The sequence below is a fragment of the Lacerta agilis genome, chromosome 10 (genome assembly GCF_009819535.1).
Source record: "Lacerta agilis isolate rLacAgi1 chromosome 10, rLacAgi1.pri, whole genome shotgun sequence".
Classification (NCBI taxonomy): domain Eukaryota; kingdom Metazoa; phylum Chordata; class Lepidosauria; order Squamata; family Lacertidae; genus Lacerta; species Lacerta agilis.
Window position 1 is genome coordinate 37,208,955 of NC_046321.1, and position 144,179 is coordinate 37,353,133.

The 144,179-nt window shown below is 39.8% G+C and overlaps 1 protein-coding gene across 1 annotated transcript; it reads right to left on the reverse strand.

Annotated features, from left to right (window-relative positions):
- Positions 1 to 15,604: 15,604 nt before the first annotated feature.
- On the reverse strand, positions 15,605 to 111,537 carry LRRIQ1 (leucine rich repeats and IQ motif containing 1). Its single transcript, XM_033162655.1, is given in 36 exon segments — positions 15,605 to 16,168; positions 26,112 to 26,232; positions 29,939 to 29,999; positions 33,470 to 33,593; positions 53,303 to 53,404; positions 58,320 to 58,399; positions 59,157 to 59,252; positions 59,791 to 59,912; positions 62,460 to 62,549; positions 71,317 to 71,442; positions 74,041 to 74,091; positions 74,093 to 74,242; positions 78,276 to 78,524; positions 78,526 to 78,570; positions 78,572 to 78,599; positions 82,660 to 82,688; positions 82,690 to 82,734; positions 82,736 to 82,810; positions 82,813 to 82,846; positions 87,228 to 87,321; positions 88,457 to 88,530; positions 94,210 to 94,337; positions 95,576 to 95,769; positions 101,503 to 101,653; positions 102,770 to 102,846; positions 102,849 to 102,921; positions 103,769 to 104,064; positions 104,067 to 104,256; positions 104,259 to 104,573; positions 104,576 to 105,109; positions 105,755 to 105,829; positions 106,873 to 107,102; positions 107,452 to 107,572; positions 110,089 to 110,183; positions 110,749 to 110,860; positions 111,395 to 111,537. Coding segments are annotated over 36 exon segments (4,662 nt in total). The 5' UTR covers positions 111,536 to 111,537; the 3' UTR covers positions 15,605 to 16,034.
- Between the last annotated feature and the right edge of the window lie 32,642 nt (positions 111,538 to 144,179).

Here is a 144,179-nt window from a genome sequence, read left to right on the forward strand (position 1 = left end):
CTTAGGTTCCACTACAGAGCTTGCTCTTTTATTAATATATTAAAACGGATTTAAACAACAACAACAACAAAAACCTGCTATTCAAACAATACAGGATTCTTCAAACCCAAATGACATTTTGGGAACAAGGGCAAGGAGCCTGAGGCACAACGGGACTTTCATGGATTAAGTAGAGTTCAAACTGACTGAACTGGGTTGTGTATAAAGCTGTGATCGCGAAATGTACGGAGAGGATAATTTAGACTGCAATCTTAAATACATTTGCTATTGAACCCAGTGGGGGTGTGTCTCTGAGGGAACGTGATCGAGTTCGCTTGGCGAGAAAAAGTACTTCCTGAAATACTAAATTCCAATGAATTGTAAGTTATTAAATTTTGTTGGTGGTGTAAAATATATTTGGACGCATTATTGATTTGTTCATCGGGTATATATATATGGCTATACATGGCGCATCTAACTGGATTTGTCGGTCTGCTTTGCCAGAATAGTCGTTGTTTTGATCCTAAACTCAAACGAGTAAAGAGGCGCATTATCCCGTTGCCAAAAACGGCAAAGGCCGCTGCGATCCACTTTTCCCGATTTCTTCCACAGCACAGTTAAACAGCACAGTTAAACTGTAAAATCTCCAGGGATTTAAAGAGAGCATCTACCCTCGACTTCAGTGGGCATATATCTAAACATACGCAGGTTTACTTGCACGTAAGGTCAACTGCTTTGAAAAGATCTTACTATCAAGTAAGTGAGTTCAGCATCACTTCAGTTAGTCCGCGTACTTCGGCTTGAAAACTTTTCAGTAAGATATAAATCCCACTGGCAATAATTGTTTGTGTTTGGGAGCATATTAGTCCGACTGTCTTATTTTCTAGAATTTATAGGCACAAATCTAATTCCTGGAAGACGTTGATTGCAAACACAGAGGTTTATTTCGGGTGTTAATTTGTTGTGCATAAATAGCACTGTGGGGCTCCGTAGCCAAAGCCCTTAAGGCGGATTGGAATCCGCATCCCGCCCCTTGCCACGCATTGGCGACGTCTAGAAAAACCCAGTAGTTGCGAGCATGGACGGCTGCTTAAAACGTGTTACGGGATAGCTAATGGGCATGAAGTGTTCCTGTCTTGGATATGCAACAGGAACACCCCGATCGGAAATAACAACACGGACTTGGAAATAATTCCATTGAAATCAGCTTGAAGCTTGTTCCCAAGCCAGCGGTTTAGGATCTCCGCCAGCAGAGCCAGGGCGGCGCTCCTCATTGGTCCGAGTCGCATTGGAGGAATGTGCGAGCTCCTCGCAGCCTCTTGGGAGGCGAGCACAACATTCTCCCTCTGGCCAAGATCCTGAAATGTCACGGTTCCCTAACAAAGCTCCTTTTCAGGATGGCCAATTTCACGATGCCCTCCTTTTTGTTAATTTACTACAACAACAAACGACCAAAAAACAAAACAAAAACCCCTGGAGCCCTGATGCGACTTCACCGAGTCTTCTTTGGAAGTGCAGCAGTCAAAGGATCCCAAGAGATCGAGGCTCCGCAGGTGGCTTGCCCCACCTGGCGAAAGTCCCAATATTGATGGATCCAGGTTTTCTAGGTGGCTCGCCGAGTAACCTCCCCGCCGCGACTAATCCTGCTACTCTGTTGTCCAGGGGCAGGGTACGGGACTAGCTCTAGGAGTGGGTGACCAAAGCCTCCGCCTTTGCCCGGGTGGGGGGAATCGGCCTCTGCAGTCTAGTTTCCAAGCAAAGGTCGCTTTCCCAGGTCGGGAGGAGGGAAGCGGGCTGAGGAAGACCAGCTCACAAAGGCTAAAGCTTGAACGCGCTCCAGCCGCGCAAAAGACGCCGAGAGTAAGCGCGTTATTTGGGGGCAATGCGGAAGCGGGGGCGCTGGCTGTCTGCTTCACCCAGTCCAAAAGGCTCCTGCCGTTTTTTTCTACAGCCTCTGCCCAGCACGAACCGTTTCTCTCTCCCCCCTCCCCGCCCCCTGCTTCGGATCTGTAATAATAATAATAATAATAATAATAATAATAATAATATAATAATAATAATATAATTTTATTATTTATACCCCGCCCATCTGGCTGGGCCTCTCCAGCCACTCTGGGTGGCTTCCAACACAATATTAAAATACAATAATTCAGAGATTAAAAGCTTCCCTAAACAGGGCTGCCTTAAGATGTCTTCTAAAAGTCTGGTAGTTGTTGTTCTCTTTGACATCTGGTGGGAGGGTATTCCACAGGGCGGGTGCCACTACCGAGAAGGCCCTCTGTCTGGTTCCCTGTAGCTTGGCTTCTCCTAATGAAGGAACCACCAGAAGTCCCTCTGCGTTGGACCTCAGTGTCGGGGTAGATCGATGGGGGTGGAGACGCTCCTTCAGATATAATAAAGTCAAAAGGGACCTATCATCATGGTACCAGTCTTCAGCCACTGCCCGAGTCCGGATTGTGAGTCTGAAAAGATGAGAGTGTCAAATGAAGAAAAGGTGAAACTGTCCTTCCCCGCCCCAGCCTAGAAAATACATCCCGAATAGGCATCGATGAGTACATCTCAAAAAAAATATCCATGACATTTATGCACCCCTCTTTGCGTTCCTCAGTGCAATCGAAGCCCAAGGAAAGCCTTCATGGACCAGACCGAAGGTCCACCTGCAAGCCAACCCTGTGGCCAATTCGCCCAGGAGCAAGTCTCCCAGTGGGGTTCAATGAGACTTACTCCGAGGGAAGCGTGCATATAGGATTGGAGACCTCCTCCAGCACTCCGGCTCAAACAGCAGTCCTCCAGACGCGAAGGTCACAGGAAGGGCACGAACCCCTCCCAATTGCCCACCTCCAATCGGGTATACTGCGGCTGTACATGATGTTCCATTGTGTAGGTGTTGGTGGACTTTGCAAATCACCTGTCTAATAGCTTTTTCAGCTGATTGCTACTATCTCCCGAGCTATTTGATCATCGAAGACATGGAACGAACCGAGAGGGCATCCCAGAAAAGCCGCCGAAGTCCCAGCGAATTCAGTGGGACTTACTCCCTGACAAGCGGGCAAAACATGGTAGCCGAAAAGTCGTTTGCTTTGCCTCCACTGCGCTGCCGCCACCCCTGGTTTTGGAAACGTTGCATACTCGACGTTAGCAACAATTCCTACCCAGCCTATACCTATTCTGTGGTTTCTTAGGAAATAGTGAGTTTTCGTGCGTTTTCCCCAAAACCAGCTTCGATCCTAATTCACCTAGCTGCGTATTCCTTTCACCCTGCAACCTTAAAGCTGCTAATATACTATTTTGATTTTCGTGGAAAACCTCTGAGCACTTGAGGTGAGGATAATCCGCGTTACCAATGGGAAGATAGATTTTAAATATTTGAGGCACGACCCAGCCCAGGCTGAACCACGTGCACCCCATCCTGTTTACACAGCAGCAACAAGCAGGTCGCCTTGACTTACTCCCAGCTATAGGTCACCAGCTTTGCAACATTGCGCTCTTACTCATCTGACCGAGAGAAAACGAAGGCCGCCTCTCAGCACCTTTGCGCGTGATATAGGGGTGCCAGATTTGGAGAGAGGAATGCGAGACCATGGCTGAGGCTCTCAGCCTGCCTTGGCTCTCCAGCCTGGTGTCAACAATCGCTTTATTTCCGCGACTGACTCGCCCAGCCATAATCTCATAGTGGCTGCTTGGCTCAGCTGCCATTCATGACACATGCCTAGAAAACAGAGAATGTTTCTTTTTAAAACCATGGCAAAGGCTTCTCTAGACGAGCCGTTGATTACGAGGGCGATTACGCGCCGCTCTGTACGCTTTTCGGCGCACAAAGCGGTTCGAGGCCGACTTTAACGCGGAGCGCCATAAACCTGTCAATGTCGCGTCCAGGAGAGAGATTACGAGGGGAAATCGGGAGTGTGCCTGGCAGCGGTCGCTTTCCTGCTTTCGCCTCCTGCAAAAAGCCGAGTTGATTTCAAAGCACGTTCGGCTTTTTGATGACTTCCTCCCCGGGATGCGGATTTGCGCGAGGATCTAAGGTCGCTCTCCAAACAGAGAGAGATGAGCTAATATTCCTCGTGTGGATTCAATCTTTGCTCCCCGGGAGATCTGCGCTTATCTTGATGAAACGGACATAAGAAGGAATGACTTTCGCACATATTTTCAAAAGGAAAAAGCAAACTAAGGCAGAGACCCCAAAATCCCTTTCCTAGAAGTTGGTGTGCACGGTGGGGGGCTTGGGGCTTCACCTTTCAATCCCGATTCACACCTGAGGCTTCAACCTGGCCTGGGTCTACATTGCATTGCAGAGATGGGGGATACTGATGAACTACGACTCCGGTTGAAGGTCAACATCATCAGGTCCCGCACCCCCCGCTTTGGACTCTGTAAGGAACGCGATTACAATGGCAGCCCCGGAAATAAAGCCCACTCGATTTGATTTATCCCGCATCGAGAGCCTTCACACGTGGCACCTAAAAAAATAAGTGCCAGAGGCGCAATCTGCCTTTACGCAGCAGGAGTTTACCCAAAACAAAGTTCCCCGGAGTGCAATGCGAATTACTCTTCAGTAAGTATGCATATGGACGCTATGCAGGTTTACTCCAAGAAAGCCTTGCCTTCAGTTTGTCTTACTCCCAATGCGGTTAAAGTCGTTATGCACAAGCTTATTCGGAAGTAATTCCGGATTTCTTTAACCTTCCAGTAAAATGGACGTGGGGTCAGGACACTGCAAAATTGTTCAAGTGAACTCACAAGTAAATCCCACTGAATTCAATGGGCTTTTTCCCATGATTGCTGTTTTAGTATGGAAACAGTGGGACAGGTGCTGGGAAGAGGCAGCTTCGTGAATAGAAACTTACCTCGGAGTGGAGTTGGATTCTAGCTCCACTGGAGTCTGGAGTGGACCCATCCTAAGCTGCCCCATGATGGCTGAAGGAATATTTCCTAGAGGAATCATAGCCCTGAGGCTACGTGGAACAGCTAAGCGCTACCTCTTCCCACCTGGTCCTGTCTAATGTTCGTCCTACTCAGAGTAGACCCACTGAAATTAACGGACCCACTGAAATTAACACCTGGCCCTATTCAGGTGTTACGTCTCTCCAAAGTAAAACCCACAGAACGACTGATTAAGAGTGTGGTGCTGATAACGCCAAGGTTTGATCCCTTGGACTGCATATTCATGTATTGCAAGGGGTTGGACTAGATGATCCCCAGGGTCCCTTCCCCATGATTCTATGACTGTAATTCTAAAACAGTGGGAGTTACTTCCAATTGAAACTGCATGGGACTGGATTTGAGCCCAGAATTTTAATACTACAATACCTAGATCGATTCTCAGTGCTAAACCCCAAGGACTGATAACATCCAGTTCAGCGTTTGTAAGTTCTCTTCATTTCAATGGAAGAAAAGCATACGATTCACTTTCCCACTGAAATATCCAGTAGGCTATCATTAAAATTGCCTTGGAATAAATTCTAAGAGTGACAGCATGACTACTGAACACTGGTCAAGGCTAAATAGGAGTTGCAAACTGCTCATAGGATTACCCCAAACAGCTCTGATTTTTAAAAGCTCAGTTTTAACATTCTTCTCTCAAATATTGCTACAATGGGTAAGAGGGGGAGACACCCAAAAAATTGCCTTTGAGTTTAAGTGCTTCGATATGCTGTGTGCAGCGAAGTTCACTGTCAACCAGACGGAAGGTCGTGCTGCAAAAGGTTTTTTTACCTAGTTTTTCCATCATGTTTAGGATCAAGGTACAACGATCGTCCAGTTTATGCTAAGGTTCTACAGCAAGAGAAAGGCAAACGGGAGAGAGAGGAAGAGAGGAAGAGCGGGAAGGGAAGAGAGAAAGAGAGAACTTTATTGAGTTGAAATTCTGGCTGGCTCCTGCTAAAAATGAGAGAAATATTTGCTCTTACACACACACACACACACCGCCTAACCTTTGATTTTAAGAAAATAGTGCAATGTAGTAGGGGCAGGTCTGTTGGCTGCGAGCCTAAGTGCCCTGACTCGCGAGTAAACCAGTCTCAGGCTGAGGGAAAAGTGATATTCCTGTTGCTAAAAGCGTCTGGCACAGTTCTGCGGGGCGTGCGCGCCATGGTGCTCTTGGGGTGGGCTTCTGTACCTGCGGTGTGGGGCGCGTGTGTTCCAGCGGAGGGATCCTGGTCAGTTTCAAGCCGTCGGTTTCGTGCCTATTCTTGGCTCTCTCTCTCTCCCTCCGCCCCCTTCAAGGGGAGCCTGCCCTTTGAAAATACACCCGAAGCGTCGAGGTGAATGCTGAAAAGGGACTTTGCGGTCATCAGGTCTGCTCCTAATAATATTTGAGCAAGCGTGCCTCCTTTCGCTTTCCGCCAAGTCGAACATATTTTTCAAACCCTTCCTCTAAATACTGATGTTTTCACGTGGACAGTCGGGTAGCTATTGCTCATTTTGTCTGGGAAGCGCCATGAATGCTTGACGTTAAAGGCTGCCTTCGAGGTACCAGCAAAAGCCTCTGGGGCTTCTTCTGAGGCAGAGCGCACAGTGATCGTCGTTGTTGTTAGGAAAGCGACGTGAGCCTTTTTCAAGACACCCCCTCCCCCATTTTATAAGCGAATTGAGAAGAGGCCCCAAGGGAATGGGACTCAGCCTGGCGATCTCTTCCACCCAGATCCTGAACCTGCTGAAGTCCAAGAAACTGCAACAAAGATGCTAAAAAGGGAAAGCGGCATATCTGAAGTGTTCTAAACCAGGTTTACTTCGGTGCCAGTTGAATGGGACTGACTTCCGCATAAGCATGGATTGCGGCCTCTGGCAAACTTCCTGTAAAGCGAAGTACCACTGCGGCAAACATGTTTCTGGACTGTCCCACTGCACAATGCTTGGGGGCGGCAGGGTATGTGTGTGGGGTGAAGTCTCTCCACCTAACACCATGACCAAAAGCAAGGCTCTAACATAGACTTTCCCTGGAAATGTAGTTCACCCTTCCACCCCCAGTGTGGAGGAATTTAATTTCATTTTTAAAAAATGTATAAAATGAATGGTCTTTCAGACGTGTGAGCCCCTACCTGCGGTCTGCTGTGGAGCATGCCAGACACAGACCAGTAGTACAGTGACAACCAGGACTCAGTGGGATTAGTCCTTGACGTGTCCATTGGACTGCCTGGCTGCGTTTCTAAGCACACTGCTTAGGATGGCGTTAAGACTGCTGCATGGTCGGGTCCGGTAGTTCATCCATACAGTCAACCCTGTCTCTTTCACAGATTCCACACGAAGGAGTCGATGGATGAGAACTGGGGGGATTAAGCAAGCGAAGCGAAACCCAGTATCAGTATAAGACTGCATTCATATGCCTACTTTTCTGGGCGCAAGATCCATTAAAGTAAATGGGGCTTAGCTCCTGAGTTTTGTTTTAGTTTTACATTTATAGCGCGCCTTTCCTCCAAGGAGCTCAAGGCGGTGTACATAGTTCCCCGCCTCCCCAGTTTATCCTCAGAACAATCCTGTGACTGAGGTAGGTTGAGTGACTGGCCCAAAGCCACAAGTTTGGTAGCAGAGTAGGGATTTGAACTGCGGTCTCCCAGGTCCTAGTTCGGCACTCTGCACTCACGTGGCACTTTATTCCATTTTCAGGACATTTCCTCATTAAGTTCCGCATTATAGTTGAGCTCTCACGCGAGGTGAAAGCCACTTCCAGAGCAGTAGTGGCTTGAAAACTTTTTGACGCTGGGAGCAAATAACACGGAAACGAGCGCTAAAGTCGCACTGTGTTCCACTATAGTTCCAGAAGTGGCTTTTACATAGCGTGAAAGCTGAAATATAACGCAGAACTTAACAGTTAGGGGAAAGGGACGGAAACGGAATTAACTGTGTGAATGCAGCCCTAGTTAGAAGATCACACTGTAAAGCATGTCTTTCACGAGGACTGCTCCAGAGCTCGCCCTCCTCTCTTCCTGCAGTGTTTCCCCGTTAAACAGCACAGAGGAACAAAACCTGCTCTGGGAGGAGGACCATGGGACTCAGCTGGACTAGTAGACATGTATTGTATAGGAAACAATGGTGTTTTCTTTTCTTTTTCTGTAAGATACCTGCACCCATTAAGGTCTGTGTCCAAACCCTGAGTAGTGCAGTGCAAAATGTTGGTTAATTGAAAGGCCGGGGTGTGTATTTGGTGAGTTCCCGGTTTATTTACTAAGAAGCTCCTTAGATTTCAGCCAAGTGAGTTTTAGGGTCACAGCACGACTGACCCAGCCTTTGTTGGGTCCGGAAAGTTCTGTGTTAGTGTTTTGGAGAGAAACTCTGCATACCTAGAGATGGGGGGTGGGAGAGTTCAGAGGACGTGTTGACATGCCAATGAAGAGCATAGAAGATGATCAGATCGCCATTCCCCAGCCTGGACTCGCCTTAGACATCCACACGCCCTCGGTTGCGATTCTAATTCCGCAATCAATTCGTATTGACGGGAAGCTTTGGAATGCCCTGCGCACGCACTGTTTCAAAGCCCGCTTCACTGCATTTGAAAATCTCTGGCCAAAGCCCAGCAACGCGGAATCGGGGGTTTTCTGCTTCAAAAGAACCTGAACGAATTCATCTCAGCCTGTCCCCAGCCCAACAAGAGCGGCCTTTGTGCGCTGCAGTCGCCGCTGTTTGGAAAGGGTTTCGGCCGCGAAGCTGCGCCACCGGCTGTAATGGAATCACGCGTCTCCGAGGGGAGACCCCGAAATTAGCACTCTGCGGAGGTGGCAACAAAGCGGCCTCTTTAGCACGGAAGGCGAGCGTGCTGTTTTATTCTAAAATAAAAACTGCCCAGGGACAGAATCCAGTTAGGTGAGGTAGGACCCTAGAAGCAGGAGAGGGGTAGATAGCAGTGTACTATACCAAGATTTTGCAGGGAACATAAGTTTTGGAAGGGGCGTTAAAATATGCAAGGCAGCCGTGTGTTTCCTTCAAGGTTGCGATCCTGTTTACACTTAGCCTACTAGAAAGTGACAACTTGTTGAACCTCGTCAGTTTGTTGCTGTGGCGCGGAGAAGATTTAACAGATTTTATGGGGTGGATGTAGCGTCGGCCCTATCATTAGCAACAGTATAGCGACTGCCTCTGATTTTGAGCGTCATGAAAGCCCAGCAAATTGTTAGTTATCTAATGTGCTGCATTTTTACTGGTAGAGAGGGGACCCGGCGCTGCTTAGACTTCCTGTTTCAGGGGCCAGCTGATTTCGACGGGACTTACTCCAAAGTAAGTGTGCATAGGACTGCAACTTTAGCCCTAAATCACAATACAATAGAATGCAACTCAACATAACGCAATGCAATGCAGTGCAATACATCCTTTTGAACTTGGTGAGACTTGTTTCAGATGAAATATGCCCAGGATCGGACTGAGCTGCTCCAAATACGTCCTTCCCTATACTACTAAGGTTATTTATTATAGATTGTGAGCCTGTCGAACAGTGAATTCCAATAATGATGACATACAATACAATATAGTTTAATATAAAATGCATTAGGGGCGGCGCAAAATTTAAAGGAACAGGTTTCTTTTGTCATGCCCACGATCTTCCTGGAACTTATTTCTGAATAAATCCACACAGTCTGCACAGGTCTGGCCGTTCAGTTCTAACCGTAATTGACAGGAAAGTTGAATCACATGGGAAACGTGTTAGGAATAAGGTGGGGTACCAGATGCGATCATATTTTCGTTTGTCTAGCAAGGTCGCTTTTTCTTCGCTGTCAATCCCCTCCAGTGCGGAAAAGGGCGAGCTCAGTAGGAGAGAATTTTTTCCTCTCTGCTCGTTTATACTGTCACTGCTTCGAGCCCTTGATCAAAAGCAAAGTCCCCCCCCTCCCTCCAGGGAGTCAGGTGTCCGAAAGGTACACCCAGATCCTAAACAGGCTCCCTCGGACGCCAGTTCCATTGCGATCAAAGTCGGCTGGGCTGGCTAGCAGTGGCGCACTGGCTCCCGCTCTCAGCTTCACCCAACAAAGCCGAATACTTTGCTGTCACCCATCTCACATCCACGGTGTCCCTGGTTTCAATGGAATTGATTCCGCAGTTCCCAAACAGCGTGCTTTATGAATGCAGTCCGTTTCGACTAGGCCATTAGCATATTCTCAGCCAGGCACCAAATGTTCCGACTCCTTTCTAAGCGCAAGAGAAACAAATGGCGCCCCTTTATGAAATCGGGTCAGTGTGTTCTTGTTTTCCCACAATTGCGGATGAGCCAGTGAATTCTAATGACGGAAGTAGATGCTCTATCTCTCCCTAAAAATTAACCCGAGATAGACTCTCTGACCATTGGCGCTTCCCGGATTCCATTTTTGACTCCAGACTTCATATGTCGAGCTGGGTTTTATTGCAAAGGGTCTGACTTGTCACCATGCACACTATTAAAACTTAATTAAAAGGGGCACACACACACACGCTGCAATCCTATACAGGTTTACCTAGGATTCCTTTTTCTAAGTAAACATTGCATTGCGTAAGTCCAATCCTAAGGAAGCTTTTTTCCCTGTGCAAGCCCGATGGACTTGGATGGGAGCTGCGCAAGGTTGATCAGCCTCAGGCTTCACTGGACCAGGTCCTTATACACTTATTTTTTTTAAAAAAAGATCGTCCTAATTGCTTCCAAATAAAGATTTGTACACGAAAACTGAGGTGGAGTGGCCGGATGTTTAGGATCGGTGTTTTCCTTATCCTTTTAAAAACATGGCTTGCTTGGGATTTTTGTTATTCAGGTTGGAAAGCCACCCTATTCTGCTATATGTCTCTCTGTTTTGTTTCAGCTCTCTTTCAAGTCGGGGAAGCTCCCGCAGGGGAAAGAAAACTCGTTGGAGATTGTGTTCTATAAGCCTATGCATACTTACTTGGGAGCAAGTCGTATTGAGCGCATTGGAATTTACCGAATAGTAGAATGATGCTCAGAAGGTAGGGCTCTAAGTGGTATGTTTGTGTGTGTTAAAAAAAACAAAACAAAACAACCTCCACCGACATGAACAGGGGGTTCCCTCTATCCGTGATGGGAAGTCATAACCCACAACCATTCAATTCAATGGGACAAGAAGACAACCTTCCTAGGGTGCATCGCGCGCTGCTCTCGCTCTTCTTCGCATGGCAGACTGCCGGATACAACCATGTTGATTTTGGGGCAGCAAAACCCAACAAGCAATTCTGTGGCTCCCCAAACTCTCAGATTTGGTGTGGTATCAAAAGGTATCAAAAGGCGGGCAGGCACTGTTCCTCGACGGTGTGTTCAAAGCAGCCGAGGTCTCACTCGTGTCGGTTTCAGCTCTCTAAAGCGGGAGACGGAAAGCTACTGAGTCAGTTTCCACGCAAGGCGTGGAAAGGAAACCGGGGCGGTTCGAAGCTCCCTAACCCTACGACTGAGGTTTGACCCGTTAGGGTAAAGGATTTCTCACTGACAAGCTCCTCCACAGTAACTGGCTTGCGGTAGATCGGAGCCCCGGTTTCAACGCTGGGAGAATCTTGCGTTTATTTCAACCCAGTGCGCTAAAGATCTGGGGCGCGATCCTCTCTTCTGCCCTGATTTGATGGTAATTTTAATTGGCTTTCATTGTTGTTTTTTTGGACATCTGTATCTGTGCTGTATTCTGGGCATGGTCGTATCTGTGCTGTATGTTTGGCATAGTTCTCTGGGCTTCGGCAGGCGGGCCAGATAAGTAAACCATAAATAAATAAAACAAATACTCCAGTATTAGACCCCACCCCACTCAGACGGTGAAGGAACTATTTCTTTTTGATGTCTCCAGGTCAGGATATACTACATGTAATTGGAAGCGGCGTGATCCATTCCGAAGCACGTGCCCTTAGAAATCAGAGCTGGAGAGTCCTTCGCTTCCAGTGGCGCCTCTGTCTTAGAACTGAAAGGGGCACTTGCTGCGGGGCAGAGGTTTGCAACGGATTTCAAGCAGCCCAGATTTAGTTTATTAGCCCCAGGGAGTGGGACGGGGTGGAGGCTTGAGGGCTCTTTCACCTTCCGATCTGCAAGCCCATTTTATTGGGAAGAAGGCCCAGTCATTTCAGCAGGACACTTCAGGATCAGGCTCCTGGGAAGGCGCCCATAGTCATAGTTCACAGTGTAACGTTATTGTTTTTGGATGTGGATCTTTGTCATTCGAGGCTTTATCACGATGATGATAATTTTGAAAAACAAAACGGGAAGGATGCATTCATTGTATGATTAGAGGAGCCACAAAGCAAGCAGCTTCGTCTTACAGAGCTACAATTCCCACAGTAGCCTTAAAAACTACAGTTCCCGGGATTCTTTGGGAGGAGGTGGTGCTTTAAATGTGCTTTGAATGTACTGGGTGGGCCTATATCACTTTGCATAATCCTCAAACCGTATTATTTGTAAGTTCTCCTGTTTTGAGATGCTAAAGGAATTTCCCACTATAATGGTGAGTCTTGAAATCTCACGTCTCCTAAGTTACAAAATGCACCTATCAATTAAAATTGACCTCCACATAGCTTCATTAATGAATGAATCCCAACGATTTTACCGAACAAAGTTTATAGCGCTGCCTAGATCTGCTTTCACAGATCAACACAGAGGAGAACCTGTTTTGGTATCTCCATCCTCTTTAAAATGGACTCAGCCGGATCCTGTTCAAGAGACCGTATTGTTCGTTAACATTCACACGAGGTACAACTAGATTCCCAGCCCTTCTCCTCCCAGAGATGTAGTGAACTAATAGATTTTATAACTAGCAAAATAGCCAAGCGTCCAGAACTGTTTTGGATTGGGAAATAAATTGCAATGGAAGGTAATGGACAACCCCATTTGGATCACTTTCACATGAATGAGCAGCTGCTTTTAGCACTACTTAACATGTGTTCTGGGTGACAAGTCTGCAATTATTATTTATTAAATTTCTATACTGTACTGCCCTTCATCTGAGGATCACAGGGCGGTTTAAATATAAAAATGCATAACATAGTAACAAACAAAACACTTTGTTTAATATGCAAGGATATTGATGGCTCATCTCACCCACCAGTAGCAGAGTCAGGGCAAAGCCTGAAGCCAGCATCTGCCTCCCCCTACCCCCACAGTGCTTATGCTGACAATCCCAGCCTAGGATGTTTCTGCAACAGATCATTGGGCTTCTTGTACAATTCTGGCAGCAAGATATTTCCATTCAGTTGTTTTCTCTGATGTAAGTCCTACCAAGTTCTTGTGTTTGTTGTTGGTATCTCAGCATTATTTCATTAGGAGTTAAAGCATTTTTTTTTTAAATAAAAAAATACTCCTGTTAAAGTCTAAATAGGGAATGATGCAGGCAAAAGGAGGCAAAGACTAGTGAGCATTGTGAAAAGGGAAATAATTTCTTGGCTGTGATTTGCTTTCTGTGGTTCACAATTAGTATAGGTTTCTTTAGAATTTTGCTTATGAGGACTAGAAACCTGCTTTGACACAAACACGGTCTGAAGTCCAGGGATTCAAAGTTCCACAACACAGGGCGTTAGCATGACTACACAAATGCCTGTGCATCATGCAATCACCCCCATATGGGAAGTGTTTGCCTGCCACTGTTCCCCCTTCCCACAGCTGTCATTTGTTTGGCTTGCACTGGGAATCAAGGCCATTGCCATAAATAGGCTGCAGAGGAGCAAGCATGTTGAACTGTAAACACTCATGAAACAGGCACACAATATGCAATTAACAACCTATTGGAAGTAACTTTACCTGGAGTCAAAGACACTGACTTTCAATGTCCCAGCCTACATGAAGCTCAGTTTTCATACTTAGAAGCATACTTAAGCTTACAGCCAAAATGGGGTTCGGATCAAGGTATGGCAATAATGCACTGCAATCCTAAACATGGTCTACTCAGCAGTAAATCCCATTGAATTCAGTGGGCCTTACTTTCAGTTAAGTGTGTCTAGGATTGCAGCTTCATTGAAGCTCTCTTTAGGCATTACTCGTGTGAAGCGGGGAAGCATGTTGAATGGGGTTAAACATGCACTGGCTTTCCCCATGCTTTCCCCTTTCAAGCAAGTAATGTCTGAAAGAGGGCTACTGGTATCCACCATTTTAATTTACTAGCTTCTTCATGGGTACTTGTGTTGATGGACGTCTATCAGATTTGTATTCCACACTTTCCCCAAGGACTTCAAAACAGTATATATAGCTCCCTCTTTTCTTTTAACTCCATCCCTGGAAGGTAGGTTAGGTTGAGCAAGTGGACTGTGGCCATCCTGTATGCTTTGTTGCCAAGGCTCCACATTCTAATGTCACATCCACATCTCATACAACTTAAATAGTTGTGGCTTCCCCCAAAGAATCTTGGGAACTATAGTTCGTTAAGTGTGCTGAGAGTCATTGGAGACCCTTAACAAACTACAGATTCCAGGCTTTTGGGGGAGAAGCCCTAACTGTTAAAGTGGTATAAGACTGCTTTAAACATATGGTGTGGATGTGACAAGTCACACAACAGAAATGGGAAACTTTTCAGAAATGGTATTCCTCCTGAACAGAATTCCACTGCTGAGATTTTAACCTGGACAGCTCAAATCTGAAATGTCTTAAGATGAGAATACTTGGACATCAGTGAATTGACACCTAGTAACTTTGCACAACTGATTTTCACTGCACTTTATTTCCAAGTGAGTGTGCTTAGGGTTTTGGACTGCATCTTCTTAAATCCAAGTGTTGGGCAGGTAAGCCTGAAAGCTGAAACCATCTGTTTAGCAGCATTTTCATTAAAAAAAATGAATTATGACATGAGACATTAAAATACAGATTGTAATTCAATACCCAAATCTTTGTGTGCAGTAAATAGCTGGCAAGATGAATGTGTAATTTTCTATTTATCGCAAACCCAGCCATAAAAATATATTAGATGTCCATATTGCTTTGGCATTCCCTACAGTGGTCTTAGACAAAGAGAAACATTTCCAAACCATATTAACTTGAAGACATTAATGAAAACAGACAACATGATAGGAACTTTACTGTGTCAGGGAATGTATAATATATTCTAAACACAGCCACAACATATTAATACATCTTTTTTATTGACTGAAGCCTTGAGTTCTGTCTTAGCTTTTCTATTTCAACAGTATTTCTGAGTGGGTCAAGGCTCCAGTGGGATATAATGATACCAAAGTAAATAGAAGAGTTTAAAACCAAAGAATTGTTTCTCCAGATTCTGTCAGCAATTTGTACCATGCTAACTGAAACATTGCTTCAGTAGAAAAAGCATACATGCATTGAAGTAATGCAAACAACATTAGTATCAGTGGCATGGGACGGACCCATCATGAGGATACAAAAGGGTAGGTTCTGACGGATACTGAAGTAATAGGCTAGGACAAAATTGTTGTGTGATGTTAAAAGTTATACTTTAATTCTGGAAAATAGGGTAGAAGACCTGAAAAGTAAGAAGACTGCCAACGTACCACAAAATAATAAACATAATTTGGAATTATGAAACATCTTAATATCACATTACTGTATCTTAACGTGCTGTGAATGTGCATTCATTCACCCCGCTGGGGTGTGCAACTGCTGGGGAGAATTTGATGCATTTTTACAAAAAACATATTTACATCATTAATATGTTTGGAATAAGATGGCTATTCCACATTTTACTTTTTAACAGATATTCCAATCTACAAAGAAGAGAAAATACCTAGATTTGGGCCAATTTGATTTTGATTTGTTTTGCTTGATTGAGATGTGCAGTAAACGAGTTTAAACACATGTACATAAGTCCAACTGTGGATCAGGCTATCTCAGTCACATACCACTGCGCAATCAAACCATTATTGTACGTATACATCCATTTGTTCACCGGATCATACCAGCTGCTTTATAATAATTCCATACATGCTTTTAAACCATACTGCAAAAATAAATTTCAGATACAAATATTGTAATTTCTCTGACATTTATAAAAGAACTTAGCCAAAGAAGAAAAAGAAGAAGAAAAGGTGGGAAATCATGCAGCGTAAAATAAAATACAGCATACATGGAGCTGAGGAACTTTCCATCTGCAGAATCCAAAAAGAATGGCAATGCACAGGCTCACCATATGTTTTAAATGCTGAAGGTCCAATGACTATTTCAAAGCTTTTGTCTTCTTTTTGCCACTTCCCCATCCACCGCTGAGCTGAACTGGATGGTCTCGAAATGATATCCGCTCTTTATGTGAGGGCCCCAAAGCTGATCTTTCAGGCACAGGTGCATCCTTTTCTGCACAAGCAGAAATTGGTATGAAAATGCTGTTGCTCAAATCAAGCCATCTTTTAAAAATAATAATAATAACAAAACAGAAGCCTCTCATCATGCCTAATTTTGTTACTTAGTTCCTAATTTGAAAAGTTTTAGCAGAAAATCTAAGCTACTTTAAAGCCATTAACTGATTAAAACTTTGATCTCAATGGCAATTTGTGGATATTTAATATGTGTGTGCTCAACACACCCACACTTTCTTTTGAATAAATCAGATAAAACATGCATTGGCCGGGAAATCACACTAACCACATCGGCAGAAATAAGAGATGTGCAGAGTGACAACTATGTGATCAGCACTGAATACTATTTCACAATGGAATGCCTCTGATTAAGCATATACATTTTAAACACATAGTTAAACACATTCACAAATTGCATTGATAATTCATTCACATTTATAGGCTATCACGCAACTGAGATTTGTAAAAAGCATGGACAGGAACAGTATCTTAAGAATATTAGAATCAAACTGAAAAAAACGAAACCAGACATATAATTTACATATTCATTGTTTCCTATTTGTGTCCAATTATTTATTGGTCATCTGCACATATTTCATGCACACACAAATGGCACAGAGATATCATTTTTATGGATTCTGGCATTTTTTAACCACATGAAGAAAATTCCAGATGATTTATAGGGCCAACGGGTTACTATTTTAATTTCTCAGCCCAACATACGCTAGCCAGACTTTCACCAAGGGAAATACAGAGAAAGTCACCATTTACTCCATTGAATAAGAAATGGGGAAAGCTGACCTAAATATTGAATTTTTAACCAAATCTTAAGTCTTCAATGGTAACTATGTAGCTGTCAATAACACATTCAGAAATTTCTGAGTACTACTTAGGGCTCCAATCAGCCTCAAACAGGAGCCATATAGCACTTTCTGGGGCTTGTCAGATGTAGTTTTATCACTTCCCTCCACTATACAATATACTGCTCATGGTAATAGGTTCAGGATGAGGGCTGGCTGCCCATCCTGAACCTCAGTGCTTCATTGCTCTATAACTGCTACTGTCGGTGGTTGAATATAGCACCACATGTGTGTGTGTTCCTTCCGACATAAGTTACAAAATGTTCCCCGCCTCCATGGTAACATAAGCTTAATTTGACTAATTCCTCCAGCCTCTTCTTCCATTTTCATCTGCTTCAACTGATAGCTTTGTCATTCCACAGTCCATCTGCCCTCAACCACACTATGATAATGTGCATTCTGTGCTGGATGCAGGTATATTTTTGGGGTGCTGCACACACATATCGTTCCTGTCCCGCACCATTCATAGATATAAAGCTCATCCTGTTGGAACGGTTACAATCCATTTTGTGCCGAGAATGAACTTCTCAAGTGCTTTCTGTCTCCTTGTGTACACAGAGAGCACTTTTTCATGTTATCTCCTATTGGGGGGAAATTTCTGTCGCTGCAAGGCCTGTGCCAATTCACATTTTCTAGTCTAGCTACATGCACCAGGAAAAGAAGGGAACAGACCATGGGTATAGCCAGGATTTTTTGTTGCGGGGGGGGGGGGGGAGAACCTCAGATTTATATTGATTTAGATTGATGGGGGGGCACCTGCCCCCTTGCCCTCCCTTGGCTACACCCATGGAACAGACTGTATATTGATAAATCAGTACATCAGTTTTTGTGCTCTCTTTTTAGGGACAGCTACAGTAGCATTTTGAATGACCAAAAATAATTTCAAAAAAGTACTATGGAACAACATGTGCTCCAGCTGCAGTGTGGCATTACATCATTTCTGCCCACAACCAGGAGGCGTGGGAACACAAATTTAGGGGAGTAGATAACACAAATGTGTTGGTGTACATGTACTAGTTGGTATACATACCCACCTGTGTGTACAGACAACATGGACAGTGGCGGCTGCTTTGCCTAATATTATAATGATGTGAAGAGGTGTACAATTAAAAAGCACTATCTACAAAAGTGCTCTACGGAAAAATGACCCCGTGCCGCGTTGCAATGGCTATGCGTGAACATTGCCTAATTGTGCATTTCACACAGCACCCCCAGTTTCTGGTTCATGCAGACATTCAGCACTTCCCAAAATGGAAGTGAGAGTGCACATTGAAAACAATGCAGAAATGAGTCATTTTAGCATAGTTGTGATTAAGTGGCACTGCACCCTCCCCCCAAAACCAAAAGACAGGAGTTTCTGACTTTTATTTTAAATGTGAGCCCAAAATTCCCTCTCCAGGCAATTAGAAGTCTTACTCATATTTTTCTCATCACTATTCTTTCGACATTCTACAGGTCATGGAAGCTCACTGGTCCCCCCCTCCCCCTTTTATACAAAAATCTTTCACATAAACTTTGGGGGGGGGCATACCTAATTCACAAGTATGTGAAAACCAGTATCCTGGGTTGTATCCAAGTAAGTTCAACTCAGAGTATAAGCCATTAAAATTAAGTGTTCTGGTCGGGCCCGGTTCATTCTTAGTGAGGTCTACGTTGAATACAGCCACTTGCTTGTTGGGTGGTCATCATTTTGCTTTCAAACAAATAGACACTTGCCTCCTTAGGTTCACTATTAGAAGGAATGTGTAATTTTAATGTAATTCCACATATTAAATTAGGAAAATATGGATCTTTCCATTTGAGTACATACCAGCTGATGCCAACTTCAGTTCCTTGAGATGCATAAGTCGTTTGCAAGTATATTTCACAGTATGCGTTTGTTTATACATTTGCAGTGTATACAACATGGCTACTAAAAGTGGATATACCGGTAGCCTCTAGATGGATGTGTTTATAGTCAAAAATCATCCAAAGCCTCTGATATGGCTTCTTCCGATAAATGAAGGCAATTCAATGACTTTAAAAATATTAAGAAGAGCTGGTTGGATCAGTCCAGTTGTTTTCAACCAGTGTGCCATGGCACGCTGGGGTGCTTTGAATGATGGTCAGGGGTGCCGTGGCCAACACTGGTCCTGTGTCCCTCTTTCCTTCCCCCTCCCTTCCTCTGATGCCTCTCATGTCTCTGCCTCCCAAAGGCTTGCATGGATGTTTGTTATAGCAGGCCTGGCTACAAGCTTCCCAGGCAAATGGTGCCTCTGGGGCTGGCCAGGGGGTGCTTCCCAGGCCCCCATGGGGTGGTGTGAGAAGGCACCTCTCTTTGGGGAGGGGTGGGCAGCTCAGAGACTGGGGGGGCAGCTGCGTATGCCTAGAGGACTCCCAAGAAGAGGGGAAAAGAGAGGAGGCTGAGGGAACACTCCACAAGCGAGGGTGTTTGAAAAAGGGTGAGAGGCTGCCACCTGTCAAGCAAGGGGTGACACAACTGGGCTCCTGAGCCCCACAGGGGTGCCGCAGAAAGAATGTAGTGGGTCAAGGGAGCCGTGGACTCAAAAGGTTGAAAACCTCTGGATCAGTTCATTGATCTATTAGTCCAACATCCAGTGGCCAAACAGCTGCCTCTGGGAAGCTCCCCAAAAATGAACTAAGCACAACAGCAATCTAATAATTTGGAATTCCCAGCAGTTGCCATTGTAATACTTTAGCCTCAATCCAGTTAAGTGTAATCATGACCAAATCCCATTGAAATGGACAAGCCATAAATTTAATTCCATTACTTTCAATGGCGCAATGAATAATCTGCTATCAGGAACAGCATTTCCCATAAGTTTAAAAGCTGGGGGGGGGGGGATGCAACAGAGATGATATGTGGAAATAAGGGTTAGAGCAGGGAGGCAGTTAACTCCCCCCCCCCAACTTGTTTTTTATATTCATTCCTGCCCTAAAACTGCACCCATAGCAGTGCCGCCGGGCGGGACCCGGACAGTCCATGGGTGTGGAGCGGCCTCACTCTGCGGCTTGCGAGCAGGCCCCCAAGCAGGCTGAGGGGCAAGGCTGCTCCGCCCCATGGCCTGTCCGGGGACTGCCGGCGGGGCGGGGCGGGGCCGGCCCAAGTGTCACCCCCTCTCCCCTGGAACACAGGGCGGATCTCCGCCCCTGTCTGGACTTACAGTGAACTTTTCCCATTAAAATTATAAGAACCAGATAAGGAACTCTATTCTAAGAGCAACACTGATGTTAATCCAGTTATGCCTTTGGTGAGGTTTCTAATTAAGCCAAGTGAGAAAGCAACATTATTGAGTTTGTCTGCTTCCTTAACTGGAGGCGTAACTTTAAGGTTGGAAAATTGTGATGAGGAAAAGGTAGGTGGGTGGAACAGCATTAGAGTTTTTGAAACTGCAATTTTCTTGTGAAAGAGTCAATCCCTCATTTTGTGTTTAGACTGAAGAAAGTGCTCAGGGCTATTGTTTTGGTATGACATCCTTGATCCAATAATTGTCATTATAGGTTGCTGCCTCTTATAAATGTTATGAGGGTATGAACTATTTCTTTGTCTATCTTTATGAAATCTATTTTCTTATCTTCCTTACTCCTACCCAGCCTTTGTACAGTATCTCTGGGTCTGTTTTCATTATAAAAATATTGTTCTGAAGTGGTTTGGCACTTCGAGAGATTTGGTGAAAAGTGTTACAAGACTACCACTTAAATAGCAATAGGATGCAATCTATCCTGAGCATCTCTTCCAAAAAGATCGTGGAAAGGGATGAGAATTGTGCAAGAGTGCAACTGTGCTCTAAGCTTCCTTTCATTCTAATATGGCTTGGGTAAGAATAACAACAACAAAAATAATCCTGCTGGGCTATATCTAAAACTTTGTATTAGGGACGAGCTTCAAAATGTGATTTTTCATTTGATAAATAAAATAAAATGTTTACTTCTATTTAATAATGGTATGAGCATTGTCTTTTCTAAAAGATACCCACTAATCTGCTTATTTATTTCATAAACTGTATCCTCAGTAAAGGAACCTGTATTATTAAATTTGATGTTAAGAGCCACAGTGTATCCTGTAGCTTCAAAATCCACACAGAATTACATGGGGATAATGTTGCAGCCTGGGTGCTCCTGTTCAGGTTTCAGACAGACATTCCTCTATTCCCCTTATACCCTGGTTTCTGTGCCCCTGCTCCACCCATCAGCTAGTGCTGTGTGCCCACTAAACACCAGTGGTCACTGGACTTCATTTTGCCATCTTTTAAGGATTTTGCTCCCCTCTCTGTGGTGTTATTTTGGCTACATAAGTTCCAGCATTTGAAAAACAGATTTCACTGTATATATGATGTGGCATTGCTTCTCATAACTTCAACAGTGTTATTCAGGTGCTGGATAACTTCTTATTGCGTTGCTTTTATAAATATATTTTTGATGGAGAAGACAGAGGACATTCTTAAGTGGACAGTTATTGCTTCTGGAATCATTGCCTTATTCCTTTCTGCCATTTAGAAAATGTATGTTGTGTACCAAGCATAATATGGGTGTAAGTACGTGTAGCAAGAGAAGCAATGATTTCTAGTGATCTTTATCCTCCTATCTGATACATCATTGTTAACAGAAAGTCAAGGAACTCTGGGAAAAACCAACCAGTAAATTCTCCTGTGTGAACTCCATAGAAACACACAATAATTTTGCCGCAGCAGAACCATATCACTACTTCATCAAAGTGCTGAGTGCTGATGTCTATGTAGCTTAACTGGGCCACTGGGAAACAAAAGAGAGATACCAACATTCTTGGTGTAGCACTGAGGTTTGCAGGGATGAAAAATAGAAGAAAAAACTCTCTATGGGGGAAAACTCCAAAATTATCTAATAATATATAAGCTTCACAACTGATGGGGTGGGAAAAAGGAAAGTGGAATATAGTACCCAGGAATAAGGAATGACTGGCTGGCTTGGACTCTGAACACTTCACACTACAACATTCTGTTACAAATCACAACTTGCTGCATGGCTCCCATTCTTTTCAGCTAAGTTTACAGTACCAAACCTATTGGTACTGCCCTCAACCTTCCCATCTCTAGTTTTTCTTGAGAGTTCTTCATGTAGGATAACTCTTAATTTCAAAGTCAACAAATGTGTTAGGAGACAAAAAGAAACAAAAAAGAAAGAGTTCTCTGCTTATGATTGTTACCAGAGAGCCAATATTTCATTGCAATGTTTCTGAGATTACAAGCCCTGTTCTTGTCAAAGTAATGCCACAACAACCACACATTCATACACAAAAGCTACTCTTTATAAAACCACAATTACAATAACAGATAAATACAGAATTGTTTTTTTCCAGTTCAACCTAGTACTACATCTTGTTTTGTGCATATAAACCATTACTGCCTTGATATGTTTTCATAGGAGCAGCAAGCCATAACCCTGGAAGCTGAATTCTTGGAACAGAAGCACCATGTTCTTGAAGCACCATTCCAGAAATTGCATACATAGTGGACCTAGCAAAGGTTCTGAGGCTTCTGGTGCCACGTGGGGTTAATGATATTATTATTCCTTTAGCAGATCAGAAGCTTCAGGCATGCAATGTGGGAGCCTTGCATGCTCCGAGGACTCTGTTGCAGTCTGAGAGCCAGTGTGGTGTAGTGGTTAAGAGTGGTATACTCGTAATCTGGGGAACCGGGTTCGTGTCTCTGCTCCTCCACATGCAGCTGCTGGGTGACCTTGGGCTAGTCACACTTATTTGAAGTCTCTCAGCCCCACTCACCTCACAGAGTGTTTGTTGTGGGGGAGGAAGGGAAAGGAGAATGTTAACCGCTTAGAGACTCCTGCGGGTAATGATAAAGTGGGATATCAAATCCAAACTATTACTTCTTCTTCTTCTTCTTCTTCTTCTTCTTCTTCTTCTTCTTCTTCTTCTTCTTCTTCTTCAAGTCGGATGCTACAGCAGAGGCCTTACAGTATAGAAAAGGGTGCCCTCAAAATGTACCCAGGCTGCTCTACATCTGTGTCATATGCATTCCCTAGAGCTGGCATGAAATAACCTGAGTCTGCTCTTGGAATACTTCTGCCTGAATTGGGAAGTCCAAGGTATTTGGGTTGGGGTGGAAGTATCCTTTATAATCTATAGCACTTGGCAAACTGCATGTGTGTTTAGTATTACAATGTAAAATTTTGTGACCGTTACAATGAAAAAAGTGTTTGCTAGGCACTCAGGTGCTTTAAATTATTTGTACCCAGCTATTCAAAATTTCAATAATATTTTGAGACAGATTTTAAGGTGCTTGCATGTACAAAAAACCTGCAGAATGAAATGCGTGCTGAAAAGACTTTTAAAATTTGAATAAATGCTCATTTCCCCCAGGCATTAAGTTCTCTTCTCTTTAATCTATTTTCTTTGCTAATGATTTGTTCTGCACACACTCTCTCTCTTTTTCTCTCCACACCACCCTACCGACTAAATCCTCTATTCTTTAACAGATGTCAAAGTTGACATACAAGTCTGTTTTGATAAGTAATGCAGTATAGGAAATATTTGGAACTTTTATTGGAGGGGGCAGGAAGAAAGAAAAATAGAGACTTTGCAAATCAGTGTATCAGCATACCATAAAGTCTGCTAAGACGTCATAGACTTTTCACCAGTCTATCTAGAACTGTGTGACGTATTTTATAATTTATCCAAATCCTTTACCATATTGTATTACTTAGCAGCAAATACAGCATGGTTGTGTGTGAGAGGAAATCAGCTATTTAACAACAGTGACCAGAACAAATCTTTTGCTGCAAAATGTTTACATCAGTTTGAGGTTATATGAAATAAGTAGAATTTAGCAGGTTGGGGTTGAAGTAACTGTTTTGTTATTTTTATTCTTTAAACGTTTCTTGGGTCTGTATTGAAATCATTTATTTAAAAAAATCATACGTGCATACAATGATAATTGGTGAAAGCTTTTTTTAAAGATAATGTACAATCAACAACTGTAAGCCTGTTAACACGACATGTACACACACACACACACACAGAGAGAGAGAGAGAGGAGAGAGAGAGAGAAAGAAATAACCACAGGAGAGGATTAGGGTGAAGGGAAGCATAGGCCTCACAATCTTTTAGTGAATGAAAAACTGTCCCCCCTCACTGGCAAAGGGAAACTTTTACTGGAAGGATGCACCATTTATCTTAAAAAAAAGCAAATAATGGAACTCATTGGATTTCTAATTTATGCATTTCTTTCAATTCAGTATGCAGTGTGCTTTTCTCCAGGTCCAAGTCAATGAATGATATTTACAAATAGATTTACTTATTATTGCAATTATTTATTTTACCATGGTAGGAAAAATGTAAAAGTGTTGTAGTCCTTTATATTATTATGAAAAAGTGTTTCAGAGCATGACTGTTGCATGTGTTGCAATCTTACTCATGTTTATTCAGAACAAGTCCCACTGTTGGTCATTCCCAGGGAGTTTGCAGAGGACTGCAGTCTTAGACTTTTTAGAATGTGAAATAGCCCAGACCAAAAACAAAAACAAAGGAAGTCTAAAGTTGCCATGCAAGAATTCTCTTTTGAAACCAAGAGGAGTTTCATAAAAGCATTCATCTTTGAAATCAAATTAAAAATATTAGCAAAAATCACTGGGGCATACAAACTCTTCAGTGCCAAAAGCAGCTAATTGACTCTCTAATCAAAAATTACACTAGGCTTGAAAATTGATTCTCCAGATTTCTTAGAAAAATTAGATAGAATATAAATGAACACAGTAATGCAACAGACCTCAGCTTTATTCACTAATAAGTACCTTTGAAACATTATTATGGTATGTCTTGTCCTATAATCCCTAATAGAAAAGCTTCCAGCATATCTCAATCTTAATTTTCTTATAGTTTTTAAATACTAAAATACTTCTGATTACTTTTTCTGGTAAACCACGTATTTCTACCTGTCCCCCAATTCTTTATAAAAGTGCTATTTAAATATGGGTTTCTGAATAAAGGCTGCCTGGACTGGTTCTTGTATTCAACATACACTTTCATCCTAAGCATTTGTGCCAACTCCACCAGACATTTTCTATGAAGGAATCATAACATCAAGTAGCGTGATGCTTTACTGGTATAGTTTTGGTATTCCCAAACTTTGCAACCTCTATGGTAACAAAGCAAATCTTAGTGTCAGACTTATTGCAGTATGTGCTTAACTGCTGTTTGTGGATTAATTGCATACTATACTCTTTTTTGCCTTCAACTTCTGTTAAAAAAAAAAAGCACACTAAACTGTTCATGTCAAATTACTGATTTAATACTTATGGATTAAACAATTAAAAAGACAGAAGACTCTCACTTTAAATCAAAGTTGTACTACTAAAGTGAATGAAACCATGCCATTCGTCTCAGTGAAAGCTACCAATGAGCAAGTGGTTTCAGGATTAGGGTTTAAGCGGCAGACAAATACCCATCTTCAGGAAACATCAAAGGGTTTGGTAGGGCCTAAAGGAATAAGTAACTAAATTATAGGTTTTAGTTAAACAAAATCTCTGGCGATTCTAATTTTCCACGTGGTTTTATGCACACACATTATCATACACACTCTCTTTAAATCAATTTGCCAATCATTCTCCCATACATACACATCTAGAGAGATATGTATGCAGTGATTCCCCCCCCCAAAAAAAAATGTTTAGAGGTACTCTCATTTTCCTACTCATACTGAAATACTGCCCCACAATGAGGACAAACTTAGATTCACAAAATGTTTAGGGGTATGCATACCCCTGTGTACCCCCAGAAAAAAGCACTGTATGTATGTATATGTATATACTTATATACATATCTCTCACTCTGGATATGCCAGATACACACACACACACACACACACACACACACACACACTTATGTAATTCTATGCTATGTACATGCATACACTAACATTTCAATATATCTATAGGCATACATTTTATATTCACATAAAATTTCAAAATAAGGGCAGAAGTAGAGACTAAACCACCACTGTCCTGCTAAGAATGTGTCATTTGATGCTAAGTCCCGTCAGGTGATTCAAGCTTTATCTAGCTGATTATTAAAAGGAAAGTACAACTTACTTGAAGGTCCTGCAGAGTGTCTGTGTGGCTGATTATTTTTTTCTTTGTTCTGAGTCAAAGTACTTCCACTGGTCATGGAAACAAGCTCTAAATCCGTGTCTTCTCTCCTTACAGGGCTTGTCTGGAAGCAGTGAAAGAGAATGTACACAATCAAGAAACAAAATATGACATTTTCTGAATGCAGCTCACATTACTCTCAAATAAACAAGCCGGCTCTGTCAAACAATCTTCTTCAGAATGATCCCACAATCCTTTATTGCTGCCCAGTCTGAACAAATGCACTATGTCAAAGCATTTTTGTAAATAGGAGGCGATCTTAAAATTGTGGTTTCTGATCAGAATCAGTGCAGCAACAAAAGACAACATTTTAGTACAGTAATTTTGAAGAAAATAAATCTTGCAGACAACTGATGAAACCTTAAACAGCTTAAGATCATTTACTGAGCAGTCTATAATTTAAAGTCAGAGTTGAAAGCCAGAAATGTTATATTTGATTATTTTTTTGCCATATTTGTGCTTAATCCAGAGCAAGTATCAGTTCTATCAATCAAACACTGAGTGAGTAATTTCATCTTTGCTACCTAACCAAACCTTCAGAAGAATTTTTATGTACAGCTTGCATAAGATAATTATATTAAAATGTAACATATTGATGGATTTAAAAGAATAGAACAGGAAAAAATGTTCTTTCATGTCAGTATGTTTTTAGATTTAGAATGGAAATTGAATAGAGAAATTAATTCAATGGTTTCAGCAATGCACATTACAAATACTGGTCTTTCAACCATAAATCCTTGTAAGTAAGACTATTTATGTTTAGATTTATTTCCATGTAAGGATCACAGCCTATGAAACTGAAATGTACATACTAATTTGATTTTGCTGAGTTTAAAAATGTGTTATTTGTGAATGCAATGCTGTATTTAAGGTTAAAAACATAAATAAAATTACAATTCTAACAATTCTAAATGTACTAACATTTTTAGTGAAATTAGTTGGTGCATCTGCAATTAAGTTAAAATACATTTACATCTCATTGAGGGAGGACCTAAGAATACAGTACAGTCTTTATTTCTCAATTATTTCAATGGACTAAGTGCTCTCAGCTTCTGAATTATATCTGTAATGACTGTGGTGATTCCAAGATCTTGGCAGAACAAATTAATGCAGTCATTCAGTGTTTGTCCACTCTTATAGACTGGAGTAGACTCCGCGTTTCTTGGATCTAGTTTGTTTTTGTTTTTTAATAGAACCCCAAGACCTACAAACTGGAACCATGTGCAGAAGACAGTTGGAATTAAAGAACATGGGGTCTCTGAGCACACTCTGAGCCTATGAACTTGGTGAACACATTTCAGCAGCCTAATTTAGCTAGAAAAAAGTAATTATGTTGCTGTTGTTCCTAACAAAAATAGGAGACCCTTGCTGATCAACTTTTAATTGCCAGAAATCTATCTGTTGACCCTGATCTAAGTTTTCCCAATCTGTTAGACAAACTTCTGTTTAATCCACTTCATCTGCGATATAGTCTTTTCCCATTTTTGGAGAAGAGAGGTTTTGCCAGGCCGATTCATGCTTTTGTAATCTCTAAAATGTATTATCTTTTGTGGATTATTATGTCTATATATGCTTTTTGTTTTTTGTTTATTTGTTTCTACTGGTTGATTGGATATGATTGTACTTTATAAGTTTGAATTTAAATAAAGCTATTTTTAAAATAAAAAAAAATTAAATCCCTTTATAGTCTGGCACCTACAGGTTTCTTAAAGTTCACCTCTCCCTAGATTAGCTGTGCACACATGTGAGGTGAAGACATACTTTTATCTTAATGATTCTGAGGCTGTACAACAGGAGTCACCAACCTTTTTGGACCAGTGGGAAAATCTGGAATTTTGAGAAAGTGCCGTGGGCACCATTCACAAAATGGCTGCTATGAGGGTGTATAGGAGAGGCCAAGACAGTGCAGACAGGGTCTGAGCAGAAAGAGAAAATACCTTCTCAATTATTGTGGACTTCTGAGGAAATATTTTATTGCACCAGATGAGGTCCTGGTGGGCATACTGTTGGCCATGGATGCCATGCTGATGACCCCAAGAACAACCTCTTTGATGAGATACTTTGGCTTTGTGTCCTATTTATTTATTTTATTTGCAACATTTACATCCTGCCTTTCTTCCATGGACCTCAAAGTAGGATACTTTAGTCCTCACCACAACTATGTGAACTAGGTCAGACTGAGTTTGCATGACAAGGTCAATAAGTGAGGCTTATGGCATACCAGGGTTTGAAACCTGAGTTCCCCCAGTCCTAGTCTGTGCTTAAGCACTAAAACATACCTCTGGCAGAATGCTTATGGCCATGAAGTGGACACTGTGGTGCTGCGTTCCTGCTGCTGCGGAGTCTATTGTACTGTTTGTTATTTTAAACACTTATTGCTGGTTTTTATTCTTTTATTCTGCTGGGAGTCATCTCAAGCTTTCAATAAAAGTTTTGAAATTAATATAAAATATATATGAGGCAGAAGCTACCAATTAACATGCCTGGCTGTATCAAACAGGTCTTAAAGAAGTAGCTTGATCTCTGTGTGGGCTTATACAAAAAAGTAATCTGGGTTTCTAGTCATTCAGACTGGGCATAAAATTCATTCCTCAAACAAAATTCAGAGATAAATCAGTATTATATTGTGAACAAAACCCACCCACAAATTTTGTTAGTATATTATGTTGTTCGTCAGAGGGGATGTAACATACATCTGAGTAAAGTTAGTTTGCTATTCATACACAGTAATTATTTTTGAGTGCTACTCTGTTGTTCACACAACTGGATTCAGCACCCACCCTAATACATTGTCTATTCTCACTGCACCTCGAAATATGAGGTACTGCTGAAAGTCAGTGTGCAATTGAACAAGTGGAACAAGGGCTCACAACTCATGTTTATTTCTAAACTGTCCTTTACCTATACAGATCATAGGCTGGTTTACAAAGCAATCACATAAAATACAATGAAAAACTAAAATCGCAGCTAATACATTTTCCCCAATAGAATACTTCCAGTAATTTAGTAAGAACTTGAATATTCATGTCAGTCAGACACTCTCCCTTATCTTCAAAAAGTCTTAATGAATAAATTAAGCTGGTGCCAAAAAATAGTTACTGAGGGGGTTCATTGCAATTTTCCACAGTTGGGGTGCCATCACAGAGAAGGCCTTGCTTTGTGTCACCACACAACACTGGGACTGAAAGTAAGGCCTCCCTGTTGATCTAAAAGCATGAGCAGCATTGCAGAGGTGCTCCTTTAAGTACAGTATTTGTGTTCTGAGTCATTCCGGGCTTTTGAAATCAACACCTTACATTGCACTCGGCAGCTTATCGAAAGCCAGTGCAGCTCCTGGTGGACTGGTAATGACACATGCAAGGGGATAACCCACAATTGAGGGACAGATGACAAATGCAAAGGGCTTATGAATTATGTATATATGCAGATTTGATTTTACACAGCTGTAGCATTCAAAGAAAGGTCTCACCCTGATCTCAGAAGCATTTATAGAATTATATGCATATTTACCCAGAAGTAAGTCACACTGTGTTCAGTGGGGCTCACTGCCAGTTAAGAATACATGGGATTGCAATTGTAATCATTTTTTAAATGTTGTACACTGAGTTAATATTGTGCCCTGAGATCTTTTGATAAAGGGTGGCATATAAATTTAATAATACTAATACTAATAATAATAAAATGTCCAGATTTTAAAAAACCAAATGCCATGGTAAAACACACACACACACACACACACACACACACACACACACACCACCACATCTTACCACATGTTGAACTCTTCCTCCCTTGATAACTTCTGGATCTATCTCAGGTAAGAAATGTTTGCTATACAGTGAATGGAAAATGACAAATACGTCAGTAACAGAATAAAATGCATCGGAATACTAAAGCTAGTATCCAATGAACTATTTCAATTGTTCCAAGGGCTTTGGTATACCCAGTGAGATGTTTGCCTTATCTTTGAGCAACAAATTTAAACCACACAACACACTGCTTCCCCCCAGTCTTCTCCCTATTTCAAAAGTGGTTTCCTAGGCATGTCAAGTGGGGTCTTGTATGACAAACCTAAAGCTTGCTTGGGCACACATAAATATTACCATTAAACAATTTATGGAGAGCATTTTACAATCGTCTCATGGCAATGTATGGGTATCATAAACACAGCTAAAAGTATTTTAATAGTATAAAACCCCCAACTAAATATCGGTTTGAGAACAATACAAAACAAACGCTTAAGGCAATTACTAGGTCCTGTCCTTAAGTGTACATATTTACCTGTTGGCAAGTTTAACTATAATCAATGGGACTTCTGGATAAACATATCCTTCCAACTCTACAATTTCATAATTCTATGATAGTTAGCACTGGGCTTTATGACACCTACTGCTTAGAAACTGCAGGTTGTCAAATGTTTAGCTAAATATCATTAATAATTTTGGCTCTTATTTTCAGTGGGTTTAAGGAATATTATTTTTAACAATCTGGCTCAAACAGATAAGGAAATCATTCATTGCCAGAAAGTTTAAGATAAAATTCTCAAAATGCAACTTCTTTAATAGCTAGAAATTTATCAAATTTACTAGTGTATTGAAGGAGTATAAATTACACCTATCATTATCCAATCTTATTCAAGCAGTCTATTATATAGCAGTAATCTTGGTTTTGGTTAGATAAGTCTATCAGTTATTTGACCACACGGCTTCTGATTCATTTCCAGTTGATGTTTTGCCATCAAGTTGAGGGTAAGTAGGGTAAGTCATAATACCTAAATTATCCTAACAAATGCTATTAACATTAATGTGCCACACACATCTACAGAAGTGATTTAATATGATTTAGACTGCAACAGTATACCTACTTATCTGGAAATAAGCCCAATTGAACTATGGCTTACTTCTGAGTAGGCATATATAGGAGTGTGTTGTTAGAAACAACTGAGATTGCATAAATGACATTTGACCTTAATTCTAAAGAACTCTTGTATTTATCTTCTCTAAATGCTTTTATGAAAATTAAAACCAGGGAATAAAATAAAAACTAAATTGTAATATCTGGGCCCCGCTGCTAACTTACAGAGCTAAAGATGAGGATTAAAAATAATATAGTTTATGGTTTTATCTTTTCACCTGGTTTTAAAAAACATATATTTTTCAAGGGTAAGTATGGTACTCCTGTATATGAAAAACCTCATCATTATATAAAATATTGTTTAAAAGGTTAAACTATGAATTGAACTTCTATCTTTTGCTGAAGACTATCATGAGAGCCTGGATAGCTCCGTTGGTTGGAGTGTGGCGCTGATAACACCAAGGTTGCAGGTTTGATTCCTGTTTGGGACAGCTGCATATTCTTGCACTACAGGGGGCTGGACTAGATGATCCTTCCAACTCTACAATTCTGTGATGCTATGATTACTTGAGGATTGTTGCTTTAAATAATATTCAATATAAGTGAAATTCATTTCTATGATGTTCTAACGTTGTCTGGCATCTCAGTCCTAAACATAATTAATTGAAATATACAATCTTATTCCAAATAAGAATATTTTGGGGAGTATCTGTTGTCACTGATTCCACTTGATGTGGTTACCATTGCTGTTAGGTAAGCAGCTACTCCCAAAGTTTAATTCAATGTGGCATGGGATTGGCAGATAGTGCCCTGCAAAATCATGACATTAACATCCCTACTGAGAAATTAGTCATGGTACTTTGTCTCTGGGTCCACTGCACCACTGATCTCAACACAAATAGCTTGCAGGTAAGGGAAGGGAGGGATCTGTTTAGAGAAGAAGAGAAGAAGAGTTTGGATTTGATATCCCGCTTTATCACTACCCAAAGGAGTCTCAAAGCGGCTAACATTCTCCTTTCCCTTCCTCCCCCACAACAAACACTCTGTGAGGTGAGTGGGGCTGAGAGACTTCAAAGAAGTGTGACTAGCCCAAGGTCACCCAGCAGCTGCATGTGGAGGAGCGAAGACGGGAACCCGGTTCCCCAGTTTACGAGTCTACCACTCTTAACCACTACACCACACTGGCTCTTTGAGCTATTATTACAAGTAAGTGGTATATAAAGGATGTTAAATAACAATAAATCAAAATTGGGAGGCACAGAGAACCTTGGACTGCCAGGCTGCTTATGGACAGCACGTTGCGTGACAGTAGTGTTGCATTATAATACTTCCTGGGGCAGAATTGTGTGTGCTATGGGCTGATGACAATTATGTGTAAAGTTGATGCTCGGGTTGTGAATGTGATCCGTGCGGGAGGCACGTTTGCAACCCGCAGCGTTTGCAACCCGCGCCGCATCTGAGTACGCGTGGGTCGCGATTTCGTGCTTCTGCGCATGCACGAGCACCAAAATCCGGAAATAACCCGTTCCGGTACTTCCAGGTTCGGCGCTGTGCGCAACTCGAAAACGAGCAACCTGAAGCGTCTGTAACCCGAGGTATGACTGTACTAGTTTCTCTGATATTCTGCCAATTGGATCCTGTCTCTTGTAATTTAGCATCTTTATTAATTGTGACAATGTTTTTAAAAAGCCCACCTGTAAACTTTTTGTCATTCAGCTGTCCCTCCACTGACAGGAAAACTCTGAGGAGTGTTGTTTTTTCCTGATCTGAGGGCAGAATTGCCTCACATCTGCAGGTGTCATCTGCCTGACAGCCTTGATAACTATCCTCAGAGAAACTCTCTTTTGACTTCTGAAGAACCACCACTTACACAAAGATAAATCATTAAAGTTTAAAGGGAAGCATTTCCTCAAATGTGCAGACCTGAAATTTTGTTATTTTTTTAAAATAACAATCAAAAGCTTTGTATTATTTCTGCTCCCTTTTTCCTTGTGTATTTCTGTAAGATATATTGCCCACTCTAGCCCATGCCTAGGTCAAAATACCATCTGCCATGTCTCAGCATATCAGTGCACTATTTAATGTACCTGGTTAGCTATTAAATTACAATGATTTTGAATGCATTCTGTAACTTGAAGAATACAAGAAAAATATATGTTTTCCTGCATTTTTCATAAATACAACTATTTGGGTTTCTGACAGAAAAAATATTCATGGATATTATGAAGTGATATTGCATGCTGGCATGTCATAGCAATTCACTAAGGTTTGTGGCAGAATGAGATGCAGAATTTATTAAATTAATTCTCAACGGGAGTGTGTTTGAAACTTGGCAATCTGGCCTTTGGCAAAAAAAGCATATTTGTTTTACAACAATTAAGATGGGTTTCATGTTACATGATGTGTTATTACAATCCAAAAATCTAATTTAAAGGCAATGATCTCACCATTTTTCATTTCTGGGGCTAGTTGCTTCAAAATCCCAAACCTGTGTATGAAGCCATTGGTATGTACGTTCTTTGTTCCTTTCCATCTTCTCTGCGGAACCATAAGGAAATGCTTCTTCCTTACCTGTGGATGAGAGATATTTTCAAGTTCTAACCTTTTGTTGTGAAAAATGTCAAATAAACAGCACTGATTTACAGCAGAATGCTATGCAGGTTTATGTTGCAGTAAGACAAAATGGCCTCAACAAGACTTCTTAATAAATATTCATAGGATTGAGCAGATAAGGTGGTAAGTAAAAACAGAAAAAAAACAGAGCCTGTATTTTCTCCCTTACTTTCTTTCTCTGTACTTTGTAGCACACAGAATATCTGCAAAATAAGGCTCCATATAGAAACAGAAAGTACAAAATGTGTCTGTGGAAGGTTAGTGGGACTACTAGAAAAGACCAGTTAAGTAAACAGGTATGTAAATAAGCTTCTATAATTGCCTTCCCTTTGATTGTATCCACACAGTATTTCCCCAAAAAACATTCCAAAGGGCAGGTCCCCTCCTAGTAGGGGCACTAAATAGCTGGGGTTTAACTCTGTCTTCTGCCTAGGGATGGCAGAGGATTGCCACAACTCTCATGCTTGCCTGAAGTCCAGAATGGAAATGAAGCAAGCAAATATGAGTGGCATTAGTTTTTGCTGCTTTCTTTTTTAATCCACAAACATTACACAAATTATCTCATTATTTTCTGCATAGTTTTTGTGTTTCCTTTTCACTGAAATGCATTGAAGTTAATTGCACAATTAATTGCACGTAATTATGTTTGTTTCAGGCTTTCAGCCATAGCGGGTAGGAAGACAAACAACCCAGGTTTTAACAGAAGCCTAACTGTAACAGAACAGAAAGCTCTGATTGCAATGAACACTGGATGGACAGGAATCGCTGCCTCCTTATATGCCCACGGTGCCATTTCTGAGTATTTATTGGTCAGTTTTATTCTAGGAGCCTTAGCTGGTTCCAAGGTGTGGTTAGCACTCAGACCTGGCCCTCTGCCTCTTCTTTCCAGTCGCCTTTGACTGGATCTAACCATCCAGGGGTCATTTACCTTTAACTTTTACCCACCAACCTTACTACTGATGAGCTTCTATCTCCTGATCCTGTCCTGTTCTCAAGGGATCTAGGACCTTACTCTGTACTGCTTCTTCCTATTTTATGTTTGTGCCCTTGAGTGACATCATTTCTACTTTTCACATGCACCTGGGCCATGGCTAAATAAGATGGACTCTGCATTGGGGTGGCTTGGGATGTAGGATGTAGATGATGGACTGCGGTGACAGAGCTTATTTAGAAAGTGTTGTAATTGCAGTTCTACGAAGATGTTAAAAAAAAAAGTAGAGGGAGATGGGGATAGCTTCTGATATCAGAAACTAAATCCTGGTCAAACTCAGTACATGTACAAAAAAAAAGATGAATCTGCAATACAGAAGTAACAGAAAGAAAAGAGCATCACATCCAAACATGTGTGAACCAAATACAGTACCAGACAGAAGTGAGGTAATCTCCTGTGCAGACATTGCTTCAGAAATGCAGCAGACACTCAAAAAGTTACTTTACCAACTCACAGCAGCTGGTAGAAGTCAACTTAGAAAGAAGAAATTCACATTGGAATATGTGATATTATATGTTAAAGATCTCTATATGTAGTGCAGACTCTTGTTTCTGGCCTTTTCAGACCAGAAAAGCCTGACTCTTCTGGCTGATTTTGTGATGTGTAGAAACACTTAGTGTAAGGTGGTGGAATGAACTTCCAAATTCATTCCTGATTTTTCATACTGTGAACTTGGAGCACTGAATGTAATCAAGTCATATCTCCAGCACCTGTTTCCTAAAATCTATGTATTATCAGGATGATCTGTTGGAGCATGTAATCCCTTGGGATGATTATGTGCCATGGGAAAGTACCCTTTGTGATCACTTCGATTCTCTAGAGCAAAAAGAAACCATATTCTTTGTCCTTTAACCTGCTCTTAATTTTTTTCTCTCTCTTGCCATCAGCAACAACATTTTCATAGCAATGCTTGTTCTGTCTCAAGACATTTTGGGAACGTTCCCAGTCTTTTTGTTAACAGAGTAACAAAATACACGGACATTTAAGGCAGCAACCACATGCACTCTCTTGGAATGAAGCTCTAGAATGACTTACTTCTGAGTAAACATACACAGGATTGGGTTGTATTTACTAAAGAAGAAAAGCTAGCAAGCTTAGAAGTATAATATACCCCATGTGCAGGCTTAAATATTAGTCATCTTGTATTGTGTTCCCCACTTCCCCAGTGGTGAAAAGTTGCATAGGCAATGCTAAATGGGCTTGGTTTACTTTGGATAAGAGTGCCGAGACTTATTGTATCATTATGATGTTGGCTTTATTTACAAATAATTATTTACAAATATACAAATAAACCCTAAGTGGAGGCAAAACTGATCTGGTAACCTACATCAGATTTGCAGAGATGCCAACTCACAGCATGCTTTCCCCTTCTGTCTCATGTTCACACAAACACACACAAACACCCCTCTGCCCCCTCCTCTTAGTTGGTATCCCAATCAAAAGTATTCCCAACTATCTCATAACCATTTGCTCCGATCAGCTGACTATTCTGGGGTATTAACCGGCAAGACTATCTAACTAAAGAATTGTTCGTCAACAGTCACAACACCAATTATTTAACAATACAGTGGTGCCCCGCTAGACGAAAATAATTCGTTCTGCGAATATTTTCGTCTAGCGGTTTCTTCGTCTAGCGAAGCGGCAATGCAAACCGCGGTTTTCGCTAGACGGAAAATTCCCCCCCCCCCGTCTTGCGAGGCAGCCCCATAGACAATTTCGTCTTGCGGGGCAGCCTTCTGCTAGACGAATGCCTTCGTCTAGTGAGTTTTTCGTCTAGCGAGGCATTCGTCTAGCGGGGCACCACTGTATAGCTTCCTGTCGTGCTGCATTTTAAATAGCTCATTGGTGACAACAGCCCTAAATGAATGCATCTAAACAGACAAACCCTTGGAACATTTGCTTTAATCTAGTATTTTAAGATGTGACCATGACCACACTGAACAACAGACATCTAGATTTCAAACCAAATCATAATAGTCTTTCCATTTGATTTTACATCTCAAAAACTAAATGATCAAATGCCGTTCTTACAGTGACTCACCAGAAGACCTCTCCATCTGGGACCTGGCATTTGGAGCTTGTATCTGGTACCAGACCAAAAGAGACCGGATGCTGCTTCTGTTCTGCACAGCCAGCTGACCAGTAGCCTCCCTGACTGAGCTGGTAGAGGCAGTCTCTGGCACGGTGCTGGAGAACACTAGGTCTATTGCCCATGCCTTTGCAAGGCTACTTTCTCTGATCCAGCTTGAGAATTCATTATTTATTTATTCTATTTAAATATATACAAACTGCACTTTCACAGAAAATGCAGTATAACAAAGTGATGTCTCATGTGGACATTGACCTGATCCACAGGGCAGGACATTTCCTGGATTTGGTGGTCTGGAATTGGGGTGCTGATGGCTCTATGACTCCACTGTCATGGTCAGACCACTTCCTGTTGAACTTTAGGGCAACTCTATCAATTTTCCCCTGCAGGGGTGGGAGACCAATTGAGATGGAGTCTCCCAAGAGTCTTATGGACTTCAATGGATTCTTTAATTTTCTGGAAATTTTCCAGTGGACAGAGCTGGCGATCCTGTCAAGGCCCCTGTCTCACTGTATGGTGCTGAAATGCAGAGGGCTAGCAACATAATTGCCTCATAGCATCCCCTCTGATGCTATGAAGCACATTCAGCCCCCTGGCATACTGGGGAACTGTGTGGGGAAAAGTCAACCAGTTCACAAATAAAAGTGCAGCTGATTTAGCGCACGTATGCCTACTTATGGTGGCAGTGAAGAGGGCCTGCTTTGCTGCCTCTATCATGAAATTAACTCTTCCAGCATATAGGTTGAAAAACATTGTTCAACACCATTCTAACTACAGTGGTACCTCTGGTTATGAACCTAATTTGTTCCGGAGGTCCGTTCTAAACCTGAAACTGTTCTTAACCTGAGGTACCACTTTAGCTAATGGGCCCCCCCACTGCTGCTGGCACGTGATTTCTGTTCTCATCCTGAGGTAAAATTCTTAACCCGAGGTACTACTTTTGGGTCAGCGGAGTTTGTAACCCGAAGTGTTTGTAACCAGAGGTACCACTGTACTGGTATTTTGTGACATAGGACACACAGTTAAATAGAAACCTATAGTAGTAAAAATATTTTCTGGAACTTAAATAGTTAATAAAATGACCAAATAATGTGACTGTGTAAAAAGGGGTTGAGTAAAATGGGCATATATGCTAGAGACTGAACAAATGCTAAAAATTCAACTACTGTTTAACTTTTCTGATTTATAAGTATAATTCACCTCCCACACAAAGCATCAGTACTACTGCTGCCAGGGTAAGATTAATAAAGAAAGTAGTCATTCAGTCCATGCATCCTGGATGAATTTCAGATCTCTCTAACTCTGTGCCAGCATTCAGATCTAATGTTCAAGGTTTTTGGTTTTTTTTTAAACTGGCTTGAGGTTGCATTAAGAAAAATGGAAGACAGGTATCATGGCAATCTTATTTGTGGTCTGAAAGCAATGCATAGTAATTTGGATTTTTACTTAAAAAGGTAAGTGGCTTATACTTTGATCATAATGATTTGTACCAGGCTGAAGTCTTAGAAAACAAAGCATACATTAAGGAAAGTGCTTATATAAAAAGGAAAATCAGATCGACTCAGTATATTTCTTCTATTGTACCTTTACTTTCTAAATTACTGTATTTTTCTGTATATAAGACTTGGTTTCCCCCCTAAAACATAACGTCAAAAACTTGGGAGCGTCTTATAGATGGAAAAATATGGTAATTTTTCAGGGTCAATACAGCATACTGTGAAAAGGGACAATTACAATAAAGTATATATATGCACATCATTTGCGTTTATTACAAATATTACTCACATAAGTCCAATATATGTTAATGTATAATTAAACCAGGAATAGCTAACCTGTGACCATCCCTGACCAATTCTATGAGCTAGAATTCAAAGAATCTGAAGGGCCACATGTTAGCCATCCACAAGTTAAAACAAAATTTGTGGATACTTCACGTACAAAGCATGTAGTGCAAATGATTTTGCAACGGTACACATTTTTGACTTTCAGGAGTCACTCCTGTGTCTGAGTAAACAAAAAAAATGCAGTGTACTTGCAAGGAAACTTATGAATATTATCTGTGGATAGATCCCTGATCTTGAATATTCATGTTGAAATTTCAGAGATCATGGGTCTCATTAAAACAGAAAAATATGGGAGCTGCTTCTTTACACATAACAATGCCCATGTTGTAGTGTATCCATCCCAAAGGCCCAGAAAGACTCTTGTACCTGCAGGAACAGCCAAAGCATAAGTGAACCAGTTGAAAAGCATAAAGACTTGACTGAAATATAACTGTTTATTAAATATAATTTCTTTGATAAAGAAAGCATTCATGCCAAACTGACCGCAGTGCAGCTTGATAAATCATGACCTAGAAAGTTGTGAGTAATCACCAGAAACATGGGCTCCCCCCTCATTCTCCCCTCACTGGCATGCCAATTCTGGTTGGTTTAAGCTACAGTTTTCCTTTATGTAAGAGGGAACTGTGGTTTAGTGTCATTTTACTATGGTTTGAATAGATTTTTGGTTCTGGTTAGTGAACAGACATTAGACCACAGGAGGCAAAGGGAGGGGGTATGCTATGGTCTAGCAAGAAGGGAATGTATGTCTGAACTAGCCCAATGACACTTACTTGCCAGTTTTATGATTTGCAACAAAAGCATATACTAAGAGCCACCAGAGCATCCATATTTGTATTGTCTATGCCTTGCATTCTTTGGCTGTTGTGGTGGAAGAGCCAAAGGGAGTGTGAAACTGGAGCACATATGGTGGAAGTAGGAGTCATGATGAGAAAAAGTTGCAGAAAATCATAATGGAACCATTTTCATTATGCAAGAAAGAAGCACTTTATGATACAAGGTTAAACAATGAATGAGTGGCAGCGCAGCTAAAACATTGTAATTTCCTACTTAGGCAATGTGGTTAGATATACTATACTCAAAGATTTACAATGGACAGTGGAGTAAGTTGGATACTTTTCATGGCACCAGAGGGGATGGATGCAAAAAAAGATGCATTTAGCAACATTCGAACTGTAATACTTGGATAACTGCTGTTAAAGGTACAGGTATTGCGTTCAATGCAGTATTTGAGGAAAAAGTAAAAACAAACAAACACACACATTAAAATCTTAATATGCATTTTGCAATGGATACCTAACAAGAAAGTTGTTTATATATTAGATGACTATGATATATTTCTATTTGCAAAATGCAGATTTAAAAACCTCCTCAATTTCAAAGAGCGCACCGGTTACAGAGCACCGTGACAGCTCAAGTAAATTGTAGCATATATAGCCTGGACTACTAGGAAAGTCTGACAAAAATCTAAAAAAGCAGACCTGGCTAAGAGTCAGGAGTCATGCTTATTATATAGAAGTCCCAGGGGTATCTTTCAATCAGAGGTCACAATCGAGGCAACAGAAGCAGTGTCACGATATCAGAGAAAGGGCCAATTCAGACCTGCTCCCTGACAGTCACTGAGGTCAGGGCTTGCGGCAAATCATTGTATTACAAGAGAATATTCCCTGTACACTTTTAGAGCTGTCATCTGAACAAACAAGGCCAGGTCATCTGTAGGTTAAACAAGAAACCTTTCCTGACAGCATAAACCATATATTCTCTTTAATTCCTTTTTAATTTTCTTACCTGCATCATACATTTTTAAATGAATATTCTTTGTTTCCACTTTGACACAAGCTGACAATTCAAAATATATGAATTTGTGATTAATTTATTCACTTCAGTAAGGAATATTTCCTTACTATTATGGACTGTTCACCATCTGCACAATTGTTAGGTAACTATTTAAAAAGAAATGTGTATCTGCAGTTAAGGTCTTAGTGATGTGGAGGAAAAAGGACAATAAACATGGTTGATATTCAATATATTTTGCGATGGACCTCATTGACAGTTGGCCTGATATAGCACAAACAATCCACATATGGAAACAGGCTTCTGCACATAGAACTGGATCTGATACTCTGCATTTGGGGTCAGATACCCTCATATTTGGAAAGCCGTGCTAGACAGGTTAAACCCTGCCATAAGATGATCCATGTTGGACTAGGGTCCATGTGTGCATCTCCCAACACAGGAAACCTGTGCCCCTCTGTAACCATTGGCCATGCTGGCTATGGCTGACAGGAGACAGATTCCAAAAACATCTAGGATAGCCACAAGATTCCCATCCCTGCTGTAACAAATGGATAGTACACACTAAGGGCTGAAAGTCTTATCACCAGATTGGAGAGGCAAAGTCAGTTCAGGTCTTCCTTATCCTCCCCACCCTTAAACATGCGATGGATGTCAAAGCTGACCTTGCTAGTTCTCTGGTTTGTTTGGTTTTTTTGTTATTTATCTATTTATTTTGCTTTTAGATTGCCCTTATATTGACCCCAAAGGACCTTAGATCAGTATAAAAATTACAACAATTATGTTAAACCACAATTAAAATATAACAGCCAATCAATGAAAAGGGTTCAGCAGCAGAAGTTACACCTTTTAAGTGCATATTCTTATGTTGAAGATCTGTAGATAGTGGCCATAAAGGCTGCTCAGGTGCAAATGAACTAGTTGATTTGGCATGACTTGCTAGTAGTTTGAAGACTGCACATGTTAATAGTTTCCAATGCGAACAATTTTAATTTGGGAAGCGTAAGTTAGATATAATACATGCACTAGCACTTATTAGAGAAATGTCAAGGGGTTATACTGCTGTACAATCCCATTATTAAAAATCTGAATCATTTGTAACCAGGCCTACAATTTCTCATAAAAGTTTCTAAATCTAGTGTACTTACTTTCTATTTGTGCAGATTAACTGAAAAGTGTAAAGGTATATGCCTTTGTTCCTTTTATTTAACAGCACCACATTTTCAATATCTAGGCTTCAATTTTGCAATCTTCTCACAGTGTTTTGTTTAAAATAACATTTCACATCATCAAAAGGAATTATAATATGTGGGTGTTCCACAACTTTATTGGTAACGAAAAGAAAAAGAAAGAGCATTAGCTTGTGTTCAATATTAAAAACTATGTCAAAAGGAAACAACCTTTTGGGAATGCTGTAGCTCTCTGACCTCATTAGGACAATTAGTCCTTCATAATGATATAGTTACCATCCAGGGGAATAGAAAAGTCAGACCCCCCCCCCTAAAACTTGCAGTCAATCACATTATGATATGCCCATATAAGGACTGTCCATGTCCTAATTCATTCACTTAACATTATTGTAGGTACTAAGGAGCATATTAAGCGGTAAGGTAGGAGTACAACATAGGAGGATTGTTCTAGCAAACAAGATCAGGATTGGGTCATGTAAAGACACAGCATCTAGTACCCAAACATGAGCCACACTGGATGCATTCCCTGACAGATGGTCAGCTGACCATTCGCTGTACAAATGTGTTTGAACAGATGATCAGCACTACCAAAGAAGACAATGCTGACCATGTTTGATCACTGCTGAATACAAAGATGTTCCAGTTTATGCAAAATGCAAGGATGTGTCAGTTTAAGCATGTTGGAGGAAGTTAAGTGTTCTTAAGTGGGAGGCAGATATTTCTTTCTCTGCTGCATGGTCACAGGGTAAGTGTATCTAAAACAGACCACAGATCAAGTCAGTGGGATGATAAATGACACAATCTCAGCAGCAGCAACATGTCAATGGCAGCAATAAGATCTCAATAATATATTAACTGTTTGAGAATTTGTACACACCAACATGTGTTTGCAAAATATATTTTCATCATTTATATCCTGTCCATCTGCCAACACTTTCTACGTGAAATAATTAAGGTTTACACACAAGAATATAGCTTTCCATTCTAGATTAAGTGCAGCATCCACATCATAGTTCTATATCCACAATCTCCAATGCAGATTAAAATTCTCATTTCACACAACCATGCTTCACACAGTGCAGATTAAAAGAGTGTTGGAAGTTCCACTTTTAAACTACTGTTTAGCTACCTTCTTTATGAATGCCAAATAATAGTTAATACGAATGCTAGGGTTACCAATCTACATTACTAGATCTACAGTAGGTTTCCACTTCATGTATTGGGAACTATATGTCTTTCTTAAATATGAATGTATATTTGCGGCCAAACTTGACAAGACACCATTCACATAATCAGCAACTGGGTGTGAATAGTTTTAAAAACTAAATAGCAGATATGACCTCACCCCATGTGCTGGTGTGGGTGGTAATGAGAATTTAACCCATTGCTCCTGCTACAGTTCCATCCATGGCCCTACATGTCTGCTATTTGTGTCCTATTACCACAAACAGGAGCTTTTCTTCCAATACAAATTGCAGGCGCAGGTTTCCAATCCACCCTCATTCCATGCAATAGGATGATGGTCTGGATTGCCTCACCATTTAAAGAACTGCTAACTGCACGAACGGTGTCCTTTCTACTTTGGCCCTCAGTTTTCTAGCTGGCGTTTCCATAACTGACCTTTATGTGGGAAAAAAAGGATTTAAAATAACTAATCAAAGCATTTCTTCATTCACTGAGACTGTGCAGAGTGTAGGAAGAAAGACAATGAATAAGCTGAGAAAAAATACAGTGACATTTTTATTTGTATTTAAGAAGAATTTAAGAATTTGTATTTAAGAAGTCCAAACATTATACTTAATTCAATCTTTCTTGCCAAACACCCTATCCTTCCTTATCTGTCCCCTGCACATTCTCCCCTGAACCAAACCTATTTGAATTTAAGTTGTTACTAAAATTATCTGTCTTTTGCACTCTAAGACCTAGGTCACAACCTTATTTAGGGGCAGGAAATAGTTATCAGGTCACCGACTGGTCAGATGAAAAGGATTCGAAATGCTTCAGCACTCAGCGATTTATTTCTCCAAATGACTGCCTTATGGAGTATAAAATATTTTAACATTCTTCCTTCCCTTCCATCTATTCTTTGTGTGGGGGTATGGAAAAATCACTGAACTTCATACCACGAGGAACAAATTGGTGAAAAAGGAAGTACATTCAAAACAATCAAAATCAAATATTTTGTATTGCCTGATCTACAATGTTTGTTTAAATTTTAAAATTGTGATTTATAGTAGCAGGAAAAACCACATACACTCCTACCAATGAACATAGCAGCTTGTTTACTGAAAAATAAAAAAGCATGATTCATTTTTTAAAATGTGACTTCTGGCTTAAGTATACTTAGGATTGCTGGCAACTGATTAAGAGAGTAAGTTCCACTGGACCTAGTGGGTGACATCAAATGCTGCCATTCTGTTTGATCCAGTAGACCTCTACTAGTATATGAGAAGAGTAGGCAGAAAGCTGTCTACTTTCTGCTACAGTCTCCCCCCCCCCCACACTTAAAAATAAGCTCCAGACAATTGGGAAACTGTCTGGAACACCATAGAATAGTATAGAGGGCTGCACTAGAAACTGACAAAAATGCCTTCTCTTGTAGGCACTTCTGCTGGATCAAAAAACATTTGCAAGTGGAATGGCAACACTGGATTTACTTCTGAGTAAGCATGCCCAATCTTGCATTTGACGGTGGAGCCATTGCAAAATGCAGAAGTATGCATGCTGGGCTTTCAGTGCTGATAGAAGTGCTCATTCAGTGGACATTACTACACCTGAAAGCAGTCTTTGTCTTAGCTTGGCTGATATGCTACTATAATTAAGATAGATAATCTGATTTAACTAATCTTATGAATCCTCCCAGACACAATTTTGCAAGTTGATCCTGGATTCCTGGGACAATGAGAGGTACCATCTTTATACTGCTCATCCATCTGAAAGCCAACTACCACATTATAAAACAAGAGGTATGGGAGCATTCCCCAAGTCTGATATCTGAAAATGTAATGTAGAAAAGAACATGTGAACAATCCTGTGACTTCTCTGATGTGTTTTCATGTAGACTGCTGAGAGAATAAGACACACTAAATTAATATATTCCTATAAATATGAAAACAATTAGGCTGCATGTGCTATCCCTTATTCTCAAACATGGAAGTACTGGTACTTCTGTGTCACTAGCCAGTAACATAGGAAAGAACCATAGCAGGCAAATTTATTTTGGTTTTGAATTTAAAAGCTAAATATCATAATACTAACAAGGAAGACTTGACCAATTCATCGTCCAACTATAGCGTGTCTGTCTGTCTGTCCGTCTATCTGTCTATCTATCTATCTATCTATCTATCTATCTATCTATCTATCTATCCTTTCTGCATAGGAAGACATTCCATTTCCAATAAGTCTTTTAAGCAGATATCTTTCCCAGTCTACATCTGTATTAGCATTGTTTTTTGCAGGCCCAGTGCAGTCAAACAGCAACCTCTAATTCCTATATTTGTTGCAGTCACCCTTTCTTCTTGGTCTTTCATTAGCCTCTACAGTACTTTGAGAGTCTTGGGTCAGCCCTTTCTCTCCCCCATATTTACCTTTTGCCCAAGTTTCACCCCTGACACATTGTAACAGACTTTTTATGACTTATGACTTCATTTCTTTTATGGGCCGGTTGGAAGTGCTGCACAGCCTAAGACATTTAGTTGTCCTCCCCTCTTTGAGGAAAGTGGATCCTGCCCATGAAAACAACTAAGTGCAAAGGTCAGTGGGGTCTGCAGGCACCTATAAGCTTCACTGAGCTGATCGGGGGGGGGGGAGTGTTTAAGAATGAAAATGCTGTTGCAAAAAACCTAGTAATCCTAAGGCTGCAGTACTAAGATCACTAACTGCATCACCAGTAAAGATAATAAATGGTCCCATAAAATTTTAAACAAGGAGCACAACTACCTGTTTTATAGACAAATGTGTGAGACTCCAAAACAGAGAGCCTTAAATTACAATAATTAGCATGTAGGGCTCCACAAACATTTTTGAGGTTAAAAAGGGGTCCTCATACTCCTAAAGGTTGGGAACCATTGTATTAGAGCACTGATTAAAATAACTTTTTCCTCAAACCACAATACAGTTTTATACTATTACCTCTAGCATACCATGATGATATTTCATTACTTCACTTTGAACTTGGTGCTTAAACTACACTTCTTTTTTATTCTCTAATAATATCTATCTGAATATATATTTATTATTCACAGCCAGATTAGAAAATCAGGCACAGATTTTATTTTTAAATTTTGTTTTAAACAATGAGAAAGCAGACAACTTCAACTATGTAACTGAAGCTCCAGTGTGTGCACTGTTTGGACCCTGCTGTCTTACAACTTTTGAGAGCACTGCTGTTGTGAACTGGGTTTGCACTCTGCCAGCAAAGCAGCTCTGACCCATGGAGAGCACTCCTTCAGATCAACACTGCCGCAGGCTTTGCTGCGTTCTCCAAGAAGTCTTACATTTCAGGCATCAAGTTGAATTTCTTCTGGAGATGATTAACCCAAACCCATGACAGATTTTTTCCAAGATATCTAACTCCTTATGTTTATTTTATCCTGGCTCTTTTTGGATGTACTGGACACAAGTAGCCTACTCATTTTACATGTTAAAGGGCTGGTGGAGAGCCATTAATTCCTTAAAATGAGAAAATATTTCAATGTGCAGGGCTCTGTTGTGTGAGCTCACACTAGATAATAAGAAACAAAGCTACAGGACTGTGATTCTTGAGTAAAAGATTCCCTTCTGTCTTGGAAGGTTTCTTTAAAAACACTTTTCATCACATTCTGAGGCACAGATCTTAAACCTTATAGAAATGCTGCCACTGCAATATTATAAATGGCCAGTTTCATGCAATTTGGCACACAGATCTGGAATCAACAAAGAATGCATTTCTTGCAGTTTCCAGTAGCTAATTGTATGTTATAGATTTTGTGAACCATCTCTAAGTAAAATTAGATTTTGAAGATTCAAAAAGAAGTTCTGCTTTTGGAGGAGATAAAATAGTTTAGGAAGTCTAGTTATTAATGTCTGAAAACAATAGCTGAAAGCAGCCATAATGTGTTATATCCAATGCCAGACATACTTGAAGCTAACAGACATAACTAACATAGGTTCATTGATTTCAATGGGTCTTCCCTGAGTAGAAATTAGTTGGATACAACCTAATACCTTTATTTGCTCTTTGAAGTGATACCAATGATACTTTTATGAAATGATGCATATTGATTTATAAAAGACAACCAATATGGCTAAATATTACTTTCAAATCACCTGAATAAGTGTTGCTGGGGTCATCTCATACATTCTCTAAAAAAACAAAATGAAACAAAAAACTAACATCCAAAGATAATGTAAAATCTAGACTAGTGATACTTTTTGTCTTTCCATATTTTTTAAAAAAACAACCATAGCATTCTATGAAAAAAGTCCAGAGATACTGATATTTATATTGTAAATCCAACCCCAGGTGTTGATCATAAATGCATAAAAACAAGAGTGCTTAGAATTCTAGCAGCCAATGTTATTAGAAAGAGAGAAGGTAGATTGGAGCCCTAAATTCAAGAGAAACCCAAACTGTTTCATGAAAAGAAAGGGTGAACCTTACTAATCTGAGACATGTGGGGGTTGGTTTTGCTTCCTCAGAGGTATGAGAAAGTTAATCTGAGATTTCACATGTTGTAGGGCTGACCTTTGGTACTAACACAGGCCCAGAAAGCTTTAGCTCAAATAAATAGCACAAAAACATGCTAAAACAGTGGCCTAGCTCCTTTAAGATGTTACAACATATCCAAGAATATATTTAAAGGGCACAAGCTCCTTTCATCTGATTTAGAAAATCAGTAAAACATGAGAATGGTCTCATTCCAATGGTCTACATTTAGAAGATGCCATCATATGTACATTCATCAGGCAGAAGGTTCAGGCAAAACAAAAAGTCAAGACTTTTGGTAGTATTCTTATGTTGCCAGTCCAATGCAGGGGTTCCCAAATTGTGGTCTGCAAACCACCATTCAGCTAGTCTGAGTCCATATTAAATATTCATATTGAATTTAAATTATATTCTATGGAATTCAAATTGTAATACTATAAAATACAATATAGGAAATAAATGAAGCAATAAAAAACAACATCTAGCACACATATTAAAATTGCTACAACAGTTTATACTCATTAGATCATACTACCTATATACCCATATATTGTATTGTACCACAGTTTCAAGCACTTTTCTTTCTTTTCCTTTTGTTTTAACTTCACCCTTTTCACCTTATTTCTCTACTGAAAATTTTCAATAAAATATAAATATTTAAAAAAGCAATTACTACAACAGTAAGTTAGCAAGCAAGCAAGCAAGCAAGCAAGCAAGCAAATGGTCTTCCAAAACCCTCAGCAATCTTCAAGTGGTCCATGTGGGGAAAAAGTTCTGGAACCACTGTTCTAATGCCTTCAGTTTCTGGAGAAAGTTCTAGGATCTACATGCCCACTGTCCTGGGTAGATCACTATAAGAAATCCTAGGTTCAGATCTGCTTCAAGTCTTCAATCTCTATCTTGTTGTACTTAAGATCACTGGGTGCAAATGTACTAAGGATTCCACTCCTTTTAAAATTTTAAGTAACTTCTTCTCACTGACAATATGGGCAGTTGTTGGTATTTCTGTCTAAAGAGCAAGACTCATGTCTTGCCAAGGAGTTATCATAGACTCATAGGATTTTGGAGTTGGAATGGTTCCCAAGGGTCATCTTGTCCAATCCCCTGCAGTGCAGGAATCACAGCTAAAGAATGCCTGGCAGATGGTCATCCAAGCTCTATTGAAAAACCTCTAAAGGAGTGCCCACCATCTTCTGAGGGAGTTTGTTTTGCTGTCAAACTGCAAATAAAGCAAATGGGTTTCGTGCTCTATTTCTGTTGTATCGTGAACCTAAGGCACTGTGATTTGTCTTAACAAGAAAGTATAAGCCAGCCTTTGCCAACCAGGTGCTTTCTAGATGCCAGGGGCTGATGGGAACTGCGGGCCAAAACATCTGAAGGGTGCCAGTTGGCAGGAGGCTAGTGTAAGTAAATAAACTAAATTCAAGGTCAGCTAAATGTTTGGGAATGGACATGTAGCCTATCCTTTGACCTGATCTAGCAGGACAGATCTGTTGTTCTTAAAAGCTCGGATGTGAAAAACAAAAACAAACAAGCAAAAACTTTGTTAGAGCAATGCAGCACTGCTGCAGATGTAATCCTAAAAACCACATGTAAGCAGAAGTCTGCCTGTGGAAGACAGTGCAGTCATTGACGGGTTAGATGCTTTGAAAATACAAATGTTGAAATTCTTAGAATACCAAGCAAACTGTGGTCCCCCCCAGGAAAATGATTATATTTTCTGATCAGGAGGCTAAATATTTGCATAGTTCAATTTAAGAGCAAGAGAGATTAAAATATCTGTATAGCATACAACTACCAAAACATCAACTTATTTATTTATTAACATTTTATCCTTTCCTTCTTCCATGGAGCTCAGAGTATAAAGTGTGGTTTTTCATCTTAAACCAGGTTTGATTTCCTCAAGAACTGGCACAGCTGGTATGTCAGCCTAAGCTGAGTAAAGGCTCTTCTGACCCAGCTACCAACTGATAGCTCTCTCCTGACCAGAACCACATGCATTATCTGAAGTGAGCTTCAATTTGTTAGTCCTCATCCAGCCCAATACCACCCCATCATGAGTTCAGAACCATAACCGCCTGCTTCATATTAGATGAAAGGAGAAATAGAACTGTGTGTCATTTACATATTGATGACAATATACTCCATATTTTTGGAATACCTCTTCCAGTGGTTCCATGTAGGCAATGAACAACATGGGGGACAAAATTGATCCTTGAGGGACACCATACACCAATGACACACTGAACAGGAATCCTCCAACAGTACCTTCTGGGGGGGGGGGGAGAGACCAGAATCACTACAAAACATCTCTGCCAGTCAGTCCAGAAGGATATCATGGTCAGTGGTCTTGAATGAGAGCAGGACAACCTACCAGGACTTATTTCCCCTCTTAAGTTCCCAGCTTGGATTGTCTACCAAGGCAACCAAAGCTGTTTAAGTTCAAAACCAGGCCAGAAGCGGAATTCAAAAAATAGATTGTTTCCCCCCGTGTGTGTCTGTGAACTTGAATCACCCGAATTCCCCCCATTTTTGCATGCTTTTATACTGCTACTTTATTGATTTTAGACTGTACATTTATTTTTATGATATTGTTTGTTTTTATATTGTACATCACTCAGAGAGATATAAAATATTCAGCAGCTTTTATGTCTTTAAATGTGTACCGGTATTTGTGTCATGTGTCAATGATACCAAGTTTAGCTGTGGATCTTATACTGGTAATGAATGGAGCTAAATAACAGATGGGGCAGTAACAGTGCTGGTGAAATGGTAAACTGTGATGTTCCATCATATGAGATCAGTACGAACCTGGTATTATGGTAAAAGCATGCCTTTCCCATAATTAATATTATCTGCACAACATTTTGCACTACACCCCATATGGCATTTTTGCTTGCTTACCATACACATTGAAACAGCTTTAGCTGAATCAATGTGAGGTCAAGACTGTGGAAGTACAGTATGACTTGGCATCTATATCTAGCTGTTAGTGAGCCACTGGTGCATTGTTTCAAGTACTATCTGTGCTGTTACAGTAGATGGCTGGGATTTGTCAGAAATTCTTTGTGAAGATCTTCACAGAAAATTCATTTCTATAACTGTTGGTTGCAATGTGCTTCTCATTATGATGATTATCCTCCCCTATTCTAACAAATGTAAAAAAGATGCAGTACATGACATATTTGTGGTGCATTTTCATATCCAGCAACATCAAAGTCTGATTACGTATATAATGCATATGTATACACATAGTTATTAGTTAAACAGTAGGATCTCACACATGTAATTGACATATCCTGAATAAGTATTCCCTCCAAAATTAGCTGTATTTTGCTGATGGGGTCACTACTGACCCCCCAAAGGACTATACAAAAGTTGTAAAACCCTTTCTCTTCACTTCTGCTACTTCATATATTCTCCAACAATAAAGGAGTTGATCCTTCCATTGTGTTTCAATCTTGCCTATCCAGAGTAAGCTTTTTTATTTTTAAAAAATAATTACGTTTATTTTAAATATTTATATCCAGCTTCCATTGTGTTTCAATCTTGCCTATCCAGAATAAGCTTTTTTATTTTTAAAAAATAATTACGTTCATTTTAAATATTTATATCCAGCTTCTAAAAAAACAGAACCACCAGAGTGGTCTACATACAACTTAAAGGAATAAAATATAAAAATTAAGACAGATCACTGATCAAGAATGCCTGGGTGAATAAAAAAGTCTTCATTTGCCAGTAACAAGATATACCGGTAGATGCAGCACTAAGCATTCCAAAGAGAGACAATTGAAAAGGCCTCATCTCTGGTCACGACCAGTGACCTCACCTTTGAAAGAAAAGGATGAGGAAGATAAGTACTTTGGAAATGAAAATTCTATTTCCTTGCATAAAGAATACAATGGGCCAGTTTACAGTTAAAAGTAAGCCAAATTATAGTGAATTGTGAACGAATGAACAGTGGAAAAATTGCTGCTACTTCTGCTGCTGCCATGCTTCCTGGAATGCAGCTATAGGCTCACCATTTGTGTCCCCCAGGCAAAATACGAATGGTAAACCAAGAATTACAACTCATGGTTTGATTAGGGTGATACAAACCACAAGCCCACGTTCAGACGTAATGCTAAGCCAAACCATGGTTTAGCTCCAGGCAGCATGACAGCAGCAGGACTTGGGGAGGAGTGAAGGAGTAATGTTTTTGAATCTGAGTACTCACACACTCTTTCAAAATAAGCCATGGTTTGGCTTAGTGTTGTGTGTAAATCAGACCAGTATCTAAGCAATACAAACTATTATTAAAGTGGGATCTCATTGACCCAGTAAACTGGGTTACAAGCATCCTTTCTATCCATTATTAAAATGTTTCATAATTCACTAATTGGACAATACGTTGAAAACAAACAAACACCACAGATGTTTCCCCCCCATCATTTCCCCATCATTAAAGAACAATGCATTTCATGTGTATGATGCTTGCTTACCATAAGAAGCTGTATATGCTGAACTAAACTGCATAACAATGTGAAAAGAAATGGCCATGGTAAGAGCATCTCCCAGACAAAAGGATACTGTTCCATACAGTATAACAAGTTTATATTGAGGTTGCTGCATTGACTTCTATTGCTATTTCTGCATACTGAAAAGTCTGCACGTGCACAGGAACTATGTGGATTTAAAGCCACGGATACCACTTTCTTTCTTATGTCCTTGTCAGAGAATGATACCTACGGAAATAATTTGCTTTTATACTTTCCTGTTGTGTCAATTCCCTAGTTAGAAGTTTGTGTACTATACTATTTTCTAGAATCTAGAAAAAACAAGCATTGTCTTAAAAAAACAAAGCAATGAATTCATGTTATCCTGCTTTGCAACAGGGCATAGATGTGCACAGAATCTGAAAAATAAGGGTAAATATGTGGAAAACAATAATAAATAGTTTTTCATGAAGTTTTGAGTAGCCTTTTAAGGAAACAAATTTTCAATTACTTCTTTGGAAATTTATTTCAGCTTAAAGTGAGAAAAATGCAATATTTATATAAGACAATAAATAAATAAATAAATAAATAAATAAATAAATATATCACACATTGTTTAAACTCTTCAGGATAAATATGCCTGCCCAGCTGTCTCTATTCTCCTACTGAGTTTTGCTGCTATCATCCTACAAAACCTAAAGTATGGAAAATTTGAAGCAAGGCAAGAACTGGATGTCAGCTCAAAATAATTATTTTGGCATATTATAAATCTAAGCTAAAATTACCGGTAGTTTTAGTCTGATCCATTCACTGGACTTTTTAGTACAGGTACTAAATGTTCCCCCACTACAATTTCTATCTGTTACTAGAAGAAGAATATTTAAATCCTAAAAATATGAAACACAAATGTGTGCAATATGAAAATAACAAAACAAGTTAACCACATATGATTATGAATACAGTAAAAAACCCTTGCATATCTAGTAGCCAGATACAATTTTGTATATATTATTTCTCTTACTTATTGTTTCAGGATTTATTTTAACACTAATAATTCAGTCAAAATGAGAAGAAGCAGTCAAGAAACATACTATGTATTTGTAGTCTCATTCCTTATACTTTTTCACTACTGTGATATATTCCAGTTTAACAAAAATGAAAAAGTGTTCTAATTGTTTCACTTCCTAGGGCATCCCCTTTCAAAACTAGCAACCCTTTTAACAGATAACATATGTGTACTTGCTGCTGATGTTAAATTCCACCCTGCCTCCTGTGATTCCAAACATTCAAGAAATAAAGGAAATATATTTTCTATGAAGATATCACTTTGTTAGGCTCTCTGATAAACTGAAGTTTAAAATTTCCACCTGGGTACTCCCCACCCCTCTCTCTGTGTGTGTGTTTGTGTGTGTGTGTGTGTGTGTGTTCAAGAGAGAGAGGGGGGGTGGACAGCAGATTTGCATTATCTGAATTAAAGTGTTTGTCATTGTCAACCTAAAAAGAAGTATTTTAAGGAAATTGATCCATACAGCTGAATGACTTTCATAATTTTGAAAGATCTGAGAAAAAAGTCAAACATAAAATGAAACTCCTATGCATACCTTCAAAGTAACCAGTTTTTGCAGCCTGTGCCTTCTTTGGTGGTTTCACAGGGGGATGTTTATTTTCATTGTTTTTGAACAACGCCAGGCGCACAGCTGGGTCTAGACGACAAGAACAAGTTAAAATCAAAAGGTCAGATCTTGCTCACTCATTCCCTAAAAGAAGTATTCGCCTTTTAGCCATTTATTATGGGTGGAAAAAGATCTATGTAGGTTTTACATTATCAAGGGAAAATATACTATTACTAACATTAAAGAGTTAAAAAGAAAGGAAATCACTTTGATTTATGTGACATATCTTAAACAATTATTCCATGGCCCAATTATTCTCTGGGCTAGTTTCCATGGTAAAGCAAAATGCCAATTAAAATCTGTATATTTAAAATAATATTTGAATCTTTTAGCTGGAAGCTGCACTTTCTGTTGAGTAGGCCCAGCCTACATATTCTATAACTAGACCAACCAGTTGAGACTGCCGATGATGTTGAATAATGGTGTCTATTTCCAAATTGGAAATTATAAGCATCCTATTATTTGGTGCTAATTTTAAAGAAGACCTATAATAAATATTTTCAAATAATGTGTTGCATAAAGTGTGTTACTTGTCAAATCCACTCGATGAAAACAGGCTTCCATACATTTATCATAATTCTACATCCCCTTGCCCATACAAAAAGGTGCTACAATGACAACACCTCTCACCTTGGGAGGGAAAAAAACAACAACAAAACTTCCATTACATCCAGTACCTGAAGTGTGGGAAGTATCAAACGCATGGTGAGTGTGCTTGTGGGCTACTCAGGGGGAAGGTGGCTGATTCTACTTACTGCCTCCCATCTCAATAGAGACTGCGATCTACCCACAGAGTTAAAAACTGGCAGTGATCTACCCCCTTTTTGTTGAGCTTTTTTTTTTTTTTTAGGAAGGAAAGCCCTGTTTTGGGGGGTTCACGTAAAAGTTGTTGAGCTTCTTTAGGGAAGAGGAAAGTGACATTGAGCTTTCTTTTTTTTAGGGAGGAAAGCCCTATTTTTGGTGGTTCAGGTCATTTTAGGGGTGCAGGGCAAAGATGTTGAGCTTTTTTAGGGGAGCCAAAGTTTTTTAGCTTCTTTGGGGGAGCCACTGATCTACCGGTGATCTACCACAGACGTCCAGTCTACCTGTTGGACATGCCTGAAATATATCATAGAATCGTAGAGTTGGAAGTGTCCCAAGGGTCATCTAGTTCAACTCCCAGCAATGCAGAAATCTCAGCTAAAGCATCCGTGACAGATGCTTCAATCATCTGGATATGGGAGATTTTCAGACACAGCACTGTACATGTAGCACACTCCTATGGACAACAACACCTGGATAATGCCCATGGTGTGTCTCCATTTAAACATATTAAACTCCCTTCACACACATAAACCCGATGGTGTGAAAAAGTCTCCACCATTGTTCCGAACTACATGTTTGTGAATAATAGTTCCAGTACGTGTGTGGGGCCAACTGTATGGACCTTTCCCACTCGATCAATACCTGTAGGGAATTGAAATCAGCGGAACTGTACTGAAATATCTATGCCTTTATTTCTATGGCTTATTCTTATGGAGCAAATGTGTATTTTATTATATTATGCACTGGTTACAGAAACGGGAATTACATATGATTTAGACTAGAATGTTAAACCCTATTATTTGGATGATGTGCCATTAAAGATAAGTTGGCTTGGCTCTAGAAAAAGTGCTTAGCACTGTAATGTAAAATGAGTCAAAAGCCCTTGGTAAAATTTATATATTGTTTGATTTTAGTGAAACCTTTAAGTGGTTAAACTTTGTTGAAATAGGTTTTTTTTGTGGGGGAAGAACTATGACAGAGTATTTGTGAATTACAGACCAATCCAATCTGTGAATTGCTGTGCTGGCGGGCATTTGGATGGAGAGGAAGTGTTCCTCTGCCCAGCCCAGCCTTGCTTCACCACCCTCCACTGACAGTAGCCAGTGGAAAACCCTGAAATGCGGCCGGGGGGGGGGGTAACACACATGATCCTGTAGTTATGAAGTGTGCCTTGTTACAGTCACATGATAGCACTAGGCTCCAACTAGGCATCTTTGCAGCACCAGTCTGAGTGCTAGTGCAGGAAAGGGGCTTTAAAAAAAATCACCATGTTTCACTCTGAGTGGCGTGAGTGGTGGGGTTGTGGATTCAGTGATTGCTGTGCTAATCCATCATGCCCAGCCACTATTGGCCAGGGGTTAGGATTACAGGCTTAAGAGGGTAAATATTGCATCTTCAAAGATCAAAGTAAAATGAGGAACACAGTTCCTATCTTGTCAAGACATAGCAAATAACACTTTGTGACCATGGGTGTTTAAAACCAGAGTGATACATTGTGGACTACTGCTTAATTAAGACTGTGCATTCTCTACACTTGGTAATCTTTTGACGTTTTGCCAGTTCTCCTTGGCTGCAAAATGTTCTAGCATCATGCCCACACTTTTCCGATTATCTCATATTAGAGAAAAGTAGTTGGTGTGGACACAGTAGATGAATAAATCACAGCACACATTTGGTATGGTTAAACTGTGGCCACAACTTATTTAACTGCTTGAATAAACATTCATAACTGTAATGGATTATAGCAGAACAGCCCTCTGAGCCATTACCTGACAGCACTGGTCCAGCAAAGTACTCAGACACCAGTTGTCTACAGCACAACATATATCGAAAGCTAATCCTGAGTCCTTCCTTTCGATAAAAGCCACAAGACTTGGGTACCTGCCAGAATCTAATTTCCCTTCATGCAAACTTTCAGACATCAACACAGACAGACTTCATAAAAGAATACAAACATGCAAATAGCCTGGGTCGCCTTCTTTCTAATCTGAGTTCAGGATAGTGCTCACTATGTACCTAGAAAACAGCTCCATATTGTGCTTGAAATGGAGAAATGCTTTTCAAAGAGAATATATAGCAGATGTCAGCAAACTTGGGGTATGGTTACGTTATAATTTGGGTCTGTGGGGCTTTAAAGTGGCAGGCAAATATGGTGGAGTGCAGAAAATTGAGAATTTAGCAGTCGCTTCATACCCAAACATTATAATTTGCATAAGAATCTGAATGAATCCAAAGTCCCATTAAGTCCAGCTTTCTGTTTTCTACAGATGCCCCAGGAAAGCTCACAATAAGGATAAGATGACAATTGTCACCACCTGCTCTTCCATTTCTCTCTGATTGTGCTGCTTTGAGCCATAGAGAATGGACAGCAGAGTTACTGAACAGCCTATCAATACACAGACTATAGTCCAGGACAACGGGCAGAGAGAAACATGGGGGAAGTCAATATAGCAATACAGCCAGAGCTCCCAGAGGCCACACTAGGAGGTCTGTTGGATGCCATACCCTCCTGGTACAAAGGCTACAGACATTGAAGCAGTGTAAGAAGGTGGATGTGAAGTAGCTTAAAAGGCTTCTTACCAAATAAGCTAAGAGAAGGCTTCCCACCACTATCCATCCTCTGATGCCAAAATAGCCAGCCAGAATATGGGGAGGGAAGGAGAGGTGACAACAGAAGGGCGAGGGAAGGGCTTTTTATTTTTCTTTCTTTTTTTAATAGAAAGAACAGAGTAAACAGGAAAAGAAAAGAGGTGGGAAGATTTCCAATAAGGAAAAGGGTGGTGGTGGACTGGGGGGGGGGGAGAGGACTGCAAAGCTGCACTAAGGAAGAAATAGGTTCACTAAAAGGCAAAGTGAAAAATTACCAGACCAATCAGAGACAGAGGGGGGGGGGGAAAATGGATGGGGAAACAGGCAAAAAGCTAGCCTGAGGAGAAAAAGAGAAGGAGATGACTTCTTTGATGAAGGCAGGAGCAAACTGAATTGTGGGACCTGCCTAATTCCCTCAATTTTACCCTGCCTTTGACCACCTGGTGGAGCTGTTACTCAACCCTTTTACTAGCAATGAGAAAACTGTGTATTATATGTATTGCACATGCGTTTATCTTAATGCACATGCATCTCTTGGGAACTTGGCATCTGTCAGGAATGCTGTTGCTCTTAACCATACCAGATTAGCCCTCTGTTTATAAACTGATTATATTCTCAGTTAGTTGTGAAATTAACACTTTTTAGAAAGCAAATGTACAAACACTCATTTCCCCAACCTTGTTAATATTAGAACATCAAGAAGTCCTTTATATACAACTAAAGAATGGATAGCAGACTTTGATATGCTTTAGGAAACAACCATTTAGGAACGGATTAATCATAAGTAACATAAAGCAGACCACATATGGAGAAAAGATGATACACTCTAATGGGTTCCATTAATTACAAATGATATGTAGGCCACCAAGATGTACGTATGTGAAAAATTCAGCTGGACACCAGATATTCTGGATATTTTGATAGAACAGGGTGGGAGGCCATGAGAACCTCTGGACTTGCATGTACTCTTTGGGGACTCTCTCCATTTTCTTTTCCTTAGTCACATGCACATGCTTAAGATTTTAAATTGCATTTCTTAAAGGCACACTTGATTTTGCCACACAAAATTCAACACTGATGATACATCAAAACATCTGCAAGGGAGCTTCCAATAGCATTCAAAATATCAAACTGGCATCATTAATAATTTGAAATTAGAAGTCAACATTACTGGCATTTCAATGTTTTCAATTTAAAAAAAAATCACAAAATCGAGAATTGCCTTATAAACAATCTAGAGCAACCATTGTCAACATATATTTCCAGATGATATGAAATGAATATGTCTACATTATAAACAAAATTAAGGCTGATAAAATCAAAATAATTCTGTTACCTGACACATAAGTGCATAGAAGTGCAAGTTACTTTGAAATCAATGATACTTAAGTAGCAATCCCATTAACATCAATCAGTTTTGGGTGTGTCAACTTTTCAATATACTTCAATGCTTTTAAGAGGTGAGGGCCTCTTTCCAGCTGTAGATCAATAGACCAGATTTATTTTTGACATGTAACTTCTATCACATAGTTCAACAGGAATGTTTACTTACCAAGCTTATTAGATTTCTTTGCTTTCATTTTATGTGCTCTCTTTAGCATCAACTGTGCAGTAGAAATGTCTTTAAAACCCCTAAAAGAAAGGTGATTTTTAGTCATAAGGCAACAAGAAATATGCATTTACTGAATATACAGGAAGGTACATGGAAAGCCATTCCTGTGCATACCCAGAAGAGTTGTCAGTTTTCCTCATATCACATTGCAACCCTTGCATCACATTGAATATTAGTCTTTGAGGGCATTTTGACACTGAGGGGTGAAATTCAGGAACAGCAAAGGACATGTGAGAAGGGGATGGACATAAAATGTTGAATTAAATGTGCAGACCACATGCAGGGCTGTTCGGATTCTATATATTACAACAGCAAAGCACATATTACAAATAAAGTATGTGTGAAGAGCTTGGCATGGGCTGTAGTCCTCTGTATGGTTCCACTAATGTTAGCCCACTAAAATTAACAAGAAAGGTGCATGCATAATTGCTCAAGATTACATTCAACACTGACTGCTGAACGGGCAACTGATCTCGGGGATACACAAACCATATTTCATAAATGTATTACTATGGACCAACTTGATTCAATAAAACCATTCTCATTGCCAACAACTGCACATTATGTTCTTATTACCATCACTTATGCTGATTCAGTCTCAGAAAATCTAACATGGTGTCCATCATGATCCAAGAATGGTATACAAAGTTACAGGACACACCAGCACAAATGTTTCAGATTAGCTGTGACAGCCACTAACTTAGCTTTCACCTAAATGAGCAAGTCCTGATAAATACAGTTACCATTAAAAGTGGAAGTATGATAAACTGAAAATACCATTCTTCTGAAATTTTTTCTTCTTTTTCTGATCTTTGTGGTGACCTTTGGGGGAGTTTCAGGTCAGAGAGCTGTGAGAGAGTGCTCTTCTCTGACCTGAGGAAGACAAACAAAAGTTCTTGAAAGTTAGCCCAGTAACAGAAGTAAGTCCCCACAGTTTTTTATAGTGCTACCAAGCACCTAAGCCTTCTGAAACCCAGAAATAAAATCTATTTTAATATACCAGCAACTTTATCTTGGAGAGTAATAAAAGTCAGACTTCCACATGAAATGTTTACACTCCAATTACTCAAAGCGTATTTCAAGATTTTTCTACAAAGGAATGCAGAGCTGTAAGAAATCCTTCTGCCCTTATCTAGCAGATATCTGCATTTTAATGTCTACTTCATACTTTACTTTTTTATTTTATGACTTCAGTTTATAGCATTTAATTTTATGCTTTTTTAAAAAAATTAATGAACAAACACTGGCTCATTAAAGAGCTACTGTTTGCAGTTGATTTGCGTTATTTTAGTGCCAAGCACATGTGCTGAATACTTAATCACATGAATTAAAAATAGCAAAACAGCAACAAGAAATTCTAATTGCTCTCTTAGTTACAGAAAGCAACATTAAAAGCTATTTATTTACTTACCTGTTACTAATCTGACTGCTTTCTGACAAGAAAGATGTGGGTCTTTCCTTAAGCTGCCGAGTTTTATGTGGAAGCCACTTTAAATGATATGAATTGTCTCCACATCCTGTAGGTTCATTATACTTTTAAAGAGAGGAAGAAAAATGTTTAAACAAATAGTTCTCTTACTTCTGCTTGGACAATAACATAAAAGGGCTAGTTTACACATTTATAAAGCAATAGTATACATGCCTACTCAGAAGTAAGGCATGTGCTATATAATCAGAGCCATCAACATTTATAGGAGAGTTTTCCTTAGCCTCAATGCAGTCTACAAGAAAATTAATAAATGCTCAATGCATAATAAAACACTAAGATTGTTTTCTAATGATCTGCTCATTGAACTTTTATCCTGATTTGTTTGCACAAAATTTGCAGGGAAGTTATACAGCATCCACATTCATTCTGGTAGCTTGTGGGGAGGTCATATGATGTCACATCAAGCAATTGTTATCTCACTTGCTAGTACAATTTCCTATAACTTTCCATATTGCAAAAATTCTCACTTTTTTGGTGCTGTGCAAGAGCAGGACCAGCCCTTCCATGAGGTGGACTGAGGCAGCTGTCTCAAATGGTGGAATCCTAAGGGGCAGTGCCCCTGTGGGCACCTCTCCCCCCTGCTGTCGCCACAAGAGAAGTGAGGAGACGAGAAGTGAGGCAGCAGCAGCTTCTGGCAAAATCTCATGGGATCTCGTGGAGCTCTCACAAGATCTTGCTGCTGCTTCTCCTCCTCACTTCTCTCATGGTGGCATGGGGGTGGGTGCCCGGTTGGCCCCCCACTGCTACCACCAGACAAACAAGGAGAAGCAGTTGCAACTTCTGCGTTCCGGTGAGATCTCACTGGAATCCAGAAGGCGCAGCTTTGCAACCCCAGTAAGCAAGGCTTCAGCATGGGTGGGAGTGAGGACTTCTCCATTTCACCTCAAGTGGTGAAACGGGACAGGATTCTACTTTAATTTACTTTAATTGTGCAACCTAAATTTGCTAGCATGCAATTGGATCCAATCCACATAACAGCAACAGTCTAGAAGTGGCCTAAAACAAAGAAAAACATGATTGAAGAAAACAACTTCTACTTGCTTTCGGAATTTGACAGATGCAAGTCATAACACCTGGCAACCAAAAGAAGAGCCTTGGTGCTTTTTATGAGACAACTCAGATTTTTGAACAATTGGTGTAAAGTCTTTGCTTCAAGCACAGTTTCTCACTCCCCACAGAAAATGCAGGGCTGATCTGAGAAATATAATTGGCCTGAGTGCTGATATAAGGAGAGATGACTTCTGAAATATATGGCCCTCACGCCATGAAGTGCTTTCAAAAGATAAATCCAGCACCTTCGATTTGGCCTAGAAGTACACTGCATTACAAAATACAGAGAAATAGAAAATTTTCACATAATTTTTTTTCTCAGTGAATGAATGATGTTTTCAGGAATATCTAGTGCTGGTGAATGAAACTCTACATGGTATGATGGACCTATGTGACAAGCCATGTTGAATTATAATCAGACAAGGAAAATTAGTAAACAAAAGTATAATTCCATGAGAATAGCAATATGCAGACCATCCTTTTTTATTTTACACAGACTGCACTCATAGGCTGTGCCCAAGTAAGATATATGCACAGGAAAGAACCCTGTGAGGTCGGAGGTTTGTTTGAGGTTTCAACCACAGCTGCATCTTGCAAAGGGAAGATGCATTTTAAAGCAAAAAGCTGGTCTTTGTTGCAGCATAAGCATCCTTGGTGGAAACTTCAAAGAAACAGCCGTCTGTGTGCACAGCTCTCCCCCATGCACACATTTTGTTTAGTTGGATCACAGCCACAGACTTTAACAAGATCCAGTCATTTTGCAATAATCTGGAATGCACTTAACCACCTCAATGTACCTAAGACGTGAGCAGGTTATGATCTGGAAGCAGTTTGAAATTCAAATTAAAACTACATTCCTGAAAGCATGGCTGGCACCTTGAACTTAAACACATTTAATTGGAGAGGAATCCTACTTGAAATCAGTGAAATCACTCTGAAGGAAGCATGCTTAGGACTAGAGTGTAAGGCTTGCATTTAATTCCTCCAATTAGTGAAAAATTAACATTAATTAAGCACTACTGTCTGCCATTTATGACCATTCTCTATCTTATTGTTAGTACAAATACTGTTGAAAACACATTGCATATAACAAAGAGAATTAAACATAACATAAAGAAAGCTGAAACTTCAAAGTTTATCAAATAGCTAACAGACATTACAGTTCAATGATCTTTAGCTGCTCTGAAAATCTTCAGCTGTTGCCATATATTGCAGGCTTCAGTGTTTTTGAAAGCGTTGTGTCAACTAGCAATTTTTAATCCACTGCCAAATGTGCAGCTGAGCCACATCATCATATATATATATTGCTACTGTGAAGTAAAGTGTTGAAAGAAATCCAAAAATAAAGGGGGGGGAATTAAGCAAATGAAAGAAAAGCAACATGAAAAATTACATCTGGGGATGAGGAGGAAGTCAGAGGCTTCTAAAAGTAATTATGTTTTTTCAGTCAATAAATTGCAATATTAATCACACCAAGTGTAGCGAGATTCTTAAGGAATGAACAAAGGCCAAATACAAAGAAAGTTTCCGTGACATGTTACCTTTGGCGAGGGCAATTGGTCTGAGAATAGCAGTGTTTGTGAAAGGAAGCGGGTGGAATCCAAAGCTGGCCATTCTTTCTCTATGACAGCCTGGTTTAAAACAACAACAAACCAATGAAGTCAATAGTGCAGGGATAATATCAGTTTCGTTTTGATAACTTCTATAAAGCACCATTTTGACCATGTTGCATGCTACTTTCAGTGATTCTGGGCCATTCTATTCTAATATAATAGTCACCTGTACGTCAGTCACGATGAAGCTAAAAAGAAGTTTTGGATTAATTTATATCATTTTATTTCCTCCATAATAATTCCAATGGGAATAATCTGCACTAAATTGTTTCAAAGTGCTATTCAGAAGAGTCAGAATTAAACCCAGAAAGCTGCCTTCTGTACATTTGATTTTTAAATGCAAATGGAATTTTTGCAACATCTGGAATTGCAGAGCTAATCTTTCCAACTGGCAGACAAACTCTGCCTGCAAAAGGTTGCTGTTGCACCACCAAACACACTATTGAAGCATACAGAACGTCCTCTTACTCTCTGTAATTGCCATTATAGGAACATGCCAGACAAATGCTGAAAATTTGTACAGAAATGTTCCTGGATGCATTTGCCCAACCACCCTTTTCCTTGACCCTTGCTTCCTTCTTCGCTCCCTTGCCTCTGTCTGTAGTCGTCTCTGTCCCGTTTCTTCAAGTCCCTGCTGCCTCCATACCACATTCCTTTTCCTAGGTCTCTTAAGTAATCCAGCTCACCTCCCTTCCCTTGATTCCTTGCATCTTCTCTTCACCACATCTTGTCTCTTCACTTCTGCTTCCAAAACATATTCACCAAGTCCCCAAGGAGGTGGTCCAAGGACCAACTTCTACTTGGAGGAGGAAGGCAATGGGGCGAGATCATGATATAAACACACTTAATCTGGAGGATTCTGAGGCTGAAAGGATTTGTTGCATCCTAACAATGTGCTGCTTCTCTCAAGGAGTAACCTTTTAGTGAGGCAGCTCAGAGTAGGATGCCCAGCACTGGCACATGGGGAGAAAGGGAAGAACGGAGATTGTCATTCTCCTCCCTGTAACCCATTTCTCCTCTGCTTGAATTACTATAGGTATTCACTGCGTCAAAAAGTATTTTAAAACCAGTAGTGATTATAAAATCAGTTACAGACTAAGGTCACCTGAAAGAAGGAGAGAAAAAGTACAGGTAGTCTATCATTGCACGGAATTAATTGTGCTTTGTTCATTGAAAGTTTCAGAGAATTTATCTATTTTGAATTTTCCTTTTCCTACATAGTATCATGATGATGATGATGATGAAGATGATTATCATTATCACCATTATTTTTTCCTCTTTTGTCCCCCCCCCGACCCACTTCCTTTTTTTGGGTAGCAAGACGTGTGAGATAGGTGTGTTTGAGAAAGAGCACACAAATGGAAAGATTAGCAGCAACTGTATCAAAAATGCCAAAACATGTTGTTAATTCATTCACATGGGGGGCGTGGGCGGGGCAGAGAGAGAGAGAATTGAAATTTTAAACACTTTAGGCATATGCTGTGAGGAACACCAGTGTATCCACAAAAAATGGGTGTGCTGAATAGAGCATGTGTACCTGCTCTCAGGAGCTGAGGCTGTTTCTATGTCAGCAAAATTTTGATGTTTCATTTTGATTTAACACCTTTCCCTCCCACATAAAAAGCCTCTAAATGGTGTGGCTACAACATCTTTCACCCAATTATGCACTACTGCTAGGTTGCATTTATTTCTCTGAGATGATTATCCGAGCTTTTGGATACCAGAAGATAGGATTACCGAAATTCTATATTGACCTATTTAAGAACAACCCATGTTGGTGAAAAGAGGGACTACTAGGTTACTTCCCCTTAATGAAAAGTAAAGGGATAGAGTCATATTTCACCTGTTTTGAAAGACATTACATTTTGGATGCTGGTCAAAAACTAAACTGATTTTTAGAACTCATATTTTAACAAAGGCTACATGATTTTTGGATCATCAGCCTTAGCTATACGGTTCCACGTAATTCTGAAGCCACTAGTATTTTTTAAATTAGGATTTTTCAAGCCTTACTACTTGAGATTTACAATTGTGAATATCACAAAGGTTGGTTCTGGAAGTAGGGATAGATTTGGATTGACTTATCTTTTTTAAAACAAACAAACAAACAAACAAACAAACAAACAACTAGACAGAAATTGTTCAACTTTCCCTAAAGTACCAGTTACAGGTAGGTAGCCATGTTGGTCTGCCATAGTCAAAACAAAATAAAATAAAAAATTCCTTCCAGTAGCACATTGGAGACCAACTAAATTTGTTCTTGGTATGAGCTTTCGTGTGCATGCACATTTTAATGCATCCTGAAAAACATGGTTCCCAGTGACTAGGAACCAGTGTGGAAATAGCACAATGAGGGAGCAGTTCAAATCCTTCTCCTCTGTATATACATATAAGCCTCTACACATGCTGGGGCTTCTACATGAATGCTGATTGCACAGAGTCCCTTTCCATGCAATTTTGGAGAACAGACTCACAGGGCCTCTCGATCTGCCACGGGAAAAGTTGATAAGGATTTCCTTCAACAAAATATGGGTTTTCTCTAGTTCAGTTCATGATGCAAGCTAAGCAATAGCAAAGTTAAAGAGATTTAAGCTTTAAATAGGAAACTGAGAGGGGTTGCTAATACCTCAGAATATAGATGCACGATTCAAGATGACGTTAACGGATTGAAGAACTGGACCAAAACTATCAAAAGTAATTTGTGATCTATGAGTCTTAGCAGACCAAAAGCTTAACACAAGTCAGCAGTGTGATGTACTAGCAAAAGAAAAAAAGCTAATGCAATTGTAGGCTGCATCAACAGAAGTACAGTGTCCAGATCAAGGGAAGTAATAGTCTATTCTGTGTTGGTCAGAACCTACCTGGAATACTCAATCCAGTTCTAGGCACCACAGTTTAAGAAGGATATTGACAAGCTGCAACATGTGCAGAGGAGGGCAACCAAGATGATAAAGGGTCTTGAAACCACATCTTATGAGGAATGGTTGAGGGAGCTGAGTATGTTTAGCCTGGAGAAGAGAGGGCCGAGCCACCTTAAATATCTGAAGGCCTGTCAAATGGATAATGGAGTGAGCTGGTTTTCTGCTGCTGCAGGGTAGGACCTGAACAAATGGATTCTAAATGTAAGGGAGATTCTGACTAAACATTAGGAAGAACTTTCTGACTGTAAGTGTTGTTTGACAGTGGAATCGATTACATTTAAATATGGTGGACTCTCTTTCATTGGAGGTTTTTAAACAGAAGTTTGACGGCCATCTGTTAGGGATTATTTTACTGTGGTTCCTGCATCTAAGGGAGTTAGACTAGATGATCCTTACGGAACTATGACAAGTTCTTGCTTAGCTAGCCATAACTCCATATGTGCATGTACACACACATATATACACACATTTCCACAGGTGCCCTCCCAGCATATATACCTTTTCTATTTGGGTACAAAAACACCAAACCTGAAATTTGCAAATGTCAAGTACATATAGCACAGCTCTGTTATTCACAATTAGACGTTCACAAACTCTAAACCTCAAAGCCAGTGTTGCGTGTGACTAGAATAAGTTGGATGAGGATGTAAGATGTCTGAAGTCCAATCCCTGCTTTTATGGCTATAAAACTCACTGGGTGGTCTTAGACAAATAATATCCCCTATATGCTTCTCTGAGCTCCATGGAGGAGAGAGGAATATTGTGTGTAATATAAACTGCATACTTTCTTGAATATACCTATCCAGCCAAGGAGCTCTGCCACTACTCCCTTCATTCTTGAACATAGTTGTTAACTTTTCCCTTTTTTAAGGGAAATTCCCTTATTCCGAATAGGATTCCTCGCAAGAAAAGGGAAAAGTTGACGGCTATGTTCTTGAATGCATTTTTGATCTGGTTCATAATCTTACTTCATCATCTTCATGCTACTCCTGAGCTAAGCTACCCAAACTGTGGACAAATCTATTTCTTGTGGGATGAAAAGCCAAGTTAGCTACTCCATGAAGACAATTCTCCTTCAGATAATCAAGATCAACAGAGGAAAAGTGAGAATGCATGTGTAGAGAACTTGCTGCTCAGGTAAAGGCTTCTTATAAACATGAAGAGAAGAACTAAGTCTGCACTTTCCTGATGACAGGAGTGGGAAAAACCTCGCCAATTTGCTGATACTATCTTTACATTTATTTATTTAGTCGTACATCACCCTAGACTCCTTCCAGTGAAGGGTGATTTATATCAAAAATAAGAAAACAATATGGTACACAGAGTTAAAAACATACATACACTAAAAATGTAAAAGAAAATAATCAAATTATGATTATGATTCTGGTACTGTATTTATATCCCACTTTTTCCCTGGTGGCTCACAGTTACAATAGAAATGACTAAAACATAGAAAAAGCAATAATTAAAACAGAATGAAACATTCTTAAAATCTATAGAATCAGAAGTACACACAATACTAATGAGGAGTGCACCTCTTATTTGAACATAAGAATAGACTTGATGGATCATGCAATGGCTCATCTAGTCCAGCCTCCTGTTCTCATAGTGTTCAGCCAAATGCCTACAGGAATCTCAGAAGCAGCAGGGCTGGATTAACCACAAGCAAAATAAGCATGTAGTTAGGGCATCAAGGGAAGGGGAGCATCACAGAAATTTTCCATTGCTGGATTTACCATGAACCATATGGTGCAGCTGAACAAAAATAAACACTATTTATGTAAATATACCAAAATAAACTTTATTTTCCATCTTACTGTAGCTTTTATTTTGTTTTGAATATCTATCTATCTATCTATCTGTCTATCTATCTATCTATCTATCTATCTATCTATCTATCACAGTTCATTATTGTATCTATTTTGAATTAGATATATATGGGGGCACCAAAATATTTTAAGACCTTAGAGTCTATTAATCTGGGCCTGAGAAGCAGGACCTGAGTGTAACACTCTTCCGCTAGTAATTCTGAGGAACTGGAATTCAGAGGCATATTGATTGCCTTGTCAAACGCAGGAACCTGGGTAAATAGGTCTTTCCCCTTCTCAGCATGGAGAAGGCAGTTCCTACCTGCAAAAAGAAATACAGTCTCTGGTTCAAACAAGCAGGAGCTTCACGTATCCCATGTTCACGGACAACTGAGCCGTCCCTATGTCATCTCAATTCTCTCCTCTAATTTAAAGCTATGAAGTGATCTGATGACTGCAGTCTATAGGCAGTGTATGTAGAGTTGTTGGAAACTCATAGAAGTTCCCTTCTTGCTCACCAAGAAACAGGGGAATGTCTATATTCATCTGCCTATGTGTGCAGGGTATTTCATTTAATAATAATAAAAAAACTGAAAGCACAACCAATAGCATTTTGTATCATCACATCAATGCTTTTAGGCTTCCCATAGGCATCTGATCATCCAGAGGTATGATCCAGCAGGGTTCTTATGATGTGTGTGTGTAAAATATGTGAAGAAACACCGTGTTTTCCCTTTACAGTATATATCTGGGGAAATTGCAGCATCCCAGTCTCCCCAACAAGACCTATTAGATCTTACATATTCTTTCATTAACCAGATGCAAAAATAAACAAACAAATAAAAATCGGGTAACATTTACAACACAATTCTAACAATGCCTATTCAGACAGTGGGGTTATGGTTGCAGCCTTAGATGCCATTCAATAGGCTTCTGAACTGTTTTGGAGGTAAGAAGGCACAAAGATGAAATTGGTGGGAAACATGTATTTGCCATTCTTCTGCTTTTTACTACAAAAAACCCCTAGTTTATTTTTAGTACTGCTTTTCTGAATTTTAATATTAAAACAGAATAAAATACACATATCTATTTCAAGTAACCTTTCTCCTACACAAGAAGGAAAGTGAAAATCAACACATCACTTCCCTGCACTGGTCCTTTGAAAGGGATTGATAGATGTGTCCAGTATGATCTCAGCTGCACTGATGGCTCCGATTCACAAAGAAAGCACTTTGGAAGTCAGTGCTGACAGAATTAACACATTCTTGGCACATGGCTGTCCAAGCACTTTAGTGAGAAAAGGACTCTCCAAGTTCCTGATTCTTTGGAAGTGGCTAAAATAAAGCCTGAAGGCTGTGTGCTGTAAAAGATTAACTAGGTCCCAGTTTACCTCATATTGTATATAAAGACATCATAAATGTCATGATTTTTTTAAAAAGGGTATACGTTATGATGGATTTACAATAGGGTTAAATGCTCTGTAATTGATGGCAGACAACAGGATGGAGAAATTTAAGAAGAGCACATTTTACTGGCCCTTTCTCAGAGGCTGAAATCATGAGGTACGAAAAGGAAATAAAATTGAAGCACAAGTCATCACAGACTCTTAGCGGGGATTATAATAAATTAGTTAATATCTTAGCCACCCTTCAGATATTACAGAAGTGGTTTGTGAGTTACTTTCTGAGGGTTCATCTCAAAGCACCTCTGCAATGTATACATATATTCTACCATGAGCATAAGGTGAGCTGAACAGGTTCTGATAATTTCCCCTTATTCCAACCAGGGAACAACTGTATGGTAAGAACAAGTCAAATGGTTAAACCCAGTGGGTTTCAAGCACCCAACACCAATGATATATTGTGAAGAAAGGAAAGGCCACCAGAGATACTCAAATAACTGATATTGCAACAAATGCATGGAAAACATGCCTGAATCTTGCAAGTAAAATTCACATGAATTAAAATGGAAAGGGGTTTAAAATTTAGGTACCAATACAGAAATAACTTGGATATATCTGGGCACCTAATTATTACACTAATTACACTAATTTCACAGTATGAAAAAGAAGGCTGATAACCCCAATGAAAGAGTTGGTTTAAAATGGCTCTAAGGAATAGATTAATTAGAATGAAATGTAGTCACAGCATAAAAAAAGTAATTCAGCCAGAGGTGGGGAACCTGTGGTCCTTCAGATGTTGCTGGACTACAGCAGCCATTGTCCCTGAGCATTGGCCGTGCTAGTTGAGGCTGCTGCGAGTTAGAGTCATCTTAAGGGACAGAGATCCAGCCCTCCTAAATTAGACATGAGTATCCCCCCCCCCCAATCTAGTTATATGTATACTTCTTTCCCATCCAAATACAAAAAACCCTGTCTTTGAAGGGTCTTTTTAATCAATGTCTAGAAAAGGAATTCAGGACAGTTAATTGTGAAATGACTTCTCTACAGAGCCTCTTGGGTGTTAATATCTGCAGAGGAGGCCCTTTTCCTTGTTCTGCCTCCTTCAGAGGTTTGGGTGGCAGTGACCAGGAATTCTGCACAGAGGTTTGACTGCCACCTTTACTTTTTAGTTTTAGGGGAATGCTGTTTACTGTGACCTTTGACACCTGATATGTGTGTTTTAAGGCTCCATCATATTCCTGTGACTGTCTTTTCTTTTAATTTTTTTAGTACTGAATTTTAAATTGTTACAACCCACTATGGAACCTGCTGGTGAAGGGCAGGAAATAGTATACATGATCAGTAGCCAGATTTTGAGATGTTATCATTATATTAGCTTTGTACAATGTTTTTTACATGGACAGGCAATCAGCCAAACTCCTTTGTTTGCTACCTCTAGTCAGTCTCCATCACTGTGAATTAGCTGTGAGTTTGAATGCCACTCTTATCACTGACTATACAATTAACACCAGTGGGAGAAGAATCCCATATTAAGCGTGCTCTGTTGCTGGGAAAGGTTGTCATCTAGGGAAGGGGCGAGACAGGCAGTAGTTTTGAATTTTTGATTTATACTCCATTGTAGCTACCTAGCTATAATTCTAGTTATACTAGAAAAATATTATCAATGTTGCATAAATATTCTATTTATATTAAAACTGAAATATTAGCTGTGTTGATCATTATTGTATTAATAAGCAATTCCCTAAACAGTTTCTTTTGGGGGGAGGGAACCATGTGTTTACTATCCTTCCTAATCAGAATAATTTATAGCAATTTAAATCTATTCCATCTGAACGCTCATATTAGTTTGATCACATAAATATTCTGACCTTTGCAAGATTCCGCTTTCTTTCACCTTAAACTTTTTAATTTAGAAGGCAATTATATTCATTCATGTCTAAGGAGACAGGAGAGTTAAATTATGAGAATTCAATTACTTCTTTGTTTTAGTCTGCTTAGTAGAATTTGTTAATTTTATCATTGTTGCTTGTAAAACAACTATCAGACCGGTTATCCTCCATAGTTCAATATATATTTTCTTGTAAATAAAGCAGACTATATTGCTTAAAAATGGAATAATAAACAAAAGGGGCTGTATCTACAGAAGCACTCCTAACCCCAAATATTAAAATTTCAAAACTGCAGTGAATGTATACATGCAAAACTGAAGTATTGAGATGCTAAAAAGATTTCATTTAAAAAACAGCAGCTTTTCTATATGTGCCTATTTACACATGGGTATTCTGCTGTACTGCTCAGCATTCCATGAAAAGAGTCACAATATTAGCACGATTGGCAATGAACAGTTTATAGGGCACGAAACTAATAAAGCACAAAAATTACCAACAGGATGTATGTTAAAATAATGTAAACCACTTTTTGAAGGATTTTTGTCAAAAAGCCGAGGACAGTATACATTTTGCAAATAAAAATAAAGAAAATGAAAAGTAAACTAAAACAAGTACATGAAATCTGATTTGTTTTCCAGTTATTTGCCAGAAGACAAAACTTTTAAAACCAATACATTTCTTCTTACATTTAAATCATATTTTTAGCACCTGCACCAATTAAGCACCAATAAATAACTTAAAATATAACTAAAAATATTAAACAACTCACTACTTCATCAAAATAAAGTCATCCACATCTATTTCGCTATAGTCATCATCAGCTTCATCAGTTTTAACAGCTGCCAAAGCACTGGCCAGTTTCTTTCGCAGACGGAAACCTTTCCAGAGTGCCTAAACAAAAATGTAAAGCATGTTATATGAGGCCATAGATCAAATCCAAATCCAGATTCTCTGTTATCCCATTAGGAAGATAAAACATGTAGTTCTTTTTTCTGTAATAGCTCAATGATCTGTTTTTTTGAACTTATGTGACATTTAAAACTACAAGACAAATTAAATATCAGCATATGTCTAGAGCTCAGAATACTCTGGAGGTTTGGCTCGAGTAAGCAGAATGGAATCCTAAAACCCTCTCAACTACAAACCAAGGTCAACTAATAATTATTTGACAATCCCTTCAGGACCTACCTATAAGCTTAGGGGAAGAAGATATACGAAAAGAATTACAGTGTTAACTTTCACAAAAATAAAAACACACTTAAATAAAAAATTCCACTGATTACACCTGACAATGTATGCAGACCTATCAGCAATTAACTTAGCCCAATCATTTTCACCTTCACTAGCAATCTCTAGACTATTTTTTTTAAAGGAAGAATTTAATTTATGGGAGAAAGTTATGAGAAGGGAAAGGACAAAGAACAAAACAAACCCACAAAAAAACTTGAAAGGGAGGAAGGCATGAAGAGAACCACTAATAAGCGAACAACATAATGGCTTGTAATAAAGGAGATAACATTAAACACATTATGTGGCTCGAATTTGAGAACATGCAGTTGCATAACTGAAAATAGGAACTACTGTTGCCTCCTCCCTAAATCTGTATAAAAATAGCATATAAATAATGATACTTTATCTGTTCGGGCATATTAATTGCATCATGACATATTGTTAAATAGTACTAACAATGAAACCCTAAGTAGAAATTCTGTTGTTCCTGCTTAGCTGTAGTGCTTTACTAAGTTTGGGGCTGTGCATTTGATTTTGGTCCTTCTGAAAGCTCACATTCAGAATCCAGGGGAAATATAAAAAAAATGACACCAGTGTCATGTAGTGGTTAAGAGCGGTGGACTTGTAAACTGGTGAACGGGTTCGCGTCTTCTCGCTCCTCAACATGAGCTGCTGAGTGAACCTTGGGCTAGTCAATTCTTGAAGTCTCTCAGCCTCACTCACCTCACGAGTGTTTGTTGTGGGGGGAGGAAGGAAAGGAGAATGTTAGTTGCTTTGAGATCCTAGGGTAGTGATAAAGCAGAATATCAAATCCAAACCTCTTCTTCTTCTTCTTTTCTTCTTCTTCTATTCTCTTCTTCTCTTCTTCTCTCTTCTTCACTTTTGGAACCAGGTGGATTTCATCACACACATTCTGGGTTTTAGATAGTTTGAAGTTCTTGTTTCAACATTAATTTATCTCCCCCCCCCCCACACACAAAAAGATTTAAAAAAAAAATTAAAAGGTTGTTTTAAGGCTAGAAAGCAGGATGACATTTTTATTTGCAACATAAGGTAATGATTCACAAAATTCTTAACACTAGTGAAATGTCACTGAAATTCAGTGGAACTAAATCAGTGCAAGTAGCCCTTTTAATCATATAGTGCCAGCAACCAGTAATGCAAACTTGATTGTCTAAAGCAGGGGTGGATAAGTGACCTTCCAGATGCTGTTGGACTACAGCTCCCACTATCTTTGAGTTCTAGGGCTTCTGGAAATTGGAGTCCAACAACAGCTGAACAAAGCATGATTGATCTCTCAATTGCAAACTTAAAAGAAACTGCCTTGTACCAATTCAGACACATTGCCCCATCTAGCTGTCTTGTCCATACTGACTGGCATCAGTTCTCCAGTGTTTTATACTGGCATCAGTTCTCCAGTGTTTTATACACTTTCCTGTTCCTAACTGGAGATGCTTGAGGGCTGAACGTGAGACTTTTGTGTGCAAAGCATATGCTCTACCACTGAGCTATACCCCCCCCTTCCCTAGATCAGCCCGCAAGGCTATTGAATCCAGCAACACATTTGCATCAACAGTCAGCCCTGTCCTCCCCAGCATGTAGCACTGAATAGGAAGTTACATTTAGTTATCAGGCATGTGGCTCCCAGTCACTATTTTGAGTCCCACCACCCTTCACGTAATGGAACAACTTTTCAAAAGCAAGCCCTACAGAGGAATGGGCAACTCATGGTCCTGGCCCTCCAGATTCTACAGGGGTCCATTTCCCAGCAGTCCTAGCCTGCATAAACCAATCATCAGGGATACGGAGTTCCTGTATTTGCACTGTTGGAGGAAAACAAGGACAGGTATAATATGCCTGAATAGGGCTTTACTTATTAAAGGACTACAATACTTCCTTCTGTTTTTGTGTTTCTCTATGTTAGTGATGTCTAGTCTTAGATCAGGTTGCCCCCCATGGAAAACTACTGAGGAGCCCCTAGTAGGTAATAGGAGAGGGCTCCCCCAACCACTGATGTCCATACATATATGGTGAAATTGTATCTTTACATTTTATTGTACCTTTTCGTTTTATTGTATATTTAAGGTGAAAATGCATATTTTTAGTTGCTTGCATTTTAGAACCAAAGAAAGTTTGCTTGGTGGATTGAGGTAATGTCCAGTGCTTGATTCTGTTTGCCTTTATGTTTTTTGAGGTTGTGTGGTGGCCCAAGCTTATGTGAAAGAGTTGGGCATACATTCCAAAAGACTGCAGACTGACCTGAAGCTTAGTAGCAGCTTTATGCTTGACCATGGAATCATGATGATCTTCCCTTCTTTTGGCTGAGAATATTTTTTCTGGTATAGTAGCCTCGCCAATAAGACTGGATCACAGTTGCAGCCAGATGTTGCATGTATAGAAATTTATCTTTTACGAACACAGTAGCTTCGCCAGTGTGATTGGATAAACTGTGGCTGCCAAGCTAGAATATCAGAAAAATAACATACTGTACTCAGCAGTTGTGACCAGTGCCAAGGACAGCAAATGATTTTGGAAGTTTAAAAAATTGTTTCACCACCCACCATTTACATGCAACACAAAATGCAGAGGAAAACTGATGGATAAACCACTACAATATGGAGAATTATGGTTGTTTATATTGTTGTTATGGTTATTATTATTAGGAAAACTGGAGTAATAAATGTTACAGGTGGGTAGCCGTGTTGGTCTGCCATAGTCAAAACAAAATCGAAAATTCTTTCTAGTAGCACCTTAGAGACCAAACTGGTCTCTAAGGTGCTACTAGAAAGAATTTTCGATTTGTTTTGGAGTAATAAAGAACAACAGCTGAAGATGATACAATGACTGACAAAATAACTAAGGAATAACATAAAGAAGGAAATATTTAGCTCAGTCCTATGCACTTCCTGCTGTGAACAAAACTATTTCTAATTGGCAGTGGGGTGGGGGTGAAAAAATAAATTTGGTGGCAGAAGATTCTTCATGCAGAGCAGCAGCAGGAGCGAAAAGGGAGGATGAGGCAAAATGGCCAGATTATCCAAATGCATTCTATTTTAACATTATTTTGTCCAGAGCCATAATATGATCCACACTTATTTCATGAGGTTTCTATGTAATTTATTATAATAAGAGTGGAAATCTACATGATGTCTGATATTGTAATGAAAATTATTTCACAATTAGGAATATACCCACAGTCATATGCTGCAACAGCAGATTTGCACATGGAAAACTGGACTTTCTGTGCACATAGCATTTTGTTTCTACCAGAAAATAGCCACATTTAAGTCCTTGGGCCATGTGTCTGTCAGCATGGTGGATATTATGTCTGATGTGGCACATGAATTCTGTTCTATTATATTTCATATGCACATACTGAATTACTCATACAAAATTTCAGGGTAGTGGAAAGGGAGGGAATTATATCATGTATGGTGGTTTGGGTTTGTTGGAGACACATTATCACAATGTGGGGGGCGTGGCGTTGAATGATGTTTTTCTATGGCACTTTTTGGTCCTAACAACAACAACAAATTATTCATGTATCACTTAACGCAAATATGTCAATGTGCAGTTAGATGGAAAAAAGGAAGCACATGACATGACTTCTCTTTGCCAAGGAATGAAATTTCACCAGCCAGCTGAAGTCTGGGTAGTTTCTATTAGCAAGCATATACAGATTACTGATACAGTAAGACCATATAGCTCACTTAATGGTGTGAGGTGTGACTAGAAAAGCAACAAAGAAAGCATTCATGAAGACAAGCATGAGCCCTTCAGGCTGAGAAGGAGAATGACTAATAGCATGATACCACAGAAATCTTATACATTATACATCTTAAACCTGCTCAAAAATAACTGCTTTTTAGAAAAATTGGCAGGGTTGGTGGCATCTGCAGAAATTACCATACATACACCACCTATGAGGGTTATAGTACAGCCTGAGAATACATATTTTTTTTGTTTTGGACAAAACATCCAATGCAAGGTAGAAACTACTGACAACAATATTAACGGATCATAGAAATGGAAGTGCCTGATTAGGTTTTTTATGATGGTTTGTCTTGTAAGCTTATCAGATATTTTAACTGTAGGTGTGTTTTTATTAGTAATACAGCAATAACACTGCTAGGACATTTGCAAAGCTAAGCAGAGCCCAGTAAGGTTTCAAACTGGATGGGGGACCATGTGGTGAAATTCCTGCATTGCAGGGGGTTAGACTAGATGACCTTTGGGATAGCTTCCAACTCTACAGTTCTATGATTCAATGATTCCTACTATGTTTTATACGTTATTTATTTTGTAAAAGTGCCTAAAGAATTTATTATAAGAGGCAACTTATAAAAACAATAATAAACATAAGCAAGGCATTGCCATGTAGGAAATCTAAGTGTAAAGTGCAGAATCACAGAATTAGACAAGCTTTAGTATTTTTTGTATTTTCCCAATAATAATATTTAAAGCAATAAATGACAATTAAGCACAAGTGACTGAGAGTTCATGCCATCAGTTGCATCAAATTATTTTTGAAATATAGGGTATAGGTTGAGCTTTTGTTAGGAAGACCACAAAAATTGTTCAGCTTTTTGGGGGGAAATAAACCCAAATTGTTGAGCTTTCCTGGGGAAACCTCCACCCAAAACAGCTTTTTGAGCTGTTTTCCACTGCTTTTCTCATCTCATTGGCATACATCTCATTGGCATACATTCTGGGTTTTCCTGGCATTTTGCCAATTCCCTGCTGATGCCATTTTTACACCCAAAAACCAGGACATGCCAGGAATTTTACTGATGTATGGCAAGCCTAATCAAATATTAAAAATGTATATCACCAGCCATTATATCCTTCTGGGTGTGTAAGTTTAATCTTTTAGTCTTAAAAAACTAGACTTTAACAAGTTAGTTCAAAAATGATATTTATTATAGGAAAATAATAAAAACACTTGTCATGCCACTCTAAACTGTGTGTATGGAAGAACTAATTGCATGCTTGGACATTTGTATGCACTGTCTAGCCACAGGGTGACCTAAGCAGACCCACACATCTTTCTCTCTAATCTGCAAGTTCTTATGGGACATGGCAATTGTCTGTTCATCATGTGTTCAGAAATATATATGGTGATAGCCACAGAATGGGGAATTTAAAGCAGCCATAACATGGTAAGTGGGTCTGTAATTTTAAGCTACATAAAGGTACCAAGGCTCACTGCTTTCCTTCCCACACAAAAAATAATCGTTTATAGATGAGTTACCACATGGCAACAACACAGGTCCTGTTGTAAACTCAGAGAAAAGCCTTGGGAAGACTTATTGTAACCATAGTACTGCCTATCCCTAACCCATTTTCAAAGCCCACTGATTTCTAAAATGGACAGGTTTTATTATGGTAAACGCACAAAGCAGTGAGATTGTCTGACAACTGAACAAATGCTAATTGGGTATGCTTTCAATAATGGAATGCTTGAGGCTTGGAATATGTTGTCCAGATTATATATCTGTAAATACTTACTTTGCTTAGTTTAACACTATTTAACACTATCATTTAAAATGATACTTCGCTTCACCCGTTTCACGTAAAATAGCATATAACTTTTGACAGTTATAAAGATAACCTGTGAGAGAATGAGTCTAGGTTGATTTAAGGTGAATTGATTATCAGAGAGAGCAACAACACCTACAAACTAGATGAAGAGAAGTTAAACAGATTCCTGAAAGGAAATCCAAGTTGATTTGCAGGCAACCAGATTCTATAGATAAGAATATCTGTTATTTAATATAAGCTATAGATAATCACACAGCATGTAGTTATGAATGGTGTTCTTTAAACTGATACAGTAAATCCTATTATTCTAAAACTTGAGAAGACCATACTGAAACAGTTTATTATCATCTCTCGGTACATCAGTTTTCCATACAAAACTAGCTCCACATTTCTGCAAAACCTTTTAGCACAGCATTTGAAGAAGACACTACCAGCAGTGACACATGCCACACATACCCACCTTTGGGATTTTCAGTGACTTTATGAAATGACTGTCTACAGCAAAAAATAAATAAATGGCTGTGTCCTATGTAGAAGCAAGGACCCTGAAGTGATGCCCTAGCTCAGAGTCGTTGCTTCTGTGCTTGCAGATCATGAGGTTGTGCTGGTAAAATAGACATAACAATCCTTCCTAATTATTTACTGAGTACTGGAGCAAAAGTATTTTTATTACTATTAAGATAAAAATATATAAACTGAGGGGAAAGTAAGTTTGACAATCACTTTATAGAATTATGATTATTTCTGAAAGATCATCTGGTACATGGAATCAGTCATGCCCTTATCCGCATTAAGATTAACAGTGATATGGTTATGTTTCCATAATAAAGTGTTTTGACCTTTGAATCTTACTTTTGTGAACTGTCAAAATGTTGAAGATAAGGGATCACTTCCTCCATTGCTTTCCATGATTTGCTTGCTGAAACGTGTTTCTCTGTAGACCTGATAAGTTATCTTGCTTCCTCATTGTGATTAAGGGAATATTGAATAATGTCCTCTTGTCTGTGTTCTTCGTTCTTCCCCATTCCAGACACTGTCACGAAAGAGTTAACGGACATAGCCTGAGTGTGGCCAGGAGCACTCCGTCTTTCAGCCATAATGAATGAGGACCTGCTTATTTGTTTTACACCAGTTATACAGAAGTTATTTTGCTCTGTGATGTTAATGGCTTCTTGGTTCAAAGGATCTGTCCGTTTTTCCTGGTTCCTCTCCTTCAGTAGCGTTTAGAACTCCATATTCATGTGCACTAACGGTGATCACTACTTAGCTTCATCCAGCTTCTTAGATACCAACACTGGAGCTGTACAGCACTCTGCAGAGAATTCACTTTTGGGAGGGGGGGAAATGTTAAAAAGCATCTATTGGTTTTAGAATAATGACTCATCAAACTTTCCCCCATATAAATTTTAGTTACGCTGCCCATCATAAGAAACAAAAACAATAACCACCCTGCAGTTTAAAAGACCAGAGACTGTATAATTCGCCAAAGGTCAGGGACAAAGCCTCCCTGGGGAGAGCAAAAGCCCCACAAGTTTCAAGGATATCAGGCGCAAATGCCAATTTGGAACAATTTATTTCCAAGCTGGACATGTGACCAGCTGAGACCCTCAATGGGGCCAATAGATACAAAATTCTCCTTTAGTTAGAGATTACAGCCATAAACAGAAACAACTGAGACCTGAGAAATTTCACAAAATTAAGCTTCCTGATTGAAATATGCTGAAATATTCTAATATACAGAGTAGCACCTATTCTATAAAACTATAAAACATATACGTTGATTTTGAAATTGTAGGTTTTAAAATGTGCATATAGCACTATTTCACCAAAGTGACTAGAATATTACTCTTTTCATTTTACATGTCAAATTAATGGCATGTAATCTTGGGTTCGTCTTAATAAGGTATAATGTGTCACTGTGCCTGTTTATCCACTCCGCCCTCAAAAAACACCATACCTGTTAATTAGTTATTTATGTACCTTTCACTTTCTGTCTGAAGGAGCCAATGTGTGGCTTATAAATAATAAACACAAAATATTAAAAACTAAAATAACCAGGAAGACACTTGAGAATCACATAAATTATATAAACCAGCAGAGCAAGAATAAACTAACAGCATTTTATATCACTTTCATGTGCAAAGCAAAATCAGTAGCAACTTTGGATTTCCAAAGCTTTCCTGCAAAGCTAGCTTCAAATGCTGCCAAACAGTGATAAAAGTTGGGTCAGTCAGGCTACATTTAGGACGAGAATTCCATAAAGGCTGTTGCACAACCAAAAAGAGTCTGCCTTTGGAAAAACATGGAGTAGTGATTTATTCATTATTTGTCAAGATCAAGCATTAACCACAACAAATCGGTATTATTATTTTTGCAACACTGTTGCAAAAAAGTCTGTGTGTAGTATACAGATTTTCACTAAACAGTTAATAAGATATGGCATTGCTCCACTTATCTCTGCCTTCTAACGACTAGAGATGGAAAATGGAGTAGGTTTATCTGTCAAACAGAGGAACTTTATAAGCGGAACGCAGACGTGGGATGTTACTTTGAAATGAAAGTCAGTTTGCATTAAAGTTGTTAAAATTCACTAGAAAGTATATTAGAAAACATATTAAGTGATGCAATTTCAACTGAAAACATCCCAAATGTAGACAGAAGATGCTTTAACACAGAATATTTCATCAATCAATCTCTTTCTTATCTAGGGAGCGCTTCTGCTGCCTCTCTACTTCTCATGTATTGCAGATCACATTACTGAGTGATACAATACTGTAGAGCTGTAAAGCTGGTTTCACTCACGTGAATCTCTAGAATTACAAGCCTAGTTATTTTCTAATGTAAAGGCCCCAAGTTCAATTTTTGTACTATTCTAGATTTGCAAAGAACCAAACCTCTTGAGGGCTGGATATAGCTTTCAGGTAATTTTGCTATACGAAATAGTTCTGAGAGAATGATTCGCATCAACATTCAAGAATAAGACAAGAGGTGATGCTGGACTCTAACATTTCAGTTTAATATACATATTATTCAACATTAATTATATCATTATGTAAAGAAGCAATATTACTTTAAGTGAACTGGATATTTTTTATTATACCTATGGAAATCTGACAAACTTTAAAGTTGAATATTGTTTACTATGTTGTGCTTTTTACTTGAAAGATGGTGAGATATTATCTTGCTTCACAAACAAAGCATTTTGGATTTGTTTTTTAAAAATAATAATAATAATATATGTATCGTATAAAGAAAAGTAAAAGATGTGACAAGTACATATTCAAAGAAGCATCAAGTAATGCTATATAAATTGACATATACTTTAATATCATTATTGTTCCAGTCTAGTTTGCAAAAGGCCTTTTACTCCATAAAGAGTTTTAATGTTTATATTCTTCAGTTATATTTCCTTTTATAAGCTTTATGCCATTTTCATCTGTTTAAACTATAACTGTTTAAAAGGGTTTCAACTTCCATTAGTGTCTTTTATTTCCAGGCATCTGTACAAGAGCCTGTTGAAAGCCAAAACACTGAAACGGAAGTGCATTTTAGCATAGCTACTTACAACTAAGTGTGAAAAGATTAACTGACAGACAGAGTAATTAATTTTTTAAAAGCACATAATTCTTAAACATAGGTAGGCAAGGCATAGTGAATTTGAAAGCAGGAACAACACAATTTAATTGAGCAGCTCTAGTGTATGAAACATGGATTAGGAAACCTAGCAATGATTACCTTTGGCAGTTTACATACTTGAGGTCATACCTACAGGGCCTCATAACTTAGTGAGATGTCAAACAGACAAGAAGCTTGCTTAGTTTTTATGCTGTTCATTAGGCATGTTGCATTAAGGCTGCAATCTTATGCACTCTTATCTGGGAGCAAGCACTGCTGCATGACCTGAGGGCTTATTTCAATTAAACATAGGATCATGCTACATGACACTTAATTTACATGAAACAGAGATTGGTTTAGGTACACATAGAAGGGGGGTCACATGTGATTTTATTATATGAATTTTGTTTTCCATATTTTAAAAAAATATACCACACCATCAGGAAATTAGAGAAAGTGAGAACTCATGTTTTCATGTAAAGTGTTCCAAGTTCAATTCTTGGAATCTGCAGGTAGAGGTGAGGAAGGATGCTGTCTGAAACTCTAGAAAGTGGGACAGGTCATCAATACGAGCTAGATGGTCAAGTAGTCTTAACTCATTATAATGGCAGCTCTTCTATGGTTTCCATTTTCTTTGTGGAATGGCACTATTTTTTATTATGGTTCTCAGTATTGTTGTTTTTGACTGTTTACAGTGCAGTCCCATGCATGTCTATTCAGCTTTGTTAGTCTCTGTGGATTCTTTTCAGAAGCATTGGACAAACATATGAAAACTAAATCGATAATGCTGGCCCATTTCAGAAACTAAAATGTGTCTTAACATTTCTCATAATGTAAAAGAACAATTAACTGATAGATACGACACAACTGGTCTATCTTAACCAGACAGCTTCCCCTTTCCATTATAAATCAACACCATTTGTTTCAGTCAGAATGATAGGCTACCTCATCACCTCAGAATTGTATGCTATTCTCCTATGACCAGATTACCATTGCCGACAACATCACACAACTGAAATTCTGCCTATTACCTTTTCTTTACAATAAGGAACAGTCTAGTGCAGGAAAGCAGAGATCTAGCAAATGTGTCTCAAGTCTTCTAAGCAAACACTTTCCCACTTTGTTTTACAGCACTTCAAATAAGAACTCGTGTGCATCTCCTGAGTGAGGTGAACACTTAGGCTCTGTTCAGACACTTAATCCATGTGGTGAGGCATGCAAGGAAAGGAGTTACACTTGCACACATGGTAAGAGCACATGGGCACTTTCACACCTACAGAAGACTACTTAAGTAAAGACACGTCTTTGATAATACAGTTATGAATTTCCTCATGCATATATGTCTACAATAGTAGACAGCATCCTTGCAATGCAAAGTAATGTCATGAAACAACTGATATAGTCTTAAACACAGTGAGTGCAATCCAGGCACAATTAAGCTGTTTTTAGGCCCATTAGTTTAATGGGAGAGTAAAGCAGGTGGTTAATTTAAAAACCTTACCTAGTGCTTTGTTTTATGAAGCCTTGAGAAAGACGCTAAATCCATCTGGTACATTTTGAGGACTGTTGTTTTTTAAAAGGTGTCACAAGGCATGAATTAATTAAGTAAAGAAAAACTGAATAGATATTTTAGCAACTTTTCACCTTAATGGGATTCTGATGGATTCATATTCTCATATTTAGGAGCACAGAAAGGCATATCAAAATGCTGAATATACTTACATTAACCTAGTTGTGGCTTTTTTGCTGACCTAAATCAATTTTTTGAATCTGAGTTTGACAAAATGCTGCAACGCTTTCCTGGCTGTGCTTTTTTAATCATTCTTTCATCTGCATTTTCTGCATCAGACTTTATGTTTTCTACATTAAGCAATCATTCAAACTGGGAAGAACTTTAAGTAAAGAGCACCTTTTAAAATGAAGAGAAAGCTATGTTAGTGCTAGAATAAACACAGTTTTATTATCATTTCTGCTGTAAAGAAGATGGTTAGGAAGATGCATTTTCTTGTTTAACTACATCACTATTTACTTGAAAGACAATTAAAACATTTTGTGGTTCTTTAAAGATGGAGACAATGCACTTCCATTTGATTATTCAACATATATAAAAAGTTTCTGATCACAAACCAGACAGCAGCTCAATACAAGGGATTAGATGTGGGAGGATGTAAGTTTGGGTCTCCTGACATTTTAAAACAACAACCAGAAAAGTAACCTATGGGGTTGCCCAAAGTTGGATTCGGTGATGAGACTGGGAAAGGGGGTGTTAAACTCTCCTACTCCCCCCTTGCTGCTCCTCATTGAAATTTCACCCTTGAAGCTTTCAAAAAGCCAACTGAGGGGAGAAAATATATGTGAATCCCTATCTTTTCTTTCTCTTGTAGGCTGCTTCCCTGCTATGATACTTCCCTAATTGAAATTGCCCATCTGTAGTTTCAAGAAGATCAACTGAAGGAAGGGACAACAGTGTACATGCCTACCTTTTTTCTTATACATGGCTGGAATTTTAAATGTGTTTTATGGGAGAGCATGGTGGTCATTTTGGACACTGCAATTTCACCCCGAAAAAGCAACTTTTTTGGGGTTGTGATCTTGTGCAGTTCACTTGACTTGTGCAGGAGCCTGGCCCTGGATACAGATGTCCCAGTTTTTCACCTCGACATGTTGGATAGTATGTTCATGATGACTAAGGCAAATAAAGAAGCCCTTTTGCTTGTTTGGGAGCTCCTTATATGCACTGGGAATTCCAGATCAGGAATTCTGGAAGCACAGTAATTTTATGGTGGGGACAAACTAGAGGACCCCCCAGGCCAGCATAAAAGTAACTACAAATAATAGCTATCAAGCCATATTCTCAGTGGCGTAGGGAGGGGGGCGAAGGGGGCAGGACGCCCCGAGTACCACCCTTGGAGAACGGTGACACTCTGGGTGCCCCTCCCTGATTCGCCTCTGCCTGGACGGGCTCTTACTCAGGGCTCGCCCGCCGGCAGCGCACCGCTACAGAGCGCTGCACGCCACCGGCGAACCCCAAGCAAGCCCGTCCTGGGCTAGCCCAGCCGGCAGCACACCACTCCCAGCACACAGGTGCAGTGTGTGTCCAACGCATGCGTCGTACGCTGCACCTGCGCACTGGGAGTGTGCGCTGGTGGCAGGTGAGCCCCAGACGGGCTTGCTCGGGGCTCGCCTGCCGGCAGCGCGCCACAACAAAGCACTATGCACCGCCAGCGGGCCCTGAGCAAGCCACGGAGTGAGGCCACCACTGTCCGGGGCTTGCCTGCCGCCGGCGTTCTGCTTCCAGGTGCTTCCGGGTTTGCCAGCCCAGGTAGCTGGACGGCATCCTCTGCCCCTGCATATTCTTTATAAACAATTAAATATCCCAAATTTAGACTCAATCTAGCCAAGGTTGGTAAATACTTTTAAATCAGTGGATTGAAGTGGAAAAGTTAAGTATAGTTGAACACTTTCTCAACTGAAATATTACCATCAACCTGATGGGGCAGATGCCCAAGGAAAAAACAATGAACTAAAAACACTTAATTTTGGCTGGCTCATATTCCTTGCTTCTATAAATACCATCATAGCTCAACAACAACAAAAAATATTTCTTGTATTTATGTGTGTGCAATAGTATTAGGTGATAGCACTAAACTGATAAGTCCACACTGCATGTGCAGGGCTATTAGAAACAATGTTGAATAATGATATATTGAAAAAGATGCCATATCAAGTTGATTAATGTTGGAAAGTAAGGTTTCTTAGAGCCATGGGATCTTAACACTAGTTTTTCCAGCTGGTTTCTCCTAGTGGAGGCTGAATCAATATTTCATTTAGTGAAAACTTCCTGGTGAATAGTTTCTGTCACTTAAGAGGGTTCTATTAATCATTACTGCAATGAAAACACTTTCCCCCTAGGAGTGTCTCAAACTGATCCCAGGGTTTAATTTCTAAAAAAGTGATTTCTTAGTACTTCAGCTTCCTCAGTGTTATCACTGGCTGGACATGAAAGTAGGAAACCTATTGGGAAATTTTACAACTAATTCCTTTGTTGGTATCAAGGGGTTATGTAAAGTTCACTGAAACATATTGCCTGAAGTTATAGTGAATGCTGAATTCAACAAATCCCTACTTTATAGTATCCCGTTAGATAAATTAATCTCTTGTCCAATTATGAAAGCTCAGTTGGTGAAATAACGTTGGAGGACCTTGATGGCTCAGGAATTTCAAGGATTTTTAAAACGGGGCTTGCATGAAGCAGCAATTAATTATATGCAATATCAACCATCAAAACAATATAGCTACAAATGGTAAGACAGTTATGTTGTCATATAACATGGCACTACTTTAGTAAAATTACTTGTCTTTTACAATTACAGTACCAGTTATCTTTATCATGCAAGAATATAAAACATATTCACAAGTAATGCTGTGCTAGTCAATTTCTACATGTTTCTGCATATATGTTGTCTCATTTGCACCTGTCACATAAAACATGTTTAGAACAAGGTCTGCTCTAATTGGTATGACTCTTTAGAACCAGTTACTCATGGTGAGAATCAGGAATGGATCTCGGGCTCATGGTACCCTCCTTGGCCTGTTCCCTAATAACATACAACAGTTAATAGCTGAACTTATCCTCTGATCTAAGCATAATCCAAATTTTTGTGGGTTTTCCAACTTTGTAGAGGAATGAAGTTCCTGTGTGTGTGTTGCATATATGTGTAATATGACTTTCAGCTGAGTCTGATCCATTTTTAGAAAAATTGGTTTTCCAAAGTGAGTCAGCCACAGTTCCATGTGGAAAAGAGATGACTGAAAAGAATCTGAAAGGCATAACCAAATCAAGCATATGAAAGGAATGTGAAAAAGGAAGGAGACCAATCTAGCTTTAGAGATATTATCTTATAATTATTTGAAAACCAAAAGGAAAATTTTCTACAAGGTAGCAATGAAATACAAATTATTACTAAGAATGGAATGAACAGTATAACTTGGTATCATTGTTTGCTTCCACATGAACTCAATTTGATAGGCTTTTTAAATTAGACTGGGAATCACCTAGCAATTGCTAGTCTACATAACAAGTATCAGCATTGGAGAAACCGCTACCATCAAGAGCTACAGCAATTGTACTTCTAAGAAACAGGAAATACCCTTTTACGGATGTATTTGCTGAGCCACTTGAAGTCCAAAATGAACATGACTTTTTTTGGGGGGGGGGGGGTAAGGAGACCAGGGAGAAACAAATAAATTAAATAAAATGGATGTTGAAGTTGATATAGTTTTAACAGCATTGATTTTGAGGAGATGGGATACTGTATTTATGAAAGTGATGTTTCACGAGATTCCTGGATTAGATGCTATGAATCTGACCCTGGGTTGCTCAGAGAGCTCCAAAGAGCAACGCTCAGATGCCATCTCATTCATCCAATGTTCTGAGCAAAGCTCAGAAGATGCTTCCTAATGAGATGCTGATCTACCCTGTCAGTGCTTTTTTTGGCTGTTATTATGTGCAAGGTTTGTTGTTATTAGTTTTGCCCTTTGGTGAATTGGAGCAGAGGTAGTTTTAGGGTAGTGTGAGCAGTTTGGCCTCACCGGATGCCGAGCTGCATTGGGTGTTGCAACAACAATGTAGAACCAGGTTTGAGAGGCAGGGAGTGCCGAATTACATGCAGTGTTGCATAGGGCAACACTAAAATTTGAGAGCCCAAAGTCCACTACTGAGGGAAAGAGGAGACCACCAACTTGGATGGCTACAAAAGTGGCTTAGGCAAATTCATGGAGGATAAGACTAATAGTCATCCTCACTATGTAATACTTCTTGGCACTGAAGGATCCAGACTAGCTGAGTTCAATGAGATTAACTCTTGCGTAAAGTCTGTATAGGCTTGCAGCCTAAGTGAATTGAACTTAGGTCCTGTTGAAATCAGTGGAACAAGTTAGTCAAGAACCACAGAAAGCACTAGGAATTAATTGTAATTAACTTGATTTCTTTTCTGTGCAAATAATGATAGTAATCAAAAGTATTGGGAAATTTTTTTAGAACAAGAGACAATCATGGTTTTGTTTTCACATTCCCTTTCACATTCCCTTTGTGATGTATGTTGCTTCTATAAAATCTTGGGAAGAAGAGAGAAAAGGAGAGAGGAAGTGAAACAGCTCCCCAAAGTACATTTCAGTATTATTTGGTTAAAGGCATAGCTGGCTACCCTAGAGGAAGAAAAAAGAACAAAATCTCAGCCACCATATTGATACTCAGCACTTGTCACAATCTCTTACTCTCATCTGGTTACCTCCAGTTCTCTTCTTGAAGAAGTGGATTTCCTTGCAAGGATAATTCTCTTAGGCTATCACAACCACCAAGCCAATGAATGACACTATTAAGATCTGCATTTGTTAAGAAAAGTACAAATAAAATCAATGGAATAATTCTTTATTGCTGTTGGGATCACAACAAATTATTTTCAAATAATTGTCAAATTCAAAGAAATTAATTAAACCAAGTTCATCCTTCCAGAGATTATTAAATGTCATCACTAAATGCCAACCATTTCACCCCTCCTAATCATTGCAACATAGTTATATGGCAGATTATGTTCACTATATTGGGTTATAGGGAGCTAATTTGGACAAATTTCATTTGTTCATTTAATCACGCCATGAAACTTATTGCTGTCTTTTATTTTATTTACCTGAACATGGATTTGCATGAATGCTATTTAGTATGCTGTTTATCTTTGTTATATTGGTAGATGCCTGGCCAGTCTTTTTTCTTGGCTAAGGACAGTTGTCACTCATCAAATTCAAAATCCCTTGGCTACTATATGAAGGCATAGAAACTAAACTAACCAAGCCTTAATATAAAGTAAAATATATAATTACAGCAATATAGCAATATAAGGATACAAAGTAATTTTGATTGCCTTATCAAAGTAAGACTCTAAATTAGAATGAGTAACTTGATTTAGAAAACACAGAAGTTGTAGATGCTATTAAAAAAAACAACTAATGGTGTTTTAATTTGAACTGTTGTCTATTATGTAGTAATACATGTTTAAGTATTACTTAGATAAACTGTCCTTTATCTATGATTAATGGTTGAGGAGAAGACCTTGCCCACTTGCTCTCTACTTTTCCATTGTCATTAACCATGTAAAGGCTTCTGTCAGCACCACCCTTAAGTATTATTCAAGCTAAGCAAGATTTACTCTTAGCCAGGGTTATATCTGGGTTCCAATCCTTCACAAGAGCAAACTCTCAGCACTGCTCAGTACCTCAGCCTCAGCCATGGTTAAGCATAGCAAAGATTTGTGTTGGTGAAGAGATACCGGTAATGTGATTCGGGAGTACAGAAAATTTGTATACCAGCTCTAAACCATGCTTAAGAACAGTGCAACAAACAATATAAGCATTTTACAGTTCCCTCTGTATATGTGTGTCAACAATCGGGCTCACTTATATTTTACAATGTAGCATCTGAAACTCATGACAACAAATGTCCCTCTCCATTTTTTAAACTCACCTAATAAGCAGTTGTTACTGATATCTAGTTTTTCCAAAGACACAAATGGAAAAAGAGGTGCAAGTTGAGTCAAACTGAAAGAAAAACAACCAACATTTTAATAGAAAGTCAATGCAAAACTATGTTAACTATGGGAGAGAAAAAGATGGAACAGCTATTGCAAAACTATACCTTCAAAACCCAAATACAGGTATTTTTGTATCATTTGGTAGCAAACTGCCTGTTAGCTATCCAAGGTGCTAGAAGGTAATTGTAACAGTTTTCCATGTAATAACAGACAACATTGAGCAAGATTCAGGCAATGCCATAAACAATGGTTTTCAAAAGTAATGAAATGAACTTCCTAAGAGAAGAACAAGCAGTTCTGTGGAAGGCATAGTTTCCACATACCCCTTTAGTGGATGCTACTCTTGGGACAGAACAAAGGTGATCTCTTCCAATCAGTGCAGTGGAGATACTGCACTCTTATCTTAATTATTAGAATGAGAAATAAATGATGCATACATTGATTATATGCAATCTATTTGGCACACATTCCTAATTTTTTCTTAAGATCCCTCCCCCCACCCCGCAGCTAAATATAAAAGCAAGAACACCCACCCTTGTAGCTTAGAGACACTCTGAACCTCCTCATACAGTTATTTACTGCCTTAAGGAAAGCTTGGTATTAAAAAGAAAGAACCCTACCCAAAGAGATTTGTAACTGTAGACATATTGTGCCTTGCACCATCTGTTTGTTTTATAGTATATTTAACTCAAGCAGCACCTGAAGTTCTCAGAAACTGCTTCCCATGCAAAAGGTTCTTAAATGCATGACAACGTAACCTTGCAGCCATTAAATTTCCAAGATGTTATTCCATTAAAAAATATATATTGCCTTTCTTCTATTTGTCTCATTACTGCATGAGAGAAAGACTTTCTTATTATACTAACAGAAGGAGGATTATTGACCATGGTATTTATAGAGTTGAAGGCTGCAAGCCAGCAGCTTTGCAATTTTAGGTGGAAGTTTCACAGTAATGGGTCAAAGCAACAGCTAAACATTTCCCGTAACACAGAGTTGACAAACATTTTGATCACTAAAAGCTCAAATTGTGGCCATCCTGGATTACAAAAGTTAGCTTGTTTGAAATACTTTGGCAATAGACAAGTTAGGCTGTGGTTTAATGGTGTCTCCTGTTCTTATCAACTAAGTCTTACTCAGAGTAGACCAGTTGGAATTAATGAAGCTAATACTGTATAGTCATGTCCTTTAACTTCAATGAATCTACTCTGAGCTGGAAACCCCACCAAATCTCTGGCCAGTATACTGCTAACTTCTGAAATGCTCTGACGGAATGAGAACAGAGCGCACAGTAAAATCATAGATGTAGAAGAACTCTGTATGTAATACGTCTTATGTTGCTTGTTAATAATGGCATTTAGGGTGTCATAATTTAGGGAACTGGATGTCTTACTTGCCATTCAGATCTAAAATTCTTGTCCTGTACTATACAAGGCAAATCCTTTTTTTCAGTCTGTCATTCTATAGCTTCCTTTTCACTGGCAGTCTTTGTCTTTCCCCCCCTTTTTCTTTTTAGAAAATTCAAACCAGAAAGACAAAGGACATTACAGAAAACTTAATACCACTTGACCTTGTCCCACTAGCCCTGGGCATTAAAAGGATATAAATTACAAAGACGACACAGAAGTAAAAGATATTTTTTTAAAGTCCAATAGCTTCCTTTTTCTGGTATCATTTAAAGCCAAACAGTCGCAAAGGCAGGACAAAGACAGTCTGGGAGACTTATATGAAGAAAGCAAAACTGAAACAAACTTGAAAGTTAAATGCATGTGGTAGTGGGGGTTGGGGAGGAGAAGCTGCAAAGTGCTGAAGTGTATACTCCAAAATATGCACACTAAATACACATTTTGTCAAAATCCATTTATTGCTCTTCTCTGCAATGCAGATAGTTTCTTTATGGATGCTCACAGACTTTTCTTCTGTGTTATGCAACTGACTTATGTTTATTATTCAAAATAAAATAGCCACTTTTGCTGAATTAAAGATGCACAAGCATTAAAAGAAAAAGGCAACACTTCATATTGATAAAAAGTAATAAATAAAATGATACTTGATCATTACATAATGCATCTTGTAAAATATTTGTTTGGGTCATGATTCAGACAAAGCAAAGGCAATTAAGTAAAAATTCAAGGAGAAGTTTAAACATATGCTTGAGCCTGTGATCTCATGCCCACTTACTTGGGAATAAGTCCCATTAAACTCAATGGGTCTTACTTTTGAGTAAACATATATAGGATTCCATTGTATATTTCTTAAACAATCAATGGTACTTAAAAGAGGAAAGTCTTAGGAGTGATCCAGAGGTTGCAGCTGGTGCAGAATGTAGCAGCTAGGTTGCTTATGGGGCAAACTACCACCAGTTTATAACACCCTGCTTGGGGATTTGCACTAGCTGCCAATCTGTTATCAGGCCAAGTTTAAAGTGTGGGTACTAAAATATAAGGCCCTATGAAGCTCAGGCCAGGTTACTTGAGAGACCATCTTATCCCTTATACAACCAATAGATTGCTGTGGTCTGCAGGGGACTTTCTTCTGCAACTTCTAAAGATCTCAGAAGCCAACTCCACAGTAACTCGGAGCAGGACTTTTGCTATGGTTTCCCATGTTCTGTGAAATAGCTTTGCTGTCACTATACAACAGGTGGCCACTATCTGCACTTTTCGGAAACAACTGGAGACATTTTTGTACCGTCAGACTTTCCCAGCTGGATAAATGGGTCTTTCACATGTATGTCTACTTGTTAGGGTTTAGTCTTGTTTTAAATGCATTTGCTATAGCTTGTGTTTTTAAGCTGTTTTAATTATCTGATGCATAAATCACACTGAGACAGTTGTTTAGGTGAAAAATAAATCAGTAACAACAACAATAACAACAATAGTGTCCAGATCAAGGGAAGTAATGGTACCATTCTATTCTACATTGGTCAGACCACATCTGGAGTACAGTGCTCAGTTCTGGGCACCACAGTTTAAGAAGAGTGTTGACAAGCTGCAACACTCAGTAGTACTAGAGCTGTTCGACAGTGGAACGGACTACCTTGGAAGGTGGTAGACTCTCCTTCATTGGATATTTTAAAGTAGAGATTGGATGAACATCTGTCAGGGATTCATTGCAGGGGGGTTAACTTGATGACCCTTGGGCTCTCTTGCAACTTTACAATTCTATGATATGGCTTATTGTGTTTGTATATGTATCTGTATATATGTTTGTATATGTACTGTACTTTTCTGTGTATAAGACGAGGGTTTTTTTTTTACTCTAAAATAAGGTTTAAAAATGGGGGGCATCATATACACGGGTAGTGGATAGGGGTGATGAGTGACTTGGGTGGTTGCAGCCGTGAGCTGTAGATTGCCATTGGCAATTGGGTGTGTGATTGGTGGCTGCGGCAAGGGCTGCTGAGGATTGGCAGCTATAGTCAGCGAGCAGTGAGAGTGATTGTAACCGTCGGATTAGGGATTTACTGCACTCCCCCCCCCCCCAAAAAGCTCAACAACTTTTGGTCATTTTCTTAAATTTGAGTCCCCCAAAATAGGGAGTACTATACACGGGAGCATGTTATACACGGAAAAGTACGGTATATGTATGTCTCTTAACAATGGCTCAGAGATGGACCACTTATAAACACCATCTCCAACTCCTCGAAAGATTCCATCACTGGTATATTTGAAAATTTTTACACATCACTTGGAAAGACAGGTGAACTAATGCTAGTGTACTGGAAGAAGCAAAGGCCACCAATGCCAAATCAATGATTCTTCAACATCAACTTCGTTGGACTGCCCATGTTGTGCGGATACCTGATTATCGTCTTCCAGAGCAACTACTCTATTCCGAACTTAAAAATGGAAAGTGTAACGCTGGTGGTCAACAAAAAAGATTTAAAGACTCTCTCAAAGCAAATCTGAAAAAAGTAGTATAAACACCGGCAACTGGGAAACACTCGCCTGCAAGTGCTCCAATTGGAGAACAGCCTTTACCAAAGGTGTCATGGGCTTTGATGACGTTCAAACTCAGGACGAAAGGGAGATACGTGCTAAGAGGAAGGCAAATTTGGAAAACCCTCACCGTGATCAATGCCCCAGAAACCTATGTCCCCACTGTGGAAGGATGTGGATCCAGAACTGGCCTCCACAGTCACTTACAGACTCACTGTTAAAACTGTGTTCATGGAAGGCAATCTTACTCAGCTATGAGTGATCGCCAAAGAAGAATGCTCCCCAATCTCTTAACAATGGTTCAGAGATCTGGAGAACCCCTCAGACTTGCACACTTCCTTCCCTTCTCAACCTCATATGCTCCTCGGTCCCTCTTCTTTTCTAATTACTCCTTCTCTTTTCAGCATTAGCTGAAACAGAGTTTGAAATCATAGTTAGAATCAGGTTTCAAATGCTTATTTTATAGCTGCCTCTCCTGAGCTAACCATGGTTGGTGCTGTGAAATAGAAGGGTAGGGAAAAGTATTGAAAGCCTGAAAAGGAAAGAACAGGAGAGGGGTGCTCTTGCTCTCTTAACCACAGAAATTCCTACATGATACAACTTACAAAACTTGATGGACAATTACTTTGAAAAGGGCGAAGGTATTCTGCTTAATAAACATATGGTACATATGGAAATATTATTATTGTTGTATATATTTTTATCCCACCTTTTCTCCTGATAGGCACTTGAGGCACAGATAAATAAGGACAGCTTTGAAATATGAAAATGTGTTCTTCTCACATCATGCAGATATAATGTACTTCATTCTTTTAACAGGGGCAGTCATCCAGATAAACATACTGTTCAGATTTTTAATATGTGCAATGCTTTAAAAAATATTACGAGTCACCTATCAGTATTTTGTCTGCTGAAACTTTATTAAGCATCCATGTTTACCTTTAAAATCAATTATTCCTATCATAAACTAAAGATGAAGACCTGTTATCATCTATTAGTTGGAAATTAGACTTTCCTACTGGAGCTCTATTCTTAAGGAATATATGGATTCACAATCCTAACATTCATAGGGGCTTCCAGCAGTCAACAAAAAGGAAATGACACTCACTGCACACTCTTAAGAAGAAATCATACAACTGCATCAGCTGCAGGATAAAAGCAAAGGAACAGCTTTTCTTTCAACAGCTTACTTCATTACATTCAATCCTTCTGTACAGAACATCCAATCACTTATGCCATAGCAAAAGCATATGGAGCTGCTTAGAACATGGCCACATTGGAAAAGAAACTACAAATATCAACTACTGAACTACTACATTTTTTACTGCTTTAATCATCCATTCTGCTGATATTGTCATCCATTCCAGCTATATTTATAGTGCCTATCCACTTCATCCTCATTCTCACTTTTGCCCAAACGATTTATGTTAAAGATGTTGACACATACAGCAGAGGTACGGGAAGCTTTTCCTGCTAGAAATGTCAGCCAAATATCCACTCAGCTATTATGACAGAGTGCTTCCTTCCACACAACAGGAAGCACTTCACCAGCTGTCGACTGCAATATACAGCAGCAAAGGGAGGGGAAAGAGAGAAGTCACACAACAGGGTTCAATATGTATGAAAGGGCCATGGCTGTATGCTTTGTATGTAGAAGGACCAAGACTTGATTGCTTGTATTTCCAATTTTAAAAGGGTCTGAACTTTATAATCCACCCCCTCAAAAAATATAATGTTATTAGTTTTACCTGTTTTGTGAGATAAAAAGTATCTGTAGCAAAGGCAGCCAATATGTAGAAAGCTTTTCCAATGTTGAGATGCTGTTGTCTTCCAAGTATAATTCTCTTAGCAAAACATGATTTTCCAGGCTGGGGAACTAAGCATATATCAATAGCACATTAACATATTATTATAGCACATTGCCTATCATACTAAAATGACTAAGGCAGCAATCTTATTTGCAGTTACTGCAGCATAAGTTCTTAATAGGTTTTTGAAATATTATTGTTAATTTAATACTGTGTTCCACTTTGAGCACTATTTTGTGGGGAAATGGCATCCAAATAAACAATTGATGATGTTACATACACACAGGTGTGTGTTTGTGTGTGTGTGTACAAATATACATAGGACCAAAATTAAATACAGGAGGTTCAATCTGTGACGTTCCTTTGAAAAACTGAAATGTATACTCAATAATGTATAAGTGACCATTCAACAGCAGCAATGGGGGATATGATTGTGAGTACCATACATATGCATACAGGTGTGCGTGTGTATGGTGCTGCCCAACACTCCTTTCCCAAAACATTATATAAGAAATAAGATTAAATTTGAAGTTTTATAAAACAGGTTAGTGGTGACAATATGTGATTCCCTCTCAGGATGATCGAACAAAACCTATGCATTGATAAGAATGGGACACTCCAAGTGTCATCTTAGAAGAGGCACTGCGCCTTCTCTATTGAACATGAAGGAATGTATTATGTAAAACAATGTATGCTGTGGCACATAAATACATCTTTAGAAACCCAAAAGTGTGCTTTTTATTCAGAACTACTTGTTTTTCTCACCTGCAAATATAATCAACTAATAGACTAAAACTCACATGAAGAAGCAATCTTAAGCTCCCTGCAAAGTGTTGTTTGATGCTTTAGACCTTCCACCAAGTGGATAGAGCGATCCATGGGTGGAGAAGCTCTACTACCAGAGATGTCTTGGGAACAGGATATTTAGGGGTGACTGCTATCACGGAGTAAGCTCACTGTTGCATTGCTACCAAGTAACAATCCAGCAGATTCTCCTCAGAAGAACATGTGGTCATCTGGTTGGCCATTGTAAGAATACGACTGTGTCTTTGGTCTGATCCCTGAATGGGTGTTCTTAAGTTTTTTAAAAAACTACACCAAACTTAAAAACTGGTGCAGCTATTTTCTTCTCATTTAAAGAAACGGAAAGAGAAAAATGAAAAAGCAAAAAAGAGAAATTTGGGGTGCCTGGCATGAGTCTAGAAAACAACAATTTCTCTACCACAGACATTCCCCCACGCCTAGAATTGCTCTGTAAGACTTCTTTAATTGGATAACAGCCAAGGTGTTGTTGTTGTTTTTTTACCTCATTGAGGTTATTCCCTTGTAACTTCAGAATTTGAAGAAGGCCACAATTTTCAATGCCATCAATTTGAGTAAGATGATTAAAGGAACAATCTATATACACTAGAGTAGGAGTATGAGATAGTCCTTTGGTGCTGATCAATTGATTGTGATCAACAACAAGTCGTTGAAGATTTTTCAATGACTCCAATCCACCTAAAAAGTAAAGTTACAATATTTCAAAGCATTGAAATAAAAAAAATACATTGGTTTTGACTTACGGAATCAGAAGTACAACAGGCATATATTATATACATAAAAAATGAGTATGTTGCCTCTGTTTCCATCATAATACTAAATACCGTATATACCGGCGTATAAGACGACTGGGCGTATAAGACGACCCCCAACTTTTCAGTTAAAATATAGAGTTTGAGATATACTCGACCACAGATTTTCCACCCGGCATATAAGACGACCCCCAACTTTTGAGATGATTTTCCTGGATTAAAAGTAGTCTTATACGCCAGAATATACTGTAGTTACTAAACATGAGAAGGCATTGACATACTGGTATCTAGTCCATAATAAGATTGTTTATCGAACTCTTACTTCTTTTTGAAATCAGTAACAAGTAATAATAGCTTCCTATCAGCACATTTTGTATTTTATTCTCCGTTTGTTAAAACCACATAGCATTCATAAACCATTCACAAACACCGCATATTCTCTGTTTGAAGGGACGTGGATTTATTTCTTTACTGGAATATTTATGTTGTATTTTCATACAACAAATTCTCAAGGAAATTACATCTAAAATACATAAAATAAAAGACATATTAACAATAACTATATAAGAGCAGCATACAATCACATGACCTAAAATGAAAATAAAATCAGGACTGATAAAATCGAATGGCCTTTGCCTAGTGCTGGAGTGACATTAAGAAAGGTGCTAAGCCAAATATTGATATGCAGTGTAATTATTTTCATTGGACCCATGGAAGGATGGGGGGAAGTCAGGAGATTCAGAGTAATCTCAGTATTTGGATTCTGAATTGATGTTCGTTGGTGTGTTATATTTTTAAAAAATCAAATTTAAAAAAGTATTTTTTAAAAAAGAAAGGTGCTAAGTCAGGTTGCAAAGAATTGTCTAGGGTCAGACACTACCAAAGAAAAGGCACTTTCTCTAGTAACTACATGCAGCACCTTACCTGGTGGGTCCAATTAGAAAATGGCATTCAGTTAAGTTAGCTGTGTGCATGTTGTTGTGCACCCTTACATCATAGAAATATGGTGTGAAAACATAATAGGAGACTGCTGGGTCCATTTGAATGCCCCTCTAGCCCAGAGTTCTCCTTTTACAGTTGCTAACTGGATGCTTACAGGAAGCCCCATAAGGAGGACCTCAGAGCACATAGCTATTGTTGTTAGCCATCCTTTCATAATATCATCTCATCTTTAAAGGCAATCACGTTGGTGGCCATCACTACATCTTGTGGGAGTGAATTTCACTTTAATTAGACAAAAAGTAGAGGGGAAAAGCACAGAACAGGGAATAACAGATATTGTTAAGAAATCTGTAGGGTGGAGGCAGGGAAGATATTTTCTGATGATTCTTTTGGGCCACAACACTGGTTGCCATACATCCAGATTTTCCCGGACGTTTCAGCAATTTCCGCCCAGGCACTGTTTCCGACGGCCAAATCCTGGCTATGTCTGGGAAATTCCAGATGTATGGCAAACCTAGCTATAATGTACAAAGTGGTGTGTGATGTTGAGTGATGCTTTCCCAGTTTTTTTGTTTTGTTTTGAAAGGAAAACAACTTTTTGTGACATGGCATATGTGCTTGCTTGCTTATGTCTGCAAAACACTGATGGAGACAGAGAAAGAAACTAAAGTCAGTACGCTAACCTTTCTATTATTTGAATTCCAACTGTTTTATGGACTGGAAAATCCACAGTGCATGCTTGCAATTTGCTCTAATACAAATATTGCCACATATGGTCCCATATAACACTTTGATATCCATTCTTCAAAATGATTCTTTGTTAGAATTAGGGACATGATCTAACAAATAAATTTGCATGTGTAGCAGAGAACTATGTGTGCAGTGGAGACTTCTTGCTTTTACTATAGCTGTTCCTGCTGCCAAGTCACAAATGTTCTTAAACTTGAACTACAAATAGGCTCATCAGCTCTGGGAATTGCGAGGCTGAAAAGTTTACTGAAAGCTTATTTGGACTGAGGTCCAAGTTTCAAACCAGGAACTATGCCTTGAATCTCAGTTTAAAATACCTACAAATATTTCTGCTGACATGAAAAAATAGTTCCAACATTAATATAGCAATCAGCAGCAAATATCCTACTATCTATGACCAAATGCTTCTGCAAGGAGTACCATTCCTGCACTTATTCACTTGAAAGTAAATTGCACTGAATTCAACAGGTACCCATAGGAGTGTATTGTTAAAATGTCACAAGTTCTGCATTACATTAACTAAGTTTTTCTCAGATTTTTTAATACTAAGAATCTGACTACTGGTTTAAATATTATTTCCACTAGGACGGATTTGGTACCATTCCTCAATTACTAAAAAATAATTTCAAATATACTTAAATTTAAACGCAACATTGCAAGTCAGTGGTTTGGAATCCTGCTGTTAAATAATCTGGAAAGCTAACCTGCACCACCTAGTGGATTTATGGAATATAAAATAGTTATTTAGATTTGTCACTTTGGATTTATTGTTTCCTTAGGAAAGTCCAGTTATCATCCCCTCCTGCTGGCATAAAGCAGCAGACCAATAATAACAGTATATATAATAACAGGTTGAACTCTTGCTTGGTGCATTATCTGTTATTTTTTAAAATAAATCTTGGGATCCCCAAATCACATTGTAAGGGGTTAAACTAAATGTTGCATCAGGAAGTGGCTGTTGTGGTGGTACTCTGCTACCATCCTAATATTGAGGTTGCTGCTGTTTATTGGAATGGTGTCAGGTGATACAGGGGGTGGAAAGCGTTAGGATTGTGTGGGCACACCAGAGGAAATACTGGATTGGTTCTGCCTGTGTGCCAGTGCAGTCCTGGATTCATCTGCTACACCACTGTCCTGGTAAGTGGCAGCAATGCTTCCCCGCCCATACCCGTGTGCCATTAGTAATCACACCACAGTATTTTATTAAAAATGAAAACAGGAATTTCTTTTCCTGGGGCTAATAATTGGTGTATGTGTGTCAGAAGTAACAGTAGGGAGAGAAGGGTTAAACATTTCCTTCCCACAGGCTCCTTGCCTGCTATTAATTTTAAAAAGAGCATGTGCACACACTGACAGGTTTTCCATTATACATTTTGTGTCATGTGTAGTTTGGCCCGGTCTTTTTCGGGGGCGTGGGGAGGGGCATGGTTGGCAGGTACTGAAGAAGGTATGGAATTACTAACACTTCAAAAAAATAAAATAGCATACTTTTCTGTTTCTGATCCCCTGTAGGGACCACGAGGTTCATCTACCCCATGCAATGCAAGAATCCTTTGGCCAATGTGGGGATTGAACCGATGACCCTGAGATTATCTTTGTGCTATCTTTGATTTGTTAAGATGTTATTAAATCTATTAAAGCCCACAGCTTCTTTAATAGCTTAGTCTCTATGGTATAATAATATGTGATGCTTTGTTTTAAGGGTTCTGCATAACTCGCAAGGTAACAAAGCTTTATATTACTAATGAAAGCTGGTCCAAAGGAATATGTTTCTGATTTAAAATTATCAATAACCTAGACTTTCTTTCTTTTCAGTTCTTTTTATTAGTTTTCAAATTATTATACAATCATGAAGACAAAAAAAATCAGAATATATCCAAATTAAGGCATATTTGTAAATCTGAAACTAGTTTAAATTATTCTGATAATGAGGCAGTCGTATTCATGAAGGCAATACATTTTTTAAACAACAACACCCTTATTTTTATCAACTGAGTTTAAAACTATGCACTCTCTCTGCATTTAGTTTTACATTATGTGGAAAACAAAGGAGACACCAAAGAATAAAATGTTATATACAGACAGTGTAATTCACTGCATGCTTACTCAAAAGGAAGTCCTACTATATTCAAGGAACTTACTACCAGGTAAGTGACAGCAATTTAAGCCTCATTTTAAAGAACAGCCACAAAATCATTTGAACGAAATGTAATAAGGACTGGGGGGTTGGGTTGTTGCACTGCAACTTCCAATCTACCTACGGAAACTCTAAAAGGAGGGGGAAATCTTTAAAAACACAAGTCTATCTTTGTGTAATTCTATAAGGTGGTTAAAAAAACCTATCAATATGTGATTGTGTAACATGAAATGCAGCTTACAAACCAGACCTCCCCCAGCAGTTGATGGGACAGAAAGCAGGCTCCAAGTGGTTTTCTTGAACATCTACTTTCTCATTCAAACTCATCTCATTACGGGTAAGCACAGTGCTTTCATTGTATATACAGACAGGACAGGAGGCTTTTGCCCATTGGCCCTGTAGTCTTCATATCCAAGGCTCATCAATTCATATTTATGTCACTCTCACATTAATCTTTTCTGATATTCTACCTCAGGAAATTCATTCTGAAACAAGTAATCCTTTACAGTACTACTGGCACCGAAGACAGATGAACACAGATTCCAGCATTTCTGCTACCAATCAGTCCACCTTGTTGGTTTACCTTGGATTACTGATCTTTGAGATTTAATGAACACCAACAGTCACTATTCCAAGCAGAAGCTTGTGCCTAAGAAATCTGTCACTTTAATATAGAAAATTTAGCAATCTAAAACACAACCAACTGGATTGGGTGCATTGATATTATAAATGTTCACATTTAAATTAATATTTATATACAAGATTTATATACTAGAAGTAAAATAGCGTAACCTTTCACTTTCAATGTTGTAACCTTTTTTTGGGATGCAGAAACTTGGTATGACATCATATAAAGAGGCTTTACTGGAAAGAAGCATTCATTCAGCTACCTTGACCCTATCTTGCATAACAGGAGACTAATAGCAACAGTTTGGAAATATAAAATAAATTATAATGTCATTCTTTGGTTCATACTCCCCCTTGTTTATTATGTGCAGACATCTATTTGCTCATGGGGCTTTTTTGGCTACTTTTATTTTTACCACATTAAGATAGCCAAGGCAGTTTTGCTTTTATTCAGCTGAGTGCATGTTTCATTGTTGATTCATCAGTTGTATCCTCATGTTTTGAAAACCAGTTTCCTAATATGTTACTTCATTAAATGAACCACAAATCAGATGTGTACATGATTTTACTAATCATACTCATGTACACTACAGCCTGGATTCTGTTTCTTTGTCTAGCATGATCAACAAAAGGAACCCACCCAACAAAAGGGTGGGACTATGGAAACAAGAGCAAAATCTTCTCAAGTGCTCCAATTGAAATCTATGAGACAACCAAGCAGCATGAGATGCACTGAGAGGGAAGGAGGAGAGCAGACATTAGGATCAACAGTGCACCAAATGGAAGACAGGTCTTCCTTCAACTATGTCCGCAAATTTCTGTGAGCTTTCTTGTTTACTTTACCTTGAAACAAGTTAATCAGCAAGACTGGCCATTTATATAAAATCTGCTCCCCACCACAGACACTGAGTGCACCAGGGAATATGTAAATAGGCACCTATTTACTTTCCCTGGTAAATGAAAGTTGTTTACTTGTACTGAAGTGTAACTAGGAACCACAAGACTGCCCACCTCTGACCTGACTCTCAGTGCTGAGACAACCACCATATTTTTAAAAAGGGCAGACCACAGAGGCTACTAACCCAAACCAATTAACAGAGGAGTTTATTGTTAATCACTTAAAAATATCTTATTAAGAACATTTATTTACCTACAAATGGTTCCAGTTCTATTATTTATCAGTGGAAATAGTCAGCCCCTTACCAATTCGAGTGATTTTATTGTAGGAAAGTTCAAGATTCCAAAGATTATTGCAGCCATATAAACCATGAAGGGATGAAATGTCATTTTTGTTCAGAATTAGAATGCAGAGACTTTCTAGATTCTCACAATTAATCCCCTTAATATTGTTTTCCTGTAAACGAAACAAACCAATATTTCAAGTTTTATTTCATTTTTTTTGGATGAACTAAAAATAAATAACAGTACAATCCTATTCATGTCTACTCAGAATGCTCAATAAATTGAATGAGATTTATTGCCAGATAAGTGTTTAGGATTGCAGCTCTTGCCTCCGATCCTGATTAAAACTGGTACAAAAATCAGTCTGAGCCAGGCTGAATTGGGAGGGAGGTTGGTTTGGGTAGGTTCCCCCAGGTGAGAGGCAAAGGAGTACAGTTATGGGATTACTATCTTCTGCCTACCACATGGGATACACTTACTTGTGAGCTTTAGTTTATCATCTGTGGCCCTAAACTTTGTGCTGTACATAGGGTTATTGGATGAAGGTGTTAAGATGTCTCTGGATGAGCCTTTGGCAGGCAGTTACAGTAAACTGCTTCAATTCCATTCATTGTAGGCAAGAGAATATTTAATTTGAGTGGAGGATCTGATTACCACCTGGGATGGAGGTCTAGATGTTTGGCCTTTTTCAGCTCCTCCAGCAGTTTTTGATGGGGCTAGCCAATAAGCCCTCTGTTTGTTAGTGCTATTACTTAATACCAGGTGAGTCTGTAACTAAATTATGTTCATCCCTGATTTGACCTTGAAGGGGATGACCTGACATGTATTACTGAGACTCACATGCATAAACTGGGTGGGCATGGGGTAATTCAGCTGCACACATCTGAGTGCTTGGTATGGTACAGCACCAGACGAGTCTAGATGGTCAAAGGTGTGTGTGTTGGCACTGTCCAGAAAACCTATTGATTTGGGGATGGGCTTAGAGGCGCTGCATCTGTGTTAGACAGATTTGGGATGCTGTCAGTGTATTCACCACCCTGCTGATAAACAGCCTCCCTGACCAGGCTGGTCACTAGCAACGTACTAGATGACTGCAGGACAACAGTCCTGGGTGACTTCAATATCCGTATGAAGGTTGCTATTTGAAAATATGATGCTGGACTAGCTAGACCTTTGGTTTGATCCACAAGGGCTTTAATGTTCTTACTGTATGTGCAGTGGATGTGTAACAGCACATTTTGAAATAATTTCCACTTCAACATGGACTAAAAAATACATAGTACAGTACCTCTGCATCTATGTATTTTAGATCTTTGCAGTTGCTGAGTCCTTCCAAAGAAAGCAATCCACAACGTCTGAGACTCAAAATTGTAGCTTTGAACACTGTGACAACGTGGAGAGGCTGCAGCCCGGCAAATCTTGAAAGGTAACTGTGGTCACCTATACACATTCAATAAGAAAAAGTATATACAGTCATACCTCAGGCTGCGCTCCGCTGCTGATTGCACGTTTTCAGGATATGAACGTGCCGAACCCAGAAGTACCGGAACGGGTTACATCCGGGTTTTGGCGCTCGCACATGCACAGAAACACTAAATCGTTCTTTGCCCATGTGCAGAAGCGCCGAATTGCATTACGCGCATGCGCAGCGGCACGGGTTGTGAACACTGCGGGTTGCGAATGCGCCTCCCACACGGATCACGTTCACAACCCGAGCGTCCACTGTACTCTTGCAACATTTGAAATATATTTGCAATGCATTATATAGCTGTGATTTCATACCATCCAAAATATTGTTTCTAGCTGCCAACAAAAAAGTTTGGAAAAATCCAAATCCTATCAGGAGGTGGGGGTAGAAAACAATTCATGACATCTAACACACCACAATGGAAAGATATACTTCTTTGTGCCAACAATTCAACAATTGTTCTACGCTACTGTAACTCTCATCTGCTCATCCACTACTCTGCAGGCTGTGTAAGAGGTGTAAAGTCTCTTGGAAGGTGTGATCAGCTTGCCTAACTGCACAATACTGCCATAGTCCTTACCCAACCCTTGCATGAACAGAACTAGAGCACACAGTGAACAAGGAATGTGGAAAGAGTTTCTATAAAAATCAGTAAATATTCAAGCATTTTTGGCAAACTTTATGATTCCACGTCTTACTTCCTCTCAGGGGAATGTTATGTCAGCACTAAGAACCTTCGAATAGCTTGCAATACATAAGCACTAAAAGGATTTTACAAGACATTTGTATGACAGTTTTTGAACTTGCAACTTTACTCACCTGTTGCAGAGAATTCCAAGGGCCAGCCTGCATTATCATGGCAGCACTCAGAGGAGGGATCAGACCAGAGGAGCATTTCCGTGGCCTGCTTCTTTCAACTATTTTCTTCCCCTGGTGTTCCCTATAAATTCTAGACCAGGATTTACACCCTTTCATCCATGCTAACCTCTTCTCTTCAATAGAATCTGAAAGCACGAGCAGTTGCTCAAAAGAATTGACTGAATTCTCACGTCTGGCCCAACAACTAGTGACTTCCTCATGAATTTCTTTTAAAGCAAGCTCTTTTTTAATATTTCAGATGCATAAGACCTATCTATCTGTCCAGTGCCTCCAGAGTCTGGCTGAACATCCATGCTGATGCAGCTGCTACGCCTGCTGTTTTCCTGGTTAACTACTGTAATAGTTTCACTATTGAGAGCATTTGTGTTACCATTTTCCTGAAATTCCACAGTTGTCAAAAAACGGTCTCTGTCATCATTCCCTACATGCATCTTTCATGTATTTCATCTTGTTTCTCTTTCTCATACCATTTTTCCTGCGTTTCATCTTTTTGTTGCTTTTCCTCAATTAGTTTCATTCTTCCATATTTAGCTTCCTCCTGTTTTTTTACCTTTTTGATTTCTTCCTCATTTGCTATTTCTAAAGCCTTCTCTGTATTTGGGGGGCCCATTCCCCTTTTTAATTTGGCATTTTCTTCTTCTTTTCGTTCTTCTACCTCTTCTTTTGCTATTAATTTCTTTGTTATTTTTGTAACATTATCAATATTGTCCAGCTTCATTTGCCTTTCTGATTTTTCAGTTTCATCATCTCCTTTGACTTCTTAATTCTTTTTCTGTTTTTAGCCAGCAGTTTTTCTTTATCCACATTTTCAGACTCCATTTTCTTTTCTATCACAAATTCTAGCTGGCCTTTTTCTGCCCTTTTCAGTTCTTCCAATATTTGTTGTTCTCGCTGAAATCTCAAAATTTCTTTCTTCTTTTCATATTCTTCATGCCTCTTCATCTTTTCCTCAAGTTCTTGCCTCTCTTTTTCTTCCCATCTCTTTCTTTCTTTCATCTCTTGTTCCTTCTTCTCTAGGGCCCTCTTCATCAATCTTTCCTGCTTTTCTTTCCTTTCCCTTTGCATCGCTTCTTGCAATTCTCTTTGCTTTTCTAGTTCTTTTTTCCTTTCTTTCAAGACAGGGGAATATTTTTTGTACACCAAGAAGGCTCTAAAGGTAGCTTGGATTTTTACAGCGGCCATATTCTGCAGTTCTGCCAAGTGTTGTCTTTCCAAAGCTTGTTGTTCTTCAAATGCCTTTTTTTCTTCTTCTATTTGTATCTGTAAGTTATTCATCAATTCCTAAACCCAAACAAAAAAGTAAGCTTTTGTAAGAAATACCAAAATTATGATGTACAAATCATATAAAATAGAAACTGATATTAATGGTTGCATATTCAATAGGTTGCATATTAAATAGACATATTAAAACAGGCAGGTCAGAGGGAGGCGATGCCAATCTATTTTTAACATATATATTGAACTGTTTTCCATTTATTGTTCAGTGTATTGCTGTTATATTCATAATAATATGAAATGAACTATTTGTAATTCTCCTAGCAGGTGTAGAAAAAGCATGTTGCTATCCTGAAAGAAAAAACTTGGGATGGTATTCAATGCTAGTATCATAGGTGCCAATTCCCTGGAGCCCTGGGTGCCCAAGCACCCACAAAATTCCCAATGAAGGGGCCAGGCACCCTAAAATTACAATGCCAGGGCCATTCAAGCTGCATGACACCCATGGCCGCAGACACCCATGGTCACGGGGCCAAGAATCAAAGTAGACTTATTAAAGTTAATAGACATGACTATCTTAGATGCATTAATTTCAATAAGTCTACCCTATGATGGTTTGGGCATGACATGTGGGCTGAGGATTATTTTCCTATACATAAACTACAATGCTACAATCTTATAAAATTGTCAACATTCTTGTATGTAAATTACCTCATGCTGTCTCATTTGTTCTTTCCACGACTTCTCCTCTTTCATCAGCTCCTTTTCCATCACTGCCTGTTGTTGCTGTACATAATATAGATCATCAATGTTAGCACTTCAATGTAATTTATTAATGTAGATATAAGAATGTCTGACAGAGGAGGTGCATGTAAAAGAGTAACAGAAAAGGCTGGAAACTTATAAAAACCAAATGACAAAAGCTGAAACATTTCCTAAATTCTGTTCCTCTAGAAAATCATACTGGTCCTTTGATTGTTGGTATTCTTATAATAAACAATAAAGCAACGTTTCTGAACACACTCTTAGATAATATGTGTAGCACCAGAGAGAAATACCTTTGTACCCTAAAGGAGCTGATTGTTACAATACAATTCCTTTCCTGTAACATCTGTAGTATAAGATATATCAATGTCAGTGAAAAGCATGTCAGAACTTAACAATGACTAGCATATTATGAAGAATCAGTTCTTTTATTTAAGATGTAAAGGTAAAGGTAAAGGGACCCCTGACCATCAGGTCCAGTCGTGTCCGACTCTGGGGTTGCAACGCTCATCTCGCTTTATAGGCCAAGGGAGCCGGCATTTGTCCGCAGACAGCTTCCGGGTCATGTGGCCAGCATGACAAAGCCGCTTCTGGCGAACCAGAGCAGTGCACGGAAACGCCGTTTACCTTCCCGCTGGAGCGGTCCCTATTTATCTACTTGCACTTTGATGTGCTTTCGAACTGCTAGGTGGGCAGGAGCTGGGACCGAGCAATGGGAGCTCACCCCGTGGCAGGGATTCGAACCGCCGACCTTCTGATCAGCAAGCCCTAGACTCTGTGGTTTAACCCACAGCGCCACCTGGGTCCTTTTATTTAAGATGTAGCTAGGTTAGCTACACATGGCACATATATGTTTAAAATTTTGTTGATTATCATGCTATATTTGCATGATTTAATGTATTAAATTAATGTACTTCATTAATGTATGTTTTATATTTTTTCTGATGTTTATTGTTTTTTAATGCATTCAAATTAGTTTCAGTCTAAAAACAAGATATACTAAATAAATAAAAGATACAACCCACAGGTTTTTAATATGCCCATTATCTACATTAAAATATTACCGCATGGAACATTTCTAACTTCATTCTTTCAGCCTCCAGTTCCTCCTGCCGTAGTTGCCTCCTTTTCTCCTCCTCCTCATTTTGTGTTTCTTCCATGTACTGCTTAATTTTCAACTGTTTTATTCTTTCATTTTCAAGTTCATTTTGCTTTTCTTCCCAGAGCTCATATTCTCGCTTGCATCTTTCTTCAACTTCTCGGAAAGTAAAGCTAAAGTCTGTGTCACCATCATCTAGAAGAATGCAGGCATGAGAACTTGGAATCAGTGATACTATTCCCCCCCCCCCCCCCGAACTGTGTTGCCAGCTCCAGGTGGTTTTCAGAATTTGCATTAGACCAAAAAAAACAAGGTGTATGGTGTTTTTTTTGCCTGTGATAATGTATTTTAACATTCTGCACTAGAGGAGGTTGCTTCATCTTCAACGTCACTAACAGATCAGATCATGCAGATGCAGCTCATATCATGCAGATGTAGTACCATGTATGGAAAATAACTGAAGTCTGGCTAAACAATATTGATCTGGGCTAAGTCATGAAGATGAGTGATTTTCTGTTAGTCACTATATTACAAGATTGTTTACCTGTCAAAGAACATCTATCAGCAATTTCTCTGGAAGCAATGTCTCCATTATCATTGGCCTCTATTGTATTATCAGAAGTCACACTGATCTGTTGTTCTTCATCTTCTATTTCAGACAATACCTAAACAGCAACAAATATTTTCAGGATAGTGTAGTTGAGCTTAGAACTATCAAACTATACATAGAAGCAGTTATGTTCTATGCTAGTCATCGTTCAAAATTGCAAGAGATATGGTAGGAGAAATTTTTGGTAATGGAACAGATGTTATTTGTTATGGATGAAAAACTTAGGAGCACTTGTATTGGCCACAATCCAACTTGGTGTGTGCAGACTCTTGTTGTAAGAGTAGCAATCTTACTATTCAGTTGTTTAATGAGGAGGAGAACTGAATTAAATTCCTTTACTTTCCCTCCTAAGCTGCTAATCAGAAATATTGCTGATTTTCGAATGGGGGTTTGTGTTTACAACCACAGCTAGATTGGTGAAAGAAAATGTGAATGCAATATAGCACTAGCTTGCATGTAAGACTTCTTAATGAATTAGGGATGTCTGCATAGAAGTCTACTTCAATATGCATATTGCCACAAGCAAAATATGAGACAAGCCTCCTACCCAACAATAGGTTTGTATTTGTATTACCGTTTGTATTTTAACAAAGATATATTCAAAATATAATTTTAAAGGAAGTTTAGAGCAACCACCAAGCTTATCAAATTATTTCTGTTATGACAATCAATGTAAGCTTATCTCTACATGTGTCACGTTTCTGCTATATTGTTATTGCTCTCCACTGCCAAAATCTAATCAGATCCTGATTTTTTTTCTACATATGAAACTTTATTTTTGTCATAACTAGCCAGTTTCTAAAAAGAATGTCACTAGGAACAGTTTTTCTGGAAACATATATTTGAACTATGTATTAGTGCAATGGGAAAAAAGAAAACACACACATACACACACACATACATGGTGGTGTGTTTTTTTTTTTTTTTTAAAAAAAACCTATTAAAAATATTTCCTTATATTTGAACTGGAATTTTTTTTAAATAAAGAGAATGGTAAATACTAAGGTTTTCTCAAATCAGGTGTGGGGAACCTTTGGCCCACAGATATTGCTGGCCTACAAGTCTCCTGACCCTTGGCCATGCTTGCTGGGACTGGTGGGGGCAGTAGTTCAGCAACACCTAGAGGGTCAAAAGTTCCCCATACCTATCTTACATAATAACCAGATTATTATTAAATAACATGTATATAAGCATGTTAGTCATAGCTGAAGAGGAATTTCATGCAGGTGAGTGAGAGGGCTGGCATCCATTTTTTGAACCCAGTACAGAAGCCAGTTTAATGGCTTGAGGAAAGAAGCCACCAGGTCTGAACCCAACAGAGAAACCCAGTTTTCTCACCCTTCTCTGCCAACCCCAGCAGATCTTCTAATGGATGGACTGTTGTTTGGTAAAGCTTAGATTCCTGGTGGTAATTCCCTTGTGCAAGGGTGGTAGCCCAGCCCTTGGAGGCTGTTAGAACCGACAAGGTTCCTGAATGCTCTTGAGAATTGACCAGTGGAAAATGCTGATGATCTTTTCAAAGTCCTGTCTCACTACAGAATGGCAAGCTAAGACAGGAGGTTGACACAATTGCTTCTGAGCATCCTCTCCAGCACTGTGCAGTCCAAGTAGATCCTTGATATTCTGAGGAACTAAAGCAGGGGTCGGCAACCTAAGACCCATGGGCCACAAGCAGCCTATGGGAGTCGTTTAACCGGTCCATGGACCCCCCCTGCCCACTCGGGAACCCCTGCCTCCCGCTCGGTCAGTTCCCGTGTGCTGCACTAAACTGGCATGGAGCAGAGCAGGGACCGCCTTCTGCGATGCTGGCCAGCTTCCCATTGGCTGCAGGAAGCTCCTGCAGCCAAAGGGAAGCTGCACACGCCTCCTCTGTGCTGGAAGGAGTGCTGGAAATAGCGTTTGCTTGTGCGTGTGTGCACTCCGGCCCACCGCGGTGTCTGCGGGACTGTAAACCGGCCCAAGCCACAAAAACATTGCCGACCCCTGAGCTAGAGGCTATGCAGAAAGCCTGATGAAGATTAGTTAGCGCACATAACTGTGCCTACCCTGAGGCTGTGCAGATGACTAAGGCACATTTTGCAGCCTGCATTGTACCCCCTAGCAGCTGGCCAGTGGAGCTATTTCAGATGGTCCAGAAGTTGCTGACTCCCATTGTGAAGGAACATCTTGTCCACACCATCTGCTTGCATAAACTGAAGCCAAGACCACAACACACCACTGATCCCACAACATATCACATACTGTAGGCATGTTTGGCAAGTGGAATGAGCAGTGGCAGTAGCCCTAGTAAATATATACAGAGGACACTTGGGTTGCGAATGCGATCTGTGCGGGAGGCACGTTTGCAACCCGCAGCGTCCGTAAACCACAGCGCTGCGTCTGCGCACGCACGGGTTGCGATTCACTGCTTCTGCGCATGCACGAAGCGTGATTTAGTGTTTCTGCGCATGTGTGAGTGCCAAAACCCAAAGTAACCCGTTCCGGTACTTCCAAGTTTGGTGCGTTCGTATCCCGCAGTGAACGCAACCCGCAGCGAGCGCAACCCGAGGTATGACTGTATAGAGAGAATACCCTTTTCTTTAATTCTTCTGGATCTTCATTATATTCAGAAGCTAACTCTGCCAAGCATTCTGAAGCATTATTAGGAACTACCTTGTATATATTACCTGCAAATAAAGAAAGTATAATTTAGACACTGCAGAAGAAGTTACTGTTCAAAGCTTCAAATAACTCTTTTCAATGAGACATCCTACTAGCACATAAGATAGTACTGTACTTCTTTCCAAATGGGCAGGGTTATTTTTAGGTTGGATCATTATATATCCAACACTAAAAATAAGTTCCATACAAGTTCAGGCCTGCTTATTCTAACTTTAAAAGACTCATTAAAATTCCAATGAAAGGAATAGGTAAGTGTTTTATACAAACTATACTTAGGATATCTTAATAATCAAAGCATAATTTGTGGCAGTGTTTCTACCAGTCTCCTAAATTTGCACTCCCAGGTATTTCCCTGTTAAAATTTACAAAAAAATCTCCATAACAGTGATAAACAGCCACTGCTACCCAAAGTGAGTATTAATATTTGCCTATTTAAATATTTTGAATACTGCTAACTTACTTTTCAATTACAAATAATCCTAAAAATGTTTCAGTGCTTTAATTTCTCCTGTAAAACATAAGCATCTTACTTGTATACCAGTAGCATAACAAACTGACTAACTCACTTACTTGATATTTCATAGTTTTCCAAATCTTGCAAAATGAGCTTTTCTGCATTGTGGCTGCTGCTCTTCACAAAATTCAAATAATGGATAACTGATTCTGGTAGCTCATCTGAAATCTAATATACATTTTAAATTAAATTCTACATTATTTTCATATCAGGGTTGTTTGCAGCTAAGTTACAACCCTAGGTGGAACTGTGTAAGTTAGAACTATTGGAATACAAGTGCTGCAATCTCAAATCCTATTTATTTACTACATATTACCTTTCTGCTAATTCACTTAAAAACAGTTATTTGCCCATAGTTTAAGTAAGTTTATAAAAAATATATGGATGAATTCATAGGATAGCAGTGGGAAATCTTTAGCCCTCTGATGGAGTCCCTCTGAGAATTCGATGCTGGTTACAAACAGGGGGACTAAATTTATGTTATAATATGTTACTGCGGAATTTATATGAAAGTTTCTTTAGGGTCTATGATACTGAGAAATAAGCCATCCACATGGTACCCTCCATGGCTGTCCATGGCATATATTATCAAACAAACTAGTAAATATATCAATCTGCCAGAACTCTGTATACTGTATATGCTAAGTTTGTCAAGTATGCAGAAAGATCACCGTATGCCACCAAGTCCTGTGGAGTACTTACTGGTTCGCTGTCACTTGAAGCTTCTGCTGATAAATCAGGATCAAAATCAAGATCATCTACTTCAAAGGATGAAAAACTGATTTTGCTTAATTCAAGTTCTATTTCTTCTTCAATTTGTCGACAATCATCATCTTCCTCCATTCCTTTTATTGTAACATAGAAAAGGGAGGAAAGAAAAAAAATGCAAGTGCTGCTGAACTGTTAGTTCTACGGTTAACATTATGTTGTTGTTTAAGACCATTCTAAAATAATATGGCATGCCATCCATCTCAAGTAAAGGTGGAGGTATAAGTAGTGATCTTGACAGTATGAGGAAAGGGCCAGGTAGGTAGCTGCTGAGGTTTAGGTTGTGGAGACATTGCCTACCTTTGTCTAGTTGTTGTCACTGTCATTAACTGTGCTGCCTCCTCACTGGTTCATCTCCTTGTCCCATGCATAAAGGCCATTGTGGCTTAATAACAATTGTAGCTAATGTACTTCTGTTGGCCAACCACTTTTCAAAAGCAACACTTTGCAAGAGCAATAGAAATGGGGATACAGTGTGCCTGTTTTTATTTATTTATTTATATATATACACTCAGGGATTGCTGTATATTTATAATATATATAGTAACAGGGAGACAGTTAAAAACAAACAAACCACAACCTACTTTGGTGTCACTTCTAAAACTGTCTGCCCTTAATCTTTTACCAGGGACAATTTACACTTAATGGCAATTATTAGTTGCTTATCTACATTGCCCTAATGAAGTAATGTGGCATTTTGCAGAGAAATGAAAGACAGATGACAGGTAATTCCCTTAAAAAACAGAACGTTATATCCACCGTCAAATAATAAATCTACCCAATACACACAACTCTCGGGATATATCCAAGTTTGAGGCACACTCACTGTACACTAATGCAACGGAGTGACACTTGGCACGTCTTGGCCCCAAAGAGAAGCAACTTAAGTCGTTAAAAGGAAAGAAATAGACGGCAGCCAGAGCCTCAATCTTACAAGCGACACGTGCCTGCCAAGCCCTCAGAGCACTTGGACTACACGTCCCAGAGTGCATTGGGGTAAGCAAAGCATTAAGCCTTGAGCGGGAATCGCCCCGTTGCACGCTGGGAGTTGTAGTTCTAGGCATCGCCCTCGCTCAACGGCCGCCCCGCTCTATCTTAGCGATCGAAACGGGTTCCTCCCGGGCTGTCTCGTCAGGAGAGGGGATCCGTCCCTGCTCTCGGCGCCGAAGACCGTTTCAGCACTCCCGCTTCCCGCCGCCGCTGAGCACTGACCTGCTTCAGAACCCGAGAGCTTAGAGCGGCTAACCTCAATGTTACAGGAAGTGTAGCCATGGCAACCGCGAACGGAGCGCAGGAGGACGTCCTCGCTACGGAAGCCGAGAAAGTTCGAAATTAATGCACTTGGAATCGGAGCCCCAGGAGGAAACAAGGGATTATTGAACACCCCGGGGGGAGGGCGCGGGGATGCAGAGGAGCCAGCTGCACTTAGGATGCGTGCAAAGGCGAGGCGCTGGCCTGTAGCTAGGGAGAAGGGCACTTTTCTTCATCGCTTTGGCTTGTTTTTCTTCGTGACACAGATCCTGGAAAAAATAAAAATGCTAGGCAGCCTCCTTGGTCCTTTAGGAACCTCCTCCCTACAAACATGCAACAGTATAGTGTAATATAGGGACATGAAACCTATTTATTTGTTTTAACCAGTGCTTTTTTCTAAAAAAATAAATAAATGTTTGGGGTACTCTCATTTTGACTCAAGAAAATCACAATTTTATAGTTCAAATCGGGAAAAATAAATGCAGTTAATGGACAAAGATTCACAAAATGTTTAGGGGTATAGTGTACCCCTGCGTCCCCCCAGGAAAAAAAGCACAAATTTGTAAAATATTTGCAGCCTGAAGCCATAGAAGTGGTACAAAAAGGTAACAATGAAGCAAAGTATGAAAAGCACAAGTCATGAAAAAGCAATCAATTTCTACAGATTCTAACAACAAAACAAAACAAAAAAAATTCCCACAAAGTCTGAAAACAAAACCCATTCGACGGGTGTACAGTGAATATTTTACAAGTGACCACAGTCGCACCTCAGGGAAAGCTCCAAACCAAAACAGAAAAACTGGACGTGGGCAGAGGATGGTGACCAAGATGCTGAAGGGTCTGGAAACCAAGGGAGTTGGGTATTTTTAACCTGAATAAGAGGAGACGGAGAGGGGCTATAATGACCATCTTTAAATATCTAACATGGAAGGTTGAGCAAGCTTGTTTTCTTCTACTCTGGAGAGTAGGACCCGAACCAATGTCTTCAAATAATAAAATCGAAAATTCTTTCTAGTAGCACCTTAGAGACCAACTGAGTTTGTTCCTGGTATGAGCTTCGTGTGCATGCACACTTGGTATCTGAAGAAGTGTGCATGCACACGAAGCTCATACCAGGAACAAACTCAGTTGGTCTCTAAGGTGCTACTAGAAAGAATTTTCGATTTTGTTTTGACTATGGCAGACCAACACGGCTACCCACCTGTAACTGGAACTATGGAAGGCACCACATTGAGCCGCATGAAATGGAAGTCCATAGGTATCTGAAGAAGTGTGCATGCACACGAAGCTCATACCAGGAACAAACTCAGTTGGTCTCTAAGGTGCTACTAGAAAGAATTTTCGATTTTGTTTCAAATAATAAAGGAGATTCCGACTAAACATCAGAAGAATGTAGTTGTGATTCCTGCACTGGATTACTGCATGGCCCTTTGGATGCCTTCCAACTCTACAATTCTATGATTCTACATTTCAGAAGGCATGTAAACATCATGATGCTAAGCACTTCTCTAATTTTAGCTAAAAGCTCTGTTTCTAGACATGGTACACTTCTGGGGGCATGCGGTACTCTCAGCCGCATGAGAGTACCTCCATGAGTTAGGAAGGCAGCCAAATCATGAAGGGAGTTAAATCATGAAGTATTCAAGCCTCCTTGCTTTAGAAGTTCTCCTTATAGGCTACATGAGAGCAAAATCATCTGCCCTCATTAAGAAACTGAAATGGCGCTGAAGGCTTTGTCACTGACAAAGCAATATTCACCCACACAGAGGTGAATATTAGCTCTGATATAATCGTAATAATTTATTTTGAGGTTTTATGTGATTTTCATGGCCAAGAGTTCAAATGGCAAAAAGTGGGAGGCCTCTTTGTTCCTTTCATTAGGTTATTCTAATGTGTCATTACTGCATGCTCTTGCTTCATGATATTTCTTAGGTAATATCACCCATGGGTTAATAAGTTTTTTCCCTAAATTATATTTCAGCAAAGGAACATTTTTAAAACATTCCGGAGACAAGGATAACATTTACAGAGAGTAGGCTACAATAATAAAACATTTTTTTATATAAAAAAGCTCTCTTAAGAGGCCTTGGAGAATATGTGTGAAGTTATGTATATGAGAACTATTGGATTTTTCTGAACTGAATCCAATAAACTGTTTCCTTACCTTTCCCCCTATATAGGAGTCTCAGTAGTGTTTTTTTGTTTTTTTTTGTGGTTGGGCTTCATGTGCAAGGTAAGTTGTAAGTGAGTGCACTATGGGGGACTCTGGATTCTATATATTTACGAGAGGTAGAAATTAAGCCCAAGTGACTGAACTTGCCATTTCTATGGTTTGGGCACATCATTGGATTTGTAAGCACCTTAACTCGTCTCTAAGGTTTTTTTTAATTGTCGAAGGGAGAGAAAGAAAGAGAACTGTTCTTGAAAGCAAATTATGTGTAATGTAAGTGTCAAACAAACTAAACGTCATTTACAAAGACATGTAAATAGTAACCTCAGTAACAAGGAAGTAAATCCTTATCAACACAGCATACTGTGTGGCAAATCTAAACAGTAGGATTTGGAATTAACATTAAAATTGGAGTATCTGTGAAGAACTATATTGTGGGTTTGCTTCCTTAGAGGTGAGAGGAAAATAATAATATTGTGCTGTGTGTATTATGAGATAAGTGGCACCAGAAATTTCCTATTTGTTTTATTTATTAATAATATCTGTCAGACATCTTATAGAACAAGCTCTCTGGGTGTCATACGAAAGGATACAATTTTTAAAATCCACAATTATTCATGCATCCACCCAGTTTGATTTGCTTAAAACATTTTTGTTAAGCCAATCCTATCCAGACATGCAGAAATTATGTGTGCTTTATCCATTTCTAGCTGCTGTTGAATTTCAATCTTCTTTTCACTATTTTAAATACCTGTCTTTAACTGTTGGTTTTTGTTGTTGTTTTTGTTTTGATGTTTATTTTATATTTTGTAAACCACTTACAATCCAACAGCATGTAACATTAAATAAATAAATAAAGTCATTAAGATCCCCACTGGAAGAATCTGCTATTCAAAATATATTCTTACACCGAGTTGCTCCTCTCTTCCCACTCTCTATAATGTTGCATGAGCTTACACAAAGAGTTAATCCTAGAACAGATTTGCTCCTAGAATATGCTTTCTAGGCACAGGTGTGGGATTTCTAAGTCAGTGTCCAAGCAGAGTCCCACCCACCCACCAACCCCTACCCTATGCTTTCCCTGGGAAAACCCACATTTTACTCCTAATTTGGAACAAATAGCAATAACCGGAAAACCTCCTGGTTGCCATTTGCTCTGATTTTGTGGTAAAATGTGGGTTTTCCCAGGGAAAGTGGTGGAAGAAGGAAAAACCCTGGAGATCCCAGATCTGTGCCTAGATTCATATCAGTTGAGGTTTAGGTCCTGTTCTGGCACAGAAACTGCTTTGATCACCCTGTATCATGGGCTGTGTCAGGAGAGAGAGAGACAGGGGAAATGTGCAGCTGTTAATTCTGCTTGACCTGTCAGTAAGAAAGACAGAAAAGTGGACTGCAGAAGACTGAATGTCCTTAAATATTTTCTGTGTTAGAAAACATGGATACATTTTACTGGCAATGTGCATTTAAAACTAATGTGGAATATGCATTTCAGTTTTATATAAATATCACAATGTGCAACCATTGTTTCCAGGTGCCATTTAAATGAAGAGCAAAATGAGAAGAAGTGAAAAACTCTTCATACTAAAATACTTCTTAAACATCCTCAATGGAATTTTCTTGGTAAGAGGTTTTCATGTACTGTTAGACAGGAATTAAACATTAATTATAACTTCTGTAGCATAATTCAGATACAAACAGCCATTATGTATTGCTTTCAGGTGTTAGGTCTTCTGCTTGTGACTTTTGGTCTTTGGATGTCGCTAGAGAGAAACGGGTTTTTCAGACTTTTGCGTGAGTATAAGCTCCTGCACAGAACCTTCGCTAACCTTTAAAGGAAAGTGAATTCCATTTAACCATTAAAATGTTGACTTCCCACAAGATGGCAGCATTGCCTTAGAACATTTACTGTACAAAACCAGGAATCAAAATATCAGTCTTGTTGTCATGTTATGATGCCCTTCATTATACAAACTTGAAAGAAAGCAGATGGCTTGAACTAGAGAATTGTAAAGCTGTAATACTTGGATTTATACTAATTTTAGCCCCATTGGCTTCAATATACCAACCATCCAACATTGTGAATGGTCCCCCCCCCCCCCCAGCGTTTAGGTAGAAATCAATTCAGTCGTTCTGAATTTTTTTTAAAAAACCATCATTCAAACTAGTACACATGTCACAGCCACTGTGTGGAGGCTGTTTTATATCACTTCAGATTGCAAGCTATTTGGCTCAGCTCATCACAAGTACCAGATAATTTTCTCAGTGCCACTGCAGCCATTGAGATGAGTGTTATTTATGGTGCCCCACACAAAGCAGGGTCAGTATTATCTAGAGCACAGTTATATGGGCTATAATAAATAGTAGTAATGGGCTGATGGTAGGGAGTGCTGCCAAAGACAAATTTTGGCTATTTGATAGCTAGGTATATTGTAGCTAATATACACAGGGTAGGGCAGAGGTATCAAATTCAAGTAGACTGGAACACTGGTGGAGGAAGAAGAGTGCGGAGGGAGCGCACCGCTCCTGGCAGCGCGATCTTGGCAGGGTGCCATAGCGGTTTCTCCCCCGCCCACGCTGGGCACCCCGCCCCTGCAGGCAGCGCGCCCCACCCCCAGGATGCGCTCCAGCCCAGCCCCGCCTACTCTCCGCCCCCCCAGTGCCAGAGCATGAAGCTCCACCACTGGACTGGAACGGCACATTCCCCACGCAATAGATTGCCAGATGGCACATTCATTTGTGTGTGTGTGTGTGTGTGTATTCCACCACAATTCATAACTTCTAAAATGCACTTCACTCTTTTACACCCGGCTTCTAATTTAGAGTGATGGTGTGATATTGTAAATTAATTGCAACAACTGGTGGTTAATTGCACTTTGCCCTATAGTGAGATGGAATATAACATTGTTTTTACAAAATTAGATAATTGCGATTACACAATTTGCAGTATAATCAGCTTTTTTCGGTAAGTATCATGGTTGTCCTCTAACGGATTCCCTATCATGGCTCAATCTTAATAGATTCAGTTTAGGCTTGTTTCAGAGACCACAATTTTGCTTACTTTATTGATGTTTTCAAACCCTTTAAAAATGATGGTTTTGATGTAGCAATGAGTCATGACTTCAAATACACTTTTATCATATGAACTGGCTGCTGACACACTGCTCTGCTTCACAGTATAGGGTACATTTAGGTTATCATCATAGGATAACTACCACTGAATTGTCCAACCTCGGTGCTTTTTTGTTTTGTTTTTGCCAGCTTCAAAGAATGAATCGGGTCACTGAGAGTTCAGTTCCGAAGCCTGGCAAGATGACATAGTCTTGATTTACTTCTCTTTCATCTTAGGATAAGTGATCATGTAACTAATAGCAGGGTGGAGTTGACAGCTCCACAGAGAAATACAGTGGTACCGCAGGTTACATACGCTTCAGGTTACACACTCCGCTAACCCAGAAATAACTCTTCAGGTTATGAACTTAACTTCAGGATAAGAACAGAAATCGTGCTCTGGCGGTGCAGCGGCAGTGGGAGGTCCCATTAGCTAAAGTGGTGCTTCAGGTTAAGAGCAGTTTCAGGTTAAGAACAGACCTCCGGAACGAATTAAGTTATTAACCTGAGGTACCACTGTAGTTACCTCTCAGGGCTTAGGCAGCTGAATTTTGAACTAGTTGGAGTTTGGACCATCTTTAAAGTGCTACTCTGAATGCAACCAGAGAATGAAACACTGTGGCTGCAGTTGGTATACCAACCAAAGCTGAAAAAACCTGGGCTTCCCCAATCAGCACCAAATGCAAGAGCATTCCCAAACTGCAGATACAGTGGTACCTCTGGTTACGTACTTAATTCGTTCCGGAGGTCCGTTCTTAACCTGAAACTGTCCTTAACCTGAAGCACCACTTTAGCTAATGGGACCTCCCGCTGCCACTGTGCCACCAGAGCATGATTTCTATTCTTATCCTGGAGCTAAGTTCATAACCTGAAGAGTTATTTGTGGGTTAGCGGAGTATGTAACCTGAAGCGTATGTAACTTGAAGCGTATGTAACCCGAGGTACCAGTGTATTGAATTTTAGGGGGGGGCACTATCTAGAAATAGCAGTAATCCTTCTTGAGCTGGAATCTCCCAACCCACAGCATTATCTTGCCTGGAGTTAACTTCAGCTTGTTTGCTCTCATCTATACAAGAATTGCCTCCAGGTAGATTTAGGGTTTCAGTAGTGTGACTGCTATTAGTAAACATGTGTAGGCTTTAAATATATATATATCCAGGAATTCATGAAGGTAAGATTTATTTTCTCAGAGACAGCAAACTAGGATAGATATCTCTAGAATGGATAACCTAATATCAGGAAAGGATGTTCTTGCACAGGTCACTCTATGTAAGCAATTCCTGCTGTTTCAGGGTCTCATGTAAGCAATTTCACATATTCACTTATTTTAAGTGTCACATATTAAGAATTTAAAAGTACAAAATACATTTTTACATTTTTTTTAGTATCCACAGGAGGACATTCAGTGGCAGATTCTGTTTCTCATATGCTGCTTGCCATTGGATCCATCATTGTTTTTATTGGACTCTTGGGATACTTAGGAAGCATTCGAGGAAAAAGGTGTTTAGTAGCTCTGGTAAGTATAACTTGTGAAAATCCTTAGCACAAAGTTGTCACTTGCAACACACACTTAGCTTTCCCCACAACAATCCTCAAAGTGGCTTAACCTTTGAGATAGTTCTGCGTCCCAAAGCTAATAGAGTGATACAAAATGCACAATAATTGATGGGATCTTACTGCATGTACTGCATGTACACAGGGATATATCCTTAATAGAATACTGTATTTCAAGTGTTCCAGCACAGAGAGTTGAGTGCTTAGCCTGCAGAGGAGTACTGTACAGAAAAGGAGCAAAAACTGATTAGACTCGGGGCAAAGTCTAGAGACACCGCTTGCCAATTTCACTTTGGCAATAGCTCCCACTGAAGTCTCAATGCAAAGTCAGAAGTCTTACTACAGGGGGCAGTAAAATTGTTCAGAGTCTTTTTCCACTTTGTCTTGGAACTGGTTGGATATTCATCTACAATGCAAGTCACTTCTTCACCAGGTAAATTCTGGACTTGTTGGGAGGAAAGTCAGATTCTAAGATCAGTACTAAAATCTCATCAAAAATCTCATCAAGTCTTTCAAGTGGAGCTTTTGATTCCACTCTGTCTTGGATTTGAAATAATTTTTACATTATGAAACTGTTCTTATTTTTTTGTATATATGATTTTTTTGTTTTGTTTTCCTGTTGATTAGGATGATGTTTTTTCCCCCCTCTCTCTCTATATATATAATCAGAAGTGATTCAGAATCCGAATCAAATAATTAAATAAATATTTAAAACCTTGGGAAGATAAAAATATCTTTGACATTAAAAAGAGAGTAACATAGAAGCCAATGAGCCTTCAAAGGAAGAGAGTTTCCAAAATGGGGTGCCACCACAGAGAAGGCCCTTATGCTTGCTTCTTTCCTTAACTAAGTGGGCAGGGTCACCCAGAGGAGGGCTTTTGAAGAGTATTGCGGCAAATGAGTGTGTTGGTAAGGGATAAGGCCCCAGGCTATGTACAGTGGCAAACGCTGGGGTCTCAATTTCAGTGGCGCCCTGTGCGATGCCAAAATTCTTCCCCTGCTTCTTGTACTCCATTATAAATAATAGGTGAGGCATCCCCTGGCACCCCTGAGGCTCAGCACCCAGTGCAGCTGAACTGCTAAAACACTCCCCTAAATCTGTCTCTGCTATGTAGCCCTTAAAGGTAACAAAAAAGTTATATTGCTTGTCATCTGTAATTTAATGGGATCTATTGAGTGGGTGTCCGTTATATTCATGCAACTAGGTGACAGCATTCTAAATCACAATGACTTCCTCAGTTTATTACATTTTCTACACAATATTGTCATTTGAGCATTAGAGAAATGTGATTTCTCTGAAGCAGATGTGAGAAAAAACACCTTGAACCTGTGCAACAAATGAGTAACAACTGTACAATTGTTACATTATAAACATTTAGCAAAAGAGCAACTTAGTGTTTCAATCTATCTGGTCATGCCTTGGACTCTACAAAACAACAACATGTCTAACAATGACAGAAGAAACTATGTGTGTCCAAAAGGGTGTTCAGTCGAGGTAAACTTCATTCAAGACCTTTAAACAGCTTGGTTAGAAAACAAAGGCTCTGCCCAGATTTCTAGCTGGAAGGGAAGGTTGTTTCTTTGTGGTAACATTTTTAATACTTTACAAAATCTCTGTAAAAAATAAATAAATGTATGTACCAAGGTGATAGGATATCTTATGGAGATGCTCATACTACTGCCTTACTTTTCACTGCACAACATTTACACAGTCAAGAATAAGGATCTCTTTCTTTGATGCCAGGCTCAGAACACAAATGAAGTCATTGCATTGCATTGCATTGCAAATATATACATGCTTGTGAAAAGGCGAAATGCATCCCTCAGCATGTACACAGGATATGGTATCTTGAAATTCGAATTTCCAATTGGAATACTATAGCTTAGTGGTAGAGCATGTGGAAAGTTTCAGGTTCATTTCCCAGCATCTCCATGTTGAACTGGGAAAGTTCTCAGGAGATGCACTACCAGTCGATGTAAATAATTCTGAGCTAGATGGACCAAGGGGTGGACTCACTATAAGGCAGCTTCCTATGTTCTTTCTACATTCCTAACATGATAGCACAATTCATCACTCAGCAGCTGGTGCTCAGCTATAAAGCTGGTATTTTTTTACAATGATGACTCATTCCTATAATACACATAAATTCTTCTTGCAGGTACCAACATTTCTAGTAACTGAAATTCCTCTCTATATTAATCACACAGAGCTTATTAATGCCATTTTGTGCAGCTTTCCTAGTAATACACTTATTTTTATTTTCAGTACCTGGGTCTTCTTGTCCTTGTCCTTGTCATCCAAATGGCAATACTTGGGGTCCTATATGCAGGAAAGGAAATGGTATGTATCAATTACTTACCAAAAGTATATTGTGGCAAAGTGCACAGTGCCCTGGAGCCATCCTACACATGACCATGCAGAGGGATTCCAAGCATTCCACATCATTTACTTGTCTCAAGAGTACGCATGTATCTGAAAAAAACCCTAACACAGAGAGATTGCTTATTTATTTATTTGCACCATTTATACCGTGTATATGTATATGTATATGCATATGGGTGGTGCTGTGGTCTAAACCACTGAGCCTAGGGCTTGCCAATCAGAAGGTTGGTGGTTCGAATCCCCGTGACGGGGTGAGCTCCCGTTGTTCGGTCCCAGCTTCTGTCCACCTAGCAGTTCGAAAGCACGGCAAAGTGCAAGTAGATAAATAGGTACCACTCTGGTGGGAAGGTAAACAGCATTTCTGTGCGCTCCTCTGGTTCGCCAGAAGCAGCTTGGTCATGCAGGCCACATGACCTGGAAGCTGTCTGTGGACAAACGCCGGCTCCCTCGGCCTATAGAGTGAGATGAGCGTCGCAACCCCAGAGTTGTCCGCAACTGGACCTAACAGTCAAGGGTACCTTTACCTTTATGGGGGTATGAGGGGAGAGATAGTACCTCTGGTGGGGGGGACACCATGCTGCTTTTGGGGTAGTTTGTCCACCTTTGGTCCCCATCCTACACTCAGCTCTCACCTGTGGCTCCTAAAAGCTGTCAGCATTTGACAGTGGCCACACCCCAAGAATGGCTTTGACTGAGTGGCTGAACCAAGTGAGGGTAGCTGATGGGTCTCAAATCCTTAGTGATTTAAAGGCTTCTCCTGCACTCAAAGACAAGCTCCAGCAGATTGAATGGATGCAACTAAGAGTGGGTGCAATGGTCAAGAAGGTGGTTTCCGCATGTGCTGCAGAGGGAAGTGAGGGGCAGATGCAGACCTTCCAACTGTCTCATTTTCCAGGGATGTCCCTGATTTAGAAAAACTGTCTCAGTTTCTGATTTGATCCTGGAATGTCCCACTATTCCTTAGGACGTCCCTGTTTTCATTGGAGAAATATTGCAGGGTGTGGAGCTATCCGACCCTTGAGCCATCTGAAGGCAATCCTGTATGGGGATTTTTTTTTTAATGTTTAATGTTTTATTCTGTTTTTATATACATTGGGAGCTGCCCAGAGAGGCTGGGGCAAGATGTGTGGGGCATAAATAGTAAAAATTATCATTATGGAAATGGAACGTTCCTATTTTCATTAGATAAGTGTTGGAGGGTATGCCGATGGGGCTCACCAACCTAGGAAGGTAGCCCATCTAAGAGAAGGAAAACTCCATTCCTAAACCTCCACGGCCTTGTGGGATATCTTCAGGGGAAGAAAAGGCTAAGGAGTAAACCCCACACAAATCCAAAGTGGAGTCCCTAAGCCAGTTGGATGGCTCCTTGCACGCCTCCTTCCGGCAACTCCTGCAGCCAAGCTGGTGCCAAACATATTGCTCTGCTTTCCTTTGGGCCACATCAGGGAGATGGAGAAGGAGGTCTTCTCATCTGGGCAGCCCAGGACCTGCTTGTGCCCTGGGAAGGCCACTTCAGTGCTGCTAACACAGCAGTTTGATTTCACCCCTGGAGGCACACTCCATTGTATCTCGAGCCAGATGTTTGGCAACAAATTGTACAGTGACCCAGAATAAAGCCACTTCTGCTTATCAGCAGGAGGTGGCATTGCGGGCGTCACGCACCGAGCACACGTGCAGGGCCTGATTCATAGTCCCTGCGTGATTGGCTGGATTCCCGCCGCTCAACCCCGCAGGCTGACCAATCCGGTTGGCGGAAGGGCGAGACTATGGCGGGAATCCTTCCCCCTCTCTTTCTCTGCCCCCCAGCTTCACCGGTTCTCCTGACCACCCACCCTTTAGGTTAGCTCTTGACCTTGCTATGGACCTCGGTTGGTCGCCCCACTTGGCTGGGGGGCCTGGTAGGACTTTCCCCCATTTGGGCTAGCCAAATCAGGTTTTTTCACCTACCTCGTAGCAATTCATCACAACTTTGGTTTGGCGGTTAGGCATTGGACAACATCAATAGAGGTGGAAAGGGGAGGTAGCGCCATCACCTGCCCCTCATTGGAAGGGTATTCCGTTAAAGGATTCCGGGGGCGTGGCCCTGTCCGAAGCCTAGGGAGGTTAGGGCCTAAGGCACGCCCCAACGGTGATCCCAAGGGGAGTTCCACTTGATAAGCGTCAGTTGGGCTCCCCTTGGTGGTTAACCCTTCACGGACTTCCAACACCCAGGTTGGGGTCAGATATAGTGGTTAGGGGTCCAATGCCTAAGCCAATACCGCTCAACATCCGTAACCAATAAAGTTGTGGCCTTTTACACCCATTAATTAGATATCAATGTCTTGTGTGTCGTTATTCTTCATGGGAGGGAGGGACATTGCCACGCAACAACTCATACAGAATGCAACAGGCCAGCTACTGATGGGGCTTCTCATCAGCAATGTATTACACCTCTTCTCTGGCTTCCTATATACTATTGAGTTAAAATCAAGGTCTTGCTATAAGAAAACGAAGCCCTGAATAGCTTGGGACCAGCTTCCTTGAGGGATCACTTTATCTCGTATATGCTAGCCTAAGCTTTACATTCAGCTGGAGAGGTACTAATTAAGGATACCACATGATATTTGCCTGGCTTCTACATGACAGTGTGCCTTTGGGGGTGCCCACAACTCCTTGCACAATAGTATTAAGGAAGCAGAAGGTATCCAGAGTTTGCTGAGCATTTGATGTCAAATGCGCACACAGATAAGGCTGGCGACATGAGCAAAGCTCTTTAATGGGACAGTAACCCAAAAGGGGCTTGGCTCTAGCTGGATTGTACCTGTCACTTGTGAATGCTTGTTGTTAAGATATAAAGACTGACATGTGCAATAGCTTAGCCCTTCTGTTATGGCGTATGCACACAGGGTATATACACAAACTGTGGCTTACAGAAAAATGTGTCATCTGTTTTTATTTTTAAATAGGTATTTTAACAGCCGTCAAGTTTTGGCCTTTCAACATGCAAGTCACATGCACTTTGTTGATTCTGTTTCCCCTGCCTGGTGGCTACTTTGAGACTGGGTCACTTTATTTTAACCCCACCACCCTTTTTTGCTTTCTTCTTTTTGGTAGTCTCCTTGCTGGCAGGAAGGGTGTCAGCAGCCTAGACACAGCCTGCCCTTGGGGGAAACAGACTAGCGGCTAAAAGGGGGATGTGAAAAATATACAGACATTAGACAACCAGATGAAAGCAGAGGGAAAGTTTCCCAAAAAGCGAAAGCTCTGGAACTCTCATTCTAGAACAGCTGCAGGCAGGCCTGCGCTCTTCGATTTGTGTTTATTTTCATTTCCCTTGAGAACTGTAGGATACAATGAGCATGAGTAGAACTGAAAGTCTGTCTGCATACAAAAACTTCCTTGTCTAGATATTAATTGATTTACACCATCATGAGGGCAAGTGGTGGCTGCTTGAGCTCAGTGTATATTTGCTTCCTGTCTCTGATGAGCCAGTCATGAGCACTGACATCACTGCGCAGGGTTCAGCTCTTTGACCACAACGGAAAACCACCTGAATTTTTTGTGGTTCTGGCATGTGACAAACATATATTCCTTCTATGTGCTGAGAGCTGTGCACAGTTGGCTTTCCATCAGCAGGAGTCCATGCATCTTGTAGGCTCAGTGTTGTCGCTTGAGGAACTTCCATGTGGTGAACTTTCCTTCGAGAGGCTGCAAACTGACTTTCAACCTACCTTAGGCGAGTCAGAAAGTGCTGCAGCCTGAAGCTAATACCAAAGAAACCAAGTAGATGCATCACAGTAGCACACTCACTTCGGGGTATAGGTATTATGGATCTATATTCCCATACAACACCATTCCTCTATAAGTGAGGGATAAAATGGAGTCCTGTTCAGATGCTCTCTTATGCACTCATTCTCTAAACAGCAGGTGAACTTCTTATGGAAGAAAGATGATTTTTTTTCATCCCTTCCACTCTCAGTATTCAGTATCTGATCACCTTTTGACAAGAGCAAAGGATATCAAGAGGACTGCATTGGAAATGCTGCTTGCTCAGCTCATCCTTCTGAACATAGTATGCATGTATATACATGTATGTATCACCAAGGAGCTAGAAACATTGAAATCAATGGCAGTCTAGCTCCACCCCAGGCTCTTTTTAACTGTATGTAATGAACAATGGAGCCCACTTTAAATGTTTTAGAATGCCACTGATTGACCATAGCAGATGACTTCAGTTTTCTTAAAAGTGGAAAATAATAATAATGATGACACACTAATGGAATTATTAACACTATTTGTAAACAGGCCAATGACTTGTGGAGAGTACAGATGGATGAGCTTATTTCTAACTATGGCAACAAAGATCTATCTGCAAAGGAACACCAGTGGAATATTTTGAATAATATTCAGCGTTTGGTAAGTCATAATGGTAGAAGACCAAACAAGCATATAGTTTTCTGTATCAGATGAAATGCCTAAATCCTGCAGTGCTTCCTTTCAAAGGTCATTTAGCATATGATACTGAATGGAATTTTTAGCTGAAGCTGGCTAAGAAATCTGAAGCATCACTGTGGTGCAATTCTTTGGGAATCTAAAGTTAGATTAGACGTTATGCTGCCTGCTTATAGGAACCTGCTTTCTTCCAATAAGCTGTTTGTAAAAATCTAAAAGACATAGATTACAAAGGAACGGCAAAGTCTATGGTGCATGCATGACCTTTCTCTGTTTCTTCCTCTCCTTCCTCCCCTCTCCTATTAAACCCTATAGCTGTGCTCTGATTTTCTCATCACTTGGGGAAGTAAGAAGAAACTCCTGTTTTAACAACAGGGCTTCATTGTTGACTTTATTACTTTATCATGCAACTTGACATGACTTACCTTTATATTACTCATAACACTGAGGACTTCTCTCCTTCTCCAGCTCCACTGTTGTGGGCGATACAATTCCACAGACTGGAAATGGAATAAGAATAAAGAACATGCAAATCAAGTACCATGTTCTTGCACAACATCTAACATGAAGAAGTGGTTTTGTGATGCACTGAAAAATACAACATATACTAGGGTAAGTGTACAATGTTTCTGTACTCCCAGTAGAAATTGAAATATTTCTTATGTATCTCAGTGTGCTTGGAATGCTATCGGCTGCTTCTGATGAAAGCAAACACTGCTTGCACCAGGGGCTGGCTGTACTTGGGATCTCCTGTAATGATATGGATTGTTCCTTTACAGTTGCAGCTGTACATACCCACAGCTGATGTCTTATGATGTCAAGCATAGGGCAGGCCAAATTGGGACCCCTGGCCAAACTGGGACCCCTGGTGGACCTAATTAAGCCCACAGGCTGGAGCTCCCCCCCCCCCCGGCTCTGTGCCTGGGAAGGCTCATATTTGAAAACTGTTAACCAAGAATAAAAAGCAGATCACCTAATTCTAGCCAGCGTCCTGTTTCCTATGACAGCCTAAAAGATGCCTATGAGAAGTCCACAAGCAGGACATGCACATTCTCTCCCTATACATGAGCATTCTCCATTCCTCTAGTAAGTGACAGAATACATTTGCTCTTTGGCATTTCCCCCACCCCCCAAACAATTGTAAAGCCCTAGGTAAAAGATAATAATTGAGTGTAACTTGAGAAATAAACAGTTACAGTTGTACCTCGGAAGTCGAATGGAATCCATTCTGGAAGTCCGTTTGACTTTTGTATTCCAAAGAACATTTGCAAAACGGAACACTCACTTCTGGGTTTGCGGCATTCAGGAGCCAAAATGTTTGACTCACAAGTTGTTTGACTTCTGAGGTATGACTATACTTTAATTTAAATATCACTTTTCCCCTCAGGGCTGCGAAGAAGATATTAAGACGTGGTATGAAGAAAATACATGGCTATTACTTTCGATCAATACTGGACTGTTAACAGTAGAAGTAAGGGTGTGTTTTTTGTTAAATGACAGTGACTCGTTTTTTACAGGACACTTAAGTAAGGTGTGTGTCACACATTACCTTCACAATAGATGGTGGCTATTTTATTTCATTTTTCACATGTGGGTGCAAATTTGTATTACACCACACATGGACAAAAATTCCAGTTATGTATATGAAATAGGTACATATTACAGAGAGCTGGGACTCCATACTGAGTCTACAACAAGCTGATGGTGAAGAGATCTTCAGTGGTTTCTTCTCAACATAGGTCTTAAAGATGACCCGGAAACTTCATCTGGTCCAAAATGCAACAGCTGCATTAACTGCCAGTTTGTTTCCGGGTCCAAATCAAGGTGCTCATGCTAATATTTAAAGTCTTAAATGACTCAGGCCCCAAATATCTGAGAGATTGCCTCCTTCCCTACAGACCTCAGAGAGGTCTCTCTTGGTAGTTCCACCACCCTCAGCCTTGGGCATTCTCTGTGGCAGCCCCTGAGTTGTGGAATTCACTCCCCACAGAGGTACATTTGGCTTCTTCACTATATAGCTTTTGGCAAATGCTGAATACACACCTCTTTAACCTGGCCTTTGACACCTGAGATGTATGTTTTCAGGACCCACCCTATTCCTGTGAATGTAATCTCTTTCATGTGTTCTTAATTCTGACTTTTCAATTGTTGTAACCTGCCTGGGACCTGCTGTTAAAGAGTGGATAACAAATATTAATAACACCATGGACATTTTCTCCAATTTTTGCTACCTTTTTAGGTTCTTCAGTTCATAGCAGCATCCTGGCTCTTCAGAACAATGAGGAAGAATATGGTTTTGCCCAGGAATTAGCAAAAGGTCTGCATCACCATTGCACATTGGCATATAGCCCTAAAGGCCTTGAATCCTGCTACACAGTTTCAGCTTCATGTGTCCACACATTAATGACAATCTTGTAAAATGATTGATCTTTCATATTAAGTGAAGTAATGTTATGGTGGATCTGTGTTTGCATCACGTCTCACACTTTAAAAGAATATTTCTTTTTCTCTCTAATTTTACTAAAATAATTCATCTAACTGCAATAGGTAGCAATTATTGGCTAATTAAACAATGTACCGCCTTTTAAACTGTGTGGTGTGTGTGTTTTGTTGTTGTTGTTACTATGTTACGTAGGAACATTTTTGTGTTTTTACATTTTAAATCACCCTGTGATCCTCAGATGAAGAGCGGTATAGAAAATAAGTAAGTAAGTAAGTAGGTAGGTAAGTAAGTAAGTAAGTAAATATTTGTGTATCCCTGTGAACATGGTGCATCTCTCTTAGTTCATCCCCAGTCAGAATGCTGACTTCCTCATGTGGTCAGACATGGTATGCATACACCTGAAGGCATGCCTGTGTTGTAAGCACTGCAGTTTTCAGAAACTGAACTGCATGGCAATAAGCAGATTAAGTACAGTGGTTCCTTTGGGTTAAGAACTTAATTCGTTCTGGAGGTCCATTCTTAACCTGAAACTGTTTTTAACCTGAGGTACCACTTTAGCTAATGGGGCCTCCCATTGCCACAGCGCTGCTGCCGTGTGATTTCTGTTCTCATCCTGAAGCAAAGTTCTTAACCCGAGGTACTATTTCTGAGTTAGCGGAGTCTGTAACCTGAAGCATCTGTAACCCAAGGTATCACTGTACAGCGATGGCTGCTCTCAGGCTGAGTCTACAATCCTAGGCATCCTTACCTGGAATTAAGCCACACTGAGGACACTGTGTCTGCTTTCTGAGCAGACACGAGTGTGCCTTCAAATGCTCATCGCTGAGTTAAAACTCACCCCTATAACTCATTCAAGTGTTTTGGGGTCTTTCCCAGTCTCTTGGGAAGAATGTAGTGATGGGATTTGCAGGAGACTGCTTGCCTATAGTGCCTATCAGCATTAACTCCCAACCCGTCAAGAATGATATTGGACCAGAGAGTTCCACTAAGGTGCAAACACTGCTAGGCACAGCAGATAAAGTCAGTTTCTCAGTTGATATAGCAGCATTGGAGTACAGAAGCTTAGCAAGCAGAAGCCTATTCAAGAAGCCAGAAAGTATCATTGCAATTCCCAGCAGAATTAAGCAGCTTTGCAGTATCCATTCCATAGCTGTACAGGTGATCAGACAACATCACACATCAGTAGATGAAAACTCGCCTAATTAAGTGATAATTCACAATTTTTTTCCACTTTCCTCCACAACATTCTTGGTAGCTATAAGAGCAAGGCTTTACAGTAGCCCTGCTTAGCTGAAAGGTATATTTTTTTGAAACTTTCTGTTGACCTACACTTACCACACTCCTTACCACTAGGATTACATGCCAATGCCCTGTTCTCTCCCCTCCTGTGATGGATCCTAGTATTGCCATCCAAAAATGAGGAATGCTATCCATCAAAAGCCATAATTCAAAAAGTTGAACGTGAGAATCCAAATTGCTTCAAAATAATACAAATGCAACCCAATTGTTTTAAGGAATCAGTTACTTAAGGAAGCCCACCCCCCACGCCTATCATTTTTGGTCTACTAACACAATGATCGCCCAATGTGAATTTTGCCTTTCAATTTTCATACATAGTGTGTATTTATCTTCCGTGATTATCCACAGCTTCACTTTTAAGGTTATGGCTCTGAGTAATAGCTTTAGGTTTTTGTCCCAGTTGCTGCCCTCTGCCTCTTTAAAAAGTTGGAAAGACAATGGGGTGATCCATCTCCAGCTTGGCCTCAAAGTGTCCAAAGTAATTGTGTTGATAAGGAAGAGAGACTTTGCTGATGAAGCAGACAGTCTCAAAGAGATTAGCCCCTTTCCCTTTCTTGCCGCTAAATGAAAAAGACCATAAGAACAGAGGAAACTGCCTTATACCGATTCAGGCCATTGGCCTGTCAATACACTGACTGGCAATGGCTTTCCAGGGCTTCAGACAGGGGTAACTCCCAGCCCCTCCTGAAGATGCCAGGGATTGAACCTTTCTGCATATAAAGCAGATGCTCTACCACTGAGCTCCAGCCCTTTTTTACAAATAGCGGGGGAGAGAAGGCAAGCAAAATGCGAGGGAGATCGTGAAAGATACAGGAAATTGAATGCAGATTTCCAAAGAATAGCAAGGAGAGACAAGAGGGCCTTTCTAAACGAGCAATGCAAAGAAATAGAGGAAAATAACAGAATGGGGAAAACCAGAGATTTGTTCAAGAAAATTGGAAATATGAAAGGAAGATTTAGTACAAAGATTACCACAATTAAGGACAAAAGTGGAAAGGACCTAACAGAAGCAGAAGACATCAAGAAGAGGTGGCAAGAATACACAGAGGAATTATACCAGAAAGATATGGAGGTCTCATACACCCCAGGAAATGTGGTTGCTGACCTTGAGCCAGACATCCTGGAGAGTGAAGTCAAATGGGCCTTAGAAAGCCTGGCTAACAACAAGGCCAGTGGAAGTGATGATATTCCAGCTGAACTATTTAAAATTTTAAAAGATGATGCTGTTAAGGTGCTACACTCAATATGCCAGCAAGTTTGGAAAACTCAGCAGTGGCCAGAGGATTGGAGAAGATCAGTCTACATCCCAATCCCAAAGAAGGGCAGTGCCAAAGAATGCTCCAACTACCGCACAATTGCACTCATTTCACACGCTAGCAAGGTTATGCTTAAAATTCTACAAGGCAGGCTTAAGCAGTATGTGGACCGAGAACTCCCAGAAGTGCAAGCTGGATTTCGAAGGGGCAGAGGAACCAGAGACCAAATTGCAAACATGCGCTGGATTATGGAGAAAGCTAGAGGGTTCCAGAAAAACATCTACTTCTGCTTCATTGACTACACAAAAGCATTTGACTGTGTCGACCACAACAAACTATGGCAAGTTCTTAAAGAAATGGGAGTGCCGGATCACCTCATTTGTCTCCTGAGAAATCTCTATGTGGGACAAGAAGCTACAGTTAGAACTGGATATGGAACAACTGATTGGTTCAAAATTGGGAAAGGAGTACGACAAGGCTGTATATTGTCTCCCTGCTTATTTAACTTATATGCAGAATTCATCATGCGAAAGGCTGGACTGGATGAATCCCAAACCGGAATTAAGATTGCCGGAAAAAATATCAACAACCTCAGATATGCTGATGACACTACCTTGATGGCAGAAAGTGAGGAGGAATTAAAGAACCTTTTAATGAGGGTGAAAGAGGAGAGCACAAAATATGGTCTGAAGCTCAACATCAAAAAAACTAAGATCATGGCCACTGGTCCCATCACCTCCTGGCAAATAGAAGGGGAAGAAATGGAGGCAGTGAGAGATTTCACTTTTTTGGGTTCCACGATCACTGCAGATGGTGACAGCAGTCACGAAATTAGAAGACGCCTGCTTCTTGGGAGAAAAGCAATGACAAACCTAGACAGCATCTTAAAAAGCAAAGACATCACCTTGCCGACAAAGGTCCGTATAGTTAAAGCTATGGTTTTCCCAGTAGTAATGTACGGAAGTGAGAGCTGGACCATAAAGAAGGCTGATCGCCGAAGAATTGATGCTTTTGAATTATGGTGCTGGAGGAGACTCTTGAGAGTCCCATGGACTGCAAGAAGATCAAACCTATCCATTCTCAAAGAAATCAGCCCTGAGTGCTCACTAGAAGGACAGATCCTGAAGTTGAGGCTCCAGTACTTTGGCCACCTCATGAGAAGAGAAGACTCCCTGGAAAAGACCCTGATGTTGGGAAAGATGGAGGGCACAAGGAGAAGGGGACGACAGAGGATGAGATGGGTGGACAGTGTTCTCGAAGCTACTAACATGAGTTTGGCCAAACTGCGAGAGGCAGTGAAGGATAGGCGTGCCTGGCGTGCTCTGGTCCATGGGGTCACGAAGAGTCGGACACGACTGAACGACTGAACAACAACAACAAGTCTATGCAGATGAGATGCTGAAGACTTATAGACACAATTCTCCATGCTTCACAATGGATGTCAAGGCTGATATACATGGAAGGAAATAGGTTCCCCCCCCCCTTTCCAAATTCCACCTGTTATGCTTTTACAGTTTTAAAGACATACAGTAATTGTAATTACCCATGTTAAAACAGTGATCTCTTAACTGCATAGTCATTCTTTTCGATGTGTTGGAGAATAGTATGGGGCCTGTAACTTGGGAATAGGCAACATGGTGCCCTCCCAATGGTGCTACAATACAACTTTCATCTTCCTCGGCTATGGCCATGCTGTAGAGTTTGCTAAAAGGGTGGAGAGAGTCCGTTGTTGTTGTTGTTGTTGTTGTTTCATTCTCCTGGTGCAGAGCATAAATATGAAACAATCAATTCTGATATTTACTAGGAGACCAGTTTCGAAAAGAAACCTATTTTAGGGCTGTCTTAATCATCACCTACTCAGGATAAAATAACATAATTCAAAGGGACTGGGTTTTAGGAATAATGATAAACTATTTTTTTAAAAAAAAGAAAATTACAGTTTTTACAGGAAATTGATGGTGTCCCTTTTAGTGCATTTAGGAGCTGATTTTAATATTACAGAGCTAAATTGTTATGTGGCACCAGTAACATCAAGAGCTGCTGGTTCCATTTGATCAGTCATCAAAGCCCCGCTTTTCTCAGGCAGATGATAGCCCATGTTTACTCTTAACAATACAAACCTAAAGAGGCACTGCGGGAAAATACCTTGGTAATGTACACAGAGATGCTATCCAAACTTGGGTCTTTCTAAACTGGATTTACTACTGAGGGTCTAATCTTTGTATAGATCTGCTGGCTGAAGCTGTCTGGTTTTTGTCTGGATGTTTCAACAAAAGACCCACACACAAACTCATTTCTCTCCACTGGAAGGCAGAAGCATCAGCTATTGCTAATTGGAGTGGACACCACATGCTGATGGTTGGGTTTTAAGCACTTACACTTTAATCACATCTGATGGGGGGTATTACTGTGATCATGATATGTGAACTGTAACACGGATATTATTATTTTTTGAAAAAAAAGACTAACCAGATAGGCTATTATAACTTTATATCACTAAGCTAAGAATGGGGAAGAAATTGGTTGCATTCACATTTCTATGTGAACCTAATGGGAGTTTGCATTTCCCCAAACCACATGTGAACCAAAATGCAGCTACCCTTTGAAATTTGCACTTCTCCGAATTTTGCAATGCAATTCTCCAGGCAACAAATGTACTGTATACAAAAATGAATGTATTAGTGCACCTAAAGATTAAAAAATTAGGGGAAATAATGTAGGAAATAACAGAAAAGTGAGGAAATGTATGCTGACATGTGTACCTTAGGCAAAATTGCATACAATAATTTTTATATTAGGAGAAATGCTGACTTTTAAAAGCAAACTGATGTGAAATTGTTGCAAGCTGTACTTAAGTCTGGAAAGAATGAGAAAGATACAGACACTGAAACCAAGATTCATTCATTTCTAACCTCAGCTACCTTCTGAACCAGGAGGGTTCTCATAAGCACGCCTTATTGTTGTGTGGTGGCTGAGGATTATGTGTATTTTGTTTTGTTCCCAGTAAACCTTTCCTCAGCTTCTGCAGCCTTCCTGGCTGCCTCCACTCTGTGATCTGAAAAATCTCAATGCGAGGAGTTACCTAGTGATAGGTTCCCCTGGGCTTTGATTGAAACATGGACATCTGGGAAGGCTGCAGAGTGCAGACCACAGATGAGCTGATTTGTGGAATGAAGGGTACCCACAAACACCCCTCAACCACCTCAAAGGTAAGGTAAGTAAAACACACACACACCACATCCATAAGAAGTTCATCAAAATGTTCCCTTTGATCATTTCCAAATGCCATTTCTCTTCTCCTTAATTGATGGAGAATGATCGAGAATAATGAGAAGAAACACACAGGAGATAATTTCAGCAGACACACTAAAAATAATGCTTGGAAACCCTCCTCCACTGGCAAAGCCTCTTGTGGAACAAGGGAAAGCTATGACAATCAGTTTCTTCTTCAGCTCCATAAGCAACATATTTCTTATTCTCCATTCTCCTGATAAAAGATTGGGTCTGGTTTATTGTCTGTCCCCCCGTCCCCCGCCCACTGACATGATTCCACATGGCCTCCATCCTCACTGAGATTTCTGAGAGTGGGTGAATTGACATGTACAAACAAAATAATATACACAATAGATCAGTACTAGAACAAACAGTAGTTGAGCAAATGTAATGAAATGCATAGGATTTAGAATGAGTACATGTGGGCCTCCTTTCCCCACTCCGCCACAGCAGGTCTTCATCACTGTCAAGACTGACAATGAAAACAGTGTGATTGGCAGAGAGATGCATGAAAATACAGGCATGAATCTCTGCATAGAGGTGTGGAATTTCCTTGCTATATATATTCAAGGGGACCCAGTGGGTTGATTGAGTGCACCTAAGACTGCAATATTACCAGGTGAAGAAGAAGAAGAAGAGTTTGGATTTGATATCCCGCTTTTCACTACCCGAAGGAGTCTCAAAGCGGCTAACATTCTCCTTTCCCTTCCTCCCCCACAACAAACACTCTGTGAGGTGAGTGGGGCTGAGAGACTTCAGAGAAGTGTGACTGGCCCAAGGTCACCCAGCAGCTGCATGTGGAGGAGCGGAGACGCGAACCCGGTTCCCCAGATAACGAGTCTACCGCTCTTAACCACTACACCACACTGGCCCAGGTGTGGGCATGGACAGGAAACTTCTGATGCAGAAGCAGGAAATTAGGTAGGTTAGGTAGATAAAAGAGGTTGGATAAGAATAAGTTTGTGCATATACGTTGAAATGTAAACCTATGAGATACTGCCACTTCTAGATAATCCTTCAAATCCCGTCTGAATCTACAGACAGTGAGATTCTAAGTATTGGCAGAAGAAATTATATAACAAGGCTGATTTTCCTGGTTTGGAAGCTATTGAGGTTCATTTAATTTCCACCTAGCATCTTGAACATCAGTGAGTAGCAGGATTTTGTTAATCCTAAACACCATGTTAGTACTTCAGTTTTTAATACATCTGGCAGAGTAGGGATCCAAAATACACACTGCTGCATGAAAATTGGTGACCCATTTAAAAGTTCTCAAGGTTTAAACCTACACAAGAGACAGTTATTTCTTTCTAAGAAAGTGCCTGGATGCCAACCACTCTGATATTTTATACTAATAGGATTTCATTTGATACCCTCCCAATTTTTTAAACTAGATTAACCATGCAAAAATAAGTGTATATTCTGTGTGTTTGGCCTTCTTTGTATTCACTAATTAGGTGAACAGGCATGACTGATTAATTATGCTGTCACTTGTTTCAAGTCTGTCTAAATCTTATAATGGAGAAATATTTGAGTCATTATAGCCTGGGAATGTCTTTCTCTGGCCCTCATCTCTTCCCCCCTTTTTCCACCCTTTTAAAATTGATTTTTAATTTCAAGTAGCAAAACATACCCATACATGGAAAGCAGAGCTTAATGGTTGCACAGAAAATAAAGATAAATAGCGACTGATGGTTGTGCTTTCAGACTTTCCAAGAAAGGCAATCAAATGAAAGTGCTTCTCTTTAAGGTCCTATGAGTCGATGGAGGCTGAAAACCATGTTTGATGAAGAGTGAAAACCATGTTCAGTTGTCTTAACAAAGTCAATAAAAAGGATACCAGGTTGTATACAAGGTGTGAACCTTCCCCCCTTCCCTGATCAATATTCCTTTTATGAAATGGTTAACCTGTCCATAAATATGACGTTTGTCTATAAACACATAATTGCATAATCCAGGCTTCAAAAAGATTTGCATTTGAAGTTTTCAAAAAAGAATTCAATCTCTAATCCAGCTGCAACTAATAAATGGAGGATGAGGTCTTTACAGGTTATGTTCTTGAGTAAAGTAAGAGAGTAAAGCTATTTTGTTGGGTTTCTATTCCTCTCACTGTGCAGATATTGTGTAGGATTGGTTTATCACATTCCAGCACCAATTGTTTGATTCATGGGAGCAGATGTTTACTGTACTCTGTTTCCGTTGTTTTTTTTTTTTACTTCATTGGACTTCTCTCCAGAGAGAGGAGACATGTTTTCTTTTGTTCTGCCTTATACTTAATAAAGTAGCTTTTAGTGCATACAACCTCAGCCTAGCTCAGTCTGCGTTTATCTCTGCTGGACTCTGAATATGTGCTCAGTGTCTCCAAGACATGAGTCATTATAAATCGTCGGGGAAGGCTGTCAGAACTCCCTAGAGCTGCACGCTGAATGCTGATGGGAGAAACGGACTGGAAATGTTCCTGTCATATGCCTGGGGGTCGTCCTAGCCCCCGGCCGACCCAACATATTTTTGGGTTTGGTTGTAGTGATTGTCCCATCGTTTGATTAATTGTTTGAAACACATTTTTCCAAAAGGGAGGGGGGAAACTCCACTTGTTTACTAGAGAGTCAGGTAGAGTGCATTCTGCCAGCAAAGGTTGGATGTATTGTGATTAATTTGTTTTAAACTTTACAAAACTATAATGGAAATGACTGGTTGGTCAAAGAAGCAGCAGCAGCTTCAAATAGCTTCATAGGCTGGCATGCATTAAAAAAGAAGAAGAAGTCTGCAAGACACACCTGAAAGTCAAAATTGAAGATTTCGGATTAATTTCTCCTGGGGGTAGTGGGGCAAAAATGATCCCTGTATTGGCCAATAGAGGGCAGCCAACATTTCTCCCAATATCATTCCCAGGTCCAGATTTAGGTTTGATGAGGCCCTAAGCTACTGAAGGTAATGGAGCCCTTTATATGTCCAGCTGTCCTTTGTCAACAACAAATTGTTGCTGTTTTTTGTGTTGAATATATGCTATTAAGCAGGTGGGGCCCATTAATTACTTCATAGGAGCCTACACAACACAAAACACTGTTGCTGTATGTAGGTTTTATTTTATTTGTTTTTTATCTTATATTTTGGAAATGTACATCCAGTTTTTTTCCTTTAATTTTTTGGGGGGCCCCCAAGAGAGTGTATGTAAATCCGGCACTGATCATTCCCTTGAGGGATTATGCCCTAGGACCACAACTAAGCTGCTGGTCAAAGCAGCAGCAACATTTTTTGTTGTTGTTGTAAAAAGAACACTTCAGATTTAAAGGTCTGACCACCTTAATTCTTACAATTCAACTCCACACCAAAGTTGCCCACATTCATCAGGATGAATCATCACACAAAAATGTTTTGGGGTATTTGGCCCATTAGTTTCTGTAGTTCTCCTAGTTGATTTCTTCATAAACCTCCAGAACAAAGACATTTCAGTTGCACATCCTTCTAAAATTGGTTCAAGTGCTCCTCTATAGTGTTTCCTATATCAAATGTTGGGTAGCATGGTGAGAGTTTTTAATAAGGATTGAGAAATTTTCATAGGGATTGGGAAGTACATTTGCCCATATCCAGGCAATTTTCACCAGTCAAACCCTTAAAATTGACTTACCATTTGCACACATGGATTATGAATTGGCAAGTTCTGACCTGAAATGTTTCTTATGTTTCTCCTGTGGATTTATTACCCATATGACTATGACTTCTATTTAACCACATCTTGATCTCTTTCACGTGGAGATTTCTTTCCCAGCCATTTGTCTCCGGACTCACTCACGATGGAATAACTGTCAGGCATAACTTCATGTGAAGTATAACTTCCTGATGAAATTCTGAACTAAATCTATGTCATTTGCTCTGGAACTGATACCAGGTAGTCAAAATGCACTTATAAACATATCTACAGATCATTCACTATTTTTGGGGATTTTTTTTTCTCTGAGAGGCTTACAATAAATAGTAAAATAATGATATTAAGGTAAAAGAAATCACAGGTTGCACCCAACATTGCCCATCTGCTAAAGCAAGCCTCCTTTGCAATGGTGGAATTATATTTTACAATGCTCAGTTTCATTTGTGTTATACTGTTGTGATTTGTTTTCATCCAGCTTTTAGGAAACTTTGTTGAATTGTTGTTACTTTTCTTTTTCTTTTTATGTCAATAAAAGGCTCTACACACAGCTCTATTTCTCCATAACACCTGAATCATGAGAGTCTGAGAAAGCTCTGGATTGATGTTGAACACAAGGATTGATGCTCTCATGCAGGGGTGCGCTGGCTGAGGGCTAGCAAACTGCGCTTGAATTCTGGAAAGATAAGAGGTTCTGTGGATGGGAGGTTCCAATGTCTAGGAGATCAGTAAGGCCCAAGTTAACAGAAAGGTGCAAACAGAGCACAAAGATGGCAATAGGGAAGCCTCCTCAGGAGGTCTATTCATTGGAAGGTGATTTACACTCAGTCAGACCACTGCTCTAAGCAGCTCAGTATTGTCTACAGTGACTGGCAGTAGCTCTCTGGGGTTTCAGACAGGACATTCCTGAAAATGTTGAGGATTGATTCTGGGGCCTTCACATGCAAAGCAGGCGCTCTACCACCAGGTTACTTTGCCCTTCCCTTTAACCAGGGCGCTACAAATGAAAAGGATCTCCTCTCCCTGGTGGTTCAAACATAATTTGAAATTAAAGGTAAAGGTAAAGGGACCCCTGACCATTAGGTCCAGTCATAGACAACTCTGGGGTTGCGGTGGTCATCTTGCGTTACTGGCCAAGGGAGCCGGCGTACAGCTTCCAGGTCATGTGGCCAGCATGACAAAGCCATTTCTGGCAAACCAGAGCAGTGCACGGAAATGCTGTTTACCTTCCCACTGGAGGGGTACCTATTTATCTACTTGTGAACTGCTAGGTGGGCAGGAGCTGGGACCAAGCAACGGGAGCTCACCCCATCGCGGGGATTCGAACCGCCAACCTTCTGATCAGCAAGCCCTAGGCTCTGTGGTTTAACCCACAGCATCCCCCGCGTCCTCCAATTTGAAATTACATGACTTCTTAATCCAAAAGTTTTTTCTTGCAGAACATCCCTCTGCTGAATCTCTGGCATAATATTATGCCCCAAAGGCCATATCCTTGGATAGTGGAGTGGTATATTGAACAGGCAGCCCTGTTTAGGGAAGTTTTTAATGACTGGTATTTTAATGTATTTTTAACCTTCTGTTGGAAGCCGCCCAGAATGGCTAGGGAAACCCAGCCAGATGAGCAGGGTAGAAATAATAATAATAATAATAATAATAATAATAATAATAATAATAATAATATATTATTATTATTATTATTATTATTATTATTATTATTATTATTATTATTATTAGTTCTGCTCATAGTAGACCAAGAGCCACTGCAGTCTGCTAAATCAGCTGTCACATTTTCAGGCTGCAATGGCTTGTTCCTCTCTACATGTGCTTTGCAAAATGGAAGCATGATATGCATTTTGGAGGTCAAAGGGCAAGATATTAAGGCAGGTACCAGGCCTGAGGTGCCCAAGTTGCAATGATACCATTAGTTGTGTTGAAAACCAGAGAGAAGGAAGACTGAATGGCATGTCTGCCTGATCAGTAGTCCCTTTCCCTCTATTGATGGCTTCTGAGCCCAGTCTCTGAGCTTAGTGACTCGTTGGAATCAGGGCCTCAGAAAGTATACAAAGTTGTGGGGAAGATGTGAGAGACTGTAGCTTGCCGGTTACTCAGGATTTATAAAAAAGCAAGCCCTTTGTGCTTACTTTTTAAAAATAAAATAAAATAAAATATAAAGCTGTTCTTAAAATATTTCCAGTCACATTTCAAATAATCCAACTCACCGAGCTTTCAATTTGCCATTTCCTGATTCCCTTCCCCCTGCCCTACATGTTTTGAAATAGTGTTTTATAAATAATCTATTTAAATGTGTGTGACTCTTTCCCAAGGGGATGAAAAGTCTCTCTGAAGTTTAAGTAGATACTTTCACTAGTAATTAGTAACATTTTCCCAGCAATTATCTTCCCCTTCTGTTACAGTAGTACCGTTAATTGAAATCTGTGGGACTCCACGCAGACTGAAGTACCACTTCCTGGGAGTTACGGCAGCACATTCTGACTCTGGGGAAATAGGAATACACTCCTGCACTTGTGTTCTCCTGCACTTTGTTGCAGAGGTTTCATGCTTCTGCTTTGTTGCTTAGATTTAACGCGAGGAGGCATGACACATACTACTTGGCATTGTACATTCAAGCAGAGAAAGTCTGCACCAAGGAAACCCAAATTCTTTGAAATTATGCATGGCAGCACAGCAAGCCCCTTTCAAATAATCAGTTTGGGTTTAGCAAATGTATGTTGTGTGTTCAGGGATAGAGGGAGGACATTCTGTTTCCGACTTACACGTGTCCACTAGAATGTGTGGGGGGAAACCTGTGTGTTTATGTCTTGTAGCTGCCCTGTAGGCAGCTATAAAGCCTGCAAAAGACACCAGTTCACCACAATATCACATTTGATTCTTCCTAGCTTAGCTGAATGGGTTGATCCCAGCCAATTAGGGATCATTCCATGAATAGAACCAGATGGCTATGCTATGTAGCCAATCAGTTTTAACTGTGTGATGACTTTACTGAGGGCAAAATGAATTACTTGAGTGACAGAATAAGGCAGCAATATGTGAATGAGCAGGTCAATGGGTTGTTGTTTTTTTGCAGAAATTGCCTAACCACAACAACATTGATAAAGGAAAAACATTGTTGTTTTTTGTTTCTGCATTGTCAGAAGTGTTTCCAAAAACAGTGACTAGGTTTATGCCTAAATAAATTGACAATGTTAATGTAATGTGTAATTAGGCCCAGGACCAGCTCTGCACATTTTGTTGCCTGAGATGAAGGCTCAGAAGGTGTTTCCCCCACCCCATTCCATGCATGGAGTCTGGCTAGAGTAGCAGTTGACTCTTACATCAACACTGGTGATGGGACAACATCTCCATCATACCTGAGGCTTAGGGCACTCTGGCGGGATGGTTGGTACCTCCTTCCATCTCCATCACCTGTTAGATGTGCGGCAGAGCCAGTGTGGTGTAGTGTTTAAGAGTGGTAGACTTGTAATCTGGGGAACTGGGTGTGGAGAACTAGCCCAATGCCAGGTAGGGGTTAACTTTTCTGACAGTTAGAACCCTCAGGGGCGGGCTTAGCCTGGGTATAAAACACCCCTCCCAGTGGACAGTAAGGCAGTTGAAGTGTGGGCAGGAGGAGTGAGTTGAAGTTAAGTGCGGGGAGTTGAAGTGTGAGTCAAGAGATAGAGCTGGGAGTTTAGAGTCTTAGGTGGATGTTAGCAGAGAGGATAAAGAGATTGTGAAACGCGTTGTTATTGATATTTAGTTTACTATTAGAGGTATTAGGCCGGTAACATCTAGAGGTATTAGGCCGGTATAGGACAACTGTTTTAAGCTTATTGAACAACCTTTTATTTATCAGCAACCACAAGCTTTGTACGCAATAAACATCTTTTTAGTTCACAATATCCTCGTCTGTGGTGAATGAAGTAAGCAGGATCCAGCCAGTAGTCTGAAGGGCAGCTGGGGACTGTTTGTCGTTGGTGCAGCACTCATAGACCGTAAAACGTCCGGGGGTGGGCTGTACAGGGCGAAGGGCCCGCGACATTAAAGTGGTGGCAGCGTCGGGACGAAAGATTGTCATAAAGTGGTGGTCACATTGAGATCAAAGATCTAAAGTGTTGGCAAGCAGTGCCAAGGTACAAGAAGGATTTAAGGGTGACGCATTGTGTGAAGTGTGAGGCTTAAAGAGGATTTAAGCAAACTTCTGTGAGACTCTACAATCTAGTCAGGAAGGGGATCGCATACACCTGGAAAGGGAGAAGGGGAATTCAGAGAGGAATTACCTGGCCCTAGGGTGTGGTGTGATAGCGCCAAAGACTGTGAGATTGTGAGAGAGTTACAAAGATACTTTGCGTTTGAAACTATTTCAGGCAGAAAGGTTTATAGTGAGAGGTCGGAAAAGTACGCTGGACGAAGTGCACTGAGGTAACTTTAGGCGTGACTTTGGACCTAAACTGTGGAAACTAAGCCTGGAGAAATAGTTTAACTGAAACATCCTTGATTTAAGTACAGAAATAATACCACCAAATAAATAGAAAATGCCACCTAGAAAGACTAAAGCAGCTCTTAGGGACTCACAAGTAGAAAGCTCTGAAGAAGAAAATGGGGTTTCCCAGATCGAGGAAACCAGTACTGAAACAGTTAACAAAAATCCTGCTGAGGGGACTAGTTTTAAAGCCTCAGAGGAATTTGAGAAATGGAAACTTGAAAAAGAATATAATTTAAAATTCGAGCTAGCGAAATTACAAGCTGAAGCAAAAGAGAGAGAATTAAAGTTACAAGCTGAGGCACAAGAGAAAGAAATGAAACTGAAAGAGAAAGAAATGACCTTGAATATTGAAAGAGAGAGAGAGGCAAGAGCACTAAAAGAGAAGGAAATGATATTAACTATTGAGGCAAAAGAGAGAGAATTAAAGTTACAAGCTGAGGCAAAAGAGAGAGAACTGAAAGAGAAAGAAATGACCTTAGCTATTGAGAGAGAAAGAGAACGGGAAGAAAGAGAATATTTACTAGAAATGAAAAGACTTGAATTATCAGCTGTAGAAAATAGAAACAACAACAATAGTTCCACACAAAATCCTAGCAGGGTGGATTTAAAAAGATTCCCTGACTTCAAAGATAAAGACGATCCTGAAGCGTTTATCATTTCTTTTGAGAGGGCTTGCGAAGATTTTGAAGTAAAAGATGAGGAGAAAATGCAAATACTGAGAGCGCGTATTAGTGGAACATTAACAGAGATTTATTCTCAAATGCCATCTGATCAATCCAAAGATTTTGAAGCATTTAAACAGTTGGTTTATGTTAGATTCGGAATTACTGCAGAACAACTGAGACAAAAGTTTAGAACAATAAAAAAAGTGCGTGAGGAAACATTTGCTCAACTAGGAGCTAAAACTACAAATTATTTAAACAAGTGGCTAGAACAGGAGGGTGCCGATTCTGTGGCAAAAATAAAAGAGGTGATCGCATTGGAACAATTTTATGACACGATTAATAGTCATCTGAAGTATTTAATTAAAGAAAGACGCCCTAAAACCATCCTGGAAGCTGCTAATCTGGCAGATGAAATAAATGAAATCCGAGAACACGCTTATGATGCCCCAAAATATAAGGACAAACAGTGGGAAACAAATAAGTTTAAGAGAATGCAACAGCCCACAAAGTTTACCACAGAAACTGCCAAGAAAATTTTTCCCGCCAATGCAAATGTTCCCCATAACACGCCTATGACAACGGGGGGGACTGAGGGAAAAGTAAGTAAATATAGTGAGGGTAAAAGGCCTGAATTAATCTGTTGGCAATGTGGGAAAAAAGGCCATAGACAACTGGACTGTAGAACTGAAATCAGAACTAGGAGTGCAAATACTATCCCTCAGAAGCAGACATATTGTGTCCAAACTGTGGAGACAGAGCC